Below are 144,179 nucleotides of genomic sequence, written 5' to 3'. Positions count from 1 at the left end.
TCAGGAGTTCAAGACCAACCTGACCAACATGGTGAATCCCTGTCTCTACTAAAAAATACAAACAATTAGCCAGGTGTGATGGTGCACAACTACAGTCCCAGCTGCTCAGGAGGTTGAGGCAGGAGAATTGCTTGGACCCAGGAGGTACTGCAGCTGCTGTGCTACAGGTGGTTTTGTTGCTTTAGTAACTGTGACATCCCTGGGAACCTGACATATAATATCAATTAGGTGAATGGTTTTTTTCTCTTTCAGTAATTATGACAAACGAGTTTGGGTTCGGCTGGAAAGATCAGCAATGTACTATCACCTCCTATTTCAAGCTTATATCAACTCTCTAGGCTTACATCCTAAGCGAGTCCTTAAGGGACCTTGACCACCAATTCCTTATACTAGATGTGACACCATTCTTTGCACTGATGACACTATGCTGACTGAGTGGGAGGTAGCAACTAATCCAGACGCATTAGTAACACACTTGCAAGACATTATGTGAGAAATAATTCTCACACAAAATCAGGGGCCTTCTGACTGAGTGAAACGTATAATGATCTAGTAGTCTGCATGTCAAGATGGTGTTTATAAGGTGAACAGCAGATTCCTACATCTTGCCTTTCTTACCACTAAATAAGGAACACAGAAACGAATTGTATAATAGATGCTTGTTTTCACATATACCTCAATGTTGTGCAGTACCATGATCCATTGACAAGTGCCTGAAACCCTGCTAGCATGGATTTGGGCCCAGAAAAAGAGAAACTTCTCTGATCCTGCACCTGTGGTCTCATGTGGAGTTCCCTGTGACCACTTGACTAGAAAATAAAAAAAATCATGCCTGATTTTCATTTGTTACTTCAGAATACGCAGGCACAACATGTATTAATTTGTTAATGCTACAAAACAAATTATCCCCAATTTAGCAGCTTAAAACAACACAAATATGTAAGCAGTTCTGTAGATCAGAAATCCATGCAGCCTGGATTGTTTTCTCTGCTTAGGATCTCACAAAATCAAAGTTAAGGTATCAACCAGGCTGCTTACTAACTGAGGACTCAGAGAGAAACCGTTTTCAAGCTCATTTGGGTTACAGGCAGGTCTAACTTCTTAAAGTTGTAGAACTGAGGTAGCCGTATATTTGCGGTCTTGGCTGAGGCCACTCTAAGCTACTTGAGCCACCTCCATACCTCCTTAGGTGCACCCCTCTATCTTCTAAGCGGTAATGGTGCATAATGATTATGGCGGCTGACGTAAAGATTATTCATGGATTTGGCAACATGAACTTTCACTTACCAGGTCCATCTCACTACAGCCACTGCTCACTATTCAGTCTGCCAGCAGCAGAGACCAACACTGAGTCCCCATATGGCACCGTGTCCCAGAGTGATCAGTCAGGTTCCAGGCAGCACTGTGATTACTTGGGTCTGCTTCCACAATTGAAGGGGCATCACTTTGATCTTGCACAAATAGACACTTATTCTGCATATGGATTTTCATTCCCACCCACGGTACTTCAAGGAAACCAATACTGCGTTATTAGGAAAGCCTGTATCCACCATCATGATATCCCACACTGCACCAGTTTTTTGTTTTTGTTTTTTTTTTTAATACTTTAAGTTCTATGGTACATGTGCACAACGTGCAGGTTTGTTACATATGTACACATGTGCCATGTTGGTGTGCTGCACCCATTAACTCATCATTTACATTAAGAATATCTTCTAACGCTATTCCTCCCCCATCCTCCCACCCCACGACAGGCCCCAGTGTGTGATGTTCCCCACCCTGTGTCCAAGTGTTCTCATTGTTCAATTCCCACCTATGAGAGAACATGCGGTGTTTGGTTTTCTGTCCTTGCGATAGTTTGCTCAGAATGATGGTTTCCAGCTGCATCCATGTCCCTACAAAGGACACGAACTCATCCTTTTTTATGGCTGCATAGTATTCCATGGTCTATATGTGCCACATTTTCTTAATCCAGTCTATCATTGATGGACATTTGGGTTGGTTCCAAGTCTTTGCTATTGTGAATAGTGCCACAATAAACATACGTGTGCATGTGTCTTTATAGCAGCATGATTTATAATCCTTTGGGTATATACCCAGTAATGGGATGACTGGGTCAAATGGTATTTCTAGTTCTAGATCCTTGAGGAATTGCCATACTGTTTTCCGCAATGGTTGAACTAGTTTACAGTCCCACCAACAGTGTAAAAGTGTTTCTATTTCTCCACATCCTCTCCATCACCTGTTGTTTCCTGACTTTTTATGGGCAAAAACTGGAAGCATTCCCTTTGAAAACTGACACAAGACAGGGATGCCTTCTCTCACCACTCCTATTCAGCATTGTGTTGGAAGTTCTGGCCAGGGCAATCAGGCAAGAGAAAGAATGGCGATCAGCCATTCTAACTGGTGTGAGATGGTATCTCATTGTGGTTCTGATTTGCATTTCTCCGATGGCCAGTGATGTCGAGTATTTTTTCATGTGTCTGTTGGCTGCATAAATGTATTCTTTTGAGAAGTGTCTCCTCATATCCTTTGCCCACTTTTTGATGGGGTTGTTATGATTTTTTCTTGTAAATTTGTTTAAGTTCTTTGTACATTCTGGATATTAGCCCTTTGTCAGATGGGTAGATTGTAAAAACTTTTTCCCATTCTGTAGGTTGCCTGTTCACTCTGATGGTAGTTTCTTTTGCTGTGCAGAACCCCTTAGTTTAATTAGATCCCATTTGTCTATTTTGGCTTTTGTTGCCATTGCTTTTGGTGTTTTAGTCATGAAGTCCTTGCCCATGCCTATGTCCTGAATGGTATTACCTAGGTTTTCTTCTAGGGTTTTTATGGTTTTAGGTCTAACATTTAAGTCTTTAATCCATCTTGAATTAATTTTTGTATAAGGTGTAAGGAAAGGATCCAGTTTCAGCTTTCTACTTATGGCTAGCCAATTTTCCCAGCACCATTTATTAAACAGGGAATCCTTTCCCCATTTCTTGTTTTTGTCAGGTTTGTCAAAGATCAGATGGTTGTAGATGTGTGGTATTATTTCTGAGGGCTCTGTTCTGTTCCATTGGTCTATATCTCTGTTTTGGTACCAGTACCATGGTGTTTTGGTTACTGTAGGCTTGTAGTATAGTTTGAAGTCAGGTAGCATGATGCCTACAGCTTTGTTCTTTTTCCTTAGGATTGTCTTGGCAATGCGGGCTCTTTTTGCTTCCATATGAACTTTAAAGTTGTTTTCTCCAATTCTGTGAAGAAAGTCATTGGTAGCTTGATGGGGATGGCATTGAACCTATAAATTAACTTGGGCAGTATGGCCATTTTCATGAGACTGATTCTTCCTATCCATGAGCATGGAATGTTCTTCCATTTGTTTGTGTCCTCTTTTATTTCACTGAGCAGTGGTTTGTAGTTTTCCTTGAAGAGGTCCTTCACATCTCTTGTAAGTTGGATTCCTAGGTATTTTGTTCTCTCTGAAGCAATTGTGAGTGGGAGTTCACTCATGATTTGGCTCTCTGTTTGCCTGTTATTGGTGTATAGGAATGGTTGTGATTTTTGCACACTGATTTTGTATCCTGAGACTTTGCTGAAGTTGCTTATCAGCTTAAGGACTTTTTGGGCTGAGACGATGGAGTTTTCTAAATATACAATCATGTCATCTGCAAACAGGGACAATTTGACTTCCTCTTTTCCTAATTGAATACCTTTTATTTCTTTCTCTTGCCTGATTGCCCTGGCCAGAACTTCCAACACAATGCTGAATAGGAGTGGTGAGAGAAGGCATCCCTGTCTTGTGTCAGTTTTCAAAGGGAATGCTTCCAGTTTTTGCCCATTCAGTATGACATTGGCTGTGGGTTTCTCATAAATAGCTCATCATTTTGAGATACGTCCCATCAATATCTAGTTTATTGAGAACTTTTAGCATGAAGGGCTGTTGAATTCTGTCAAAGGCCTTTTCTGCATCTATTGAGATAATCATGTGGTTTTTGCCTTTGGTTCTGTTTATATGATGGATTACATTTATTGGTTTGCATATGTTGAACCAGCCTTGCATCCCAGGGATGAAGCCAACTTGATCTCATGCCATGGTTTTCAGCTCCATCAGGTCATTTGAGGTCTTCTCTACACTGTTCATTCTAGTTAGCCATTCGTCTAATCTTTTTTCAAGGTTTTTAGCTTCTTTGCGATGGGTTTGAACATCCCCCTTTAGCTCAGAAAAGTTTGTTATTACTGATCGTCTGAAGCCTTCTTCTCTCAACTCGTCAAAGTCATTCTCCATCCAGCTTTGTTCCGTTGCTGACAAGGAGTTGCATTCCTTTGGAGGAGAAGAGGCACTCTGATTAGAATTTTCAGCTTTTCTGCCCCGGTTTCTCCCCATCTTTGCGGTTTTATCTACCTTTGATCTTTGATGATGGTGACATACAGATGGGGTTTTGGTGTGGATGTCCTTTCTGTTTGTTAGTTTTCCTTCTAACAGTCAGGACCCTGAGCTGCAGGTCTCTTGGAGTTTGCTGGAGGTCCACTCCAGACCTTGTTTGCCTGGTTATCACCAGCAGAGGCTGCAGAACAGCAACTATTGCAGAATGACAAATGTTGCTGCCTCATCCTTCCCCTGGAAGCTTCCTCTCAGAGGGGCACCTGGCTGTATGAGGTGTCAGTCGGCCCCTACTGGGAGGTGTCTCCCAGTTAGGCTACTCGAGGGTCAGGGACCCACTAAGGAGGCAGTCTGTCCATTCTCAGATCTCAAACTCCATGCTGGGAGAACCACTACTCTCTTCAAAGCTGTCAGACAGGGATGTTTAAGTCTGCATAAGTTTCTGCTGCCTTTTGTTCAGTTATGCCCTGCCCCCAGAGGTGGAGTCTACAGAGGCAGGCAGGCCTCATTGAGCTGCAGCCTCCTTGAGCTCCACCCAGTTCGAGCTTCCCAGCCGCTTTGTTTACCTACTCAAGCCTCAGCAATGGTGGACGCCCCTCCCCCAGCCTCACTGCCAGTTCGATCTCAGACTGCTGTGCTAGTGGTAAGCAAGGCTCTGTGGGCATGGGACCCTCTGAATCAGGCATGGGATATAACCTCCTGGTGTGCCATTTGCTAAGACTGTTGGAAAAGTGCAGTATTAGGGTGGGAGTGTCCCAATTTTCCAGGAACCATCTGTCATGGATTCCCTTGGCTACGAAAGGGAATTCCCTGAACCCTTGCAATTCCCGGGTGAGGCGATGCCCTGCCCTGCTTCAGCTCACACTCCGTGGACTGCACTCACTGTCCAACAAGCCCCAGTAAGATGAACCTGGTTCTTCAGTTGGAAATGCAGATATCACCCATCTTCTGAATCGCTCACGCTGGGAGTTATAGACTGGAGCTGTTCCTATTCGGCCATCTTGGAACCGGAAACAGCCCACACTGCACCAGTTTTCAACATGAAACTCACTTTACAGGAAATGAAGTATGGGAATGGGCTCATGGTAATGGATTTCACTAGTCTTGTGATGTTCCTCAACATCCTGAAGTGGCTGGCTCAATAGAACAGTGGAGTGATCTTTAAAACCCGAGTTGTAGTTCTAGCTTTGTGACAGTGCCTTGAGGGGCTTGGCTGACAATCTCAGAGGTGGCAATGCTGGATCCCAGCATCAAGTATATGGAACTATTTCTCCTATAGCCACATCTATGTCTTCAAGAATGAAAGAGCCAAGATGCGGGCCTCCTCTCACTATTACTCTTGGGTATCTAGTAGCAAAATTTTTCTTTTTGTGCTCAAGAAGCAAACTTTGCTCTCAAGAAGCAAACTTTTGGCTCTGCTGGACTAGAGGTCTTAGTTACAAATTGAGAAATTTTTTCAACGGGGGAATAAAAAATGATTCCATTGAAATGAAAATTGTGTCTGACAGCTGACCACTTTGAACTCTTCATTCCTCTCAACCAAGAGACAAAGTAGGGATTCTGTTACTGGCTTGGGTGATGGAAACTGAAAAAAAAAAGGAGATCAGGTTCCTACTACACCAGGGGCTAAGTAAAAGTAAGTCTGATATGTCTAGAGAGCTTCTTAGTCCTCCCGTGTTTTGTGATTAGAGTTAATGGAAAATCACAGCAACCCCATCCAGGCAGGACATCTAATGGTTCAGACTCTTCCATAATGAAGGTTTGAGCCATCCTGCCAGGCCAAGCTCCATGAACCAACTGACATGCTATCTTAGGGCAAAGGGAATGTGAAATGGGTAGTGAAAGAAGGCTTTAATACCAGCTTCAGCAATGTGAGCTGCTGCAGAAACCACGACTGTAATAGTGTTTACTTAATGGGTTAATAATATCTACCAGCATAGGTGGGAATACAAAACAACCAAAAAACAAGTTATTCTTTCAAATGAAATGCTTAGGGAAAAAGAACAACTTTTACTAACAGACATTTCTTAGCCTCTGAAAGGCCATTTGATTCAGTAACATATGCCAGGAGACTTCAGCAATATCCTGCTCCACTGTAGAAAACAGCAATCTGATCCTTTTCTCTCCTCATTCATTAATGAGATTATGCATTTGAGTTGTCATAATCCTCCATGGACAAGTACTCCCAAATCATATGCTCCAGTTTCTTCTCAAGGAGCTGAACGAAGTCTCGGCTCATACATCTGAAAAGACAGAGACATGCCATTAACTACAAGAGAGCCAAAGAACCTATGCTGTAGGAAGCACTGTGAAGGATAGAAAGATGAAGTTACAGTCAGCATGGAAATAGAAATTCACCTGCATGGTAAGAGGTAGTCTAGCTGGCAATAACAAATGATGGCGAGGGTCTGGAGAAAAGGGAACCTTCATATACTGTTGGTGGGAATAAAAATTACTACAATAACTACGAAGAACAGTATGGAGGTTCCTTGAAAAACTAAAAACAGAGCTATCATATGGTCCAGCAATCCCACTGCTTGGTATATGCCCAAGAGAAAGGAAGTCAGGGTACCGAAGAGATATCTGCACTCCCATGTTTGTTGCAGCACCATTCACAGTAGCCAAGATTTGGAAGCAACCTAAGTGTCCACTAACAGATGAATGGATAAAAAAATATGGTACATATACACAATAGAGTATTGTTCAGACATAAAAAAGAATGAGATTCAGACATTTGCAACAACATGGATGGAATCAAAGGTCATGATGTTAAGTGAAATAAGCCAGGCACAGAAAGACAAACTTTGTATTTTCTCACTTATTTCTGGGAGCAAAAATGTAAAACAACTGAACTAATGGAGATAGAGAGTAGAATGACGGTTACCAGAGGCTGGGAAGGTTAGTGGGGGTGGACGGTGTGGGAAGTGGGGATGATTAATAGGTAGAAAAATAGAATAAATAAGATGTAGTATTTCATAGCCCCACAGGGTGACTATTGTCGGTAATAATTTAATTGTACATTTAAAAATAGTGAAGAGTATAATTGGATTGTCTGTAACACAAAGGATAAAAGCTTGAGGTGATAGATACCCCATTTACCTTGATGTGATTATCACACATTGTTGTCTGTATCACAACATCTCATATACCCCAGAAATATATGCATCTGCTATGTCCGTACAAAAATTTTTTTAAAAGAGGTAGTCTAGCAAATACAAAGAGTGTCAATCGAGGGACAATGCGCACCTCAGACTATGGTGGGAATGGGAGTCTCCATAGTCTTCGAAGAATGAGTTAGATTCAGATAACATTAGCCTAAGTAACTGTGGAGACAGCCGTAACTATGAGTGAGGACCAGGGTTTGAGAAACTGAAGACAGGGGCTGTTCCCCCACGCTCACCCCCAGTACTCTATTGAGTCCAAGTGCTTAAAGAAATTGGACAGTTCCTATTTCTACCCACCTTGCTGCTTCCTTGATGATGGATTCAAAAAATAGTTTCTTGACTTCTATAGGTCCTTGCACTCCTTCAAGCAATTTGAAGATCTTTTCGTATTCTGAAGATGTTTAAAAAAAAAAAACCTTCAGTATTATCAAATATAAAGAAGAATAGAAGTGAATCTATACCTCAGCAATCATGCTTCATAGGCTAAAATGTTTTAAATGCTTAAATCAAGATACCCGCACATACAAAAACTAAATAATAAAAAAGACACCTGCACATACGTATGAATGAAACTCTTTTAACCATAACCAAGTAAGAAAAGAAAAGCAAAAGGTGTACTATGCTTTAGTCAAAGAAAAGAGGAACCACCATAAACTATGGGCAAACTCAACTCTGGTAAAGAATGAGCCTCAACAGGTAACATGAATATCTTCTGAATCATAGAAAGAGAGACTTCCTATAGTTTTATGAAACAGATATTCTTATACTACTTACTTCGTCCAATGCTTCGGATTTCCTTCACTAATTGACGTTTTATATCAGCATTAATTTCTTCTTGGCTTTTGGGAATAGGGACTATTTCTCTGCATTTTAGGTCATCTCCGGAGAAATTGCTGGTAATGATTCCTCCCACAGGTGCATTGCTACCAGGTTTCTGAATCAGCTTATCTTTGCTGAAACCAGCGAAGTCATCAATCTGAGAATCCAATTGGATGGGTGGAATACCATCTCCTGTCTTAAGCTCTAGTGAAACAGATTTTGACAAAAAGCCGTCAGTTGGTGTTTGACCATTTTCTTTCCCCTCCACATAGATATCATGAATGACAGATCTGGAAACCAAACTGAGAAGCTGAGCTGTGAGAAATATGTGTTTCATCACCCCTCTGGGTACATCTATGTGCTCCTCAGTTTCTAGGGAATTATATCTTTCATAAATGGGAGGATATACCGGGAGAAATCTCAGACCTGATGAACTGAGGCCAGGACACATAATACAATAAAACTACCTCTTATTTTCTGGTCCTATGAATAGATATGGAAACCAAGTAAGACAGTACAACTCTAAAGCAACATTCACAGGTCCTTGGTACTCATGGGATAGTTTCAGTTTGTTATGCTTTACAAGTTGAAAGCAGCAAGTCTCACTTGATATCACGATTTCTCAAATTCACTTACAAACCACCAGGCTTTACTGAGCTGGAAGCCAGACAGCTTGGATACACCTCAAGCAGCCTCCTCTCTACATCAAATATATTCTGAGAAAATAGAGGTGGCCATTACTGCTGAAAGTTCTATACACACTCCATCACCAAAAAATCCCTTTTAGTGTATGATTTTCCTCATCCTTCCTTTCTGTCTCAGAAAAGTGACTTTCTTTTCACTCCAGGTCTGACACCTCTCATTTATTCATCGTCTCTGGCAGGCAGCATGCCAGTAGCTGGGGATCAGCAGTAAACAGCCCAGAGAGCAACGTTCCCTGCCCTTGTGGAGCTCACATCCTCATGTGGGGCAGTCAGACAGTACGTGCACAATGAATGAGCAAATGAAACAAACAGCATTGGGCTAGTGGTAGGGAAGCAGTCCACAGGCCTGTGGGCAACAGCAGCAGAGGGAGCCCCAGGAGTTGCCACTGGTTGGGCAGAGCCTTCTGTGGATGTACCCTTGGGCAGGGCTTGAAGGAAGAAGCAGAGCTGCCTGCGCAGAGGCAGAGGGGGAGTTCCAGGTTGCTGTGAGGCCAAGGGTATGGGCTGGAGTGGGGATGGACCAGGCACTACGGGGTGAAGGACAGAAGCAGACAGAGTCAGGAGATGGATGAGGCCCGTGTGAGGAGAGGGTGATGGAGGCCAGGCCATGCAGAACCTCGCAGACCAAAGCTGGTTCACAGTCGGTTCTGAGTGCTAAGGAGAGTGGAGGATGGGTTTTCAGGAGTGACATGGCATGATGTGATTTACATGCCAACATGATGATCTGGCTGCCGGGTTGGAGTGTATGTGTTCGATGGGGACAATAATGGGAAATGTGGAGGTATCACGGGACCTCAGTGATTGATCATGGCAGACTGGAACAGAAAGAGAGAGAGAGAGATGCTGGGGTTCAGAAATTTTTTTAGAGTATTTAGAGAAGAGAAGAAAAAGAAAGACAGAAAAAAAAAGAATGACAGGGGTCGGATGCAGTGGCTCGTGCCTGTAATCCCAGCACTTTGGGAGGCTGAGGTGGGTAGATCACCTGAGGTAAGGAGTTCGAGACCAGCCTGGCTGATATGGCAAAAACTCCATCTCTACTAAAATTACAAAAATTAGCTGGGTGCGGTGGCTGGTACTTGTGATCCCAGCTACTCGGGAGGCTGCAGCAGGAGAATCACTTGAACCCAGGAGACTGAGGTTTCAGTGAGCCGAGATCATGTCACTGGACTCCAGCTTGGCCAAGAAGAATGAAACTCCATCTCAAGAAAAAAATGATAGGGATTCACCAATATGGACAAGAAATTAAAAAAAATTGTGGAAAATGGAAATGCTAGAAGGTTTTCATGAAGAAGCGAGTGAACAACTGTCAAACGCTGCTGAGAAATTAATGGCAATGTCAGCTGAAACCGTTGACCTTGACAAGGACAGTTTCTCTGGAGGGGATGAGGCAGGAGGCTGACTGCACTGGATACAGCATGAAGAGGAGGTGACGACAGGCTTACTTACTCTTTTCTTTGGACATGGCAGAGCCTGCAGTAAGGCTGTCTCCTGCTCCTTGTTTCCTTGCCAACAGGGCAATCCTCTGCCTTTTCTGATATGAAGGACTGTCACATTCCCTGGGACGTTTAAACATGGTTTCAGGATCTACAGCCACCTTCTCTGTTTTATCGGTCATTGTTTCCTGAAAAACATCAATGAACATATTCCATTCATGACAAAAATCTAACAATCACAAAATGGCAAACAGTTTGCATATGTGTATACAACCAAGACTTTGAATCATTAATTTCACTTTTAATCATGAGCCAAGATTTACCAAGTCTCAACAAACACTCTGTTCTCAGGAAAAGAAACCTAATTTTATTAAACACTAAGTAAAAAAAGAAGAAAAATGGTACAAACAAATCAATCAGAATGCCTGTGGAATAAGCAGCTGTCATCAACCAAAAATAGATGAAAATATTATTACCTATTTGAAGATGTATAAGCCAGTCTGTATTAACCCTTATTAGGAAAAATAGATGTATAAGCCAATCTGTATTAACCCTTATTATACATTATATTTTAAACTACATATATTATACATTATATTATACATCACATATATTTAATACATAAGTATATATACTTATATATTCAAATGGATGTATAAACAAATCTGTATTAACCCTTATTAGGAAAAATGAGGACAAAGAAAAGGATTGTAGAAGATTGATACAAAACTGATAACAACATCTGACAAGGACTTTAGAAGAAAGAAAAACTACAAGATCAGGCCAAAATACAAGCCAAGATCACCCCTGAACTTAGACACAAAAAATTCAAACTAAAAGTGAGCAAGTAAAATGCAATAGTACTTTAAAAGGACATACATCAGCCATGGTGGAGTATATTGCAGAAAGGCAACACTGATCTAACATTTGAAAATCAATAAATGTAATGCACCATATTAACAACAACAAGTAAACGGAAACACCACATGATTATTTTCATACATGGGTCAATGTTTAAAGTCCATTCGTGATAAAAACTATCACCAACTTAGAAAAAAGGGCAACTTTCCTATTCTGGTTAGCATATGTACAAAAAAATAGCAAATGCGATACTTCATAGTGACGTATCAGTATTTTCTCCCTGAGTTTGAAAACAAGACAAAGATGTCCACTATCCATTCAACAATTTACTGGAGGTTCTAAAAAGTGCCATAGCATCAGGAAAATATAATATGTTTAAAATTTGGAAAGAAGTAACCTCGCAGACCAAAGCTGGTTCATAGTTGGTTCTGAGTGCTTAGGAGACTTGAGGATGGGTTTTCAGGAGCGACATGGCATGTTGTGATTTACATGCCATTCACAGATGACATTGTTCTGTACATAATGCAGAAGAATAAAATCATTATGGTTAATAAGCAAATTTAGTCAACATACTAGATCTAATAAAAACCAATGGCATTTCTGTATAATTAATAGCAACAAATAATTAGAATATGAGATTTCAAATGTCATTAAAAACAGTACCAAAATCATAAAATATTTAGGAATAAATCTAATCAAGATGTGCTAGAGTACTACACAAAAATTATAAAACATCACTCAGAGAAATTCAAGACTGCAGTAAATGGAGAAAAATATTCTTTCGATGTGTTGGAAGACATCTTTTTTTTTTTTTTTCTTTTTTTGGAGACGGAGCCTTGCTCTGTCACCCAGGCTGGAGTGGAGTGGCACAGTCTCTGCTCACTGCGACCTCCACCTCCTGGAGGATTCAAACGATTCTCCTGCCTCAGCCTCCCAAGTAGCTGAGATTACAGGCGCCTGCCATGATGCCTGGCTAATGTTTTGTATTTTTAGTAGAGAAGGGGTTTCACTTTGTTAGCCATACTAGTCTCAAACTCCTGACCTCAAGTGATCTGCCCACCTCGGTCTCCCAAAGTGCTGGGAATACAGGTGTGAGCCACCACACCCGGCCAGAAGACATTATTAAGAGACATTATTGTCAAGTCTCTCAGAATGATCATAGCAATCATATTTAAAATTCCACCATGTTAACAAAAGCTTTTCTGAAAATTGACAAGCAGATCATTTTGTAAGTATATGCAAATTAAAGATTTGGAAAAGCCAAGTTTTTTAAGCCAAGGGAAAGACAAATTTTTTTTAAGGAAAAGAACTAAGTTAGTAGAAATGCACTACTATATAGGAAATTTACTATAAAGGTAGCATAATTAAAACAGTGTGGTATTGGAGCAATGACAGGCAAACACACCAAGGGAAGAGGACACAGAGGCCAGAAACAATATGGAAATACAAAATACAGAAGAGCTGTAAATCATTGTGGAAAGGACAGTGCTTTTAATAAATGCACTTGATAAATGCAAGGAAAATACAAACCTTGACTCTTACCTCTTCCCACTCCATAAAACTTTACTAAAGATGAATAGACAATCTAGTAAACACTTAAGATATTGTCTTCACAACTATAGAATAGACAAAGATGTTTTTAATGAGGATAAACAAGCACTAACCATAAAGAATGAATTGTTTAATTAGACATAATTAAATGGAAAACTTCCGTTTCTCAAAGACACTATTAAGAGACTGAAAAACCAAAGCATGTTTGTAGATTATACATTATGTAATATATAGTATAGGTTATACATAAAAATATATAGTAGTTACACACATATATACATATATATCTGGCAACAAATGAGTGGAATCCAGAATATATCCAGAACTACAAATCAATTTCTAAAAAACCAACATCCCAATAAAATTTGGGGGAAAAGCTGAATATGCACTTCATAGGAGTCATACTCAAATGGCTAATAAGCACATCGAATATACCTGGTCTCTGACTTTACTCCATTTCATGAGAATTTATTTCAGATGATTGGGAGATCTAGAAGAAAACTTAGAATATTATCATCATGAGTGTAAATTAGTTCAACCATTGTGGAAGACAGCGTGGTGATTCCTCAAGGATCTAGAACCAGAAATACCATCTGACCCAGCAATCCCATCACTGGGTATATACCCAAAGGATTATAAATCATTCGACTATAAAGACACATGCACAAGTATGTTTATTGCAGCACTATTCACAACAGCAAAGACTTGGAACCAACCCAAATGCCCAACAGTGATAGACTAGATAAAGAAAATGTGGCACATATACACCATGAAATACTATGCAGCCATAAAAAAGAATGAGTTCAAGTCCTTTGAAGGTACCGGTGTCAGCAAGCTAACACAGGAACAGAAAACCAAACACCACATGTTCTCACTCATAAGTGGGAATTGAACAGTGAGAACACATGGACATAGGGAGGAGAACATCACACAGCCGGGCCTGACAGGGGTCGGGAGGGGGGAGCGGAGGGATAGCATTAGAGAAATACCTAACGTAGCTGACAGGTTGATGGGTGCAGCAAACCACCATGGCATGTGTCTACCTATGTAACAAACCTGCACATTCTGCACATGTATCCCAGAACTTAAAGTACAATAATAATAAAAAAATATGATCATAATGGCATCGGGTGAAGCAAAGATATTTCTTAAAAAAATAAAAAGCACTAGCCATAAATAATACACTGATTAATAAAATTAAGAGAATCTGTTCATCTAAAACACATTATTGAGATCTTGTAAAAGCAAAAAATATTTATAGAAGATACTAAAAATTGTATATGCATTTTTATATATGTACATATATGTCTGTGTGCATGTTTGTATAACTGAAATGCAGAATATATGGAAACTACAAATCCATTTTTAAAATACAAACATCTCAGTAAAAGCTGGGGGAAAATGCCTGAAAAGGAACTTCATAAAAGACATAGTAAATGACCAATAAACAGATAAAATGGTGAAAATAAAACAAAAATAAAAACGATAAATAACTGGGTGTGGTGGCACTGCAGGCCAGTCTGGGCGACAGACGGAGACCCTGTTTCAAAAGACAAACAAAAATCAATAAATAAAAACAATATTAAAAAAGGTGCTCAAGCTCATTAATCAACAGAAAAATGCGAGTGTAGACATAAGGAGGGATCACTGCACAGCCGTCAGAGTGGCTGGAATGAAAGACTAACTGTACAGCGAGTGTTCGAATGTGGCACAGCTGGAACCTTCGAATATTTCTGGACCCCCATTCCCACACAGACACCTGAGGCTGTGACCGAAAGGTCAGACAGAATCCTGGGAAAGAGTTCCTTCAGAATCGAGATCAACCAACCGAGGAAAAGCATCCCAACCCAGGGCGAGACCGAGTTCCCAAGGTCACATGGCCTCCCTCATGGCTGACACTCCCTGAGTCCCACCATAGGCTTAGAGAATCCAAGGAATCCCCATTCGCCCGGGACACCGGGAGAGAGCACCCACAGATAATAATTTTAAAAACCCAGCATCAAGAGAAAGCATCCGGTAAGCATCTACATGGGGATAAGTAGAACCAAAGAAAAGCCAACACATTATAGCTGAGAGCGAGCGACATCCAAGGACAAATGTGCCTCACGGCCAACATCACCCAAGGAAGAGTCCCTCGGAGGTCGAGATAAAGCCCCCAACAGTGACCCCACAGGGCTGCGATCATGCGTCCGAGGCACAGCCACCCCCACCACGTTCCATGAGCAGAGACAGGGTCCCCAAGGCAGAGTCCCCCCTCAGGCCTGCAACTGAGCAGGAAAGAAACACCGCCGCACCCGAGGCCAACACAGGCAACCAAGGCATGCCCCCTACCCCTGGGCTTAGGTCATTTCAGTAGGAAAAGTCCCTCACATCACCGAGAGGGAGTCCCCAAGAAAAGCCCACTGGCCCCACAACATAGCCGAGACGGGGTGCCCAAGGAAAACGCTCCCCCATGGCTAACACAGGTGCCCATGGCGGTGTCCCCAGAGCGGAGCCACTTTCCCAAGGGAGCCCTACCACACACCGGACAGAGAACGCCACAGAAAAGACGCTTTCCGAGGAAAAAGGACGCTTTCCGGGGTGAAATTAAAGCATCCAGGGAAAAACAGCCCACTCACAGTCCTGAAGTCCTGACCTCGCTGGAGGAGTGACGGCGGCACCTCACAAAATGGCAGTGAAGCTGTGGCGCCTCCCTACTGGTGGCACTTTCTCGAAACCTGCCCTCTGGGAGTTGTGGGAAATGTGCCCCCTAGGGCACCTGGGAGTGATGTGCATGGCGAGGCGTCTCACCAGAAGCATCGATCCCGTTCGGCCCAAGGGGGATAGAAGGAAGGGAAATAACCAGCCACAGCGTGCCTGCCCCAGCCGAACACTGGGAACCTGTTGGGGGCGCCAGAGTCCTGAGGAGAAGCCTCGTGCCCCAGAGAACCAGGAAGCGCAGCCCTCCCCTTCGCTGACTCTGGCGCCCTCTACAGGCGACCTTCAGTAACAACTGCACAGCAACATAAGCGGAGAGCCGCAGAATCTTCTCACACAGCGGATTGAAATCGCCTGGGTAACATAGTGAGACCCCGACTCTGCAAAGCAACCAACCAACCTAAAAAAAAAAAAAAAAAAAAAAGAAAAGAAAAAGAAAAACACAAAAATCAGCCGGGCATGGTGGCGCGCGCCTGTGGTCCCAACTACTTGGGAAGTTGAGGTGGGAGGATTGCTTGAACCCGGGAGGCGGAGGTAGCAGTGAGCCGAGATCGCGCCACTGCACTCCAGTCCAGGCAATAGAGGAGACTCCATCTTAAAAAAAAGAAAAAAAGAAAAAGAAAAAAAAAAAAAAAAAGAAAAAACAACAACAAACTGAAATTTTCATTTGAGGGAGTTGTGTTTTAAAGTCAACCCCGACCGGGCACAGTGGCTCACGCCTGTAATCTCAGCACATTGGGAGGACAAAGCGGCTGGACCACCTGAGATCAGGAGTTCGAGACCAGCCTGGCCAACATGGTGAATCCCGTGTCTACTAAAAATACAGAAAATTAGCCGGGCATGGTGGCGCGCACCCGTAGTCCCACCAGCTACTTGGGAGGCTAAGGCAGGAGAAACTTTTGAACCAGGGAGTCGGAGTTTGCAGTGAGCTGAGATCAGCCACTGCACTCCAGCCTGGGTAACAGAGTGAGACTCTGTCTAAAAATAAAAATAAATAAATAAATAAAAATAAATAAAGTCAACCTCTATCTGTTAAAGGTAATCATTATTGTTAATTGATAAGAAAAATGAGGGCCCCAGTGCGGTGGCTCATGCCTGTAATCCCAGCATTTTGGGAGGTCAAGGTGGGTGGATTCCTTGGGCTCAGGAGTTCAAGAGCATCCTGGGCAGCATGGTGAAACCCCCTCTCTACACTAAATACAAAAATTAGCTGAGTGTGTACCTGTGGTCCCAGCTACATGGGAAGCTTGAGACCAGGAGGTTGAGGCTGCACTGAGCTTTGATCACACCACTGCGCTACAGCCTGGGTGACAGAGTGAGACTGTCTAAAAAACAAAACAAAACAAAAAGAAAGACAGAAAAAAATAAAGGAGGGGAAACCTTATTATATTACATCTATTAATCATTTTAATCTGGAACTTTGTATATTTTTCCACTTTTTTTAAAAATTTTTTTGAGACAGAGTCTGGCTCTGTCACCCAGGCTAGAGTGCAGTGGCATGATCTTGGCTCACTGCAACCTCCACTTCCCAGGTTCAAGCAATTCTCCTGCCTCAGCCTCCCGAGAAGCTGGGATTATAGGTGTGCACCATCATGCCTGGCTAATTTTTGTATTTTTAATAGAGACGGTGCTTCACCATGTTGGCCAGGCTGGTCTCAAACTCCTGACTTCAAGTGATTCGTCTGCCTTGGCCTCCCAAAATGCTGGGATTACAGGTGTGAGCCACCGTGCCCAGCCCATTTTTCCACTTTCACAACTTATTTTAAGTGCAGCAAAATTTCCCTGAAATGTTCATAGTGGTAAAAAATATTACAGCAAAATTTTTAGAGTTTTAATGGAACAAGCAGTTTCACTCTTGACACAATTATTTAGAAGGGATTATTTCACTGGTTTTGTAATTCAAAAGTTATGTTTATAAAAAAATTAAGATTAAAATTAAAAAATATAGCCAGGCATGGTGGTGGGCACCTGTAATCCCAGCTACTCAGGAGGCAGAGGCAGAAGAATCGCTTGAACCTGGGAGGTGCAAGCTTCAGTGAGCAGAGATCGCGTCACTGCACTCCAGCCTGGGTGACAAAGGGAGACTCCATCTCAAAATAAATAAATAAATTAAAATTAAAATTAAAAAGTCATTTCGTTAAGTACCCTGTCAGAAGAGAGTCATTTTCAGTATTACAGCTTCCTAGCCTATCGTGTTAATATTTGCCTGTGCTGCAGAACCTTCATAGAACACATTTTCTTTTGGAATATATTTGATTGATAAGGAAGCTTAAACATTGTTTTCACTTCGATGTAGGAACACAGTTGTTCTGTTTGTTTATTCTAGTGCTACCAAAATAAAATACTCATTTTTGCATTAAAAAATCCCACCACAGCAGTACTCATATGCGTATTTGATTGAATAACCGTGAGACTGGATTCTTGGAGGGGCATAATTAAAATCCTGCCTACCACACAAGCCACAAGTGGACAGCTTCATATGACAGTCCTAACTGGGACAGCCCTGAAGGACAGTGGTGATGGGAAATCCTCCCAGAGGGAAGAATTTTGAGCAGTGCACCTTCTTGGCGGAGACATATCCAAATGTGTAAGTATGTATCATGCATAGGCTGTGTCCCACTTATTAGCTGATTTGTCAGGGACTTTGATGACACATGATTAAAAATTTGTGACAAGGAGGTCTGAGAAAAAAACATATGTGGACAGACCTTTCCAAACGGACATATAATGTGAAGATATCGGGGTCTCATGAGAGTTCTCAGCAAAGGGTATCCTCAGCAGAGCAGAATTTTAATAATTGGATGGATAAGGTACTTATTATCTAGATATTAATCAGCCCCTTTCCCCAACACCTGTGTCACAATCTTATGGGCTCAACAAACAAAGTGGTCAAACTGGCAGGGATGGAGATTATACGCCATAGCATGGACTTCCACTCACGATGGCAAACCTAGCTACGGTTATTGCTGAGTGAACAATCTTCCAGGAATGGAGACCAACACTAAGCCCTCAATTTGGCCCCAGACTCCAGAATGATCTGCCAGCCACTAGTTGGTATGTGGATTACAGTGGATCACTTCTATTATAAAAAGAGAAGTGCTTTCTTCTTACCTGAACAGACATTTAGTCTAGATATGGATTTTCCTTCCCACTTGCAGTGCTTTTGAGAAAACCAATATTTTGGATTTGAAAAATATCTTATCCACCATCATGATATTCCACACAGCATCACTTCTAAACAAGGAACTCACCTCACAGAAAATGAGTGTGGCAATGGAGCAATACTCATAGAACTCACTGGTCTTATTATGCTTCCCCTCATCCTGAAGCGTAATGACCTTTGGAAGACTCAGTTATGTTTTTGGTTAGGTGGCAATAACTTGAGAGGCAACAGCCTTTAGAAGATGGTAATGCTCTATCCAAGCATTTATATGCATAGATATATGGTGCTGTTTCTCCCATAGCTTGCATTCACAGTTCCTGCAATCAAGGTGTGGAAATGAAAGTGTCGCCCCTCACTATTGAAGTTGGACCTTACACCATATACAAAAATTATACAAAAATCAACTCAAAAAGGATTAAAGACCTAAATGTAAGACCTAAAACTATAAAACTCCCAGAAGAAAACATACAGGAAAAGCTTCACGATATTGGACTTGGCAATGATTTCTTGAATACAACACCAAAAGCAAAAATAGACAAATGGGACTACATGAACTGAAAAAGTTTTGTGCATCAAAGGACATAATCAACAGAATGTAAAGGCAACCTATGAAATGGGGGAAAACATTGGCAAATTATATATCTGATAAGGGGTTAATATCCAGAATATGTAAAGAGCTCCTTATCCGGAAGTGGTGTTGCGAGGCTGTAGTCCTAGCTACTCAGGATGCTGAGGCAGGAGAATCGCTTGAACCCAGGAGGTGGAGGTAGCCACGAGCCAAGATCTTGCCACTGCATTGCAACAATAACAATAAAATAAAATAACTTAAGTTAAAAATGGGGGAAAGTTTCACATGTTCTAGGGTAGCACAAACAAATGACTTGAATAAACATATCTGCATATCTCCCAAGATGATATATAAATACTTAACAAGTATATGAAAAGATGCTCCACATCACTAATCATCAAAGAAATGCAAATCAAAACCACAATGAAAACCTCACCCCCATTAGCATGGCTATAACAAGTGCTGCTAAGGATGTGGAAAAATTAGAACAGCTCTGCACTGTGGATAGAATTGATGCAGTGGCTGTGTAAAATATTATGAAGGTTCCTCAAAAAATGAAATAAAACTACCATATGATGGAGCAATCCCACTTGGATATATATCCAAAGGAATTGAAACTGGATCTCAAAGAAATATTTGCATACCCATGTTCATAGCAGCATTATTCACAGCAGCCAAGACGTGGAAGCATCCCAAATGTCCATCAGCAGATGAATAGATAAATGAAATGCAGTATACACATAGAGAATATTATTTAGCCTTAAAAAGGAAGGAAATCCTGTCACAGGCTACAACATGGATGAACACTGAGGACATTTTGCTGAGGGAAATGAGTCAGTCACAAAAAGATAAATATTATATGATTCCACTTACATGAGGTTTATAAACTAGCTAATTTTTTTTTTTTTTTAAGACAGAGTCTCGCTCTGTCACCCAGGCTGGAGTGCAGTGATGCAATCTCGGCTCACTGCAACTTCTGCCTCCCGGGTTCAAGCAATCCTTGTGCTTCAGCCTCCTGAGTAGCTGGGATCACAGGCACCCACCACCACACCTGGCTAATTTTTTTGTATTTTTGGTAGAGACAAGGTTTCACCATGTTGGTCAAGCTGGTCTCCAACTCCGGACCTCAAGTGATCTGCCCACCTTGGCCTCCCAAAGTGCTGGGATTACAGGCGTGAGCCATTGCACCCAGCCTAAATTAGTTAAATCCATAGAGGCAGAAAGTAGAATAGTGGTTGCTAGGGGTTAGGGGAGGCGTAATTTTTTTTTTTTTTTCTAATGGGTAAAGTTTCAGATTTGCAAGATGAAAAATTTCTGGAGATCTGTTTCACAACAATGTTAATATACTTAACACTACTGAACTGCACACTTAAAAATGGTTACGATGTTAAATTGTATGCCATGTATTTTTCCCACAATTTAAAAATTTAATGAAAAATGAATTCTCATGGAAAGATACCCTCTAGCAAATACAGAGATAATTGAGGGTGCAAGCACACATAAGACTGAAAAGTGCACACTACTACCAGCTTTCTGAATCAGCCTATATTTGCTGAGACTAGTTAATTCATTAAACAGATAATTCAATTAGTTGGGTAGAATACCATATCCTGCAATGTTCATAACCTCTGGTGGAGCAGATTTTGACAAGGAATCATCAGGTGGAGTTTGACCACTTCCATCTTCTCCTCATGGACATCGCAAATGACGTAGCATCTGGAAACCAAATTAAGTGGTTTCACATAAAAAAATCTCACATGATGTCATGATTTCTGAAACTTGCAAATTAAATGGTTGAGCTGCAAAACAGATGCATTTCATCACCCCCACAGGGACATCACTGTACTCTGCAGTTTCTAGGAAATTATTATTTCATAAAGTAAAATGATAAACCAGACAGAAATCTCAGACCTGAAAAATTGAGCTCATAAAAGATGATATACAACAAAACTACCTCTTAACTTCCTGGCACTATCCATAGCAACCAAGATGTCCTTCAATAGGTGAATGGATAAACACAGTGTGGGAACATTCATACAATAAAAACTATTATTCAGAGATAAGAAGAAATGAATTATCAAACCACAGAGAGAAATGGAGGAAGCCTGAATGCATATTGCTAAGTGAAAGAAGCCAGTCTAAAAAGACTACATACTGCATGATTCCAACCACATGACATTCTGGAAAAGGCAAAACTATAGAGACACTAAAAAGATCAGTGGTTAACAGAGGCTCAGGAGAAGGGGCGGGAGGGATAAATATGTGAAGCACAGGGATTCTTTTTTTTTTTTTTTTTTTTTTGAGACAGAGTCTCGCTCTGCCGCCCAGGCTGGAGTGCAGTGGCGTGATCTTGGCTCACTGCAAGCTCCGCCTCCCGGGTTCACGCCATTCTCATGCCTCAGCCTCCCGAGTAGCTGCGACTACAGGCGCCCGCCACCTCGCCCGGCTAGTTTTTTTGTATTTTTTAGTAGAGACGGGGTTTCACTGTGTCAGCCAGGATGGTCTCGATCTCCTGACCTCGTGATCCGCCCGTCTCGGCCTCCCAAAGTGCTGGGATTACAGTCTTGAGCCACTGCGCCCGGCCGAAGCACAGGGATTCTTATGGCTATGAAACTATTCTATATGATAATACAATTGTGGATACATAACATTATGAATCCATCAAAACCCACTGAACTTCCAAAAGCAAAAAGTGAACCTTAATGTACACACATTTAAAAAAACCATTTGGGAGGTCAGGGGGATACCAAAATAGAACGTAGAATGTGACAAAACAATCTAAGTTTATCACAAATTTATGAAACAATCTCACCGAAGGAGGTGAGGGAAAAGGTGCTGACCTAAGTAACTTTCAAAATGAGTAGTCTGTGAAACTAATGGCGGCAAATGAACAACCAATAAAGCCACGTAATCACTGTGCTCTAGTTGTTTCTTGTGGGGGAAAGGGTTAACAATTCTGAAGCCAGTTTATATGTATACTGTAATTAAACAACTGAAGCAAGAAGAGAGCGGATGGTGGGAGTCGGGTTTCTCAGTTGGAGTGGAGGTTTACAGATATGCAAAGGGAAGATGTTAGAATGATCTATGTGGTAATGGATTGAACATCAGTATGAACTCATGTTTCATTTAATAGAAATACAGATGTTACATATTTACACTTAGGCATAAATGCACAGGTTAGTATGAACATATATATTTCCTTGATCTGTCTGCTGAAAAGGCCTAGAGGCAGTGAAACGTCAGTAGCAATGAGTGAACCTAGTGGCCAGACCTTGGTTTATAATACCATTCTTCAATAAAAGGAACCAGGTTCCTTGGAGAAATGGCAGATTCCAGGACTGGGGAAGGAAATATACAACACAAGCCCGGAACATCTTCGTAGTGCCAGGAAGGAAGTGCTCAAAAATAAAATAAAATAAAATAAATAAAATAAAATAAAATAAAGTAAAATTATAAAATAAAAAATAAAAATAATAAAATAAAATATAAAATAAATAAAATATATAAAATAAAATAAAATAAAATAAAAATAGAAGACCCACAATGACAATGATGGGAATATGTCAAAGGGACACAGGAGTTTACTGAAAAAGCTACCAATGTCTAAAACTGGAACAATTTCAACAAAATATAGTATTAAAGGATAAAGCAAGGTATGAGTTTAAACTCATAAAAATAAATGAATAAATGGGGAAGAAGAATATCTTCCATGCAGAAGAATTCCAAATAAGTTATGTAGATATTCTGTCCTCAAGGAGGTGAAGCATAACATATCACTCCTTATGTGTGGGCTGTGCAGAGTGACTTCCTTCTAAAAAATACAGTATGGAAAGGGGAAAAAGAGTACTTTACAGTGGGGAAACCTGACAAACACTACCTCAGCCAGGTGATCAAGATTAACATCAGCAGTATAAATGCGTCCTTGATATGATAAGAATAGCATTTTACCTTAGTGGTCTTCCTCCAAAAACACACACAACTCCAGTTTAATAACCGAAAAATCATCAAACAAATCCCAGTAGAGCAAGATTCTACAACATACCTGACCAGCACTCCTGAAAACTGTCAAGATCATCAAAAACAAGAAAAGTCTAAGAAACTGTCACAGCCAAGAGGAGCCAAGACATGATGACCAAACATAATGTGGTCCTCTTGATGGAATCCTAGAACACAAAAAGGATACTAGGTAAAACCAAAGGAAATCTGAATATAGACTGTAATTAATAATAATGTATTAGGCCAGGCACGTTGTCTCATGCCTGTAATCCCAGCACTTTGGGAGGCCCAGGCGGGTGGATCACCTGAGGTCGGGAGTTTGAGACCAACCTGACTAACATAGAGAAACACCGTCTCTACTAAAAATACAAAATTAGCCGGGCATGGTGGTGCATGCCTGTATTCCCAGCTACTCAAGAGGCTGAGGCAGAAAAATCACTTGAACCTGAGAGGCAGAGGTTGCAGTGGGCCAAGATCACACCATTGCACTCCAGTAATAATAATAGTAATGTATTGACATTGGCTCATTGTGTCAAATGCCTCATGCTAACATGTTAATAGAGGAAATTGAGTGTAGGGTACGTGGGAATTCACTGTACTCTCTTCCCATTTTCTCCATAAATCTAAAACAGTTCTAAAAAATAAAGTTTGTCTAGAAAATACCAGTTTAAAAAAGAGGTAGACTTGAAAAGAGACTATGGAGACACACTAATAATGTAATTTGTGAACTTTGGTGGGGACAGCAATAAAAGCTATTTGGGGGATACATGGGGAAATAGGAATATGAAATGTTGGGTGGTTGATCCATTTTTTACTTGTGATAATAGAACTGTGGTTAAATGGGAGAATCTCCTCACTCTTGCAGGAAAGGCATGCTGACATATTTAGTGATGTCCTGAAGTGTGATGAAGTCTGCAACTTAGCTCGAATGAATCAGGAGGGGAAGAAAAGCACATTTGGAGAGAGGAAAAGCAACAGTGGTAAAATGTTAAAAATGGTGAGCCTAAATGTCCACCCTACTATTCTTTCATATTTTCTGTAGATTTGAAATTTTTTAAAATAAAATTTCAGCGAAAATATCAATATGATTTTAGATTTGGACAAAATGATACGAAAGCTTATCTAAAAAAAAATGCAAGAATAACTAGAAAAAAATCCTAAAGAATGAGGTATGGATTAACAATACCCAAGACGAAAATGTGTAACAGAAAATGTGTAACAATTGAAAATAATTAAAAGACTGGTATTTTTTGCAACAGACTACAGAGCCCAGAAGCATATCTAACCAAACATATGGAAATTTGATGTATGAATGAGGATGATGGTTTTTCTAATCAGTGTGGAAAAAGTTAATAAATGGAGTTAGAATAGATTGCTATTCAAGAGAAAAATGTTGAATTCTCTCCTCACTCCTACTACCTAGATAAATTCCAAATGAATCAAATATTTAAAAGTTGAAAAAAAAACCTTTAAAGTATTGGAAAAATACATTAAATTTATTCTTAAATGCAAAGGTGGCCTTTCTAAGCAAGGCAAAAATCTCAGAAGCCGTAAAGACTTAAGTTTAACTACATAAATAAAACTTAGCAAAATATTATTAAACATGACAATGGACCAATTTTCTTAGCTTACAAAAAACTCATACAAATCAATAAAACACATATCACCTAATAGAAAACAGAACATGACTACACATTTCACAGGAAATCTCAGTAATCAATAAACAGGAAAATGTGTTCCATCTCCTTCATTAAAATATATTAGACCTTCATTAAAATGCATTAGAACTTCATTAAAATGCAAGATACCATTTATTCACTTTCACGTGATCAGACTTCTAAAGTTTAGTACCCAGTATTGGCATGGTTTGGTAAATAATCATTCTCATACATTATATGTGGAAGCATACTGGGTAAAGATTTCTAGAGGACAATTTGGCAGTAACTACTGAACTGAAAATAAAAAATGCCCTCTGATCCAGCAACTCTATCGCTAGGAACCCTGTAGAATATAAATTCATTATATGTACAAGTATATTCACCACAATGTGATTTAATAAAATATTGGAAACAACCTAAAGAGCCTATCAATGTTTAAACATTTGTAATACATTCAAACATTAGAATACCACACAGCCACTAAAAATAATGAAGTATTTCTATATATACTGATACAGAAAGATCTCATAACACACAGGTAGCAAAAAAAAAAAAGCAAGGTACAGAAGAGTATATATAGTCTGATTCCATTAATGTGAAATTTTTTAAACTACAAATTTGCTGATAAAAAATAAAAAATTGTTTTCCTGTGAGAACATACGAGACACTTGAAACTGATTACTTTTGGAGAGAAGTATTAGGGTAGGAGGGAAGGGGCGAAGATTTTATATCTTTCTGTACCATCAGATCTTTTTGCCATGTGCATATATTCTCTTTCTTGCCCCCACTCCCCTTTCTAAGAACACTTGATTAGCAGGTTATTTTGAGATATTCCTAGGTAGGTTTGAATACCGGTGGTGTTATTTTTCAAAATACTGTAGATAAGTGCCAACTTTTGCAATTTAGAACTTCCCCTTGGATTTTCATTAAACTTTATATTTGCTCCCTTGATGCTTTAATCATAACAATTTCCTATTAAGTATAAAGTGACATTTTTAATGGGAGTTTGACTTTATAACAAATTTGTGATGGAATCATTAGACATTGCTGCTCAAGAACCCATTTTTACACCCCAAAGGGCATTTGATGATTTATAAACATCATCAAGATTATATATTCTATTTTGACTATTAAAAACATAAAACTGCAGTAAGATTTTACATGTACAATTAAATTATCCATTGAATTTAGTAAAACAGCATCACAGTAGAAAAATACAGTCATAAAATTAGCTCTTACATTTTTCTGGGGACAGAAAAGTAGAAGAAACGAGATTAAAAGTCCAAAAAAAAAAAAAAAACCCAAAAAACACTACCAAAAACAGGGTGAGACAATCATTTATTTATTGGACAGGGCAAGGTCATTTAAAGATTGGAAACATATCCCAAAAACATGTGTTTAGTTTGGTGTTACAGGCATTGATGCTCACAACAAACATTACTCAATACTTCATGTAAACAGGCCACATACAACCAGGAAGATGCTGTCAAGCCACTGAGAAGCCACAATGCTTAGAAAACAATCATTAGGGAGTTACAGAGAATAATCGTCTCCAATTCATTGATATGCATATTCTGCGGCTGCACAGTATTTGGCTGGTTCCCTGGTTATTGAGTCGTTCTGTATTTTAAAGAGCCTTGATTGGTACACACTTCTGAATATCACTGACATCAGTCAAATAAAAGCTTAACTAACTGACATCATATTTTTGAACTACCCTAGGCAATAACTGACTGTCTCATAGTACTGTAAATAAAATTCTGTACTTAGTACATTTAGCAGTGTTACAACGCATCCAAATCACCTTTAAGTCCTATGGTATATACTTGAAGAGACAGCAGAAACTCACTGGAGTAAATGAAAAAAGAAATTTGGGGAGCTCACCTGGCCTGAGGTATACAAGCTGCTAGCAAAGATAGACACACCTGAAAAACACTTTGTCAATTATTTGCCAAGTCATTTGGCCTGATTTTTAGCAGGACTCTTCCCGACTGAGGAGGCAAAGATTTCAACATCCATTCTAGAGACTAGCCACAATATTTTAAGTAGTAATACATCATAAATGCTTGGTTATGAGGAAAAACTATTCGGTGTAAGATTCACGGAGAAAAACCTGTTAGGTATCTGGCCTTCCTGCCTGAAATCTATTGATTTTACCAACCACTCCCTTTCACAGCAGTAAGAGTTCTCAAGATGAGAAGAATTTTCTCACTCCAAATAGAAAACGACATTTGGGAATCCAGTCCCAAAAGACCAAATATTGTAGAATTCCATTTATATGAAACGATCAGAATAGGCAAATCTACAGAGAGAGATATAGATTAGTGGTCGCCAGGGGCTGGGGGTGGGTGGACACTGGGAGAAAATGAGAGGTGACTGCTCAAGGGTACAGGGTTTCTTTTTGGGGTAACAAAATGTTCTAAAATTGACTGTGGTCACAGTTACACCACTTTGTGAATACACTAAAAACCACTGAATTGTACCCTTAAAATGGGTGAATTGTAAGGTATGTGAATTATATCTCAATAATGTTACAAACACATTAAGAAAGGAAGACATACCTCAAAGAGAAGGAAATAAGAGGCTCTTCCAAACCAAATCATACTAGAAGAAAACAGTAGCCAAGTCTGATGGAAGGAGCTTGTTTCTTGCATGCTATTTTATCATCATCACTTTAACCCCTGACTTCACATTTTTAATTCATTTCTAAATTATTTTAGGTTATCAGCAGATTTCTAACTTTGTTCTCATTAGAGAGCAGAGTCAGTGTTCCACAGACAAACTGGGTTGGCGTTAACAAACCAAAACTAAACAACAGCAATAAAAACCCAATGAAAAAATAATCTCGTGCTTTGGGGCTATGTGTTACCACTCAGAAGAGAAGAGCTGATGTTCATTTCTAATGGAAAATAAAATGCCTACAAGTACAATGGCATCTTATGACTCGTGCCTAAAGCACATTTCCTTTTCAAACCTGCATACAGTTATTCCCTTTACACCTATACAATTCAACAAAAGCAATGTTTTTATACTTGTACAATCCAACAAAAGCAACGTTCTCTACAAAGAATGTTGAGCTTCCTACAGCTCTCTAGCTCAAAGAGCTAGCCAATTTCCTTAAAAGTAAAATTACTGTTTCTAAAAATATCAACTGTGTATCCTCATCCTCACTTTCAGCAACATACAGTGAAGATGGAAAACTTGAAGCCTCTATAAATCAGAAACTACAAAACGATTTCTTAAATGACCTGATTTTTCTAAAAACCTTAAAAACATTAGTTCCAAATATTGAGAATATATTTGGCCCTATTCCTTTGAACTCTGTCTTTAGATTAATGACGAGTTTCCTTTATTTCACTTATTCACTAGTTTAGTATGAAATAAACAAGAGTTTGAATCAGTTAAACTGGCTAATGACAATTTTCCTCAACGATTTTTCTTCTGCATAGGCAAGATAATGAAATCACAAAAGGTCTTCAACTAGTCTTCAACTATTCTTACACTATCTAATCAATTAGGGAAATTTTTACAGACAAATTAAGAGAACACAAGTAGCTTTACAGCAAGTTGAGCTTGTTAAATATATTTGTTCTGACAAAGAATTTCTGACACAAAAATTGCTCACTGCACACAGAATCTCAGAGAAATGATGAAACAAGACAGCCGATGGTAGAAGGTATATGGGAGCAGGGTAGGGTGAAAAGTCACAAATAAATTAAAAACTGGCAAGTACTTCTGAAGCAGAGCCACTTTTTAGAGGACACAAGAAAAACTGTTAAATCACCATTTTGGTCTCATTAGGGAAGTCCATTTGTTAAGAATTGAAGACCATTTTACCATAATTCATGCTGCAAAATGCAGCAGTCACACAGTATTTCCAAAAGGATTCCAAAAACTGTAGTGCAAAAGAAATCTAAAAAAATAAATAATCACAAAAACCACCAACATTTTTCAAGGAAATGTGTTCAAAACAGTGGCTTTTACAAAAGATGTGGATTTGATTTAAAAGAAAAAAACATTCCTATATGAAATACCAAAGACTTATTTCACATATAACTTACACTGCATTAATGATTGGATTAACAGTATATAAATGAGGGCCATGGTTTTTTCTAAAGTAGGTCTGAAAGATCAATATAAATACTAATGGGGGGCAGGGAGGAGTGTTTTATACCCCAAACTCCAATATTCCAGCTCTGTGTCCTGTCCTATTATTATAATTTGTAAAAATCTTAACGACGCAGCGATTCGAGTTTTCGTAACTTCAATGATGTGTTAGAGGACAATGCATCTTGGTTTGAAGAATTTGTTGTATCCGAAGGCCGGAAAAGTACTCGACCACGATGATTAAATACATAAAAGGATGGGTGATTCCTTAACGTATCAAATGTCCTTAAAAGAAAAAAAAGCATCAATTTTAGATAAACCTTTATAAAACCCTACTTGAAAATAAGTAGGCTTCTAATGAATTATCAATTTACTATGGGTTATATTTTTTAACAACTATTAACACATGAAATCAGACTGTAAATAATAATCATACTGTATCTCTTTTCCTATATAAAGAAAATAAGAAACCTGAAAAAGCAGCATAAAGCTCTCAAATTTCTTCTTTTTTAAAAAAATAGAGATAGGGTCTCATTCTGTTGCCCAGGCTGGAGTGCAATAGCGCAATCATAGCTCACTGCAGCCTCAAACTCCTGGACTCAAGCGACCCTCTCATCTCAGCCCCCACAAGTGCTGGCACTACAGCTGCACACCACCACACATGGCTATTTTTTTTTTTTGAGACGGAGTCTCGCTTTGTCGCCCAGGCTGGAGTGCAGTGGCCGGATCTCAGCTCACTGCAAGCTCCGCCTCCCGGGTTCACGCCATTCTCCTGCCTCAGCCTCCCGAGTAGCTGGGACTACAGGCGCCCGCCACCTCGCCCGGCTAGTTTTTTGTAGTTTTTTAGTAGAGACGGGGTTTCACCATGTTAGCCAGGATGGTCTCGATCTCCTGACCTCGTGATCCGCCCGTCTCGGCCTCCCAAAGTGCTGGGATTACAGGCTTGAGCGACCGCACCCGGCATGGCTATTTTTTTATTATTATTTTTTGTAGAGACAGGGTCTCCCAATGTTGCCCAGGTGGTCTCAGACTCCTGGGCTCAAGCAATTCTCCCACCTCAGCCTCTCAAAGAGCTGAGATTACAGGTGTGAGCCACCATGCCCGGCTTCTAATACATTTTTTAAATTCAGCCATTCCTTCCAGAATGCCTATGAATAACAACACAAATACTAGCTCAACTATTAATCTCCCCTGTAAATCTAACAGTAACCCATGCCGAACAGTCTTTTTAAAAAAGCAGCACATAGATTACAGCTTTGATTATTCTCATTTGGCCCTCATTATTCAAGCCATATGATCGTTTCACAGATCTGTTTTCCAAGAATCTTTCAAGTACAACAAAAAATTCCTTTTGGCCCTCTGTACCTACTATTGTCCAAACACATATTTTTCCACCACCTACTTAATGACATTGTTTTACTTCTTTCTTTCCTGGCCCCTTGCCTGTGATTCTTGGTAGACTCTTTGTAAGAGCAAGCAGTGATGACAGTAAAGTATCCTTTCTACTTTTCCAGGGAGAGACATGTCGTCTAAAAGAGTTCAAATACTTTGGTCTGTGGCCTTTACGGTTTTTGTTTTTCAACATTATTTTCCTGGAAAGGATAGGAGAACTCTTCCTTTGATAAGAACTCAAATCTCAAGTCAGCCCACCTAAACATCCAAGCATACCCCCATACAAAAAAGGACGCCTGATATGTAACTCCTTAAAATGTACATATTGGGCGGGGCACGGTGGCTCACACCTGTAATCCCAGAACTTTGGGAACCCAAGGCGGGTGGATCACTTGAGGTCAGGAGTTCGAGACCATCCTGGCCAACATGGTGAAACCCCGTCTCTACTAAAAATACAAAAATTAGTCGGGTGTGGTGGTAGGTGCCTGTAATCCCAGCTACTCAGCAGGCGGAGGCAGGAGAATCACTTGAACTTAGGAGGCAGAGGTTGCAGTGAGCCAAGATCATGCCACTGCACTCCAGCCTGGTTGATAGAGACTCTGTCCCCATAAATAAATAAAAATAAATAATAAAATGTACATAATGAACTAAAAGTAAAAGGGGGATATGACTTTCCTCTAACACATAAATGTTTACTGTGACTCCTTCTAAGAAAATATTGTAAAGGGGTATCATGTCCAGGATCAAGGAGGTGAGTAAAGTCCAGAGATAGAATCGAACAAACCTAAAGGGTGATTTTAGGAAAGTAAAGATATGAAAAATAAAAGCAAACACCGTTCATGAAAATAGCTTAGAAGTATTCCAGGAGAAAAAAGGAAAGCAGAATAACAAATATACTTTTAATCCAGTAGTAGAAAAGGGCCTGGAAGCAGAGCTTATCTCACAGACTAGGTTCAAGTGAGAGAGGAAACCGAAAACCACTTATTCTCCCAAAGACTAAGCTGAGACAAGAGGATAGAAAGAGGATGGTAGGAAGAGAGGGATGGAAGGAGAGAGGAAGGGAGGGGGGAAGGAAGGGAGGGGGGAAAGAAGGGAGGGGGGAAGGAAGGGAGGAAGGTTAAAAATTCTGAGGCATTATTTTTCTATATATTTTCATCCATCTGTCCATACAACCAACCAATAATTTTAAGCAACGTATTTTTTTGATTCTACTGTGAATAATATGGCATTCATCTTCCATTTTTCTTACAGTATCAAATACCGCCTCAATGTTTTTACCTCATTATTCACACAAACTACATAATCAAAATGTAGAAACAAAACCAACTTTTATGTACCAGAAAACGTACTTTTAAAAATTATGTGAATACAGCAAACCTCTATGAAATGCGATGCCTATGAAAAGAGAAAGACTTACTTATTTTTCAGTTCTGAAGTGGCATCCATGTCTTTAAATTCCCCTGCAATATGAACTATACCATAACAGGTAACCGCAAAGGCCAGAAGTGTCTGAAGCACTATCTGTGAGTATAAAGATTGAGATTACTAAATAACACAAACATTATTATACATTTACAATTTCCTCTCTACCTCTTTATCGCCTCTAACAGGTAGTCCTCTCAGGGCCACCATCAGGGAGACAATGCTCACTTGAAATGATTGGGATTCAGATGCAATACAATCTATAAATTCTGTGGCTTGGCTGCAAAAATACCTCTGATGCTTCAATAAATAAATCTAGTGACATGTTCAAATAAGCAAAATCACTGAGTACTGAATGGTACTGAGCCACTTAGAACTCAATGATCAAATATTACCTGCTTCCAAGAGCAACTAAGAATTTTTAAGGTATTATTGTTTTTGTTTTTCGCTTTTTGTTTTTGAGACGGAGTTTCCCTCTTGTTATCCAGGCTGGAGTGCAATGATGCTATCTCGGCTCACTGCAAACTCCACCTCCCAGGTTCAAGCAATTCTCCCGTCTCAGCCTCTTGAATAGATTACTGGCATGCGCCACCATGCCCGGCTAATTTTGTATTTTTAGTAGAGATGGGGTTTCTCCATGTTGGTCAGGCTGGTCTTGAACTCCCGACCTCAGATGATCTGCTCGCCACGGCTTCCCAAAGTGCTGGGATTACAGGCGTGAGCCACCATGCCCAGCCAGTATTATTGTTACATATCATAGAGTGCAGAAAGCGTATGTACACAGTATAAAGCAATTAAAAGAACATGTACCCACCACCCAGTTTAAGACATAGATCATTCCTAGTACCTTTCAAATCCCACATGTCCCTCTCAGATGATATCCTTTACCTTCCCTCTCAAAGTTAACTATTGTCCTGAATTGTATATTACTCAGTTTCTTGCTTTTCTTGATAATTTTACCAGCTATTAAATATATATGAATCTCTAAAACATATATGCCTTACTTTTGCCCATACTGAACTTTATTTAAATGGACTCAAATGTATTCTTTTGTGTCTAGCTTTCCTCGCTCAACATTACGTCAGTGTGTGTGTGTGTGTGTGTGTGTGTGTTTTATTTTTCTTTTTCTGAGATGGAATCTTGCTCTGTCACCCAGGCTGTAGTGCAGTGGTGCAATCTCAGCTCACTGCAACCTCGGCCTCCCAGGTTCAAGCGATTCTCATGCCTCAGCCCCCCAAGTAGCTAGGATTACAGGTGCCCGCCACTGCACCTGGCCAATTTTTGCATTTTTAGTAGAGATGGGGTTTCACCATGTTGGCCAGGCTGGTTTCAAACTCTGACCTCAGGTGATCCGCCCGTCTCAGCCTCCCAAATTGCTGGGATTACACGCATGAGCCCCCGCGCTTGGCCAGTTTTCGCTGTGCTTTGTATTTCATGATATGAAAAATACCACCATTTATCCATTCTGCTGTTGCTGTTGGATATGTGGGTTGTTTCCTGTTACTTTCACAATCAACATGAATATTCATATGCATGTCTCTCAGTTCACACATGGAAATACTGAGTGTAGAGTATGCACACGTTCAATTTTATTGGGTAATACCAACTGCTTTCCAAAGAGGTTGAGCAAGCAAAACCGCGGAATGTTTTAACCAACATGGGATTACAGGCATGTTCAGATTATAGAAAAAAGTTATTTAAAATAGACATAAATGTGTGTGTGTGTGTGTGTGTGTGTGTGTGTATCCACCACAAAAAAAAAAAAAAAGGTGATAGGAGGAGTTAATAGCCTCATCAATCATATCTTTAATTACAGACAAAGTCAAAATTAGCCACAATCTATTTTCCTGTTTAAATTAAAATCTAACATCATATACGATACCAATTTACATTCCCACCACCAGTCTACCAAGAACACTTGGCTTTTGTTTTTGTTTTTGAGATGGAGTCTCACTCTGTCGCCCAGGTTGGAGTGCAGTGGCATGATCTTGGCTCACTGCAACCTCTGCCTCCCGGGTTCAAATGATACTCCTGCCTCAGTCTCCTGAGTATCTGGGATTACAGGCACCCACCACCACACCCAGCTAATTTTTTGTGTTTTTAGTAGAGACGGGGTTTCACCGTGTTAGCCAGGATGGCCTTGATCTCCTAACCTCGTGATCTGCCTGCCTCGGCCTCCCAAAGTGCTGGGATTACAGGCGTGAGCCACCATGCCTGGCCAGAAGGCTTGTTTTATACAATGCAGTCACAGGCACTTTTAACGAGAATCTATATGATCTGTCATGAAAATAAGACTGAAGTTGTTATGTAATAAAAAAGTTAATTATAAAACTATGCATATATACACATGTATAACTGTTTAAAGAAAAAATAATATGTGTTTGGATTAGGTAAAACTACACATACATAATGTTTGTGTATAGGAACAAGACTGAACTACTGCTATACTCCAAACTGTTGGGAGTAGAAGTGGAACTGCCAAGGAATGGGGTCAGTTTTTCTGTTGTTGGGTGTTCTGATAATAGTGTAGGGTCAGTTTTAGTTTTTACTGTTTGACTCTGTTACAAAGAACTTACTACTTGTGTAATTTCAAGTCTAGTAAAGATAAAAATTGTGAGTGATGCTGGAATACTTACCATTTTAGTTTAAAAAACACTTTCCTGGCTGGGCGCTGTGGCTCACACCTGTAATCCCAGCACTTTGGGAGGCTGAGGGGGGGGTGGATCACCTGAGGTCAGGAGTTCAAGACTAGCCTGGCCAACATGGAGAAACCCTGTCTCTACTAAAAATATAAAAAAATTAGCCGGGCATGGTGGTGGGTGCCTGTAATCCCAGCAACTTGGGAGGCTGAGGCAGGAGAATTGCTTGAACCTGGGAGGCAGAGGTTGCAATGAGCCCAGATCACGTCACTGCACTCCGGCCTGGGCAACAAGAGCAAAATACTGTCTCAAAAAAAGAAAAAAAAAAAAAAAAACCACTTTCATTTTACCACCTATGTATGTCCCTAAACAATGTATTGTTGGCTTTATTTCCTTTACATAAAAAAGAACTTTTCTAAGCAATAAAGCTAAATAATCAACTTTTTAAGTCCATCCCATACTATGGACAGAGCATCTTCTAGAAAGACTATTTCGACTACAGCTCTGGAAACCAAATAGAGAAAGCTTTCCAAATCTTTTTTTTTTTTGAGACGGAGTCTCGCTCTGTAGCCCAGGCTGGAGTGCAGTGGCCGGATCTCAGCTCACTGCAAGCTCCGCCTCCCGGGTTCACGCCATTCTCCGGCCTCAGCCTCCCGAGTAGCTGGGACTACAGGCGCCCGCCACCTCGCCCGGCTAGTTTTTTGTATTTCTTAGTAGAGACGGGGTTTCACCGTGTTATCCAGGATGGTCTCGATCTCCTGACCTCGTGATCCACCCGTCTCGGCCTCCCAAAGTGCTGGGATTACAGGCTTGAGCCACCGCGCCCGGCCGCTTTCCAAATCTTTGAGCTTTGTGAGTGATGAAAAGTGGAGATCAGAGGCCGGGCGTGGTGGTTCATGCCTGTAATCCCAGCACTTTGGGAGGCCGAGGCAGGCAGATCGCAAGGTCAGGAGATCGAGACCATCCTGGCTAACACGGTGAAACCCTGTCTCTACTAAAAATACAAAAAATTAGCCAGGCACAGTGGCGGGCGCCTGTAGTCCCAGCTACTCAGGAGGCTGTGGCAGGAAAATGGCGTGAACCTGGGAGGTGGAGTGTGCAGTGAGCCAAGATCACACCACTGCACTCCAGCCTGGGCAACAGAGTGAGACTCCATCTCAAAAAAAAAAAAAAAAAAAAAAGTGGAGATCAGATGTTATTTCATGTCTGGAAAATTTTAAGAGTATAAAAACCAGTAAAAAAAAATTATTATGAGCTATGTGGCTAATTTTAAACATACATGTAATGGAATATAAATGACCAACTTACGTCTATTGGCAGTGATTCATCTTCTTTTTCTGTTAATCGCATATAAGAACGATCTATAAACCAGAAGCATACCATTAAGGAAACTGTAGCTCATTTTTCTTCTTAAAATGAAGCAAATCAATATACCAAAGAAGTGGCTAACTTATATGCTACATAAAGTAATGCTAATCCTGGATTCCTCAAAACCTTCTATCTTCTAAGGCAGTCAGCCTATCTTAGTCAACTATTTTATTTTCATCATGACCTGCTTTGTCACCTTATAAAATGGGTAAGAGTGACAAGTGAGCAAGTATGAGGCAGAAATACCTCAGTATAATTTTTCTTTCATTATTATAGAAATACTAGAAACTTCTAAAAACTGTTACACTAACTCGTCAAAGAAATCACAATTATTTAAAAAGTAAAGTCTACAGAAAATCTCAACTCTGAAATAGCACCACCACTGTATGGACAAAATAATACTGGTATGGAAATGGTTCTCCTGAGAGGATACGCCGGGGCAGTGGTGGAACAGGAATTCCATGAAATCAATTTCTGCCTCTACTAGTTAATTATAATTCTGCTGCTGCTGCCTTAACCTCAGGAGACAGCAAGGGATAAAAGAAAAGGATCAGGATTTGGAAACTGGTAAGCCTAAATCAGTGCCAGCTCTTCAATTTACTATAATTTCATTTAATTAAAGAAGCCCTCAGTGATCATAATACATATCTCAAGTTCAGAGTGTTAAAATGGGGGGTGTCTTAGAATCAAAGAAATACAGTATCTATTTTTTTTCATTACCTGAATTTCCACAACGGTAAAATGAGAATAATGTGAGGTGAGGATTAAACAAGATACAGTAAATGACTGGTGCCCTATTACAACAAAGTTCATTACAGCAAAGATGAGCATGCCGCAGCGCCACATTGTGCTATCTGCTGCCACAGTCTGACATGACACACTTAAGTCTTAAAGGTATATATTACTCTCTCCCTGAGCATTATATATAAAGAGGTCTCACTGCAGTGGCAAATCCACAAGGCATTCTCATCACCCAAAACATAAAATACAAAATTCTTAATTCTAGATGAACCTAGGGCAATCCCTATGTAATAGTACTTTGGACTAAATAAACTGTTTTTGAGTGCATGTGTATTGACTCTTAAAGAAGAATGTGTTTAGAGACATTTCTTTAGTTTTAACCTATAGGTCTGTCATGAAGACAAGTGTAAAAGAAACATCAAACCAATACCAAAAATCGATTTTGACTAAACTCCTATCTGGTTCAATTCCTAGCTAGCTTGCTAGTTTGCATGAAGCCTCGTCTGCTTCTAACACTACCTTTAACCAGGAATTTCCTCATCTGTAAAATGAAGGGGTTGGACTTCAGTAAACTCCAAGGGCACTTCTCGCCCTACAATCCTATAATTCTACAGTTAAAACTTACTGTAGAAAACGACACAGTACTCCAGTGCATCCTAATCTCCTCTAGGACAGTGTTTCTCAAACTAATGTGCATACAAATCACCTGGGGATCTTATTAAAACCCAGATTCTGATTGAACAGAATTCTGATTCTGTTAAAACCCAGATTCTGATTGAACAGCGTCTTCTAACTACCTGCCAGGTGATGCTCATGATGCTGGTCTGTTGATCACACTGTAAGCAGAAAGGATCTAGGATACTTTCCTTAACCTCCCAGTTCCCCCAAAATATGACTGTCCCTGCTTCCACGCATCCTTATATACTTTTAGCATATCACTTTACTGTAATTACTTCTCGATCCAGTTGCTTTCCTCTAGACTTTGAACTGGCTCAGGGCATCACTGTATCTCTAGCACCTAACCACAGCGCAATTTCAACCAGCGACCCAAAACTGAATTTCATAACGCAGTATAGCACAAATCTTTTGCCCAAGGTCACAGAGATGTAGCGGTAATGCAAGTTTTTAACAACCAGCCCTTTAGACTCCCAGTCCAGTGCTCTTTCTCCTGTACCACAGTGCCTCCCTGAGGCAATCGGTCACTTAACTACTCAGTCTCTGCCTGGACAGCCCAAGAGTGCCCAAGATGTTGTCCACTTGGTTGTCGTGGGATCATGAGCATCCAAAGTTTTCAATCTCACAACTGTGCCTGATCTGCCCCATGCTGGATCTGACATCACTTGTCCTGGATTCCTGGAGACTCCTATTCTGAATCCTCTCCCAGACACCTCCTTCCAACCTTCCTCCAATTTCAGATGCCACACTATCTTCAAATTCAAACTCCGAACCTTCCACTGGGAACTCCTGCACTGATTTCCTTAGTCACACCAAACTGTAAGGTCTCAAAGGACCATTAATCGGACACTCGGTCCGATGGTCCCTTAGAAGTGCGCCCACACACCGCCCCTAGGGTTTCACACCGAAGCGGTCCCCGTGCCCCAGGCACTTACGCTGCGCCGCGGAAAAGGCGGCGTGGGCTAGGGCAAAGAGACCGATGCCCACCAGCCCCTTCCACAGCGACGGCGCCATGATGCCGAAGGAGCAGCAGCCCAGCAAAAGAAGCGAAGGGCGGCGGAGCTGTTTCTTCTTCCACCGGCGGGTGTCCGCGCGCCGCAGAAAGATGACGTCACTGAAGTCCTGAGCGCGAAGTGTCTCAGTGGTGGAAAAGGCAGAGGGCCGTGAGAAAACGGAAACAGGAATGCCGGGAAGAAGGAGAAAGCTACACGGAAAAAGGTCCGCGAGAACCCACGAACCTGCGCTATGGAGGCCCTCTCTGGGAGGGGCGGAGCTCAACGGAGTCGTAAACGAAGAGGCAAAAGCCGGAGCAATGGGGAAGCGAAGAGGAAGGGCGCCGGCAAATAAGCGCGGGCCGCGAGAGGGGGGCGGGGCCAGTGGCGAGAATAGGGTGGGGCGAGGGACCGGGGCCTGCGTAGAGAACGGGTGGGGGCGAGGAACGGGGTGGGGCAGACGGGCGGGGCCTGCGGGAGGGTGGGTGTAGCCGGGGGGCGGGGCCAGTGGGTGGGTGGGGGTAGCCAAGTGGCGAGGCCTGCGGGGAGGATGGGTGGGGCCGGGGGCGGGGGAGGGGGATGGGCCGAGGGCGGGGCCTACGGGAGGATGGGTGGGCGGAGGGGCGGGGAGTAGCTGGGGCGGACTGGGGCAGGAGGTAGGGGTCAAAGGGGCGGGGAGGAGGTGGGGCCGAGGGGCGGGGAGGAGGTGGGGCCGAGGGGCGGGGAGGAGGTGGGGCCGAGGGGCGGGGCTGGGGGCGTTGGGGAAAGGCGGTAGGTGCTGGATACAGAACCCGGACAGTTGTGTTTTGTGGGTTGGTTGGTTTTGGGTTTTCTTCAAACTGTGCCTTTTGTTTTCTGTAGGCCTTTCCTGTGCTTCAACTCTCTGGGAACTGGCACTGCGGAAGGAGGCAAGGGTGTTAAAACGAGGAGGCAGTGTCAAGGACAAAATCCCAGGATTTAGAGCCCCAAACACTTGGCCCGCAGGAAGTGCTCAGTAAACCCTTTTAAGGTCCTGGAGGAAGATTCGCGCAAAAAAGAGGTGTAGCTTGGGGGGAGTGTTTTGTCATGAAAAGAACCAGCTTACATTAAGGAAGAAATGAAAGAGGAAATTTTAAAATGCTAATAATGCGGTCTTCTTGTCTCTAACTCTGATCCGGGTAAAATGTATACTCCTCTATCCATTTTTCTTTGTCTTCATCTCCTAAAATGTAGACATTTAATAGTGAGCTTCTCCCCTTGACCTCATCACTCTGCTGTCCCCTGGCGAGTTCACCCATTCATTCCCACCGCTTCAGCCAGCAAAGGTATTACAGTGATTCCAAAACGACATCTCTATCACAAATATCTCTCCTTAGCTCCAGGGCTGCATTTCTGACTACCTGCTAGGCATTTATTTCCTGTAGCACTTCAAACGTAATATGGCCAAAATGGAATTCATCTTTTTTTTCCAAATTCTGCACCAGTTCCTCCAGTGACCCCTGACTGAGTGGCAAAGCTTTGTAAACTGCATATCACAAGGTAAACACAAAGTATGATCACCATTCTTTTCCTTTAACCCAATCAGAGTTCTACGTTTTAGTTGCATCAATTTGCTTTTGCTCAAAGATGCCTCCAATCCTGATCACCCCTTTTAAATGTGCAAAATTCCTATTCCTGATCCCCTTACTCTGTTCTACCTTTTATATCACTTTCTAACACTATACTATATAATTTACCTGTTTATTATGTTCGTTGTGTTACTGTTTACTGCCTGTCTTTCTCCACTGGAATGTAAGCTCTGAGAGGACAGAGATTTCTCTGTACCTAAAACTTTGACTGTCATATGGTAAGCATTCAATAAATGCTTGTTGAATGACAAATGAATGAATTGTGGAAAAGAAGTGGGAGAGTATCCCTATTTGAAAGGATCTCTACAGAGAGTCCTTCCAATCTTTTGAATTGGGCTCAAAAATCCCTATAGACTTGCATGTACTCTCGCATTTTGACAACCTTTTGATGGTAAACATTTTCTGATATGCTTGAGCTTCCTCAAAGCCAGAGAAAACAAATAAGACATCTCATTAGCTGGGCATAGTAGCACATGCTTGTAGTCCTAGCTACTTGGGAAGCTAAGGAAGGAGGATTGTTTGATCCCAGGAGTTCAAGGCTGCAGTGAGCCGTGATTATGCCACTGCACTACAGCCTGAGTGACAGAGCGAGACGCTTTCTCTAACCAAAAAAAAAAAAAAAGTAGAAGAAGAAGACATCTAAGATGAATCATATTTACTCAACTTTACTTATATAATTTTTGTGCAGGATCTCATTTTCCAAACCTTTAGTCATGGTCATTATTCTTTTCTGGGCCCTCTCCAATTTATTCACCTCTAAGACAAAATTTTACACAATACTTGATCGATATCAAGTGCAGTATAATGCATTCCTTACAAATGTAGTTCTATTTATAAACTTCACAATCAGGAAGAACCAGGAGATAATCTCTCTATAGTTGACAGGAAAGTGCTTCCTTCTCTGCCCGTGGGAGGTAGTAAGATAGAAAAGATAGTTGACCAAAAAACTCTTACAGCTTTGTTTTAGCTAAGATAATAGTCAAATTGAAATTAGCCTTTTCAGATCCCCTATAAAATTACCCCTTCTTCAAGACCAGCCTGGCCAACATGGTGAAACCCCATCTCTATTAAAAATACAAAAAAGTTAGCCAGGCGTGGTGGTGGGCGCCTGTAATTCCAACTACTCAGGAGGCTGAGGCAGGAGAATCACTTGAACCCACGAGGCGGAGGTTGCAGTGAGCCAAGATCGCACCATTGCCCTCCAGCCTGGGCAACAAGAGAGAAACTCCACCTCAAAAAAAAAAAAAAAAAAAAAAAAAAAAAAAAGAAAGAAGAAAAAGAAAAAACCATTTTAATATCAATTTATCTGAAGCAGAAAATGATTAAGAGTTTTCTTGTAAGACCTGAGCTATGGTTCTTTTCCTTTAAAAAGATGAGGTTATAGGAAAAAGGAAATTCAATAATGAATCTGGTATTTGTATAAACCACCGATGCCTTATCCTAGTCTTCGGGGAGGTCACCCATGTCCAGATATTGAGTTTTGTTTTCTCTATTGCCCTGTTAAGATGCATTTCTCACGCTCTTCTTTTTTACCTGTTTACCCATATATTGAGTGCAAGAGAAACTAGCCTTGTTTCACGTTTTCTAGTAATACATGGTTAAATTATGTTCAGGGAGTGAGATTTTAATTGTCTTTTCTGTAGATTCCAACCTGAAGGGAAGCCAAGGTATTCATAGTCACAGTTACCAAGGACTCTATCACTGAAACAAGTATCTTGGGTTCACTCATACATGGTTCTTTAAGTTGCAGTTAATCCCAAAGGTGCAAGGTACAGCTAGTGGTAGCACTATTGTCATGAGCTTTTAGAACAAAAGTCAAACCTCATGAGAAAGTGCATTTAAATTCCTAAGTGACCCCAGAAGTGCTGTTTGTTTTTCCAAAGAAAGAACCATTTTCCATATGTACCTTGGATAAATGATGTGGATGTTATTAAAGATGGGGATAATGGTCTCTAAAGCGTTTCCTACTGAGATGTTATTTGTGAAGACTCATCATGTTTCCCAGGGTAGTTCACTGAATAGAGAAAGCACTGCTATCCCAGACTTGTCTTCAGGCTAATTGACTTTATTACATGCCACCCAGCTCCACGAGTATCTTCACACACTACTTATCCACGTCTCCATTTTCCATGCAGATTCTCCCTCTCTCTGGCACACTCTGTCCTTTCCCACCTGGTTCAAAATTCCACTTTCCTTAGGAATATGCTCCTGGCTATTATAGATATTTATGATGTATATATCTATTGTAGGCACTAAACGTTTCTTCGAGCTATTTATATTTTGTACAACCTCTCTGGGTAACACATTCTAGAAGTTTACTACCTGCTGAGTAAACTAGTACTTTCAATACTGAAATCGCATCCTGTTTACTTTTTTCATCTTTACCAAAGTGGTATGAGCTCACTGTAAGAAATTCAAGCAATAAAAAAAGTATTTGTCTTGAAGCATTAAGTGGTACCTTGGTATTTTAAGTTTTGAATCTTAGTAAACAGTACTGTGGTTACATGATTCATATCTTTAAGTTTTGTTCATTTACTGGATGATTTATACTACAGTGGTTAAAAGCATATGCTCTGGAATCCTATTGGGTTTGAATCCTTGCTTTTCCTTTTCTACCTCTGAGAGATCGGAGAAGTTACTTAACTTCACCATGCCCCAGTTTTCTCATCTGTGAAGTGAGGATAATAATAGTGTTTACCTGCCTAGGTTGTTATCAGGATTGAGTGAGATGATACATACAAAGTGATTAGAATAGTCTTACACATAGTAAACACTAAATAAATGTTAGCCATTGTTGTTGTTGCTATTGACTCTTCTAGCTATTTTTCCAAGCTAAAGAGGTTCCTTACCTTTTTAGTCTTTCCTAAAACGTCAGTTGCTTCTCCCCTTTGACTATTTTAATTGCTCTTCTCTGGACCATTTCCAGATCTACTAATATTTCTCTTAGGGTTTCATTACCACATCTGCACAAAGTATCCTAGGCTACTTGTATGAGGTTAATATGATTATTCATTTCAAATAGCCTTCCTAGCTGGGCGCGGTAGCTCACGCTTGTAATCCCAGCACTTTGGGAGGCTGAGGCAGGCAGATCACTTGAGGTCAGGAGTTCAAGACCAGCCTAGCCAACATGGTGAAACCCCATCTCTACTAAAAATACAAAAATTAGCCAGGTGTGGTGGTGCATGCCTGTAATCCCAGCTACTTGGGAGGCTGAGGCAGGAGAATCACTTGAACCTGGGAGGTGGAGGTTGCAGTGAGCCAAGATCACACCACCGCACTCCAGCCTGGGCAACAGAGCAAGATTCCATCTCAAAAGAAAAAGAAAAAAAAAGAAAAAGAAAAAATCAAATAACCTTGCTAATGACACTGCAAATTTTATTTGCTCTTTGAGCACATTGGGTTGGTCTGTTGAGAAAATAAACTGAAACTGATCCAGTAGTCCTGTAGACTGTTCTTTTTGATAAACGTAGAAATTGACCCTTCTGGTCTTAAAACTTGAAACTCACATTTGTTTGATCTGAGTTCCTTTCTCAGGAAAGGACCTTCAGGCCTCTCAAAAAAAAGCATCAAGTAACTGAAATTCACCAGACCACCACAGCAGATACCACCACACCAGATGCCAGACCCCTCATTCATCATGATTGCTTCCTTTCCCCTCCCCACTTTTTGTCTTCTTATACATTATTGCATTTCTTCCCTGCTTTGTAAACCCCTAGTTTTAGTCGGTCAGGGAGATGGATTTGAGACTGAGCTCCCATCTTCTCCGCTGCAGCACCCAATTAAAGCTTTCTTCCTTGGCAGTACTCACTGTCTCAGTGATTGGTTTTCTGTGCAGCAAGCAGCAGGGCCTAGATGGGACTCCTGGTATTTCAGTAACAAAACTGAAAACCTCAGCATCCTTATCCTGGGTATATCTGTGACCTATTCTTTGTTCCACACGAATATAGGCATTTTCTATACTACTACCTCAAGTCCAAGTCTCTTTACACCTTCTCTTCTTTGGCGCTGTCACAGCGTCAATATTATGCATATAGCTCAAAAATCCATCGCTGGTCCAGTCTTTACTCCTGAACTGCAGAGCCAAGTTTCTAAGTGCCTATGTTGACATCTGTTCTTGGATATCCTACCAGTTCCTTAAATCCAACCTGTCTATAGTTGAGCTCTACTTTCTGACTCCCACATTAATGCTACTGACAGCCCTCTGTTTTTCAGTTATGCAAGTTCAAACCTTTGGAGTCATCTCTCAGTTCTTCTTCCTCAGGCACTCCCCACTCACCCACCCAATCAATTCCAAGACAGGTTAATCCTACCTCTGCATTGGCTCTTTGCATCTAACTTTCCATATACATTCCTACTGCACCTGCTAAGTTAAGGCCTCACTACTTTTCAGCAAGATGACCTTTCTAACCTCCTACCTGGCCTCCCTAGTACTTATCTTTCCACATTTCTTTCTTTTTTTTTTTTATTGAAACGCGGTCTTGCTCTGTTGCCCAGGCTGGAGTGCAGTGGCACGATCTCAGCTCACTGCAACCTCCACCTCCCAGGTCCAAGCGATTCTCCCACCTCAGCCTCCCGAGTAGCTGGAATTACAGGTGCACACCACCACGCCCAGCTAATTTTTGTATTTTTAGTAGAGATGGTGTTTTACCATGTTGCCCAGGCTGGTCTTGAACTCTTGACCTCAAGTGATCTGCCCACCTTAACCACCCAAAATACTGGGATTACAGGCATGAGTCACTGCACCGGCCTCCACATTTCATTCACCCTCTTTCCTGTTGCCAAATTAATATTGGGGAAGTTTTTGACCAGGAAAATGAATGAGTTAAAATTTTCTGTGGCATAGAGAACTTCCACAATATGACATCAACCTAGTTTTTCAGCCTGTCCCCAATATGTGATTTTTTTTTTTTTTTTTAAGGACGGAGTCTCACTCTGTTGCCCAGGCTGCAGTGCAATGGTGCAGTCTCAGCTCACTGCAACCTTGGCCTCCCCGGTTCAAGTGATTCTCCTGCCTCAGCCTCCCGCCAATACATGAATTATTCAATTCAGTGTTTATCAAGCACCTCCAATGAATCAATGACTATGTTGACTAAACTTATCTATGCTGTTCAGTCATCTAGTATTACACTGAGTGAAGCTCTCTTTTCAGTTTATCCTTGAATTGAATCTCTCTACCTGGAAAAATGTAATGTTATCTGCAGATATGAAGATTTCTTTGGCACTTAATTAAATTTAAGAGATATTTATTTATTATTTTTAGAGTCGGGGTCTCACTCTGTTGTCTAGGCTGGAGTGCAGTGGCATGATCATAGGTCACCGTAACCTCGAACTTCTGGGCTCAAGCAATCCTCCCACCTCAGCTTCCGAAATAGTTGGGACCACAGGTGCACACCACCATACCTAGCTAATTTTTAAAATTTTTGTAGAGATGAGTTCTCACTATGTTGCCCAGGCTGGTCTCAAACTTCTGGCCTTAAACAATCCTCCTGCCTCAGCCTCCTAAAGTGCTGGGATTATAGGTGTGAGCCACCATGCTTGGCCTAAGAGACATTTATTGATGCACAGATATGTTTTATTAAGTTTCTGTTTTGGTTAGGCCTTATGCTAGATGCTGTCTGTAAGGAAATAAATGAAGCCTAGTTCCTGCCCTCAAGATGCTCATGACCTGTTGAATGACGAACTTGTCAATCAAACATGACAATACATCATGAGAGCTACTAGGATAGAGATCTTCCCAGGGGGCCATGGAACCCTTTCTGAAGAGGGGCCCTGTATTAGTCTATTCTCACACCGCTATAACGAACTACCTGAGGACTGGGTAATTTATGAAGAAAAGAGGTTTAATTGACTCACAGTTCTGGAGGCTGTACAGGAAGCATGACTTGGGGAGGGGGATCTCAGGAAACTTGCAATCATGATGGAAGGCAAAGAGGAAGCAAGGAATGTCTTCTTATGGCAGCAGGAAACAAAGAGCGAGGGAGGAACCGCCACACACTTTTAAACCCTCAGAGAGCCTGAGAACGCACTCACTATCACAAGAACAGCATGGGGGAAATTGTCCCCATGATCCAATCGCCTCTCACCAGGTCCCTCCCCCAACACGTGGGGATGACAATTCGACATGAGATTTGGATGGGGAGACAGAGCCTAACCATATCAGGCTCCTAACTCAGCCTGAGGGCATCCTGGAAAATTTGGTGATCTTTAATCTGAGTTTTGTCAGACAAGTAGAACTTAGTTAGGTGAGGGAAAAAGTTGAGGACTATCTAAGCAGAAGGAATACATGGAAAGGCACATAGATGGCAAGAAACCACATGAAGCATTCAAGGAACTAGAAGGAGTTCAGAATGGCAGAAGCAAAATATATTTGGGAAATACGGACAGGATATAAGGGTGAAGAGGCAGTCTGGAGGCAGGGTGTGTGGGGCATTGGGTGCCAGGCTAAGGAGCCATAGCCAAAAGCAAGGCGGGGGGTATTAGAGGATTTGTGTTCCAGAATCACCCCTCTTATAAAAGTGTAGAGGAATGATTGGCAGAGACTAAAGAAAAGGTCAGCATATCTTTCTGGCAAAAGGCCAGATACTATATATGTAGACTTTGCAGTCCACAGTCTCTTTTGCAACTGCTCAACTCTGCCCTTGTAGCGCTAAAGCAGCCATAGACAATAAGTAAAGGAATGGACATAGCCATGTCTGATAAACCATTATTGAGGAACACAGAAATTTGAATTTCACATCACTTTCACATGTCACAAAATATTCTTTAATTCTTTTTTTCTCAGCCCTTAAAACATGTGAAAAACATTCTTAGTTTCAAGACATACAAAAAGAGGTAGGAGGCTGGATTTGGCCCTCAGACTGTAGTCTGATTTTTGATAATCCCTGGACTATCCCTGCACTCCCTGGATGGGAGTGCAGAGAACGCAGACAACTCCTTTGAGAAGCTTATCTCTGAAGAGGAAAGGAGAGATAGTGCAGTAGCCGGAGGGGTGTGGATGAAAAGGTGTTTCTCAGAGGAGACCTGAAAATGTTCATGGAGAGCAGAAAGAAATGATAGAGAAGGAGCCACTGAAGATAGTGGAGGCGGGGGCGGGTTGGTGGGGGGCGGTGATTGTTGGAGTAGATCTTAGAAGAAGAGGAAAGGAAGTGATGACATGCAGAGTACAGTTTGATCAATTCACTTTTTTTTTTTTTTTTTTTTTTTTTGAGACAGGGTCTCACTCTGTCACCCAGGCTGGCCCGATCTCAGCTCACTACAACCTCCATCTCCTGGGCTCAAGCCCTCCTCCTTCCTCAACCTCCTCAGTAGCTGGTGCTACAGGCATGCGCGCACCACGCCCAGCTAATTTCTGTGATTTTTGTAGAGACAGGGTTTCGCTATGTTGCTCAGGCTGGTCTTGAACTCCTGGGCTCAAGTGATGCACCTGCCTTGGCCTCCCAAAGTACTGAGATCATAGGCATAAGCCACCATGCCTGGCCAATTAGCTTCTTAAGGGAGAAGGAAACACCTCTTCCACTGTGGCTGAGAGGAGAAAGAAAGGATGGGCACTGCTGGGATATTTAAGTAGATAGCAGGGTAGGATTTTTCCAGAATGCCTTGACTTTCTCAGTGACAAAGGAAGCAAGGCTGGATTCGGGGTGAGTTGTCTATATGAGCAGTGAAGTCACTCAGGATGATGTCAGGCCTGGGGAGTGGGGTGGGAGGAAAGAGGAAGCCTGTGAACCAGATTCCCTAGTACTCAGTGAATGTGTAGGAGTGACCAGGAAGCCAATAAGTGACGACCATGGGGAAGGAGAAGGTGTTAGAACTTCAGTGGAGGGTGGAGGGGTGAGTTTGAAACAATGTGAAACAATGGGAAGTGAGCACAGTGCCAACTCCTTCACCTCACCTGATGCAGGGTGTGAGTTGTGTATACGTGTAGGACAGTGGGGCTGTGACCAAATGAGAATGAACAACCTCCACTTGCAACAGCGTCTGAGCGTGTGATATCCTGGGAGAGACGTGGGTTCTGGTAATGAAAGGAGATGGAGGGGCCATCCATGCAGTGACTGAGAGGATTGAGTAGTATGTTTACAAGGAAGAACATTCCAGGGAGCACAATGACAAAGATGGAAAGGGAGGGCAGTAGCAAGAGGAGAAACCGGGGTGTAGGCGTCAGAAGTATAAAGCAGTGTTAGATGAAGAAAGAAGTACATTCTGGGGGGAGCGGATGCCACAGGGGGATTGGCTGCCCTGTAGAAGTTATTACCATTTCAAGATTCCTCCTGGAACTCGAATACAAAGAGGTTGCTGAGGGGCATACTAAGTTGCTGGGGCCACATAAACAGAGGTAGTAGAGTCTGGTGCTTGAACACATTTGCTGACTCTGGTCAGGGAAGCAATCTGTGGCTCCTTTTTTTTTCTTCAAGTTCCAAACACTCAGTGAAAAGTGGGTTTGTGCTGGGACAAAACAGCCTTGGAATGAGCAGTTAGGCGTGAAGAAGCAGGTAAGCTCATTTACTAGGTCTTCTGGGGAGGGGATGATGGGGAGACTGGGAAGGATCCTCACCTAGGTTTCTTGCTTCCACAAAGCCCAGCCCTGCGTGAACAGAACAGTGTGGTTCGAGTGGAATCAGAGTATATGGGAACAGGCAGCCATGAGGTTTCTTGGGAAGACACAGACCCAAGTATTAACAGCAGAGAATGGGCACACAGTCACTGGCTCTGATCTGGGACAGTTCCTGACCCGATGGACAGAAAGTGGAATTGGACATCGTTTGAGTGCTTTTTTTGTTTAGCTTATCATCCTGAGAGCTTAGAGAGCCAGTTAGTGAGGATGAATACACACAGGGACAGCTTGGAGTTGCCTGAGTATTACTTGTTTTAGCAAGGAGGTTATATGGCCATGAGATGGAAAGAAAGATTTGAGAATCATGAGTTCCAGGCAGAATGATAGGAATTGAACTGATAGTGGTACCACTGATGGTATGAAGAATTTGAGAAGGAATTTGCACTTGTAGGGGGAACTCATTTCAAATGAGCTCATTTTAAAATATTTTTAGTTTTGAGGGTGGTAGGAGCCTCAACAGGGTATGCTCAGAATCCAACAGGTAGAGGCCTGAAGTTAGGGCAGCAGGCCAGGGCTTGAGACTTGTAGCTCATTCATGTTGAAATCAAAGTCTTGAGAAAACGAAGAGCCCACACAAACTAAGGAGCGATCTGAGAAATATGGAAAAAATAGGAAGTCACTGTTCTCAAAAAACAAAGCTCCCGTATAGAGGTGATAACTGAAAATTCTGGTGAGAGAGGTTGGACAGGCTGAGAACAGAAAGAAAAATACTATCCTGAGGAATACTAAAGAGGAGAGATGAGAGATAGGGGTCAAAGGTGACTTCTGAGCTGGGAACATTTACTTTAAAACAGCAGTTAAAAGGAGCAAGAGGAGAAGGAGAAATCCACCACACTACCCAAGATTTCTTCTTCAGGAGGGAAGTGTTTACGAGCATTGGAAAATCTAAGCACAAACCGATCCAATCTTTGCTGTAAGGTTGATGAGTTTCTGTGTACAGATTCCTATTATGAGAGATGACTTATATCAGATGTTTACATGTAAAGAAAACCGACTACACAGACACACACATAATCCATACCTTCGAGTCGATTGTTTTATGAACAGCTACAGTGCTGTGTGTGTGTGTGTGTGTGTGTGTGTGTGTTTTCCAATGAGGACAATACAAGGAGAATCCGATTTAAATTTAAATTACAGAGATGGAGATTGAGGCTCCTCCCAAGGGGACGACTTATCCTGTTAAGAGACACTGGGGGACGATATTGAGATGGGTTATGAAAGATCGATTCCCCTGAGAGCTCTAAGAATAGGATCAAAGTAGACAGCGCAGTCTGCCTCTGCTTGATTACACTGAGCTGATATTTCTTTAGCCGAAGGCAGTGGGCTAGTTTAGACGGCCTTTCATTCCCCGGCAGCGCCTATGGGTGCGTGTGACCTAGGACAGAGGGGCAAAGGAACGGGGCAGAGCGAGCTTGGGATGCCGCGGCCCCTTTAAGAGCGGCTGCGGCGGCGCGCGCTCCGACGGCTACCCCCGGGCCCCGCCCCTTTCCCGTGAGCCCTCGGGGAGTGGTCCGACTGCGGGCGGCCGCCGGTGAGGTAGGGGCGGGAGGCGGGGGGAGACATGGCTCCGCGCGGCTGGCGGCGGGCACCCCTCCGCCGTGGCGTCGGCGGCGGTCCCCGAGCCCGCAGGCTCATGCGGCCCCTTTGGTTGCTCCTCGCAGTGGGCGTCTTTGACTGGGCAGGGGCTTCGGACGGCGGCGGCGGAGAGGCGAGAGCCATGGACGAGGAGATCGTGTCCGAGAAGCAAGCCGAGGAGAGCCACCGGCAGGACAGCGCCAACCTGCTCATCTTCATCCTGCTGCTCACCCTCACTATTCTCACGATCTGGCTCTTCAAGCACCGCCGGGCCCGCTTCCTGCACGAAACCGGCCTGGCTATGATTTATGGCAAGTGCCTGAACCCTTGTCAGCCCCTTGGCGCTGCCCCTTTCTCTGCCCGCCGGCTGCTTCGCCTCCTCTCCTGGCCCTGCTCGGCCTACGTTCGGCTCCCCTTCCAATTCCTTCCATTTTCTGCCTCGCCTTCCCCCTACCCCGCGTTTCTCTGCCTCACCCCCTTTCCTCTTAAGCCTCGCGCCCCATTTTCTTTGCCTCTCCACACCTTTTTCGCTTCCGACCCCACCCCCTTTTTCCTCCGCACCCCCACCCCCCACCCTTTCCTTGCCTACCAAGCTCGGGACCCGGGGCTGAGGATGGAAAAGGAGTGGGTGCGGTGTCTGGAATTGGGTTGGAGCCTGGGGGAGGGGAGACACCATTGCGATCCATTTCTCTGGGGTGTCAGTTTGTTTAAGGTTCATTGAAACTGCAGTAGTATCTCTACTGCCCAGAATCTGGCGTTCTTCTGGAGCCAGAGTCGACCTTTACTCATCATCTAGCTCCTGCTACGCCCTGTCCTTTCGAGGTTGCAAAGGAAGATCTTATTCCTGTGGAGTCCGAAAAAAAAACCCGAACGTGAAATAGGCTACAGAAGGCTTAGGGCATTTTTAATGACGTCCCATTTATTGTACTATTCCTCTAATATCTGATATGGATACATATGGTTGACCCTTCCAATTCAGGCGAACAAAAGTGAGGACGAGGAAGAGTTAAGGTCCTTCCAGCAGTGTAGTGTACTATACGATGATCAGGACAGTTCAGACAAACAGTAATTACAAACACCACGCATATGCAGTATGGGTGACTTGCTGTTGGCATGAGGTTATTGACCGATTGTAGAATAAATGGCTTCGGTTCTTGTGTCTCAGTCTGCTTTCTGAGGTTTATTTATTTGTTTTTTGGTGACGAGGCGAGAAGGGTAAATCAAAGTGTGGGCTCAGAGGCATTTTGAGCTGTGCTGGGGCCTCAAGAGGGGAAAAGAAGATACATATTGCCGACTGTATTAATCTGACTGTGCGGGTATTGCTGAAGAGATGAGGGCGGACAAACAATTCTTTCTGTGCAGTACATTTGTGAAGATTATCTTCATTTGGAACATTTAAACCAATGAGCTTGTCGAGGTTTGTCTCTCAGACTTGCAGATAGGTAGATGAAGCTTTGGCACAAAAGACATTTCTCCATGCAAACCCCCGCCCCCCAGTAAATCCAGACTTCTGGAATGTGCATCTTTCAAGGGTACCAAGGAAAGGTAGTTGTGTGCCTCAGGAAAATGCATGAACTCAGGCTTATTTTTCCTTTGTAAGAGAATACAGTTTTGAGCCTGCGTGTAAAATATCTCTGCTCACTAAGATTCCTAGTTTTTAGACGTATTAGATGGCTTTTATATTTCATATATTTTGCATTTCATTTGCAGTGCGCCTTAAGCCACATTGGCCAGATAAGCTATACATTTCTATGTAATTTTCTGCATAACAGTGTGTGATTTACTATCCTCAACAAACATTTATTGATAAACCTTCTATGTATTATGCTCAGAAAATACAAAGAGGTGTAAGATCTTTGCCTTCAAGGAACTTGTAGGCAGATCATATAAATAAAATAATGGCATCTTAAATTTGGTTAAATGCCAAATGAGTGTTATCGAGTTAAAGTAATGAACTGATCACAGATACTTCTTTTATAGAGGGACATAGTATGATGTGGTAATTAAAGGTACAAGGCTTTAGACCAGAGGTCAGCAATTTTTTTTTTTTTTCTGTAAAAGGCCAGGTGGTAATGATTGTTGACCTTGTGGATACGTAGATCTCTGTCTCTGTTGCATTTTTTCTTTGATTTTTTTTTTTTTTTTTTTTACAAAGTTTGACAAACATAAAAACTATTCTTAGCTCTCGGGCCGTACAAAAACAGACCAAGGGCTGTAGTTTTCCAACCCCTGCTTTAGAATCAGACCTAGATTCCCACCCCACTCTGCCCATAGGTATGTGTGATCTTAGACAAGTCCCTTACTCTCTTTTACCATCATCTATACTTTGGGGATGATGATAGTAGGATTACTGTGAGGAAGACATGCTTTTAGACTAGTAACTGACCCTTAAGTAAATGCCCAAGAAATGATAGCTGTGCTATTATTATTATTATTGCTGTTAAAACTGCATTTTCTCAGATTAGGCCTAGAACAACTCTTTTAATTGGTCAGTCTCATAAGTCAAGGGACAAATAACAGTCTTTTTAATAGAATCAAATAGGGGCTTTGAATTGCCCTGGATATATTTTCTCTTTGGTAGCTGATATCACTAACCTCATCTAACTCTAGGACTGAAGTGGAAAAGAAGGATTACTGATTGCATTTTGTGAGGTTTCTAAGTTAATAAAAAGTGATAGAGTACCTTGGTGTTAATATTTTTTGAAGGAAAAACAAGGGTATCTCTTGTGGACTGTAGAGTGCGAGAGTGTTAGTCTGGGAGTCAAATCTGGAGTTGACTTGGCGTTCTTTAGCCTATCCTATTTTCTCATTGTGGGCAATGGGTGCTGTGGACCAAACAGCCTCCTAACTTAACTCGCAAGTCCAGTTTGAGAATAGATGGGATTGGGTCAAAGTATTTCCTTCCTTCCTTCCTTCCTTCCTTCCTTCCTTCCTTCCTTCCTTCCTTCCTTCCTTCCTTCTTTCCTTCCTTCTTTCCTTCCTTCCTTCCTTCCCTCCCTCCCTCCCTCCCTCCCTCCCTCCTTCCCTCCCTCCTTCCTTCCTTCCTTCCTTCTTTTATTTTTGTGGGGGGTCAAAGTATTTTCAATACCATGAAAATTGAAGTTTTCTTTTTCTTTTTTTTTTTCTATTTTTGATAGAGTGTTGCTCTGTTGCCTAGGCTGGAGTGCAGTGGTGGGGTCATAGCTCACTGCAGCCTCAACGTCCTGGGCTTAAGCGATCCTCCCACCTCACCCTTCTGAGTAACTAACTACAGGTGTGCACCACCACACCTGGCTAATTTTTTATTTTTATATTTGTGGAGACGCGAGTGTAGGGGGGTCTTCACATGTTGCCCAGGCTGGTCTCAAGCTCTTGGGCTCAAGCTCTCCTCCCACCTTGGCCTCCCACAGTGCTGGGATTATAAGTGTGAGCCATCTTGCCTGGCCAGAAATTGAAATTTTCTAGTCCTATTTAATGTCTGTCATTTTTCTTACAGCTCTCACAACATCATGGCTATCTTATTATTAATAATATATTATTTTAAGACCTTTATTTTTCAGCATGACTCTGGGGTCAAAACGGAATGCCTAAACCTCTAAGATTCAGCCCACCAGTGATCTTATTCCTGTGATATTGGGTTAGCTATGTAAATCCTGGAAAATGCTATTAAAAATGAGCTTTTCCTTTATCTGAGAAGCAAGAGTAAAAACAGTTTAAATTGCCAAAGTAGTCAGTTTCTAGATTGTAATATAGACCAATTGCTCCAGTTACAAACACACAATCGCAAAGCACCCACATGTTTTGCTCATTGGGCTAGCTTTCTTAAGAAGCTTAAAAGTGAGTCACTGTTAGTAAAAGTTGCCGAGGTAGTTAAAATTTAAGTCTGAAAAGTGATCACTCACTATGGTGTGCTTATAGATGGTGTAAAAAGCAAAATATGGCAGAAATATTTGTTTTGCCTTAAGCTTAAGGCATCCGGAGTCTGAGGCTTAACCAATGTGATTCATCAATAAATATTGATTAGATGTCTATGATGTATGGGATATGATGAGAAATACATGTCTAAGCCACAGTATCAGCCCACAAAGCACTTATCATCTAACGACTATGGCTCATACCTTATTTCTCATCATATCTTTCACAAAACTAATCTGTAGAAATTGTATCAGTTTTGGTCACACTTAATGCCCTAGTGATGTTCTTCCTATATTTTTTGACTATCAGAGGCTTCAGGTGTGATTGGCTGGAAGAATGGGCTGAAATCCATGAGGAAACCAGTCGCTGCCAACTGGGAGAATCACACATTAGTGGGGCCTTGGGTGATGCTGAATTTTGTATCACTGGGGGAGTTTTCAGCACAGGAGGGTCAGAAATGTGTAGAAGGGGTAGGACCTCTCTGTTTTGTGAAAGATATCTCTTTGTGGTTATGTTTTTCTGTTTTTGTTTTTGTTTTGAGATGGAGTCTCGCTCTGTTGCCCAGGCTGGAATGCAGTGGCGCTATCTGGCTCACTGTAAGCTCCGCCTCCTGGGTTCACACCATTCTCCTGCCTCAGCCTCCAGAGTAGCTGGGACTACAGGTGCCCGCCACCACGCCCAGCTAAATTTTTTGTAATTTTAGTAGAGACGGGGTTTCACCGTGTTAGCCAGGATGGTCTCGATCTTCTGACCTCGTGATCCACCCGCCTCGGCCTCCCAAAGTGCTAGGATTACAGGCGTGAGCCACAGCGTCCAGCTGTGGTTGTGTTCTTTGTTGCCTGTTAGTGGTCATTTAAAATTTCATAATACAAATATTTTCTGTGCCTCCCTCTATGTAGGCGGCTAGAAGTTTCTGCTTTAGCCTCTTAACAAAGCACTGTTTTTGTATCCCTTCACTGAGAATTGCTTTGACTCTCTGACTAGGATTTGGCCTTTTAAAGAACCCTTGTTAACTTTATCTGTGAATTTTTTTCAGATAAATCCCAATTTTTCAGAGGCTGGTGCCATAATAAAGGGATCTTGATTTTGTTTCCAACCTAAATAATTATTCTCCATGCTGTTGTTTTATTGACCAAAGTATGTGTTTCAAATTTGCCCAAGTGCTGAGCTCTCCTCGGGGTACCCAGTGATGCTTTAGCATAGGGTTGGGCTGACAGTAGAACCAGTGGGCACTCGGGAGGCGGAGGTTGCAGTGAGCCGAGATCACGCCACTGCACTCCAGCCTCAGCAACAGAGTAGGACGCCGTCTCCAAAAAAAAAAAAAAAAAAAAAAAAAAAACCATGGTTGGGCTTGGGGACATGGAAAGAATTTATGCTGCCATTATTAGTATTTGTAGTAGCTTGTCTGTGATTTTTGCATGTAAATATAAGAGGACAGCTTTTCCTGAGCCTCTTAATTAGCTCTCGTGGAATAGTAGAGAAAAGAGCTGTTTCTATCTCATACAGGCAGAACGACTGGATCTACAGGCTTTTCTAGGTTGTGTCTGTCAAGCACAGTTGCTATCTAACAGTCAGTTTTTAATTTTGTTTTTGGAGGTAAGATATTTTTAAAGGGTGTCTTTCGTTTATTTTAAATTTGAACCTTTGTTTAAACGTTTTTAAAGTTGGTGTCATTATATTACTGTTCAGGAATTAATCATTACTACTCTAAAAAATATATGTGACTCTAAATTGACTAGAAGGATCACTCCTCTCTACTCCCTCCCTGCTTCCTGGGCAACTACTGCCCTTTTTTTTGGACAGAGTTTTTGCTTCATTGTCCAGGCTGGAGTGCGGTGGCATGGTCTCGGCTCACTGCAACCTCCGCCTCCTGGGTTCAAGCAATTATCCTGCCTCAGCCTCCCAAGTAGCTGGGATTACAGGTGCCCGCCACCACCCTCAGCTAATTTTTGTATTTTTAGTAGAGATGAGGTTTCACCTTGTTGGCCAGGCTGGTCTCAAACTCTTTTTTTTTTTTTTTTTTTTTTTTTGAGACGGAGTCTTGCTCTGTAGCCCGGGCTGGAGTGCAGTGGCGGGATCTCAGCTCACTGCAAGCTCCGCCTCCCGGGTTTACGCCATTCTCCTGCCTCAGCCTCCGGAGTAGCTGGGACTACAGGCGCCCGCCACCTTGCCCGGCTAGTTTTTTGTATTTTTAGTAGAGACGGGGTTTCACCGTGTTAGCCAGGATGGTCTTGATCTCCTGACCTCGTGATCCGCCCGTCTCGGCCTCCCAAAGTGCTGGGATTACAGGCTTGAGCCACCGCGCCCGGCCGGTCTCAAACTCTTGACCTCAAGTGATCCACCCGCCTTGGCCTCCCAAAGTGCTAGGATTACAGGTGTGAGCCACTGTGCCCGGCTGGCAACTACTGCTCTTATACCTCTTCATTTCTGCTTCATCACTTCTCATTTGGGTCTGGTTTCCACCCCTGCTACTCCACTGAAACTGCTCTTATCGAGGTCACCTATGGTCTCCTTGTTGCTAAACCCAATGGATACTTCTAATGCCTGCCTTACTTCACTTTACTGTAGCATTTGATAGTTTTTGTCACTTCCTTCTCCTCAAAAATGAATTTTTTCCCTTTCTTCCTGACTTTGCCACCACTGGTTCCTTTTTTTTTCCTACACCTGTGGGGTTTTCCTTCTCAGACTCCTTCATCAGCTCCTTCTCCTCTAGCAGACCCTTAATGTTGGCTATTAATAGATCAAACCCCAGATCTATATCATGGTCTTCTTCCCATTTTATTTGCTCCCATGGCGATCTCATCTACATCTGACTTCAACCATCTTATGACTGCACAGTATATAACTCCAGTTGAGACCCCCGGCTTTAGCTCCAGATACCATATACTCAACTATGCCTGTGTCACAAGTACATCCAACTCAACCTGTCCAAAACTGAACGTAGCCTTTTCCCCTGTAAATCTGTTCATCTGTATATGTTCCTTACCTCATTGAATGGCCTTGCTATCCCCCTCGGTGCTCAGGCCAACTTACCTACCTGGTTACCAAGTCAATTAAGGTTCCTCTTAGTCTTTCATCTCCCTTCCTCACAGTCTATTCTACTCAGTCAATAAATCTTACTAAAATACAATACCTTCTTAAAATCCTTCTCCCCTCCTGTCAGTACTCTCTTAGGTTAGGACCTAAACTCCTATTGCCTGAATGCCTGCAGTAGCCCTGTATCTAGCCTTTTAGACCCTCTCTAGTCTAGGCCAGTCTTTCTAAAGTAGAAATCTGATATCAAGCCTCTGCCTTCCATGACTTCATTTTACTTTTGGGATAAACTTCAAATTCCCTTCCCCAACAGATAAGATCTTTTATGATTCAACTCCTGCCAATCTTTCAAACCTCAACTCTTGTCACTTTATAAGCCGGCCATACTGAACTACTTGATTCACTGGATGGGCTGTGTTCTCTCCATCCTTGACTGGATATGTACTACTATTCCCCTACTTGGAATATACCTATTTCTTCTAGTTTGTTACCTGCCCAGGTGACATCTCCGGAAAGACTTCCCTAATGTCTTACTCCCCCAGGCTTGGGTAGTTGTCTCTTTTCTGTTTTTATAATACCTTGTGTGTGTGTGTATGTGTGTGTGTGTACGTGTGTGTGTGTATGTGTATATATATATGTGTATATATATATATAGCATTATGATTGTCCAAGTTTTCCTTGAAGGAGGGACCTTTTTTTCATCTCTGAACCCTGGAGGCCTACCTAGCATAATACACTCATTCACATATTAAAAGAATAGCTGGCTAGTCAGAATGAAAGGCAATAGGAAGGTAAAATGCAGTTAGTAGTGGTATACTATGCATCTTGGAGTTAAGGAAAGTTCCAGAAGTTTAGGTTTTATTTGTAGTTGAGGTATGTCCATACAATGAAATATCATTTGGCCATAAAAGTAAATGAGGTTCTGATCCATGCTACAACATAAATAAACCTTGAAAATATTATGCTGAGTGAGAGAAGTCAGACACAAAAGGCCATATATTGTAGGAGTTCATTTGTATGAAATGTCTAGAAAAGGCAGGTCCATAAAGAAAGAAAGTAGATGACTGGTTGCAGGGACCTTGGATTTGGGCATGGGGGAATGGAGAGTGACTGCTAGTAGGTGTGAGGTTCTTTTTGGAGGGATGAAAATGTTCTAGAATTAGATAGTGGTGATTGATATCCAACTTCGTGAATATACTAAAGACTACTGAATTGTACAGTTTAAAAGGATAAACTTTGGTGTTTGAATTAGATATCAGTAAAGCCATTATTAAACAATTACAGTTGATCAATGTGGTTTTATAGGGCTGGGCATGGTGGCTCACGCCTGTAATCCCAGCAGTTTGGGAGGCCAAGGTGGATGGATTACAAGGTCAGGAGTTTGAGACCAGCCTGGCCAACATGGTGAAACCCTATCTCTACTAAAAATACAAAAATTAGGCGGGCGTGGTGGTGTGCGCCTATAATCCCAGCTACTCGGGAGGCTGAGGCAGGAGAATTGATTGGACCCAGGAGGCGGAGGTTGCAGTGAGCCGAGATCATGCCACTGTACTCCAGCCTGGGCAACAGAGCAAGATTCCATCTCAGGAAAAAAAAAATTAGTTTTATAGTACCTAAAACATTGTGCATATTTGAATGTCAATAGGATGATCCAGGTATAATCTTAGCAATCTGTATGTCATAGTGCCAGATTCAGGACTTCTATTCCATGTTTTGATTTTGAAGCAGATAATTTAAAATTAAAATCTGATCTTTTAGAAGTAGAAGAACTCAATCAACCTACAAATATTATTGACTTTTCAAGTTGTTAAATGTGCATTATTTGGCCAACCATGTGCTTTGGGAATAAACTTATGAAGTGCATTGTTTAAGTCTTATAAATTGATGGATGGAGGTGAAAAACACATTTCTTTTTCTTTTTCTGTTTTATTTATTTAATTTTTATTTTTTTGAGACAGAGTGTTGCTTTGTTGCCCAGGCTATAGTGAAGTGGCATGATCTCGGCTCACTGTAACTTCTGCCTCCTGGGTTCAAGCAATTCTCACACCTCAGCCTCCTGAGTAGCTGGGATTACAGGCACCCGCCACCACGCCCGGCTGATTTTTTTGTATTTTAGTAGAGATGGGGTTTCACCATGTTTCCCAGGCTGGTCTTGAACTCCTGAGCTCTCAAGCAATCCGCCCATCTCGGCCTCCCAATGTGCTAAGATTACAGGCATAAGCCACCACGCCTGGCCAGAAAACACATTTCCAACATGATTGCACTGTCGAGTTGGGACACATTGGAGTACATTCTGTCTACAGATGATGTGAAGATATTTTCTCCTTTTGTTACCTTCCTCATTACTTGTTTAGATATTGATCTAGAAATGCAGCGATCTGTGCTGCTGTCCTAGGGAATGTTTTTCTCTCCTGTTTCACTGGATTATATGAAGACTGGGCTGTTTGTTGTATGAATTTAGTAATACTTTAAAACTTAACTGCTTTCCATCTTAAAATCAGTTCTGACCTACAGGGAACTACCATAAGAGATTTTCTCTTATTCATAGTTATGCGTGGGGTACAAAAGAAGTGGTCTCTGTTGGCAAGAAGAGCTTATGTTGTTCTTTTTTCCAGGTCTTTTGGTGGGCCTTGTGCTTCGGTATGGCATTCACGTTCCGAGTGATGTAAATAATGTGACCCTGAGCTGTGAAGTGCAGTCAAGTCCAACTACCTTACTGGTAAATGTTAGTGGAAAATTTTATGAGTATACGCTGAAAGGAGAGATTAGTTCACATGAACTCAATAATGTTCAAGATAATGAAATGCTTAGAAAGGTAAGTTCTTAAAGGAAATGTTTGAATCTTTTTTGTGTCTAACTAGCAGCAAAATGATTCAGGAGAAAATAAGTAATGGATTTTTAATGATATTTAAAATAATGAGTCTTTTTAAATGGAGTAAAACCTGAATTAACAAATGTAATAATGTAAGGAAATGGATATGGCTGTACAACTCATTTTCTGATTGAGGCTAAGTAGTATAACTCTTTTTTGTTTCACTCTAGGTTATTTACAGCTTGTTGTGATAAACGGAGACTGGGATTGAGTTAAGCAGAATTTATAAGCGTTTCTTTCCATTTGCAGATGGTCCTTATAGTTTTCTTTTTCTTTTTATTTATTTGTTTTATTTTTTCTGAGATGGAGTCTCACTCTGTCGCCCAGGCTAGAGTGCAGTGGTGTGGCTCACTGCAGCCTCTGCCTCCTGGGTTCAAGCAGTTCTCCTGCCTCAGCCTCCCAAGTAGCTGGGATGACAGGCGCCCACCACCACGCCTGGCTAATTTTTGTATTTTTTAGTAGAGAGGGGGTTCTACCATGTTGGCCAGGCTGGTCTCCAACTCCTGACCTCAAGTGATTCCCCCGCCTCGGCCTCCCAAAGTGCTGGGATTACAGGCATGAGCCACTGTGCCCAGCCGATCCTTATAGTTTTATAGTACTTCAGCACGTTGGCTTTATTTGATAATACCTAAAATATTCTATTAATATTTCTTTCAATTCTTTCTTGCCTTGCTTGTATTCTATACTGATCACAATTTAATCTTTCTTTGATTCACAATCTGACACAACTTCAGGGGCCCTAAGTGTGAGTCTGAGGTATTGTACCATGCTGTGCATAAAGCTTTATGTTAGAGTTTGGGTTGCAATTGTACTCGCTCCCAGCCATCCCTGGAGCTGCTTTCTCCTGTCTCCCTCATAGGTTTATCATGGTGTTTCTCAGTGCTACTTTGATCATATCTCTTTGTTTTCTCCTGCCCTTTGCTGTTTGCCTTCACTTCTGTCTGCTACACTGGCAGGACTTGACTTTTTTTTTTTTTTTTTGACATAGGGTTTTACTCTGTCACCCAGGCTGGAGTGTAGTGGCATGATCTCAGCTCTCTGCAACCCCCGCCTCCCAGGCTCAGGCGACCCTCCAACCTCAGCCTCCTTAGTAACTCAGACTACAAGCACGTGCCACCATACCCAACTAATTTTTGTATTTTTAGTAGAGCTGGGGTTTCACCATGTTGTCTAGGCTTGTCTCAAACTCCTGGGCTCAGGCGAACCACCCACCTCAGCCTCCCAAAGTGCTAGGAGTGCAGGCAGGACTTGACTTTTATAGCTACTTGGTTGTGTTTCTGACCATATTTAATGCTTTTAAAATTTCATATGAACTTGAGGTTTACCTTGCAGCAAGAGTTCTTTCCACCTGTGGAAAATTCCAATTCCTTAAAAGTTTTAGTAAATGAAGTTTTAGCATGGGTTTGTGTGTAGCTGCTTTGTGTTCATGTCACATTCTGCTGCAGCCTTATGAACAGAAGGGGGCATTTACATTTTTATGGTGACTAGATCTTACAATGAGTGGACTATCGGAAGTAGAAATCTGAGCCGTACAGAAACTTTTTACTACAATATTACACACCTTTAGAGATGTTATCTATGTAAGAAATCTGTTTCTTTTTGCCAACAATAATACTGTACTCTTAAGTTTTATATTACCAGTTTGGGGTTTCGTTCATTCATTCATTTATTTTTGGGACGGAGTTTCGCTCTTGTTGCCCAAGCTGGAGTGCAGTGGCACGATTGTGACTCCTCCGCCTCCCAGGTTCAAGCATTTCTCCTGTCTCAGCCTCCCGAGTAGCGGGGATTACAGGCATGCACCACCATACCTGGCTAATTTTATATTTTTAATAGAGATGGGGTTTTGCCATGTCGGTCAGGCAGGTCTCGAACTCCTGACCTCGAGTGATCCACCTGCCTCGGGCTCCCAAAGTGCTGGGATTACAGGCCTGGGCCACTGCACCCAGCCAGGTTTCTTTTATTTAAAGCAAAAATAATGTTCATCCTTTCTCTTATTTATTTATTTATTTATTTTTTGAGACAAAGTCTCACTCTTTTGCCCAGGCTGGAGTGCACTGGCACGATCTTGGCTCACTGCAATCTCTGTCTCCCGAGTTCAAGCGATTCTCCTGCCTCAGCCTCCTGAGTAGCTGGGATTACAGGCACGTGCCACTACATCCGGCTAATTTTTGTATTTTTAGTAGAGATGGGGTTTCACCATGTTGGCTAGGCTGGTCTTGAACTCCTGACTTCAGGTGATCCACCCACCTCGGCCTCCCAAAGTGCTGGGATTACAGGTGTGAGCCACTGCGCCTGGCCCTATTTTTAACTTTTTGTTTGTTTGTTTAGCTGGAGTCTTGCTCTGTCACCCAGGCTGGAGTGCGGTGGTGCAATCTCAGCTCACTATAGCCTCTGCCTCCCAGGTTCAAGCAATTCTCCTGCCTCAGCCTCCTGAAACATTTTTTAATCGCATAGTATTTTAATACACCTTCCACAGATAGGCCTTAACTGATTGTTCCAATGCTATCTCCTGGTCGTTTGGTTGAGAAGTAGAACAGAAGCTATCCTTTTTTTTTTTTTTTTTTTGGAGACAGAGTCTCGCTCTGTCGCCCAGGCTGGAGTGCAGTGGCCAGATCTCAGCTCACTGCAAGCTCCGCCTCCCGGGTCTACGCCATTCTCCTGCCTCAGCCTCCCGAGTAGCTGGGACTACAGGCGCCTGCCACCTCGCCCGGCTAGTTTTTTTTTTGTATTTTTTAGTAGAGACGGGGTTTCACTGTGTTAGCCAGGATGGTCTCGATCTCCTGACCTCGTGATCCGCCCATCTCGGCCTCCCAAAGTGCTGGGATTACAGGCTTGAGCCACCGCGCCCGGCCCAGAAGCTATCCTATATGAAATATTTTAAAGTTAACACAGTAATGTTCTTGCTTTTGACTAGTTTAACATTTAGTATTTTTTCTTTTTGATCATTTGATAATGGAATATGAGGTCTTCTAGGGAATTGATCTAAAAGAACTCTTTATTTTAACAGGTTACTTTTGATCCAGAAGTATTTTTCAACATATTACTTCCTCCTATCATATTTTATGCAGGTTATAGCCTGAAAAGGGTAAGTCCTTTTGTCTTTCATATACTTTGAATAATCTGAAACTCCGTGGGCTTTGTAATATTTGACACTTCAGAAATGGGCTGTTCTTTCCAGATTCCCTCCTTTCTCCTCTCCATACCCTTTTTAGATGTTAAAATTTATACCTGTACAAGAATGCTTTCTCTTATTTATCCTAGTGAATAATGCATTTAGTCCTAGTGAATAATGCATTTAATATTAGCATAGCATAGAAAACCTTTTCTTTTTCAAATAACTGGTAAGTATTCTAACAGTGTAACTTTTTTTTTTTTTTTTTGTCAGAGACATTTTTTCCGAAATCTCGGGTCTATCCTAGCATACGCTTTTCTTGGAACAGCAATTTCTTGTTTCGTTATTGGGTAAGTATTTGAAGCTTAAAATACTTTGTAGCCTTCAAATTATAATTTTAAAATCATATATTTTTGATTTATGCAGTGTTATATTCCTGACTGGGTCTAAAGACTTTTGCAGTATTCTCATAGGTAATAAGTTGTTTGAATTTTCCTTAAGACCAAAGTATTACCATATTTCAATGACATGAATTAAATTTGGGATTAGTCACAAAGTACTACAGTAAACCCATCTTCTTATTCTTACTTTATCCTAATTTTTTTAACAGTTGATATTTTTTTCTAAAGTAGGACTGTGTTTATTGAACAGGTCAATAATGTATGGCTGTGTAACGCTGATGAAGGTAACGGGACAACTTGCAGGAGATTTTTACTTTACAGATTGCCTACTGTTTGGTGCCATTGTATCAGCAACTGATCCAGGTATGTTTTATATGAGTGGAGTTTACATACTTGAGGTACATTGTTTTGCAGTCAAATACATGTGGGTTTTTCTTTCTTTGAGGTGTAGAATTCATGATTAGGTACTTCCTTAGTACTATACTTTCTAATTGTGGAGGAAAAAACAAAATTCATGATTCCTTTTGGCTTCAGCACAAATTTGTTTCCTTTTACTTTTTTTGTTTTTATTACATTTGCCTATTACTGGTCCACAAGTTGATGCTGTTTCAACAAGGACTGTAAGGTACTTTCTTCAGAAATTCATGTTGGTCTTTTTTTTTTTTTTTTTTTTTTTTTGAGACGGAGTCTGGTTCTGTCACCCAGGCTGGAGTGCAGTGGCGCGATCTCGGCTCACTGCAAGCTCCGCCTCCCGGGTTTACACCATTCTCCTGTCTCAGCCTCCCGAGTACTGGGACTACAGGCGCCCGCCACCTCGCCCGGCTAGTTTTTTGTATTTTTTAGTAGAGACGGGGTTTCACCGTGTTAGCCAGGATGGTCTTGATCTCCTGACCTCGTGATCCGCCCGTCTCGGCCTCCCAAAGTGCTGGGATTACAGGCTTGAGCCACCGCGCCTGGCCCATGTTGGTCTTTATCCCTAGTGATTGGGTATAGAAGAAGATGAACTAGATTATAGATTAGTTTAAATGGGTAGTAATTATATGTTTCCATTCAAGCTTTTAGAAAACCAGTTCCCTAAAAATCTTTCTGTTTCTATTCAGCTGTATGCATTTAACAGTAAGAAAAAAATGTTTAAAAATGATTGTTAGAAGGCAGTTGTGCTAATACAGGTTTGATTTGTAGTCATTGGAGGACTTTAATATACATTAAAGAATTGTTTTTATAAAATTAGCTTTATGATTGTACAGTTGTTTGTTTAATATTAACACAACTTGTTCCCCTGTACTTTTAGTGTCAGATCTTCTAAAAGTTGTGTTCCAGAATGATTTTAATTGTACTGAGTTAGGGTTTGGTTTTCCTGATAGAGTATTGGTAAACTTAACAGCTACATTCAAATTAGGAATTTGGAGAAGATACAGAATGGAAAGGTTGGGGTAGGAACACAGACTGATGTTTTTGAACTAAGGATGGAAGTTTTCTTTTAGCATGCTTTAAGACTCGTTGAAGTTCATTTTGTTTTGCTTTTTAACCTTGTAAGTTAATCATCTTTAATTGTCACCCAGCACAATTAAAGGTAGAATCCTAAGGTTATCTCTGAATTCCTGTGTTAACTCTGATAACACAGGGCTTTGTGGGAAGGAGAAAAATGTGTTCAATACTCTATGAGAGATATTTTGGCTGGGCACAGTGGCTCATGCGTATAAATGCTAGTGCTTTGGGAGGCCAAGACTGTAGGATCACTTGAGACTATGAGTTCAAGACCAGCCTAGGCAACACAGTGACACCCTGTCTCTACAAAAAAAAAAAGAAAAAAAAATAGCTGAGCATGGGAGTGCATGCCTGTAGTCCTAGCTAGTTGGGAGGCTGAGGTGGGAGGACCACTTGAGCCTAGGAGTTTGAGGCTGCAGTGAGCTGCAATGAGGCTGCAGTCTCACTCTGCCTGGGCGACAAGAGCAAGAACTTGTCTCCAAAAAAAAAAAAAAAAAAGATTTAAAGATTAGTTAGAAGGCCATTTTAGAGAATTTGTGTAGTTTAGCATTTTTAAAACTGGAAATTAAATTGCTTCCTTAAAGACCACCAAGGCTGTCCTCTTGTTGTTTGTAGCTACTCCCATTATCAACATGAAGGTAGGATGGTTTTTGCAAGGAGCCAGTGGTCTCTGGCTTCTGTGTCCTTTCATTATAAGCAAACTTCTCAACTTTCAAATCCTATGAGAAATCTCATTCCATTGGCTTGGCTACATTATTTCAACTTTCTGGTTTTGTTTGGTAGGACTATTGCCTGAATAGCCCAAGCAAATATCTTTTGCTTATATAAAGTTGAACTGTTATTTTTTTCTGAATTATGTAGGCACTTGCCCCATTTCTATTATTTTGCCATAGTTAACTTGCTCTTAGGTGGGTATTTGTTTTCTTATTTCTTTAAGAAATTCTGCACTATTGCTCTACTCTCCTTCTCCCTTGTCTTGGTGAGCTTTGGTATCAGTATATTCCAGCTGCAATGCTTTGTAGTAGGAACTAGAACTTTTAAAATGTACTGGACATGGTGGCTCATGTCTTTAATCCCAGTGACTCAGGAGGCTGAGTCAGGAGGATCACTTGAACCTAGGGGTTTGAGGCAGCAGTGAACTGTGATTGTGCCACTGCACTCCAGCCTGAGTGACAAAGCAAGACCCTGTCTCTTAAAAAAAAATTAAATAAATAAAATGCAGGTTTCTTGTTTTTATGATTGGCATTTGAAAAAGCTCTCTTGGCCGGGCGTGGTGGCTCACGCCTATAATCCCAGCACTTTGGGAGGCTGAGACAGGTGGATCACGAGGCCAGGAGATTGAGACCATCCTGACTAACACAGTGAAACCCTGTCTCTACTAAAAATACAAAAACTTAGCCGGGCGTTGTGGCAGGCACCTGTAGTCCCAGCTACTTGGGAGGCTGAGGCAGGAGAATGGCGTGAACCTGGGAGGCGGAGGTTGCAGTGAGCCGAGATTGCGCCACTGCACTCCAGGCTGGGCAACAGAGCCAGACTCTGTCTTAAAAAAAAAAAAAAAAAAAGGCTCTCTCACCTCTGGTTATATTAATCTTTCATGTCCACTTGGGTTTCTTTAGTAACTGAGCTATGTGACTTAGTAATTAAAGTTAAAATATAACTTCAATCTCATCTGATTTTCTGAGATTTCTCACATAATTGCTTTCCTAAAAGGAAGATTTATTGTTTTTCTTCTTAAGCTGGAGTATCCTCATAGTTGGCTTCTTATTAAGACAACTACAGCAGCTGTAATTCTGGTCATAAATTTTACCCCAACCAAAAACTAAACCTATGTTTTCATTTCCTACTGTCTTTGCTAAACCTTTGTGCTTGCAAATTGTAAGTCAAGTACAAATGAGTTGTAAGGCCCAAAGAAACACAGTTTGCAACATTAGATTCTTTTCATAATCTTCTTCTTCATTAAAGATTAATGACTACATGGTCTATAAGAAATTCTGAATATATTCTTTGTAAGATCGAGGAAGGTGGGAAAGAAATGTACAAGACATGATTATTAACATCTGCATGAAGAATGTAGGTCAACTCAGTTCTTCAAGTTTACTTTCAGCCATTTTTAAGAGAGAGAGGAGAAGTTTGTGCAGGTACACAATTAGAAAAATATTTATATAAAATTACAGGATCTTTAATATGGTAAGAGAATGTTTATTACGATTGAATTCTAGGAGGAAGAAATGAATTTCTAAATAACTCTTATAGTCATCTGCTGAGGAGAATATGTTATACTTGTAATGTCTAAGTATTCCTCTGACTCTTTTTACTTGCTAGTGACTGTTCTTGCTATATTCCACGAGCTTCAAGTTGATGTTGAACTCTATGCACTTCTTTTTGGTGAAAGTGTCCTCAATGATGCTGTTGCCATAGTGCTGTCCTCGTAAGTGTTTGTTTTCTTATTATATTATGAATATTAAGTGTGAGGGTACTAGGAACTGAAAGTCACGTATTGAATAAAGTACATTATGAATGGAAACATTTGGAAGAATGAGGCATTTTTTTCCCTCTTGAAAAAAATCCATATTTTACAGATAAATTGGAAAATACAGGGAAGAAAAAAATATGTACTGCCACCACCTAAAGACAATTACTGTAAACATTCTAGAACATTTCCCTTTTCTATGTATGATATTGTTACATAGTTGTGATTGTAGTGTCTATATAATTTTGTATTCGATTTTAACATTACAACATGAACATTTTATTTTTTAAATTAGATTTAATATTTTCTTTTCTTTTTCTTTTTTTTTGGAAATAAGAGTCTCACTCTGTCACACAGGCTGGAGTGCAGTGGCGTGATCTTGGCTCAGTACAACCTCTGCCTCCCAGGTTCAAGTGATTCTCCTGCCTCAGCCTCCTGAGTAGCTGGGATTACAGGCGCCCGCCACCATGCCCGGCTAATTTTTGTATTTTAGTAGAGATGGGGTTTCACCATATTGCTCAGGCTGGTCTTCTCCTGACCTCAGGTGATCGACCTACCTCAATCTCCCAAGGTGCTGGGATTACAGGCGTGAGCCACTGTGCCCGGCCTTAATTTTTTCTGAATACATAATATATTCATGTGGCTCATAAATCAAAACCATGTAAAAAGTTACACACAGAAAATTTACACTCTTACATCTGTCCTCATCCACCTGTCCCCCTACTTTTTTTTTTTGAGGTGAAGTCTTGCTCTTGTTCCCCAGGCTGGAGTGCAATGGCACAGTCTCGGCTCGCTGCAACCTCTGCCTCCCAGGTTCAAGTGATTCTTCTGCCTCAGCCTCCTGAGTAGCTGGGATTACAGGCTCCTGCCACCACGCCCAGCTAATTTTTGTATTTTTAGTAAAGACAGTGTTTCACCACATTGGCCAGTCTGGTCTTGAACTCCCGACCTCAGATGGTTTGCCCGCCTCAGCCTCCCAAAGTGCTGAGATTACAGGTGTGAGCCACCGCGCCTGGCCTAGATAACCATTTTTATTAGTGTCTTACCTATCTTAGTATTTCTTTATTCAAATGCAGGCACAACTGTGAATAAATAGTCTCGTTTACCTCTCATTTCTTATTTTTAAAGTCACACACTATCTATCTTCTGGAGAACTTTGCATATCAGAAGAGTGAGTATTCTCATTCTTTGCAGCTATATAGTATTCTGTGTGTGAACTGCATTATTGTTTATTTGCTCAGTCTCCTATTGCAGCACATTTGAAGGGTTTTTAATCCTTTGCTGTCCCAAACGGTGCTGCAGTGATTAACCTTGAACTTACCTTGTTTTATACATGCATAGGTATATTGGTAGGCTGAATGCCCCAAAGTGAGGTTGGTAGGTAGGATAAAGGGTAAAAGCCATTTGTAATTTTGTTCGACATTATTAAGTTGCTCATCAAAGGAATTGTAGCACTTTGCACTTTCACCATTAAATTACTGATCTGTTTCCTCACAGTTTTGCCAGCAGAATATTTGTCAAACTTTTATATTTTTGCTAACTTGATAATTGAGAAATACCTCATTGTAGCTTAATTTGTGTTTCTCTTATTTGACATAATCACTTCAAAGCATTTTAATCTCTAGAAGTGTTAATATATATTATAGATAGGTAATTATATAATATATTACTTATAACAATTTAATTGCAGACAATTTTGAATGAGCAATATTTTTTATCTAATTATAGAAAATACTATACATGTTACTATAAGGTGTTTGCAGGTTGAAGAATGAGTCTGAACCTCTGAGGAATTCAATCCTGCCTCCCTACTCTTTTTTTTTTTTTTTTTTCTAAGACGGAGCTTTGCTCTGTCACCCAGGCTGGAGTGCAGTGGCACAATATTGGCTCACTGCAACCTCCACCTCCCAGGTTCAAGCAATTTTCCTGCCTCAGCCTCCTGAGTAGCTGGGACTACAGGCATGCACTACCACGCCTGGCCAATTTTTGTATATGTAGTAGAGACAGGGTTTCACTGTGTTGACCAGGCTGGTTTCGAACTCCTGACCTCAGGTGATCCACCTGCCTCGGCCTCCCCAAGTGCTGGGATTACAGGCGTGAGCCACCATGCCTGGCCCCTGCCTACCTACTCTTATTAGGCAAATACCTAACTCTATGGGCAGTTGCCTTTACTTCATACCAGAACTTTCTGTGAGAGAGAAGTAAGAGCCCTTCACATTTTCTCTTTATTTTTATTTCTCTCCTTAATTTCCACTTTGTTAGTTATGAAAGAGTAAAACATCACTGGCTCTGTTTTGCATAGCCTGATTGTCTTCTGCAAAGTTGGAAATTATTATTTCTGAGATGTAACATTAATCCCTTAAATGCTGTGTATGAAGATATACAAAAGGCCATATCCTTTTTTGTGAATGCAGTATATGTAAATATTACCCCCTCCCCACCATATTTATTGCCAGATTTTTTTGCAGCTGTCTGCAACTAATATAAATTTAACTTGAGAAATAAAACCTAAAGGCTGTAACTCATATTGATACTGAACTTTAGCACGTTCAGTGATGATAGGTGCAGAATAAGAGTTTTATATTATTTGAAGTAAGGGAGAAATGGATAGTGTGGTTGTAAAACATTTTATAAAAAATGGAGCAACAAAGATTGTTGAAGCTTCCAGTACGTAGGTACATGAGCGATTACCAGCAGTAAAAAGTGAAGAGAGTAGGTACAGGCAGTCACTTTTAGCATCGATTCCCTATCCTAGACAACTATTCCACTGTTCAGTCATTTTACTAGTAACTGTTGTCTTGTCATTGCCCTAACGGCCTAATGGATTAAGAGAAAATCTCTGTTCTGGTCTGATCTTTAAATGATGTGCCCTGTGCCTTAGTTTTTTCCTGTTAATAAAATAGCCTATTTTCTGCATTTTAAGGAACAGTTGATTAGTGTTAGCGGAAAAGATAAAAACCCTCATTGAAAGATTTTGAGTTTGGGGTTATAAATAACCTATTTCCTGCAATGTCAGGAATAGTTGATTAGTGTGAAAGGGGGCAAAACTTCATTGAAAGATTTTAAGCTTGGGGGTGTACATACCAATGTTGGTGAAGAATAAATGCTAAAAAGAGAGAGCCAGCTGGGTACAGTGGCTCACACCTGTAATCCCAGCACTTTGGGAGACCGAGGTGGGCGGATCACCTGAGGTCAGGAGTTCGAGACCAGCCTGGCCAACATGGCAAAACCCTGTCTCTACTAAAAGTACAAAAATTAGTCGGGCGTGGTGGCACATGCCTATAATCCCAGCTACCTGGGAGGCTGAGGCAGGAGAATTTCTTGAACCCAGGAGACGGAGGTTGCAGTGAGCTGAAATCACGGCACTGCCCTCCAGCCTGAGCAATGGAGCAAGACTGTCTCAAAAAAAAAAAAAAAAAAAAAAAAAAAAAAAGAGAGCGAGCCCTTTCCATAGCATTTCTCACAAAGGGCCATACTTCTCCTTCTCTTGCAGCCTTTCTCAAACAGGGTTTTCTGTGAGAGAATGAAGCCTTACGGGAAACGATTTGAGTGAGTCTTTTCTCATTTCACCTAAGGATGATAGCGAGTTAGTGCCATTTTAGATTTGTAAGAGATAATACGTTAACTCATTACAACCTCAGTGGGACTCTGGTGGAGAAGGACTGTATCTAGAGAGGAGCATAACAGATAAATTGTTAGCTCTGTCTTAATAGAGTTGAAAAAATGAGTTACTGCCCAAAAGCTGAAGGGAAAGCAGTTGTGTGCTCGCTGTGGGAGTTTACTAGCTGGAATGATCAGTGGTATGATGCTCATCATTCTTCATTTACCTTTTATGTGTTTTGAAGTGGGTTAGATGCAGATAATCTACTTTGTGTTGAATTTTCTTAGTTTGAGGATTGTCTGTATTCTGTGTAAGCAGCTTTGCATCAAGGGGAGGGAACCCAAAAGGAGTTCTGTTTGGCAGTTAACAGGTTAAGGCAACTCATCTTGAAGTTTATGTTGGAGGTTGTTTTTGTTTCTGTCTGATTTTTTTTTTCCAACTTTTAAGCTCAAGGGTACATGTACAGGATGTGCAAGTTTGTTACATAGGTATATATGTGCCGTGGTGGTTTACTGCACAGGTAAACCCATCACCGAGGTATTAAGCGCAGCATCCATTAGCTATTCTTCCTGAAGCACTGGTTTTTGTTTTGTTTTTAATCTATTGGAGTAGCAGTTCTTTTATTTTTATTTTTATTTTTTAGTAATACTTTTAATCCAGTGAGGGTGAAGTGAAATTGACTCCCTCATACATGGCTGCATGAGGTAGATCTATATGTATATTGTTATATTATGGTAAATAAAGTATATGTAGTTAGAGGTAAATTATAAGTTGCATAGTATTCCACTGAATAGATTACTGTGACTAGCCTGGAGACCTAAATTCACATTAGTTTAAAATATGTTGTTTAGTCATTTATGTTTTTATAAAAGAGGATGTACAGAGAGATAATAAATGTGATAAACTGTTTAACTTCACTAATTATCAAAGATACATGCTAGGATCAGTAGCTATTTCTACCTATTCAATTAACAGGACATAACTTTTTTTTTTTTTTGAGACAGAGTTTTGCTCTTGTCACCCAGGCTGGAGTAAAATGGCACGGTCTTGGCTCACTGCTACCTCCGCCTCCCAGGTTCAAGCGATTCTCCTGCCTTAGCCTCCCAAGTAGCTGGGATTACAGGTGCATACCACTATGCCTGGCTAATTTTTGTATTTTTAGTAGAGATGGGGTTTCACTGTGTTGGCCAGGATGGTCTCGAATTCCTGACCTCAGGTGATCCACCCTCCTTGGCCTCCCAAAATGCTGGGATGACAGGCAGGAGCCACTGTGCTCGGCCAGAATTGTTAATGGTAATAGTTACTACTGGTAATGATATAGTACAGTCATTCTTACAATTTACCACCCCCCACCCCACCACCACACACACACACAGGATATTTCACAGTGTCTGGGGGCATTCTGGCTGTCATCAATGGGAGGGGGTTCCAACTGACATGGCCTAGTGGGTAGAAGCTTTCAATGCACAGGACAGCATTCCCCTCACCCCACCTGCATCACAGCCAACAAATAAATATCTGGCCACAAATATCAATAATGCTGTGGTTGAGAAACCCTGGTGTAGTAAAACTAGACCACTCATATGTTGCTGTTAATATTGAAATTGGTATTACCTTTTATCACTATTTGTGATAATGTTAAAATATATTTGTGGCAAAAATTCAAAGCATTTGACTCAGAAAGTAGAAAATTCCTGAAATTTCAGCTCAGAAATAACCACTATTAGGATTTTAATCCAGACTTTTTCCATTAAGATAGTAATATGCATATAAATGTGTTAATAATTTTTATAAACAGAAAAAGGCATAGTAGTATATATACTTTTCTGTAACTAGCTTTTTTACTTGGATATTATACTATATTAATACCTCTATTATCACATTGGATGGATGCATTACAAATTTACCTCTCCAATCCCCTATTGATTGATTAATATTTGGTGTTTTCTAATATTGTATTATTATGACTAGCATGGCAGTGAGCATATTTATGTGTAAATCTTTGTGAATCCCTGTGAATATTTCTGTAGGGAATTTTTTAGGAGTAGAATTGCTAGGTCAGTGGGTATGATCATTTAAAAAATTGGGAGATATTATCGTATTTCCCTCCCAAAATGTATCAGAGACCTTTTGGAAGGCAGTGGAGCAACATGTAAAATGAGCCATAGGTATGGTAATAGTCTATTTTTAGAAATATAGTGCAAGGAATAGTCTAAAATATGTAAAAAGCAAGAAGGTGTTCTTTCAGTTATTTATAGTAGCAAAAATAGTAGAAGCAACTTTTAATGTCTAACAATGAGGAAATGGTTGAATAAATTGTCCTATATCCATTTGGACCATTGTGAAGTCTTAACTGTAGTTATAAAGACTATGTTTTTTTTTTTTAGATGGAATTTTGTTTTTATTGCCCAGGCTGGAGTGCAATGGCGTGATCTCAGCTCACTGCAACCTCCACCTCCTGGGTTCAAGCAATTCTCCTGCCTTAGCCTCCCAAGTAGCTGGGATTACAGGCATGCGCCACCACGCCCGGCTAATTTTGTATTTTTATTTTTAGTAGAGACGGGGTTTCTCCATGTTGGTCAGGCTGGTCTTGAACCCCCATCTCAGGTGATCTGCCCACCTCGGCCTCCCAAAGTGCTGAGATTACAGGAGTGAGCCACTGCGTCCGGCCAAGACTATGAATATTTTTATGTCATTGTCAGTTAAAAAAGCAGAATTCAAAATCACACATTCACTGTGATTACAGCTAAATAAGAATTAGCATGCATGTAACACAAAGAGGGGAAAGGAATACAGAAGGAAAATAAAATCGATCTATCAGGGTAGTGGAATGATGGGAAGATTTTTCCACCTCAACTGTACATTATATTACTTTCAGGATTTAAAAAAAACTATTCATAAAAAATGTTACTGCCTCAAGATAAAATATCAATTGATATGGAAAAGATGAGTTAAAATTTCAATCCAGAGGCCAGTGTCTGCCTAAGAAAGAACAAGCCTGTCATCTGCTCTCAGCCCATCATGTTTCCCATGTGTTCTTATACATTTTAATGATTAAAGAATGAAATAATGATTCGTGTGAATCTTGAATTTACGTGAATTAATCCAGGGAAAGCAACCTCAGGAGGCATAGCATAGATACTTTGTTCCAGACAGCATTTTGAAAAATACCACCAAAGGAAAAGAAGGTTGTATAGCAATTTTTTTCTTTTCTCCAGCCAGCTACTGTATTTTCATGTTATAATGGAATCAGGTCTCGTTCATGGTAGTAGGACCCTTTATGTGTAGGTAAGGTAGCCTGATGTTAAAGGCCATTTCATATTTATCAAAATGATATCAAATCCTCTCCAAAATGATGTGGTTACTTTGCACATTTAAACGTAAATGTTTAACATTTTCAATTTAGAGTGAGTCTCAGAAATTTCTGGATCCCATTATCAGAAATTAATATTAGTGCTATATTTCAATAAAATAAGTACAAATTAGGAGATTTTAGTTTGATCTTAGATTTTTTTTTTTTAACCTGGGAGATATGAAAAGAACTTGTACGTGGTATAGCAAACACATTTTTCAGCCTTGAATCAGAAAAAAACATTGCAGCAACCACAGGGAGAATTCATTATATTTTTAGGAATGTGTTTTTCCTTCTTTTCTTTGACGTGATTTGTATGATGTTGTTGAGTCTGGACTTTTTATAATGCTGGTCTCAATTAACTGAGATGAGAACTGATTTAGTAACGGTAAGCACCGTTGCCAGAGACCTGCTGGCAACAGCAATTTTCTCAGGCATTTCTATTTCCTGGGTTGGTAACTGTTATAAAAGAAGCTTTTTCAGACCAGGTTTGGACTGTGAGTTCAAGATGGAGAGCATCTCCTATAATTGCCTGTCTTGGCCTGGTATAGAGTGACTTTCTTTCAGAAGCTTTAGGTGGAAGATCCAGCTGGTTATGCTGAAAGTACTGTTGAGTGGATTCTAATTCCTTGGGAGGTCTTTCGAGTGCTTTTTCCTATAATAGTCCATTTCAGTGAATGAATAGATATTAGGCATTTGGCCCATTCTGGTATTCTGAAAGTTGGAAGGGTCTGTCAGTTACCTTTTTTTCTCATAGGAAAAACAAAATGTGACTGGGTTGAGTATTGAATAATGTTCTTTATGTTCTTATGCCTCTACTGGAAACAAGTGGGATTTTTCATTAGTTTGTTCACATTAGTATGTTAAGGCTTTCGGACACTCAGTACTAGTAATTCTGAAATAGAATCACAAAAGAATAATACTGCACAGTATCTTGGGGATGGGGGAAAAAGCTTGGTGCAATTTTCATATAGAGGATTTTACAATGTTCTACCCTCCTGAAATTAACATTTAAGGAAAAGCCAAGTTTTCTTGCTAGCCAGACACATTGCAGGATTTTTGGGTAATTTTGTCCTTATTTTGGCAATTCCAATCAAAACATTTTTTTTCTTCTCCCTCTAATTTCATCTTTCAAGCTCTATACTACATAATGTTTTTTTTTTTTTTTTAAGTAAAAGTTGCTTCCAGAAGTAAAAGCAGTCTCTCTTCTGTAGCTCAATAGTGGCATACCAGCCAGCTGGAGACAACAGTCACACCTTTGATGTCACAGCGATGTTCAAGTCTATTGGAATCTTCCTTGGAATCTTCAGTGGATCTTTTGCGATGGGTGCTGCTACTGGAGTGGTGACAGCTTTAATATCCTTTTGTTATATTTATCTTTTCTTGTTAACATAATGCAGTAGTCGAATGCTGTATTCCATTGTTTTTCTTAGTTCTATGATTAGAACTGTGTTAGAATTATTAATCTTATAACTAAGTACTTGGTTTGAAAACATTAAGCAACATAAAAGAACTGTATTGTTCTGTGTAGGGTTTCATGCCCTAAAACTTTCACTGCAAGCGTATAATTAGAGATGGTATCTCTTTGAGGGTGAATTTTATAGTTGTAGATTAAATAACTATAAAGGTAGCCATATTCCAAAGAGCCTCTGGGTGTTCTGTGTTGCTGGTCAGCCTGGCAGTCTTTTGCTCTTTTTTTAATAGGACAAATAGGAAATGTACAACGGCGATGCCAAGTGAACAAAAGGTGGTTCCCTGGTTAGGATAAGTAAGAGTTCATCTCAGTTCTCCCGATTTTAACCTTTGTGCTCTAGAGCCCTGGACGGGCAGCTCAAAGGACCTGAGTTGTAGTCCTGGTACTACCACTAGTCAAGTTATTCTTGTGTTCATGCAAAGGCCATTTTATCCTGGACTTCACCACCATGCAATACATCCATGTCATAAAACTGCACTTGTGCATCCTGAATCTATAAAAACAAATTTTATTTTTATTTATTTATTTATTTTTTGAGACAGAGTCTTGCTCTTTCCCCCAGGCTGGAATGCAATGGCATGATCTCGGCTCACTGCAACCTCCGCCTCCCAGGTTCAAGCAGTTCCCCCGCCTCAGCCTCCCAAGTAGCTGGGATTACAGGTGTGCAACACCACACCCAGCAAGTTTTTTTGTATTTTTAGCGGAGATGGGGTTTCACCATGTTGGCCAGGCTGGTCTTGAACTCCTGACATCAGGTGATCCACCCACCTCGGCCTCCTAAAGTGCTGGGGTTACAGTCATGAGCCACCGTGCCTGGCCTAAAAACATGTTATAAACTCCCAACCCAAAACAAAAAGCCAGAAGGAATGCCTTGATCACCTGCTATATGTGCTGTGCTCTGTGTATCAAAGCTAAAGAAGACAAACATGACCCCTGCCTCCCTGCTGCTTTCAGTATAGTGGCAGACACAAACATGCTAGAAGCTTTGACACTTCACCTCTTTGGATCTCAGTGTAGGAAAGTGGAGGGTGGGGATGGTAGGAAAGAGGAATGGGACTAGATGATGTCTAAAGAGTTTCCAGCTCTAGACCGAGCATCGTGGCTCACACCTGTAATCCCAGCACTTTGGGAGGCCGAGGCAGGCGGATCACAAGGTCAGGAGATCGAGACCATCCTGGCTAACACGGTGAAACCCTGTCTCTACTAAAAATACAAAAAATTAGCCGGGTGTTGTGGTGGGCGCCTGTAGTCCCAGCTACTTGGGAGGCTGAGGCGGGAGAATGGCGTGAATCCAGGAGGTGGAGCTTGCAGTGTGCCGAGATTGTGCCACTGCACTCCAGCCTGGGTGACAGTGCGAGACTCCGAATCAAAAAAAAAAAAAAAAAAAAAAAAAAAAAAAGTTTCCAAGTCTAAAACTTCTATGATACCTGTATAAAACCGATATCTTATTCTTAGTTGGTATACTCCAGCCTTGTGCTGGAAGAGGCTTCTTTTATGGCTTTTTATAGGTGAACTGAGGCATAAAGCAGCAGTAAAAAGTGTTCTGAAGGTGATGCCAAGACAGGTAGTCTCTCTTCCCCATTACAAGTTCCTTGAGGGGAGAGAATATGTCTTGTTAATCATTTTGTTGTAGTGCCTAGCTGTAGAAATGACTCTAAATTCTAGCCTGAGATTGGTCGTAACTTGGCACAGGCCCTTCCACCGTCAGCTAACAAATAGTTGTTCAACTAGTATAAGGGAGTGAAGTGCCTCAATTTCTTCATCATGGAATGAATGCTGTATATCACAGAGGTGGTAGCAGATCAAATTAGTGTAAACTCTCTTGGAAATTATATATTTTTATAAATGTAAATTGCTACAATTATGGAAGCTGTCTAGCTTTAGGTCTCAGATTAATAGAGGTGGCATGTTATGGATCTGATCTGTTATTCCCATCTCTGTCCATCCTTTACTGCATGGTTTCTGGCAAGGTATGTGATACCCATGAAACAATTGGAGTGGCTAAGCCGTAAGGCTTCCTCACTGAAGGGAAGGCAGCTGACTCCTCAGTGAGATGCTCATTTAAAAAGTTTCCCCACTCTGGTGGTACCTCCTTATTCTGGGATTTTTGTGTTAGAGAAGCTAGAGAACCTTCTTTCATGGTTGCCTTGCTTAAACTGTCGTTTCTTTCTAGTCACACTTTTGTGTTACAAGATCTCATTACCAGCCTTAACAGTCTTACGTGACAAAGTTCACCAAATTACGGGAGTTCCAGTTGTTGGAGACAGGCCTGTTCTTCTTGATGTCCTGGAGTACCTTCCTCTTGGCTGAAGCATGGGGCTTCACAGGTAGGTGACTTGCTCCCTTTGATTGTCAACCCTTAAAAGGAGTGACTTTGCCAGTCAATTTTGCTCCAAGTGGATCAGCTCCATTAGTATTTGAACATACTTATTATGGTTGGGATTTAGGTTGTCACTTTAGAACATCAAAAAAATTTTCAGTGGAAGTGGTTCCTCTTAACAAAGTAAGTCACAAATGAGAATTTCCAGACAAAGCCTGTAATCTACTGTGAAAAAAGAATCTCAGTATAAAAGGTGGGAACCATCCTTTTATGTGAACTTGAAATTTGTTGTCTTTATAGGTGTGGTTGCAGTATTGTTTTGTGGCATCACACAAGCACATTATACATATAATAATTTGTCCACGGAGTCTCAGCATAGAACTAAACAGGTAAGAGGAACTTTATAGTTTGTGAATAGACTTTTCCTTCTTTCAGCAAAACAGAAGTCTTTTTTACTAAAAAAAAAAAAAAAAAAAAAAAAAAAAGTCTTTGATCTGTTCAAGATGATATCTACTCATTTCAGCTCCTCTTTCTTTGACTCTAAAAGTAGGTGGGATTGGCAAACTGAAGAGTGACAGCGTTTAGGGTGGAAATAGATCAGCAGAATAGCCAGAGACTCTTATTATCGTGGCTTCAATAACCAGTGGAGTAGCTTCCCTTTCTCTCAGTGTTTTCCCAATTTAATGGCTTTATAGGGGAATGTTTTGGAAGCTCACTCTGGTTTTACTCGAACTACTGTTGTGTGACGTAGACAAGATTAACTTCTGATCTGACCAGACCTATTAAGAGATGACGTAAAGAAGATTAACTTCTGATCTTACTAGACCTTCTAAGAGATGACGTAGATAAGATTAACTTCTGATCTGATTAGCCCTACTAAAAGAAGATCAACTTCCTTCAGTCTTTGCTCAGGTGCTGCAAAGCTACTATGTTTCCAGGAATGTCGGGACTAGTCAGTGGTCTGGTTTTATTTGGTACCGAATGATCAGTTGTGCAGGGTATCTGAAGGGAATTATAAAGGAGATAGAATAGAATTTTCTAGTCTTAGGAGGTGTAGAGGACAAATACATGAACAAAATGTAATATCTGGAATAGAAACAGGTACACACTTGACTATGGCTATAGTGAGAAACAGGTTTAAATTTTGCCAAATGACAAGAAGGTTATGGGATTCGCCTGAAAAGGAGTGGTTCTAAAAGCAGGAGCAACAGTATTTCTTCTTCCTGCTGGAGCCACAAATTAAGTTTATGACCTATGCTTTTCCCCAGCTCCTCAAAAGAGATTAGGCTTTTTTCCCCCAAGCGTATACATTAGGGCTACAAATCTTTTTTACAAATTAATTCAGTGCAATAAGTAAAGAGAAGAAAATCAGCTGGCGGGGGGCAGGGTGGGAGGGGAGTCAGCATTTTTCCAAGTCATGGGTGGGGAATAAAAAACAAGAACAGGCGGCCGGGCGCGGTGGCTCAAGCCTGTAATCCCAGCACTTTGGGAGGCCGAGACGGGCGGATCACGAGGTCAGGAGATCGAGACCATCCTGGCTAACACGGTGAAACCCCGTCTCTACTAAAAATACAAAAAACTAGCCGGGCGAGGTGGCGGGCGCCTGTAGTCCCAGCTACTCGGGAGGCTGAGGCAGGAGAATGGCGTAAACCCGGGAGGCGGAGCTTGCAGTGAGCTGAGATCCGGCCACTGCACTCCAGCCTGGGCTACAGAGCAAGACTCCGTCTCAAAAAAAAAAAAAAAAAACAGGCCGGGCGCTGTGGCTCACACCTGTAATCCCAACATTTTGGGAGGCCGAAGTGGGCGGATCACCCGAGGTCAGGAGTTTGAGACCAGCCTGGCCAACATGGTGAAACCCTGTCTCTACTAAAAATACAAAAATTAGCTGGATGTAATAGCATGCGCCTATATTCCCAGCTACTCAGGAGGCTGAGGCAGGAGAATCGCTTGAACCCAGGAGGCAGAGGTTACAGTGAACTGAGATTGTGCCACTGCACTCCAGCCTGGATTACAGAGCAAGACTCCGTCTCAATAACAAAGAAACAAAAAGCAACAATAGTAAACAGGAACAGAGTAAGAGCTTCCGGTGTTGTTGGTGATATGAAGCTTATGTACATTTAAAAAATATGAGGAATAGGAATCCTAGATTATGTACTTCAGATTATATGTCATAGAAGACATCAGAGAAGTAGGGGAAATGGTTTGAGGCTTGAGGATCTGGAAAGCTATCCTAGAAGAAACAGTACCCTTAGAAGGATGGGGAAGATTCAGGAAGGCCTAGGGGAGGCAGTACAGATAAAGGCAGGAATAAAAAGAAGGCAGTAAAGTGTAGAGCAGAGGGTGGCGGACTCCAGCCCTTAGGCCACATCCGGCCCTTGCCAGTCAATGAGCTAAGAATGTTTTTCTTTCCATCCATTTTTAATTGATTGGCAAAAGATCAAAAGAAGAATATGTTGTGACCCATGACAGTTATATGAAATTCACATTTCCGTGTCCACCAATAAGATTTTCTGGGCACACAGCCACACCCATTTTTTAAAATATGTAGTCTATGGCTACTTTTGTGCTCCACTGGCAGAGTGAAGTAGTTGTGACAGAGACCTCTTGGCCTGCAAATCCTCTCATGTTTCTGGCCATTCACGGGCCATTCATGGGCAAGTTTGCCGATCCCTGTGTTGCAAAGTAAAGCCGGGACTCTGGAGTCTCTGTATTGTTTTAAATCCTGGTTCTACCACTTGCTGGCTGTGTGACCAGGAGCAAGTTCCATAACTTCTCTGTGCTTCAGTTTTGCCGTCTTCGAAAATGGAGATAATAATAATACCTACCTCACTGAGTTTTTGCGGGATTAAAACGAGATAATGCATATGAAGTCCTTAGTATGGTGTCGGACACTGGACACACAGTAAAAACTGAAAAAGGTATAACTGTTATCATTAAGTATAAATAAGTAGTAATAATAGCATATTAAATAATTTAAAGAAAATTAAATACACGTTTACTTATTTTAATTTTTATTCTCACTTTTGGGTAATAAGGCAACCCTGGTTTAAAGAGATTAACTAACTTGCCCAAAGCCACACAGCCAGCAAAGGGGAAGACAGGGCTAAAGCCTAGGCATTTTGATTCCTAAGCCCATTTCTTAACCACTTTTCTGTTATGTGTCAGAGGGCTCATAGTAACAAGCCATTGTAGATAACACTGGTGGCCAGAGGGACACCAGATTATGAAGGGCCTTAACTTCATTCAGCAAGTATCATATACCCTTGCCAAGGCTATGATGTGAATGGGATGGGGCGGACGGGCAGCAGGGTTTAGTTCTCCCCACAGATAGTTCTGCTATCCTACACATCGATCTCTTCCACAATGTGGAAGCCCTATCTGTAGGATACTTACTCCCTACACAAGGGTAAGACCCACGCAAAAAGTGAAGTCACAGGGCAAGCCGGGAATACGAGAGTTCTCACGAAGCACTCTATGCCAGGATCAAAAAGTTGAATCTTATAGCTTGCAAGAGGAAAGTATCTTGAAACTATCAGTTTTAGAGATTCACTGATTTGGGGGAGCTGGAGGATGAGGGATGGTTAGAGGTCCTTTTTCATCATCATGGGTAGGAAGTGATGAAAGTTTGACTAGGGCAGTAGCAGGAACACAAGGAACATTCAAAAAAAAACCTGACAGTTTGGAGGAGGAGGAGAGGAGTAATTGGAGATGGGGCTTTGGAGAAGGAAAGCTGATTAGGGGAAATGAGGGGGGAACGTTTCTGACTTTTTCTGCAGGACTAGAAATGTCATCTCCACATTTGCTCCCTTCTGAACCACACATTTTGTGTGTATGCATGAACTTTATCTATTTGAGTGTCTGTTTTATTATCTTAGTAATACTCATGCTTTCAAATTATGTAACTTTATTTACTGGACTAATCTTTTACAATTTCGTTTCAGTTGTTTGAGCTTCTCAATTTCTTGGCAGAGAATTTCATCTTCTCCTACATGGGACTGACACTGTTCACCTTCCAGAACCATGTCTTTAACCCAACATTTGTAGTAGGAGCATTTGTATCCTTTGTTATGTGTTTTATTATGAAAACTATTTTTAATTGAGATTTTTATGTGGGTTTTGAGTATGTGGTTCATAAGAATACATTTAAATATATACAGTTTTCCTTTGAGTAAAACACATAAGGATTCCAGTTCTTTTTTCTAGTATATTTATTTTGTTATATTCTATTTCAATTTGTGGTTATTGCACAAATAATGTTGACAGATTAAAATGACAGACAAGTGTCCCACTGTTCTGCCAACCCCAAAAGATAAGTGTTTTCCCTTTATTACTACAGGGAAGGAGAGGTTGGATACTGGGGAACAGTTAGCAGTCTATGCCACACGGCAGAAGGTGAAAGATAAGGAAACGTTGAATGAGGCCACTTTCCTTCTCTTTCTCTCCCTCCCCAACCCCTTTCTCTCCCTCTCTCTTTCTATCGCATATATACAAAGAGTCTTAAAAAAAACCCAGCCTGGGCAATGTAGCAAGACCCCATCTTTACAAACAAAATTTTAAAAACTAGCCAGGTATGGTGGTGCATGCCTGTAGTCCCAGCTACTTGGGAGGGTAAGGTAGAAGGATCCCTTGAGCCCAGGAGTTTGAGGCTGCAGTGAGCCGTGATTGGGTCACTGCACTCCAGCCTGGGTGACAAAGGGAGACCCTGCCTCAAAAAAAAAAAAAAAAAAAAAAAAAAAAAACAATTGGAAGGAAGAAACTGAGTATATGAAAGAGAGGAGGCAATAGTGAAAGCCTCTTGAGAAGGCAGGAATGAAATCCAAAGCATGTAGAGAGAAATTTTGCCTTCACTGGGAGGAGAGACAACTCTACCATGACTACAGGAGAGGATAGGGTATGTAGAAATGAAGGCATATTTGTAAGATGGAGCTCCTCTCTGATGGCTTCTATGTTTATCTGTTAAGTAGGAGGTGAGATCATCTGCTGAGAGTAAGATGGGGAGTTGTCTATTGTGTAACAAATTACCTTAAATTTATCAGCTTAAAACAACAGACAGTTATTATCTCACACAGTTTCTGAGGGTCGGGAATCCTGGAGCAGCTCACCTGAGTGGTTCTGGCTCCAGGATCTCTCAAGAGGTTGCAGTTGTGCTCTTGGCTGGGACTGCACCTTCTCAAGACTTGACTAGGGCCAGGGAATCCACTGCAAGCTCACTCAACTCACATCACTGTCAGCAAGAGGCTTCTATTCTTCTCCACGTGGATATCTCCATAGGGCAGCTTACACCATGGCTTCTTCCCCCAAACTGAGTGAGCTGAGAGAGCCCTAAAATGAAAGCTGAAATGCCTTTTGTAACCTAATCTTTGAAGAGACATACCAGCATCACTTCCATAATATTCTATTGGTTATACCGACCAAGCTGGTACAGTGTGGGTGGGGACTACGCAAGGGTGTGAATACTAAGAGGCAGGGATGGTTAGGGACTATCTTGGAGGATGGCTTACACAGATCATAGGGATTCTGAGGAAGGTGCAGGTTTGTGAAATAGTTGTAGAGATTGGAAGAATAAGTTAACCAAAGAAACTCAACAGGACTGCTGAGAAGTACTAGGGATCCATTGTGTTTGAGGAATAGGAATTAGCAGTAGAACCAGTCTTCCCCGTTGAATGACTTTATCCAGCAGTACTTACTGTGACCGTGGAGTAAAGAGATAGTTGGCTCCTTCCAGGTTTGGAGTTTTTTCAAGTGGGTGCAAGGCAAACAGAAGGACAAGAGATCATAGTGTTATTACATGACTGATGCAATCTAAACACTTCATTTAATGTTTAACATTAAAAGGTGTTATTAACATGATGGTAAGAAGGGAAGTGAGGAAAGAAGACATTGTTTCAGGAAAGAATATAGGGATCTTTGGACTGAAGGTCCCAGTGCTATGGAGGAATGATCAGAGTGGGATAGTTGAACACAAAATATGGAAGGAGCAATTGTGGTCAGTGGGAATGTTTGAATAAGGAATTTTTAAAAGAAATATTTTAAAACCTCACCTCAGAATGAAGATTCTGCCAAAGAGATTAGCAGAAGTTTTGTTTTGTTTTGTTTTGTTTTTAATTAAAACTCTAGATAGGATCTCTGTTAGAAAGTGAAGTATTATTGAAATACCATTCTTCAGAGCCTTTGTCTGCAAATGAACTTTAGGCAAAAAAGATAAAGTACTGTTAATAGGAGAAGATCTTAGCTGAAGGACAACCACAAGATCAGTAACTTAATGTCCTGCTAGTCTTGGAGAAAATTTTGAACAGTCAAATGGCTCTATCCACTATACTTAATCTGGAAACAAAGCTAAATATTCTCTATAGGTTTCTGAGTCTGTTAGGAATTAAAATTCCTCAATACAAAATCCTACCATGAAAATGGCCTCTTAACAGGAGAGAGTTGCTCTATTTCTGGCTATATTAGTTAGGACATAGGTTTGGTTTCATGTGAAAAGACTCAAACTAATCCAGGTTTAAACAGCATAGAAATTTCTTTCTTATCTAAAAATCTGAACTGGTATGGCAGTTCTGCTCCATACGGTCATCAGGGACTGAAGCAATATTGTTGCTAACATCCTTAGGGACTTGCTCTTGTTCTTGTGATCCAACGTGTCTCACCCCTGTCTGCCGGTTGCCTTGAAGGGCTTGACCCAGAATGTGCACACGTCCCTTCCACTTAACATCATTGATTACACCTACTCACAAGGAAGGCTAGGAGTTATATACTTTATCTGGACGGCTGCATAAAGATGAAAGGGAGGAGTGCCAACTACCAAGGAAGAAAGCAAGAACAGATGTTGGGGAGAACTAGCAGTCACTGCCGCATTGGCCCACATGTTTAGTGGTTATGTTTTCTTTTCTTTTTGGGGAATCACTTTTTTTTTTTTTTTTTTTTTTGTGAGATGGAGTCTCCCTCTGTCACCCAGGCTGGAGTGCCGTGGCGCGATCTTGCTCACTGCAAGCTCCGCCTCCCGGGTTCACGCCATTCTCCTGCCTCAGCCTCCCGAGTAGTAGCTGGGACTACAGGCGCCCGCCACCGTGCCTGGCTAAGTTTTTGTATTTTTAGTAGAGACGGGGTTTCACCATAGTCTCGATCTCCTGACCTCGTGATCCACCCGCCTCAGCCTCCCAAAGTGCCGGGATTACAGGCTGAGCCACCGCGCCCGGCCGGAATCACTTTTTAAAATTTTTGATTTTAGAATAGTTTTAGGTTTACAGAAAAATTGTGAATATAATACAGAAAGTTCTCATATGCCCCACACTCAGTTTCCCCTATTATTAACATATTAGCATGGTACATTTGTCACAATGAATGAACTAATATTGATATTACTAATTAAAGTTCGAACTTTATTCTGATTCCCGTAGTTTTTCCCTAAGGTCCTTTCTCTATTCCAGGGTCCCATCCAGGATACCACATTACATTTAGTTGTCATGTCCCCTTAGGCTCTGCCTGCCTGTGACAGTTTCTCATATGTGTTCTTTGTTTTTGGTGACCCTTGACGGTATTGAAGGGTACTAGCCATGTCTTTTGTAGAATGTCCTGCAGTTGGAACTTGTCTGATATTTTCCCCATGATTAGACTGGAGTTACATGTTCTTTGAGAGGAAGACCACAGAGGTAAAATGCCATTCTCGTGACATTATATCAAGGGTATATACTTAATAATGTTGATGATAGTCTTAATCACTTGGTCAAGATAGTGTTTGTCAGATTTATCCATTATAAAGTTACACATTTCCCCCCTCCCCTCCCCATGTTGTACTGCTTGGAAGGAAGTTGCTATGAGCAAAGATTGAGGAATGGGGAGTTAGGTTCCACCTCCTTGAGGACACAGTATCAGCAAAATTATTTGGAATTTTTCACACAGGAGATTTATGTATTCCTCATTTGTTTTATTCAGTCATTTATTATTATTATTATTATTATTATTATTATTATTTGAGACAGTTTCACTCTTGTTGCCCAGGCTGGAGTGCAATGGCGTGATCTCAGCTCACTGCAACCCCCACCTCCTGGGTTCAAGTGATTCTCCTGTCTCATCCTCCTGAGTAGCTGAGATTATAGGCATGAGCTGAGATTACAGGCATGCGCCACCACACCTGGCTAATTTTTATATTTTCAGTAGAGGCGGGGTTTCGCCATGTTGGCCATGCTGGTCTCGAACTCCTGACCTCAAGTGATCCACACGTCTCAGCCTCCCAAAGTGTTGGAATTACAGGCGTGAGCCACCGCACCCAGCCCAGTCATTTATTTATATCAATATGGATTCATTGATATTTATTTTATACTCTGAGTTATAATACAACTTTTTTTATTTTGTTGCTCAAACTGTTCCAGCTTGGCCATTGAGAGCTCTTTTGGCAGGCTCTTCTGTGTGCCTTGGATATAGCCTCATCATTTTAAATTTTTATTCTCATCATTGTTTTTAATTGTTTTTTTTTTTTTTTTTTTGAGTACTTCCTTACTCCCTGGAACTACAGGATGCTTCAGGCTCATCTTGTATCTGTTCTGGCTCAGCCCAAGAATTGGCCATTTCTCCAAGAACTCCTGGTTCCGTTTGTTGGAGAATAGTATTAGAAATCAAAATCTGAGCACTAGGTGTGCTCAGTGTTACTTGGTGTCTTTGCTTCTAGGCTCTCTCAGCTGACAGAGCAAGGAATTATATATATCTATATATCTATATATCCATATACATAGATATAATATACACTAACTCATATATGCATATATATCTATACATATTTCTGCATATAACCATGTGTATCTCTATTAAGCTCAATATGGGTTCATACTGATGTCTCCAACTTTAATCCATTACCACATGGATTATTCTGGCCTCCTCCCCTTTCTGAACTGTAAACTCCCATTCTAACAGTAAGAAACTTTGCTGTCACCACTTGCCGTTCGTTTACCTAATTGTTCAGTTTCAGTATACATGTATAATAGTATCAGAATTGTTAACCAGTGTTCCCATGGGAAACAGCTTTGTCATGAGCATAGAATGCTTTTGTGCAGTTCTTCTGCCTTTAGTCTTACAGATTCTATTCTTTTCCAAAGTTACTTAGACCAAACACCATTCCCCCCACCTTGTTTTTTTATTTGTTTGTTATTGAGACAGGGTCTCACTCTGTCACCCAGGCTGGAGTGCAGTGGCACAATCTCAGCTCACTGCAGCCTCTGCGTCCTGTGTTCAAGCAATTCTCGTGCTTCAGCCACTGGAATAGCTGGGATTACAGGTGTACACCACCATGCCCAGCTCATTTTTGTATTTTTAATAGAGACAGGTTTTTGCCATGATGGCCAGGCTGGTCTTGAACTCCTGGCCTCAAGCTGTCCTTCCGCCCCGGCCTCCCAAAGTACTGGGATGACAAGTGTGAGCCACTGCACATGGCCTTATTTTGTTTTTAATCTTAAATTTTCCCTTATATTTTTCTCAGGAAACGAGGTGGAGACTGTATCATGACTCCTGAAATAAAAATTGCCATCATAAAGTAGGAGTCCTATAGACAGCAAACTGGAGAAAAAGATACTAAAATTGGTTTCTAGTTAAAACCAGTCTGAATTCACATTAAACTTTCCCTTTGAAGCAAGTTGGAAGTATAAACTCAGTGGAGTACAGTGGGTCTGGCAGCCATTTTAGTGCTATGAGGTGGTGATTCAGCTGCACTTTTCTTTATTCTGAGGAAGGAAGGGGAAGTTTTCTCAGCATTGCTCTTTTTCCTACCAACACTAACAATGAAGGTGAATTAACCTGTTCTATTAATAATCTTAGAAGTATAGTAAAGAAACTCCGCTTTTAAACACGTTTCTCTTAATCTAGTAAATTTCCTGCATGTTACACCTGCTCTGTCCAATTTGGTAGCAATTAGCCAAATGTGATTATTTTAATTTGAAGTAATTAAAATGAAATAAATTTTCAGTTCCTTGGTCACTCTAGCCACATTTCAGGTGCTCACCAAATTGGACAGTGCAGATATAGAAAACTTCCATTGTTGCAGAAAGTTCTGTTGGACAGTGCTATGTTAGACAATGGAACCAAAAGACTGTGTGTTAGAAACTGAGTTCCCTAAAATAGTCTTTCACCATCTTGAATGTATAGTCTAAATAATATTAATAGTAAAATGAAATGATCCTTAACCTATTAATAATTTTAGGTTGCTATTTTCTTGGGAAGAGCTGCCAATATTTACCCCTTGTCCCTCTTACTTAATTTAGGTAGAAGAAGTAAGATTGGATCAAATTTTCAACATATGATGATGTTTGCTGGTAAGTTATAACTTTCTTCTCTTGCCCACCTCAAGCGACCATTCACAATGCGTATGCCAGCTTGATGTAACACTGAGATGTTATGCTGGTCATATAATACTCCTTTATTTTTATATTATTTATTTATTTAGAGACACTGTTTCACTCTGTCACCCAGGCTATAGTGCAGTGGCACCATCTTGGCTCACTGTAACCTCTGCCTCCCAGGTTCAAGCAATTCTCGTGCCTTAGCCTCCCGAGTAGCTGGGATTACCAATATGCCTGGCTAATTTTTGTATTTTTAGTAGAGATGGGGTTTCACCATGTTGGCCAGGCTGGTCACGAACTCCTGACCTCAAGTAATCCACCCACCTTGGCCTTTCAAAGTGCTAGGATTATAGGCATGAGCCACCGTGCCTGACCTATAATACTCCTTTAAACATTGAAGTTGCATCCTTGAATAGAAAATATATATATGTATATATTTTATATATATGTATATACATATATTTTATGGGACAATATAATATGTATATACATACACACACACACACACATATATATATATATATTTTTTTTTTTTTTTGGTCCCATTCCCTTCTGTGGGAATTTTTCATATTCTGGTTCCAAATCCTTGGTTTAGAATTATGTCATAGAAAGTGAGAAAGATAAAGATGAAGTCATTTTCAAACAAAAACCTGGAGGTGAATGTTTATGGCAGTTCTTTTCATAATTGCCAAAACCTGGAAACAACCCACTTGTCTGTCTCTCAATGCGCAAATAGCTAATCAAACTGTGATTACATCCATGCTATGGAATACTACTGTGCACTAAAAAGAACAAACAATTTACCCATACAGCATGGATGAATCTCAGAGGCATTATGCTAAGTGCAAGAAGCCAGTCTTGAAAGGTTACCTGCTGTGTGATTCCCTTTACGTGACATTCGCAAAAAGACAAAGTCATAGCGATGGGGAATGCATCAGTGGTTGCCAGGGGTTTGATGGAGTGACAAGAGGTTAGACTAAAAAAGGGTAACACAAAGAAATTTCACTGGGGGAGGGATGTTTAAACCATTCTGTGTCTTGATTATAGTAGTAGTCACACACACCTCTATTAATTTGCCAAAACTCATGTGGCTATGGACCAAAAAGAGTGAATTTTACTGTTTGTAAATAAAAAATGAATTTTAAAAAATTATTAAAACATCAGTACATGTCAGTAACATATACAAGTTCTATTTCTATTTGTACTTTTTTTTTTTTTTTTTTTTCGAGATAGAGTCTTGCTCTGTCACCCAGGTGGAGTGCAGTGGTACGATCTTGGCTCACCGTAACTTCTGCCTCCCTGGTTCAAGCAATTCTGCCTCGGCCTCCCGAGTAGCTGGGATTACAGGCGTGTGCCACCATGCCCGGCTGATTTTTGTATTTTTGGTAGAGATGGGGTTTCAGCATGTTGACCAGGCTGGTCTTGAACTCCTGACCTCAGGTGATCTGCCCACCTCGGCCTCCCAAAGTGCTGATTACAGGTGTGAGCCACCTTGCGCAGCGTATACATATTTAAGTATGTTAACATTTACTGCATATTTGTTCACATGCTTCTAAGTTTTTAGAATGCACTTTATTGCTCTGAATTTATGAAGCTTGCATTGGTAATGAGTTATTGAAGAAATACCTTTTCTGTTCCCCTGTAGGCCTTCGTGGTGCAATGGCATTTGCCTTGGCCATTCGAGATACTGCCACTTACGCACGGCAAATGATGTTCAGCACCACGCTTCTGATTGTGTTTTTTACCGTGTGGGTATTTGGAGGTGGCACCACTGCAATGCTGTCATGCTTGCATATCAGGTAAGTACTAACTGGAGACCTCATTTTAAGATTAAATTTTAATTTGGTTTATTTTTCTGCCCATTTTCAATTTTTAAGCTTTGGTGAATCTGTAATGTTTAATTTTTTCCTTTTAAAAAATATGTAGTATGTAGTACAGAAAAAGGAAAATATATACGCAAAAGAAAAATTCATTGTTAACACTTCGAGGGATATCTTTCCAGACCTTTTGCTATATATGATATGTATTTTTGACAAAAAGGGGCAATACTAAAGGTACTCTTGTAGCCTCATTTTTAAATGTAAAATAGCATGGACATTTACATTGTAAATATGTTTACATCATTGTTTTAATGGCTGCATATATCCTGATTTATTTACTCAAATCCCTGTTGTTGGGCTTTTGTATTGTTTCTAGGATTTTGCTATTACCATTACAATTTGAGGATTTTGCTATTACTATTACCATTAACAGTGTGAACATTCTTAAATGTATACACCACTGTGTACTTGTCTGATTATTTCTTTGAATGCATGTCTAGAAATGAAATTGCTTGCTCAAAAGGATATGTATATATTTAAGGCTTTTGATCAGTATCACCAGGTCAGATAAAAAATTTGCCTTCTACCTGCAATGTATGAGACAGTGCAGTTTACCCCAACCCTAATCACTACTAGATATTATCATTTTTCTCATCAGCACTGTTTTTAACCTAACAATCCAAAGCCAAGATCGTGAGGTCTTAGTCTTGAATGTGTACCAGTTAATGTATTCAATTTGAAAGCTCCCTTGTATCTCAAGAGTTCTGCATTTGTTTCCATGGATACAGCAGCCTATGCTGCTAAAGCCTTTGTAGATTTTAGTTCTGTGTTTGGCTGAAACTTCATAGACATTAAGAGCGACCAAGCTTCCAGAATACATAGGGCTCATTAGAGAAAACAGTATTTCACACTTTATAGATCCTGTCCTCCATTTTTTAAATTCTATTATGCCTTTTTAAAAACATTCTAAAAACCAGCCAGCCCTAAATCACACTTTGAATGTTGTTGTTATTGTCTTAATTTCTCTTTACTATTCAAATCCCTTATAATTTCTGTGCTTTTATTGTGCATAGTACAAAATACACAATATTCTTATAACCTTAATTACTACTTTAGGGAGGACCTGGCATTTATTGAACACTTACTATGTGCTGGGCATTGTGTTAAGTACATTTTACATATTTATCCAAACGTGATAACTCCATTTCACAAGTGATGAAATAGAGGCTTAGAAAGGTTCTGAGTTGTTCAGGGTCATCTGGATAATTAAATGGCAGGCAGAGGAGCCTCCAGTCTTTCTTAATTTCTTTTAGAAATTAATTTCATCAAACAATGGGCATGGTACATTTTGAAAGGACACAGTTCCTTTCTTTTCTCAAGAGCTTGTAGATGAAGACTTTCCCTCATTTTCCTAAGGATAACAAAATTAAATGTAAGAACAAACCAAACAAAATATCTATGCTTACCATCTTCCCAAAAAGAAAAGACAAAAAAAAAAAAAAAAAAAAACCTACTCACACAAAATTTAATCTACATCACTAGCTGTCAAAGCTCTTTGGCAGCATAGTGCCTGTCCTGTAACAGTTTGTCACTTAATTATAATACTGTCTTATAGTCTTAGGTTACTTCTTATTGTTTTCTTGTTTTATTGGTATTATTCTTGGCCTGTTCGTGAACAGGGGCTGTATTTTAAGCTTCTCTTTCCTCCCCCCAAATTTGTCTAGTACAGTTTTAAGGGCACTGCTAAGTCCTGAAAGTTTAAGATTCATGCAGACTTAGACTTGGCTTTGACTTCTTGCCCCTTCATTGACGAATTCTGTGATCTTAGGCAAGTTCTTTAACCTTTTAAAGCCTCAGTTTCCTCATCTGTAACATGTATGTTATAGTACCTACCTCCTTGGGTTGTTGTAAGGATTCAGTGAGCTAGTATCTGTAAAGTTCTTAGCACAGCATTTCAAATATACCTTTTATTCATTCATTTGATAAACATTTACAGAACACCAGCCATGTGCCGGGCACTGTAGGTTACAACTCAGTGGTTCTTTTTTTTTTTTTTTTTTTTTTTTTTTTTTGGAGACAGAGTCTTGCTCTGTTGCTCAGGCTGGAGTGCAGTGGTGCAATCTTGGCTCATTACCTCCACTTCCCAGGTTCAAGCAGTTCTCCTCCATCAGTCTCCTAAGTAGCTGGGACTACATGCATGCACCACCACGCCTGGTTAATTTTTGTATTTTTAGTAGAGATGGGATTTCACCATGTTGGCCAGGCTGGTCTCAAACTCCTGACCTCAAGTGATTTGCCTGCCTCAGTGTCGGGATTACAGGTATGAGCCACCTCGCCCAGCCTCAGTGCTTCTTAAGGATACTTTTGCCCCCCCTCCCCGCAAGGGACATTTGGCACTTTATGGAGACATTTTTGGTTGTCACAACTGGAAGAGGGAGCTGCTGCTGGCATCTAGTGAGTAGAGGCCAAGGATGCTGCTTAACATGCTACAATGCATAGGACAGGCTCCTCACCAACCCTCACCACCTGCCAACAGAGAATTATCTAGGCCAGAATATCAGTAATGCTAGGGTTAAGAAATCCTGCTCTAGAGAAGCACAGTGATCATAATAAGATAGAGAAGGTTCCTAGACTCATAACATCTAAACTTTAGTGAGAGAAGACAGACAATAAACTAGTAACACATAAATGAACCTGACAACTGTAGATGATATTAAATGCTATGTTGGGAATCGGGCAAGGTACTGTGATAGTGACTGGGGATGGGTATGTATTTTATACAGGGAGGCCAGGGATGGTTTCTCTAAGAGGTTACGTTTGAGTTCAGTCTTACCTGCGTGACTAGATGTTGCCAGTTAAACAGTTATCAGGAAGAAGAGCAGTCTAGGCAGAGGGAAGAGCAAGTTACAGAAGTCGTGAGGCAGGGGCAAACTTGGCCTGTTGAATGAACAGGAAAAAAGCTCTCATGGCTGGAGTATAGTGACTGAAGGGTAGGTAGGAAGTGAGGTTGGCAAAATCCTATGGAAGCAGAGGTCTGCCAACTTTTACTGTCAAGGGCCAGAGAGTAAATATGTCAGGCTTTAGAGGCCATACAGTCTGTCTCAGCTACTCAACTCTAGTGTAAAAGCAGCCCTAGACAATACGTAAATCAATTGGCATGGTTGTATCCCAGTAAAACTTTATTATTTACAAAACAGAAGAGGTACTGATGTGGCCCGTAGGCTGTAGTTTGTGGACCCCTAATACAAAGTTTTGTGGAACATGGTAAGGGATTTGGATTTTAAAATACAATAGGAAATCCTGGAGGATTTTAAAGCAAGGGAGTGACATGAAGTCATTTACAGTGTAAAAGGTTCACTTTAGCTGTCATGTGGACAGTGGATCCTCAGTAAATTTGAAACAGCCAGCTATTCCCATGTCCTTTCGCATAGTTTGTGACAGTCACATTTGGCTCTCTATCATTTACTACACATCCTTTGCACTTCTGTGTCTCTGAGCCTTTGCTCATACTGTTCCCTCTGCCTGGAATGCTCTTTCGCTGTTAGTAAATGACACAGCTTAAGTGCCACCTCCTTTTCCCCCTGTTCTTTTCCCTCAGAACCACTCTTCTGTTGGTGCAACATTGGGCCTCTCCAATTGTAGAACTTATTTTATTCAGTCTTGTAATAATATTGTTATAAGAGCTACCACTTAGTTAATGTTTCAGATACTCTTTTAAAACCTTTTCATACATTTTTTCATTAAATCCTTGCAGCAACTCTGTGTGGTGGATATTAGCCTCATTTTCCAGGTGATAAAGTGATGATTTATAGGACTGTATCACTTGACTGAGTTCACACAGCTAGAAAGCAGCCAAGTCCAGATTTGAAGCCAGAGCTCCCTGATAGAAGCCCTTAGGGATTATGCCCTAGTTGTGTCGGTTTCCCCCACTAGTCTGTGAGTTCCTTGATGGCAGGGGCCATGTTTAATTCATTTCTATGCCCTGTGCCTAGTACAGTGCCTGGCAAATAATAAGTGCTCTATAAATGTTTATTACATTGACTTAGCTTCTGATAATGTACCCTCTGAGTATTGCAAGTGTGCTATCTTCAAGACCACTAGATGTCACTCGAGATGCATAAATGTGGTTAGAGTCTAATGTGACTGAGAAGATGTTAAACAGCTCCTGGCCATTTTAACAAAGGAAAAATGAGCCATTCTTTGAATTATGAATCTGGTCATAGCGATCTGTTTTCAAGTCCTTGACCATGATTCCCTTGCTTTCCAGATGCAGCCTTGCATCATTTTCTCCCTTCAGTGTTATTTGTGTTCTGGGATGCTACTGCTACAGCTTCTAGTACTGCTTTTTTTTTCTGTGTTGTCTGTAGTAGTTAATTTAATCAATAAACATTTGAGCACCTATTGTGTGTCAGGTACTGTGCTAGACTCTGGGCATACAGAGATGAATTGAGACATGGCCTTTACCCTCAAGGAGCTCACAGTCTTTTTGGGGAGACTGACAGGTAAATAACTATACTCTACTGTGCTAAGTATCATAACAAAGGACTGTAGAAAGTGCTGCAGATGCACAGAGGAAAAAATGATTCTGCTTGAAGGGGTCATAGAAAGGTTGCTTTGGAACTTGAAAAACACGTTAAAAATGAGGGAAAGCACATTGCAGCTGGAGAGAACAGCATGAGCAATGGCATGGGAGGCTCAGGAGAGGATGGATTTGGGGAGAGGAGCAGGCAGGTATGGCTAGAATGGGGCATGTAGAAGAGAATGATGGAAAATGAGGATGGAAAAGTAGATTGGAGTGGGGTGAGGATGCTAGTTTGTAGAGCGTCTTGAATGCCCCACAAAGGACTTCAGACTTGACCCTCTGGGTTGTAAGCCACTCTCAGAGTCCTTTGTCAAGGGAGTAACACAGTAAGCTCTATGCTGGCGACAGCTGACTCTCAGGGAGAGCCTGGCAGCTGAAAAAGCTTCCATGACAGAGCCCATGAGCCTCAGGATGAGGGCTGCCCTTGAGCAGTTGGGATGGACAGGAGAGAAGACTTGAGAGAGCATTTAGAGGAGGAGTGAACAGAGTTGGTGAGTGCCCGTGTTTAGGGAATAGAGAGAAGCCAGAGAACTTTGTAATGAAGCTTTTCCCTGGGATACAGAAAGCAGGAATTTTAACCAGATAAAAAAAGAATTGTGAAGAAGCAAGGCTAATGTCTATCCATTAGCCTATGAAAAACCTGTAATTGGACCCTCTCTTCAGTCATCGAAACAGAATGTTGCCATGAGAGCTGCGAGGTGAATTGCACTGTGCCAGCCTTGTTTTTGGAGCTACCCAGTAATTCTTATTTAGCAACTGGGGCAGTGCTGCTCTCTCTGATTCTGCTTCGAATGGACCTATATTCAGAGAAGAAAATGCTATTTTTTTTCTGAAACTGGTAAGTAAGATTGCAGGAAGAGAATCATGGGTACACCCCGCTTGCCTTAGAATCCAAGCTGTTGCTAAGGAAAGTGGCAGGAGCCAAAAATCTGCATCAACAGCCATAGAGAAGCAAGAAAACATTAACCATTCCATAGCTTCTGTGTTGAGAAAAGTGGTTGCCTGACAATGTACATGTGTGAGTAGACCATTTTTTGGCTTCCAAATCTCATTTGCTCTTTGTGTTTCTCCTTTAGGGTTGGTGTTGATTCAGACCAAGAACACTTGGTAAATATGCGTTTTTGTTGTTCCTGGCATTTCTATCAAATGTGCAGTCATTTGGAAAGAAAACAACCTACTGTAAACTTCATCCTTCTATTTAGATCCTGTCCTCTTTGCCTCAGCTTTTAACTGACATCATTCCTGGCTTTTCTCACTGCTCCATAGAGACAAAACCAAGTTTGCCACAGTGCCATAGTGTGTGGTTATCAAGGGCGACAGCTTTCATGTCTCTGGGCCATCCTGCCTGGGCTTTTGCCCCAGAGGAGAGCAGTCTCTTAAGGACTTCTGGGTTTTCGAGTGACTCCTCTGGCACGGGGAGGCTTTTTCCACTTTTGTTTGCGCATGAAGCCTTGTCTCTGATGTAAGCCCCACTCCAGCTGCTCTTCCTGTGTAACTTTCAAATTGGATGACCAGCAGCTGCCCTAGAGAACTGCCTAGAAGCTTTTGAGTCTTCAACCAGTCTTCCCTGCCTGCTCAGGGGAACGCACTTTCTTACCTTGCCCCTCAGCCTTGGCCACGTTTCCTTGCTTCCTTCCTTCTGTTGTGTCAGTTTCTCAGTTGTTGCTATGAACTTGAGCCCGTTGGACTGAATGCATTGTAACTCGCTGCCCTCTCTAGACTGACCACCCTTGTCTGGTATTTTCCATCTGTTTTTCAATCGCTTCTGAGCACCATTGAATATATGCCTCCATATAGACATTAGATGAGAAATCACAGAAATTAGATTTTTGAACATGGAAAGCATCTCTTTCAAAACACAGTTTTTTTCTTGTCTGAAACAAACCCCAGTCAGTATATTTGTCTTCAGGGTGAGGTTAAAAAAAACATTTGTCAGATTCATTTCCTAAATGCTAATTTTGTTAGCTGTTGAGTGATGAGTGTGAATGTATGTATGAGATATAGTAAGTACTTGCCTCTTGTGATCAGATCCTTAAAGTAGAATTCCATGGGCTTGACATACTTGTAAAAACCAAGCTGGATAAATTCCCATGATGCCAGGCTCCTGGGGTAATGTCCAAGGAGTAATAACTCCTCAGTGCCTTCTCCCTGTGTCAAAACAAGAATAAAGTTAATCATGCCGTTCAAAAGACAAATGCTCGATCGCTCTCTGTACAAGTCTCCACCAGCTGTGTCACCTCTGTAACCACAGAGGAGAAATGGAAAAGGAGTAACAGGGAGAGAGCCAGGTAGGTGAGTGCCAGTCATGACATACAGAACAAAGAACTGTTTTTTTTTCCCTTACCTTCAAAACTCTACGGCTGGGCCTGGCATGGTGGCTCATGCCTGTAATCCCAGCACATTGGGAGGCCAAGGTGAGTGAATCACCTGAGGTCAGGAGTTTGAGACCAGCAGGGCCAACATGGCGAGTCAGGAGTTCGAGACCAGCCTGGCCAACATGGCGAAACCCTGTCTCTGCTAAAAATACAGAAATTAGCTGGGCGTGGTGGTGGGTGCTACTCAGGAAACTGAGGCAGGAGAATCACTTCAACCCGGGAGGTGGAGGTTACAGTGAGCTGAGATCGTGCCACTGTACTCCAACCTGGGCAACAGTGCGAGAGACTGTCTCGAAAAACAAAAACAAAATTAAAAGAAAACAAAAACCCTGTGGCTGTCTTGGTTATATTGTTTCTTTAATATTTTGAATGTCCACCAGAAAGCGCAGAGGAACATTATACTAAGTGTGGAGTGTGTGGGGGTGGGATGTACAGGTGTTCATGTGGTGAGGGATGGTGAAATGTTGCTTTTCAAGAGGTGGAGGCACACAAAGATACTTCTAATGATGTGAAAGGAATTGCAGGTGTTCTTCAGCTTTTGTAAGCCCATACAGTGTTTCCAAACATTTTTGTGTTGTTTATAAGTTGATATATGACACATGACACGTTGAGGGAGAGAGAAATTTATTTTGAGCATTAGGAAGGACAGGAAGAAACCAAAACCCAGAATCTAAACTCTATGCTTGCTTGCTTGCTTGCTTGCTTATTTGTTTATTTACTTACTGAGATGAAGTTTCACTCTGTCGGCCATGCTAGAGTGCAGTGGCACGATCTCAGCTTACTGCAACCTCCACCTCCCGGATTCAGGCAATTCTCTTGCCTCACCCTTCCAGGTAGCTGAGACTATAGGTGCCTGCCACCATGCCTGGCTCATTTTTTTGGTGTGTTTTTCGTAGAGATGGGGTTTTGCCATGTTGGTCAGGCTGGACTCGAACTCCTGACCTCAAGCGATACACCCGCCTCGGCTTCCCAAAGTGTTGGGATTACAGGCATGAGCCACTGTGTCTGGCCTAAATTATGTGCTTTTAGAAAAGAAGATTATGGAACCATAGAACATGAGCACTGGAAAGGACCTTCAGGATTCTCTAAACCTCATCATGTTTTTATACATAAAGAAATTCGAGCCCAGAGAGAGAAAGGGACTTCCTTAAACTACTTAATGTCAATAAGCTGGGACTGGAAGCAGATTGCCTAACTGCCCAACTGCTGACTGCACCACATTACAAATAAAGACACAGTTTATATTTTTGGAAACTTTTAGGAGACGCCTACTTGCTGTGTTAGTTTCTCCTCCTGGCTGGTCAGGCTTACCATGGAATTTCAGTACTTGTTTTTATTTTGCTAATGTTTCAAGAACATAGTAGCAACTTTGAAGTTGCTAGTTACTTTCGAGATCCATGACAACTCCCAAATATAGGGATGTTGATGTGATGTTTTCTAAGGTGCTATTACTTTGAGAGTTAAATCTTTCAGGTTCAGTACATGAATTATTCCACATTGATTTTTTTTTTCTTTTTTTCTTTTGTTTTGAGATGGAGTCTCACTCTGTCACCCAGACTGGAGTGCGGTGGCACGATCTCAGCTCACTGCAACCTCCACCTCCTGGGTTCAAGTGAACCTCCTGCCTCAGCCTCCTGAGTAGCTGGGATTACAGGTGCACCCCGCCACCCCCAGCTAGTTTTTGTATTTTTAGTAGAGACGGGGTTTCACCATATTGGTCAGGCTGGTCTCGAACTCCTGATCTCATGATCTGCCCGCCTCGACCTCCCAAAGTGCTGGGATTACAGGTGTACCCCACCACACCCGGCTAATTTTTGTATTTTTAGTAGAGACGGGGTTTCACCATATTGGTCAGGCTGGTCTCAAACTCCTGATCTCGTGATCTGCCCGCCTCAGCCTCCCAAAGTGCTGGGATTATAGGCATGAGCCACCGCGCCCGGCCCCCACATGGATTTTTTTAAGTAAGAGTAGATTTGTAAATTAGCAAGCAGCCTGAGTAATGGAGGTGTTCAGAAAAACATTTCAATTTTTTATTCCAAAGCTTCAATATTCAAGCTATTACATTTCTAATATTACCCTTGTTGCAGAGTGTCTTATAGCATAGTAGGCTCTATTTCTGATTCTCCAAAGGAATGGCTCTAAATAAATGTTCATATGTTTGTATAGATATTGATTTATGTATTATCTATCTGCAGGGTATTCCTGAAAATGAAAGGAGAACTACCAAAGCAGAGAGTGCTTGGCTTTTCCGGATGTGGTACAACTTTGATCATAAGTATCCTTAATTGAGAGAAAAAAAAAGGATAGTGTGGACATAGATAATTACAGTTTAATGGAACAAGTGTTTTGACTGTTCTCTTCCTGGAGCAGAATATAAAACCTACCTTTCATCTTTCCTTTCCCCATCAGTGCTGTGGAAAAGGAAACCCACACAGATAGATTCCTCTGCAAACCCATGAAACCATACGGACTGGTTATTTCAGAAGCTGGCTGTGTAAAGGGAACCAAAGCCCAAATGACATACTTTCTTTGATATATAGGTTTATTTATTGAGCAAACTTTAATATTTATTGTCCTTTAGCTAATTTAGCGGAAGGTATTTCTTGGTTCTTGTCAGCGTACTTGGCAGGGTAAGAGAGGAAAGGCTTAGGGAAAAGCATGAGAATGAAATCAAAATGCGATAATGTTCGATACTGCGCTGTTCAGCAATACACTTTTTTTCCCCTGACCTTTCCAAAGACTAGGAGATTATCTCTATTCAGCATGCCATAGATAGCTAATGTTTTTGTTTGCCAGATTTCCTTCTTGCCCTGTTGTAAGTCTGTTTCATAGCTGGTAGTGTTGATATTCTATAACCTCTTTAAATCAGGGGTCCCCAACTCCCAGGCCACGGAGCAGTACTGATCCACACAGCAGGAGGTGAGCAATGGGCCAGTGAACATTACCGCCTGAGCTCCGCCTCCTGTCAGATTGGCAGCATTAGATTCTCACAGGAGCCCAAACCCTATTGTGAACTGCACATGCAAGGGATCTGGGTTACATACTCCTTATGAGAATCTAATGTCTGATGATGTGAGGTGGAACAGTTTTATCCCAAAACTGTTTGGTCCCCAGCCCCATCCATGGAAAAATTGTCTTCCACAAAACCGGTCCCTGGTGCCAAAAGGATTGGGGACCACTGCTTTAAATCATGCTTTTTAAACATTTTATCATTATTAAAATTAATTTCTTATTTGAAAATTCACCTAGCAAAAAGAGCCATGGAGTTCTTTCAGGCTCTGATTTATCTGATTCAAAACTTGGTTTATGTTCTACTGGAGCAAATTGGAGACAACCGTGTAAGAAATATGTCCTTGCTTTCAACTTTCTGATGAAAGCCTTGTATATTTAAGAAAAATCACTTGACGCTTAATGATTAGAAGCTACTACTTACCATGTTCTTTTTGGTAATTTTTGCATTCACTGTTTGCAAGTACTTCAAAATTAAATTACTGTATGGAAACAAGAATGCAAGCTTATCTGGGGTATTAAGACTCCCATTAGAGAAAGAGAGCCTGGCTCTTAAAATTTTTTAAAGATTATGTCATGACTTTTGGCTCCATTGTCAGGGTTTTGGATATAAGCCACTCCCATATCTCTTGGGACTTTTTCATCCCTCTAATTTAGCAGTAATTTTTTAGTGAGTTTTCTGCATAAAATGTTTTGTACATTTTCTGCATAATATATAAAACAATTCAATGATCCTAATGTTGAGAAAGAGTAGAATAATAGCTTATTCTTCTGTATATTTTATAGAAGTAAACACCAAGGCTTGTTTGACTCAGTACTGCCCTATTAAATCCTACTCAATGAAGACTTGATCATTTTAATACCTAGCACCCTGATATAATTAAATATTCATTATTTTAGATTTCAGTTCATTTGTGTAGGCAAATGATTTGTTATAATTGAGATATAACTTGAATACAAGAAAGTACATGAATCTTAAGTGTACAGCTTAATGAATTTCAACCTGTGTCAACAACTGTGTACCTTCATCCATATAAAGATATAAATGAACATTCTCTATCCTCCTCCACAAAGGGGTGACCATGATTCTGACTTTCATCAACACAGGTTAGTTTTACCTGATTTTGATCTTTATATATATGGATTCGTATATTAGGTATTCGTTTCTGTCTTGCTGCTTTCACTCGACATCTGTATAATTTATCCATATTGTTTCATGTAACAGCAATTCATTCTTTTTTTATTGCTGTAGTAGGGTAGAGCTCTAATAGGAATATACTACAGGATTTTTGTTTTTAACCAGTCTGCTGTTGATAAATATTTGAGTTGTTTCTAGCTTTTGGCTATTATGAAAACCTGCATGAATATATATCTTTTGGTGGACATAAGCACTCATTTCTCTTGAGTATATACCAAGGAGTGCAAGGAGTGGAATTCAGGACAAGTATATGTTTAAAGTTTTGTTTGTTTGTTTTGCTTTGTTTTGTTTTGTTTTGTTTTGGAAGTAGTGTCTGGCTCTGTCACCCAGGCTGGAATGCAGTGGCACAATCTTGGCTCACTGCAACCTCTGCCTCCCAGGCTCAAGTGATCCTCTAAACTCAGCCTCCTGGGTAGCTGGGACTCCTGGTGCATGTCATCACGCCCAGCTATTTTTTTTTTTTTTTTTTTAATGTAGAGACAGGATTTCACCATGTTGCCCAGCCTGGCCTTGAACTCCGGGACTCAAGCGATCCACCCACCTTGGCCTCCCAAAGTGCTGGAATTATGGGAGTGAGCCACTTGCCCGGCCTGTTTAGCTTTAAAACAGACATTGCCAACCAGTTTTCCAGAGTGATTACAACCAGTTTAATTGGTTTTAACCAACTTGGTGACTTTATGGTTATTTCCATCAGCAAAGTAAGGGAGTTTTATTTTTCAGTCTTTTAAATTTTAGCCATTTTGATGAGTGTGTAGTGATACCTCATATGGTTTAATTTGCATTTCTCTGATGACCAGTGAGGCTGAGCTCCTTTTCTTGTGTTTTGACCATTTAGATATCCTCTTTCGTGAAGTCTAAGTCTTTCGTCCATTGTTTAACTGAGTTGTTTTTTTCTCTCACTGATTTATAGTTTCTCTATATTCCTGAATTGGGATTTTTTGTTGTTGTTGTTGATTATTGTATTTTCTCTTGGTAGCTTGCCTTTTCATTTTCTTAATCCTGCATTTAAGGAGAAGTTCTTCAATTTAATGAAGTCTATTATATTTTGTTTATTTTTAGGATCAGTTCCCACTCTCACCCAGGCTGGAGTGGAGTGGTGCAATCATAGTTCACTGTAGCCCCAACCTCCTGGGCTCAGGTGATCCTCTTGCCTCAGCCTCCTGAGTAGCTAGGACTACAGGTGCGTGCTACCACACCCAGCTAGTTTGAAAAATTTTTTTATAGAGACAGGGTCTCACTTTGTTGCCCAGGCTAGAAGTCCATTTTATTCACCTTTTATGGTTAGAGTTTTCTGTGTCTTAAGAAATCTTCCATATCCCAAGGTCATGAAGATATTTTCCTGTTTTCTTGTAGAAGTATGATTGCTTTAACTATCACATGGAAGTCTTTGATCCATCACAAATTCATTTTTGTGCATGATGAGAGATAGTGGGTCAAGATCTACTTTTTTCCATATGCATATCCAGTCGATGCAGCACCGTTTATTGAAAAATACCATCCTTACCCCACTGAATTGCAATACAACAAAGATTTGTTGAATAAGTGGGGATAAGTTTCTGGACTCTCTTTTTTATCCTGTTTCTCTATTTTTATATCAATACCACATCCTTTTAATTACTGTACTTTATAATAAGTCTTACTATCCAGTAGAGTAATTAAAATCTGGCTTTTTTCTTCTCCAGTATTGCCTTGGCTATTTTGGGTGCTTTGTGTTTTCCTTTAAATTTTAGAAACAGCTTGTCAAGTTACACATGTGCACACACGTACACACACACACACACAAAACTGCTGGCAAGTTTATTGGGTTTGTATTGAATCCATAAATGAATTTGTAGAGAAATGATATCATAACAATATTCAGACTCCATATCATAAACAGCATATTGCTCCATTCATTTAGGTCTTTTAAAATTTCTCTCATTAATGATTTGTACTTTTCAGTGCACAGCTTTTGTACATCTTTCATTAGATTTGTCCCTAAGTATTTGAAGTATTTGATCCTATTGCAAATGGTATTTATTCTATTTTATACTTGTTTGATGTAAATATATAGATTTAAATATATATATATACATATTTTGTTTGTTTGTTTGTTTGTTTGTTTTGTTTTGAGACGGAGTCTCGCTCTGTCACCCAGATTGGAGTGCAGTGGCGCGATCTCGGCTCACTGCAACCTCTGCCTCCCAGGTTCAAGCGATTCTCCTGCCTCAGCCTCCCAAGTAGCTGGAACTACAGGCGCCTACCACCACGCCCAGCTAGGTTTTTGTATTTTTAATAGAGGCGGGGTTTCACCATGTTAGCCAGGATGGTCTCAATCTCCTGACCTCGTGATCTGCCCGCCTTGGCCTCCCAAAGTGCTGGGATTACAGGCGTGAGCCACCACGCCCGGCCTAAAATTTGATTTTATATATGGACCTTGAGTCCAGCAGTCTTGCTAAGTTCACTTATGATTTCTGATAGATTCTTTTTGGTCTTCTATATTCATAATTAAATGATCTATGAGTAATGATGTTTTTTTTTTTTTCTTTTCCAATCCCTGTATTTCTTTTTTGTGTCTTTTTACATTGGCTTTTGTAGGGGACTTCTCCAGTGCAATGCTGAATATAAGTGATGATACTGGACGTTCTTATCTTATTCCTGACCTCAGAGGGAAATTTTTCAATATTTCACCATTAAGTACGATGTTAGCTGTACGTTTTTGGATATATCCTTTAGCAGATTAAGAGCATTCTCTTTTATTTCTAGTCTGCTGAGAGTTTTTATCATGAGTTTTTGTCTGCTGAAAATTTTTAGTATCAGATGCTTTTTCTGCATCGAGATGATGATGTATTTATATTTTTCTTCTTTAATCTGTTATTTTGATTTCCATTGATTGGTTGTTTTAATGCTAAACCAGCCTTGCATTGCTGGAACAAATTCCACTTGGTCATGATGTGTTATCCTTTGTGTATATCACTGGATTTAATTTGCTAATATTTTGCATCTGGTTTCTGTATCTATTTTTATGAACAATAATGGCTTGTAATTTTTTCTTATAGTGTCCTTGTTAGGTTTCTATAACAAGATTAAGCTGGCCTCATAAAATGAATTGGGAAGTATTCCTTCATTTTCTGTTCTCTGAAGGAGTGTTAAGATTAGTGTTTTTTGTTTGTTTGTTTTTTGGTTTTTTTTTAATGTTAGGAAAGTTTTACCAGTGAAGCCATTTGAGCCTGGAGCTTTTTGTAGGAAAAAGTTTTTAATTTCATTAATAAATACAGGACTATGTAGGTTTTCTTTCTTCTTCTTCTTCCTCCTCCTCCTCCTCCTCCTCCTCCTCCTCCTCCTCCTCCTCCTCCTCCTCCTCCTCCTCCTCCTCCTCCTCCTCCTCCTCCTCCTCCTCCTCCTCCTCCTCCTCCTCCTCCTCCTCCTCCTCCTCCTCCTCCTCCTCCTCCTCCTCTTCTTCTTCTTCTTCTTCTTCTTTTTTAAACCATTTGTCAACATCTGGCAAGTTTTGTTTTCTAAGGAATTTTTTCTCGTAGAGACAAACATCAAGACCTGTTAGCCTCAATACTACCCATTCAGTACCAGAAGATGAAGACCTGGTCATTTCTTTACCCAAAACACTAGTGGAATTCATCATTCCAGTTTTTTAGTGGCTTTGTGTTTGGCCAGATGTTTTATAAAGCATGTTTATATAGAGTGCTTTAATCTTTACTTATAATTTATTAATATGAGGATTCATGAAATTTTCTCTGACTTTCTCATTTTTAATTGAGAACCACCTTAGGTTCTCATTTTAGAAAATGAGGAGGGAGGGCATGGAGGCTCACGCCTGTAAACTCAACACTTTGGGAGGCTGAGGTGGGAGGATTGCTTGAGGCAGGCTCAGTTCAAGACCAGGCCTAGCAACATAGTGAGACTCTGTCTTTGCAAAAATTAAATTAAAAAAAAATAGTTGGGCATTGTGGCATGTACCTGCTATTATCACTCACTGCACTCTAGCCTGGGTGACAGAGTGACAGTCTGTCTCAAAAAAAAAAAATAAGCAAATGAATAAATAAATAAAGTGAGGAATTTATGTGTCTGTATCATTTTCTCCTTTTTCTTGTGATTCCCTCTTTTTCCTTCTGTCATGTTTCTCATGTCTGTTTTTATTTTTTGGCAAATAAATGAATACTGAAATGAGGGCCTATGATAAAGGGCCTCATGATACATAGTTTTAAAAAATGTCTTGAGATTTGACTTGCCTTTCCTTCTTATAGCTTCCTAAGGAAGTCAGTCTGATACTGAAGTTTCAACTTATAGCATGCAGGAGGCCAGCTGAATTCACAATAAATGATGAAAAACATTTTATTACTATGTTCTGCTGGAACATTTAATTTCCTCTCTGGCCATTAACATTGTTTACTTTCTCCCTTATCTCCTTTAGTGCTCAATTTACAGTGATGTTCCTTTTGGTTTCAGTAAAATCAGAAAAGCAATGTGATGTGGTGGTAAGGGCACAAGATTTGAAATTCAGACCAATTTGGGCTAGCAGATTGGTCCCCGTTTACCTCATTGTGTGGCTTTAGGTAGGTCATTGACCTCTCTGAGCCTCAGTTTCCATATCTGTGAAGTGGAGATGATAAAATACCCCTTTGCTGTTTCACTGCCATAATGTGAGGAGGAAATGAGACCACAGACGTGAAAGCCCTTTGCTGTCCCCCGAAGTAGTTGCTACACCGTGATGGTGATTATTATCAAACGGATTGCTCTTTTAAATTTGTAAAGAAAGGACCACAGCTCTTCCTTAACCACCGCAGCTATCTGAAGCCTCTGCTGACTCACAGCGGGCCTCCGCTGACAACAACACTCCCTGCCTGCTGTGGACCCATCGCCAGGTGCCTCACCAGCCCCCAGGCTTACGAAGTAAGTCGGTTTTATCCAAAACTAAATTCTTCAGTAAGTTAAATTTATCTGCTCTGTGGATGAGTCACTGGTTTTATTTTATTTTGGTTTGGTTTTCTGCCTTTGAGGTATAAATTCCATGAGGGAATTTAAGCATATTTTGCTCAACCAGAAAATACACTGAAACCTATAAATATAATTCACAGCCTTTGAAAGAGCATTTGAAAACAGATATAGAATCGTGCCTCATCTTACCGTGGGTGATTTTAGTAAATAGTTCTATTTCCATGCTGGCTTTCATTTCTTTGCAGTATGTGTCCTGAGCTCAGTACTAAATGTGTATGCTTTCATCCACAAATGAGGGTTGTCTCAGTTACATTGAGAGGATTTTAAAACAATTTTGACATCCCTAAAGTGCAACAGATGGTCTATTATTTCACACCTCCCAACCTTTGGATGTTTGGGAAAGCTTATCTGCCTCTGTTCCACCTTGTTGGGACGCATGAACATATCTAGATAGAATCTGGATTCCATATTTTTTTTCCTTAGTACCAAAATGTGATTGGTAATTTGATAAATATTGCTACTAAGAAAAAAAAATAACAGAAATGCTAGCCAGCCTTTGTTTTTAAATGTGAGCATTTTTATTTTTCAATTTCTTTTTTAAAAACCTTCCATTCTGGCCAGGCGTGGTGACTCATGCCTGTAATCCCAGCACTTTGGGAGGCCGAGGTGGCGGATCACCTGAGGTCAGGAGTTCAAGACCAGACTGGTCAACGTGGCGAAACCCCATCTCTACCAAAATTACAAAAATTAGCTGGGCACAGTGGCGCACGCCTGTAATCCCACCTACTCGGGAGGCTGAGGCAGGACAATTGCTTGAATTGGAGAGGTGGAGGTTGTGGTGAGCAGAGATCATGCCACTGCACTCCAGCCTAGGCGACAGAGTAAGACTCTATCCAAAAAAAAAGAAGAAGAAGAAGAAGAAAAAGCCTTCCATTCTAAACCAACCTTTCAGAAATAATCTATGACATCATATAGGCTCCCTTGTTAACAAAGCCCACCAGTTTTGACTACTCAGATGCAACACGCAGAACCTTGAGAGGGGAGGCTGTATAAGAAATGGACAGGAAAGAGTAGGCAGAGTAGGGGTGGCATCTGGGCCAGGGAGGAGCATCCTACGGCTTTGTGTTATGTCGAGTCGATGCATGTTTCTGACAGACTGTGCCCGTGAGATGGGGAGCACACCCCATGTTGCCCCTCCTCTCCCTTCCACATTGCCCAGGCTCCCCTCTCAAACATTGTCTGCATTTCCGCTATGCCCTGTTAACCCACATGACTGTGCAGAGAAGTCAGCCAGCTCTGTTGGTTCAGGCAGTGAAGCTTGGCTCTTGGATTCCAGAGACCCACTCGCCGTCACCAAAAGCCAGAAGAGGTCCACAACAACCCTGTGTCCTTGGGATGTAGCAAAACACAACAGGCTCCCTAGAGCAGCTGTAACAAAGTACCACAAACCGAATGGCTTAAACAATAGAAACTTATCATCTCTTAGTTCTGGAGGCTGAAATCCAAGGTCAAGTTGTTGGCAGGGTCAATTCCTTCTAGGCTGTGAGGGAGAATCTGCTCCAGGCCTCTCTTCCAACTCCTGGTGGCTTCCTGGCGATCTTTGACCTTCCTTGACTTATAGATGCATCACTGTGTATCTCTACTTTCATCTTCACATGGTGATTCTACCTGTGTGCGTACCTACCTCTGTGTCCAAATTCCTCCTATTCATAAGGACAGCAGTCATACTGAATCAGGGCCTACCTTATTTTAAACAAGACCCTATTTCCAAACAAGGTCACATTCACAGGTGCTGGGGGTTAGGACTTCAACATCTTCTGGTGGGGAGGGCGGGGGAGGATACAGTTTAACCCATAACAACCATCACACTTAATTTTTTTTTAGACAGAGTCTTGCTCTGTCACCCAGGCTGGAGTACAGTAGCACGATCTTGGCTCACTGCAACCTCCACCTCTTGGGTTCAATGATTCTTATGCCTTAGCCTCCTAAGTAGCTGGGATTACAGGTGTGCACCACCACACCCAGCTCATTTTTCTGTATTTTTGAGTAGAGATGGTATCGCCATGTCAGCCAGGCTGGTCTTGAACTCCTGGCCTCAAGTGATCCACTCACCTTGACCTCCCAAAGTGCTAGGATTACAGTCATGAGCCACTGTACCTGGCCCAGACGTAATTTACATTATTTTTGTTAACTGCTTTTTTTAGTTATAAAACTAGCAAGCTCATGACCAAATATCCATGGAGTATGGAATGTACAAAGTGAAAAATCAAAGTTGCCTTCCTCCTACCTGCAGTCCCCGAGGCAGTCTTTATTATAGGCTCACTGTGGATACTTCCTGATATATTTTCTTGGAAATGAATATGTGTATATATGGCTTTGTTATTATTTTACACAAATGGGATTATAATAGGCATATTGTCCCATTACTTGCTTTGTTTTCAATTACTGATACATCATGGATACCTTTACATGTGAGTACAGTAAATGTCTTACCTTCTCTTTTCATGGCTACAGATTTCCATTTCATAGCTATAGCAAAATTCATATATTCAGTCTCTTATGGATAGACATTTCAGTCATTTCCTTTTTTGCTATTATAAACAATACTTATAGTGAATATCCTTTTACATATAAACTTACCCAACTATGTAAAAGTATATAGAATAGATTTTAAAGGTAAAATCACTGGGTCAAAAGGCATGTGCATTTTACAATTTGATAGATATTGCCCCAAACCTCAAACTTAATAAAGATATTAGAAGGTGCTGAAGAGCCCCTGAGGACCTGGGAAGGAGCCACAGAGCTAGTGAGTATTGCTGAATTAAGTGATAGATACCGGTTAGATAGACTTACTGTCCTAACTAGATTAGATGGGAAGGGATTTAGGCTGGTTGGTGGCTATGAGTTTGTTTGTTTGTTTTTGAGATGGGTTCTGGCTGTGTTGCCCAGGTTAGCCTCAAACTTCTGGGCTCAAGCAGTCCTCCTGCCTTAGCCTCCCCAGTAGCTAGGACAATAGGCATGTGCCACCCGTACCCAGCCGTTTGTTTTTCAGTTCACACTTGTTTTGGCCTTTGAGTATTTGGGGAAATTTCTAGCAACAGCAGATTAAATTCCTTTTTAGATTTTGTCTAATAGTCTTCTCAGTCTATTTGACGGTCTTAGACAAATTCAAAATTTTCAAACAGACATGGGATTTAGGAATCTGGAGAATATACTTCCCTCAAGGAGCATTAATGACAGACTGTTTCATGCTAGATCAATGTGCATATTTGGAATGATCCTTTCTCTTTAAAGTCATTTAGAAAAAATGACTTCTTCTGTTTTTTAAAAGTAATATGTACTCATAATAAAATTTCAGATAATACAGAAACATAAAGAAGAAAAGACTTCTCTATGCACTCTTACTTACATTTTTTATTTGCCAAAATAGGACTATGTATTCCTGATACTTTTCCCTTTCGTAGAACCTTATTTAAGTATACTATTTTGGCTGTAATATTTCCATGAGAACCCAAGCTGCTGTGGAGCTGCAGTGAGGGCTTGATAAGTTTCTCTGTGCCCCAAACTGTATTAGGTGGTTGGACCATGTAGCATTTACCCTGTGTCTTCACCACATGTGTATCGGTCTGCTCCCCTCACACACTAGACTGTAATCCTCTTGAGGGCTCGATACACACACAGTTACAGCTCAAGGGTAAGTGCCACTACAGGGAGAGGGCCAAGTACAGGATGCCATGAAAGCACACAGGAAGGACACCTAACCTAGTCCTAGAAGCTCAAGGAAGACTTCAGAGCTAAAGTGATAAAAGGGTGTTAGTCATGTGAAAGGAAAGAGGGGTCATGTAGAAGGACCTGGAGGTAAGAGAAACCACGAGGAGTCTGGGCAGCTGTCAGCACTTCAGTCTGGCTGGCAGACAATGGGGCTGTTGGTGTGGGAGGGGCAGATTGTGGCAGGAGAGGAACTAAAGAGGCCAAGTCACGCTGTATTTTAAGCCAAGGTGTGGACTTTATACTTTATCCTGAGGGCAGTGGGCTACCACTTAAGGTTTTAAATAGGGAATCCTCTAAAATACTCCTGTTGGAAATGTCTCTTGAACTCAACAATTCTTAAATCTTACTTTGTTTGCATTTAGAACCAGGAACAGTTGAAAGATGATGATTCTGATCTTATTCTCAATGATGGTGATATCAGTTTGACATATGGAGATTCTACTGTGAACACTGAATCGGCCACATCCAGCGCTCCAAGGAGATTTATGGGAAACAGTTCTGAAGATGCCTTGGATCGGGAGCTTGCATTTGGGGACCATGAACTGGTCATTCGAGGAACACGCCTGGTTCTTCCAATGGATGATTCTGAACCCCCGCTAAATTTGTTAGATAATACGAGACACGGTCCAGCCTAAGCTTACTAATACTCACTTAGTGATTTGTAAAATTTGCACATGTGATTGTGAAGAAATTTGTACTACCTAAAAGTCCCAGTGCATGTCTCTGAATGTGTAAGCTATATAAATGCTATTTATATGGCATAGAAAGAATATAAATATCCTGTACACGGCAGATTGTGAACAAACTATATTCCTTTAAGTTTTCCTGGTTGCACTCTGTAGACTGGATCTGTTTTAGAAAGTTACTTTCACAGTGATGTTATGTGTTCTGTTAGTTTTATGTCTCAGTTAAAGTACAAAAAGTGACGGATTTTCTCTTTCTTAAACTTACCTGACACTTAACCAGAGTACCAAGTTCTCGTGATGTGAATTAATTTTTTTGTGTGCTAGGGGAGGGAGAGTGAGGAGGGCATGTTAGTTCCTTGGGAACCCAGGGAGGAGAGGTTCCTTTATTGGGAAACTTGTTGATAGCTGCTGCCTTTGTCCTGACCGTTTTCTTTCCCTTTTCTCTGGTGGCCTGTTGTGGTGCAAGGAGCTGATGGCATTTGATCTTGCCCCATTCAGGTTGGGGAGTGAAGTGTGGGGACCCTTTTCCCCCGCTTGCTGTGAAAGCACAGATTCATTGACTAGAGTACACTGTTGTTCAGAAAAGAAGGCTGCAAATGACTTCTGAGACCTTATGTCTTTTCTTCCAGACCAAGACCATAGAAGGAGTAGCATCTAGCCGGCTTAGCCAAAGTACAGGTGTATATAGTTCAGGGCACTTGATTTAGATTTGGAGGGGCTGGGGTGGGCAGAGAGCAAGAGGCAAGTAAAGAGAATGATGGTTTCAGAGATCTCTCTTCCCAAATGTGTAAATATTCTATACCAGATAAGTTTAAATAAGAAATTTAATTGCTGCTTAATTTTTGATTATGTACTTTATCTGTATAGCAAGCTTTGTCGTCAGAAGTTTTTATATCAATTTAAATTGCTGCTCTTTAGCAGCCAAACAGGAGCAAAACGTAAAATTTTTGAACTTACTGTGTCTAATCATCATTTGTTAGTCTGTAGTTAATGTCAACAGTTAATTTATGAACCCACGATCGTTCCACACTACACCAAAGTCAGTCATAAGAGAAATCGAATATTCTGGGCATTGATTGCAGCAAGTTGGCTGCTTTGTGTGCAGGAGGTGTAGTAGTCTTCATTTTCACGGTACTTTTTAATATTAATTATCTAAGCTGCCATGCATTTTTTTTACAGTTTTCAAGGAAGAGCACAGAACAATTTCTCATTTCATATTTGGAGTATGAAAGTAGATTCTATTTTGTAATGCCGATAATACCTAAAGGTGCATGGAATGCTTGGAAGAATACTTTTTGATGTTGATTTTGACCTGTTCATGATTCAGAAGAAAAACAAACTGTTTTGGATTTTTTTCCCTCAGGTCTGAGTAGCATTGCCTTAAATCTTACCCATTTAGAACATTGGTTTATTTACATGATGTTCAGATTTTCCAGTGAAAAATACCCTTCCGAAAAAAACATGTACTTACTCTCCAAAAGGTATCTGTGCTATTACAAACACTCCTTGAGATTTTAAGGGAATTCTCATGTTGTACCCTTTCGTGGCAGCTTTGACTGTTGGCATAGCCATTTGTTATGTAGTGGTAGCGACTTTCCTGCTATGCAGGAATCCCTCCCATGAAGTGTATGTTTTACATGATGTGTGCCTCTTCACACAGTAAATAGTTTCTTGTTAATGTATGTTTGAGGGGTTTGAACGTCAGTGTCATTTACACATAAAGTTATTCAAGTTGTAAAAGGTTATACAATAATTTAACAACTACCTTTTTTTATTCTGTCGGGTTACTGACCTCACTTTATGTAAATACTTCGCATGACAAATTCAGTAACTCGTCTATTTCAGCATGCATAAGACTTTTCACTAGGGAAACTGATAAAGCTTGAGTCAAATAAATCTGCCTTCATACTTTATCAAGGGGAACCAAGCCTGCTGTGTTTAACATCAGCATCTGGAAGATTTTCCTCTCCTCTAATCTGTGTACACATCTCCAAGAAAGGAAGAAAAAACAAACTCTGCTCAGACGCCTATGAAACACCTGAATGAACTTTGATGAAGTCCAGTCTGAGTTACCATCATGCACAAGTAGAACTGCTCTTGGACTTGTTTTCCTGTTGTTTGTGGAACCTACACGTTTGAATGACTTGAACGTTGCATCTTTTAAAGTTATTTTTTAAGATTTCTTGGCATTTATCCTAGTTGTCCGTGTTTGGTAATGTGCTGTTAAAGTAATAGACTTTTAATCTTTATGTATTTTTTGTTTTCTCTGGAGTACTTGGACAGATGTTATAGTGGTTTCTTTTAGGAAAATCTGTCATTAAAAAAGTTATAGCCTTGCAAATAACCACTCACAGTATTTGAGTCACAGTTTATTCTAGTGAGACGTAAAGAGTGCTGACTTCATTTATTTTTCTACCTATATACCTACTGGAAAAGGGGAAGACTAATGTTTTCAAATAAACAGAAACCTAACAGAACTTAACTTATGGGGTGGCAGATTTTTGGTGCTTACGTGTAAGGGTGGATTTATTTGCTTATGGTCACAATTGGACTCTTTAGGAAATGTGACTCAAAGCAGTCAAATTCCGTTACATGGATTTGTAGCCTGTTAGCTTAGTAATGGATAATGTTATGAAAATGCTGGTATGAGGAGAGAGAATTCTATATCCAGTTAGGTAGGAAGGCAGTTCCAAGTATATCCAGTTAGGTAGGAAGGCAATTCCAAGTATATCCAGTTAGGTAGGAAGGCAGTTCCAAGTTTGGCTGAAAGCATGATCACACAAATACAAACAGTCCTCCTTCCAAGTTAAAGACATGTCTCTCTGTGCATGAGAAGTTTTATAGTCTAGAGTGTGCTGACTGCAAGTTTGTCTAGTCCAGCAATGGCACCAACCACGCTATCTGTTATGTTTTGTTGTCATCCACTCCAGCTTCCTTGTTTATGGCCCAGTGAGAGACATTGGTGGGGGATGATCCACACACAACAGGCTCTTTTCTTGAAGGAACCCATGTTTTCTAATTCACCACACAAAACCCTACATTAGATCTGAGCAGGTACAGTTGTTAACCCGACCCAATGCAGGAGTATAATGAGATGAGAGTCCCTGACAGGACGTATGCCACACAGATGATGTAGTGTGAGGCTTGAAAGTAAATTGGAAATGATAATAGTTCTCATTTTTGAGCCCTTCTTAGGTACTGGTCATGTGTATACAAGGCATTTTTAAATCTATAATTCAATCATGCGTTGAGGGCACATTCTATCATCCTCAGTATACAGATGAGACTGAGGTGCAGAGAAGTCACACAGCAAGTTAAGTGGCAGAGCCAGGACTCAAGTCTGGCTCCAAAGCCCAGATGCTTACTACTCTGCTGGCCCCAAAGGCAGGCTCTGCTGATTCATCCTGAGTGTAACCAGAAGGATGAAGGGAATTGCAGAATTGCTTTCTAGCCTGCTGCCCCCAACCTGCTTGTCATCAGGCCAGGCTAGAGCATGAAGTCTCAGCTCTGTCCCTCCACTTGCTGCTGTGCTCTTGGCTGTCAGGCATGCGTTACCTGGTTGGGAGGGTCCTCGCATTCATAGCAAAGGGCCCTCCAGTGTCTTGTTGGGCCTATGGGCAAGCAGCCTGCCTAGCAGCATTTCTTCATGCTCTAACTCCCAACATTATCACCAAGGGGCCCGGATTTTATAGCGGAGTTTGCAGTCCTGAACAATGGCTTTGCATCCCCACAGTTAAGCATAGTAGAAAAAGCCCAGGCTCTGGAGTGACACAGACCTGGGTTCAAACCCAGGCTCTGCTGCTTGCTTATTGTATAATGTTGACCACTTACTTCACTGAGCCTTTTAGTTTTCTCAGCTGTAAAGTTAATTCATTCAAGAAATATCTGAGTGCTTACTTTGTGCCACACACAGTGGAGATAGCAGCAAATAACTAAACAATCCCAGTTCTCATGGAGAGTATTCTACGGGAGATGTAACAATCTCATGGAGTTCTTAGGAATCATTCATGCAGCAGGAAAGACTGATTGCCTTCTTGTCTTCTAGTGGGGGCGGGTTATCTTGTTTTGTTTTGTTTTGTTTTTGAGACAGAGTTTCACTCATTTCGCTCTTGTCGCCCAGGCTGGAGTGCAATGGTATGTTCTCGGGTCACTGCAACCTCTGCCTCTCGGGTTCAAGCGATTCTCCTGCTTCAGCCTCCCGAGTAGCTAGGATTACAGGCACCCACCACCATGCCGGGCTAATTTTTGTATTTTTAGTAGAGACGGGGTTTCACTACGCTGGCCAGACTGGTCTCGAACTCCTGACCTCAGGCGATCCACCCGCCTCGGCCTCCCAAAGGGCTGGGATTACAGGCATGAGCCACCACACCCAGCCAATATCTTTCTTAAGTAATCAACAAATAAAAGAATCATGGCTGGGCGCGGTGGCTCAGGCCTGTAATTCCAGCATTTTGGGAGGCCAAGGCAGGTGGATCATGAGGTCAAGAGATCGAGACCATCCTGGACAACATGGTGAAACCCAGCCTCTACTAAAAATACAAAAATTAGCTGGGCATGGTGGTGTGCGCCTGTAGTCCCAGCTACTCGGGAGGCAGAGGTTGCACTGAGCTGAGATTGCACCACTGCACTCCAAACTGGTGACAGAGCAAGACTCCGTCAAAAAAAAAAACAACAACAAAAAAATGTAAGTGCTAGCTGGATGTGATGTTGTGCACCTACCTATAGTCCCAGACACTCAACCCAGGAGGTTGAGGAAAGAGGATTGCTTGAGCCCAGGAGGTCAAAGCCCCAGTGAGCAGTGATCACACCACTGCATTCCAGGCTGAGCAACAGAGCAAGAACCTGTCTCAAAAAAATTTTTTTTTTAAATGCAGGACACTATGAGAGGGTACTGTAATCTGGTGGTAAGGGGACTGGGGAAGATTGTCCTGATAAAGTGACATTTAGATCTCGAGCAAGTCAAGGGTCAGCCATGTGAAGCAGGGTGAGGACAAGGATCATTCCAGGCAGCGCGAACACTGATATTCCACCCGACCTTTATTCAGTCAAAATGTTATTGAGTGACAAACACACCACGTGCTGTGCTATCCTGTTTACATACAGTGAGGAATACCATAGACACAGGCCACCCTTGCGGCACTTACAGGTTAGTAGGGAAGACAGTAAGTATCCAACAATTACATAAGCATAGCGGGGAGCATCTTGGACCAAAATCTGCCCCCGCAGCATCCTCTCCCTCACCTCTGTCCCACTGGATCTCTTAGGGCGAGTTCACTCCCTGCTTTTGTGTTGCCACCTTCAGACATTTGAAAGGAGCTGGTATGTCTTCCCTGAGTCTTTTTGTCCCCATACTAAACAACTCCATTCCCTTTCTGTCTTCAGGACGTCTGCCAGAAGTCCATTATTCTTTTAAGAACACACCTAAGCACATACTGGCTTTGTTACAGTGGTCGCCTCACGTGCTCATATTACAGTGCGTGGACTGTCCACAGAAAGTCTGGACCAATAGTGCCCTGCCCTCATAGAGCTTACATTCCAGTCGGGGAAGGCAGACCGTAAGTCAACATACACACAAAATCATTCAAGTTGGGATAAGTGACAAATAGGAAATGAGATAGAGGGTGATGGGTGTGCAGAGGTGGGGTGGGTGTAGGAGGGGCAGTCAGGAGGTCTTGCTTAAGGGGTAACATTAAAACCAAGACCCGAAAGAGCCAACCAGGCAGAGAATAGTGGAAGAGTGGTGAAAAGGTCTGGTTTAGGGTAGATGCTCAGTGCATGTTTGTTGAAAAGGAGTGTAATGCTCTCCTGACCTTTATGGAGCTGGATTTTGAAGTCCAGGGTGGTGGAATAAGAGAAGCAACAGGGTAACAGTCAGGAGGCCTGAGTCCTAGCCCCGCCTGCCGCTAGGCACTTTTAGGAAGCCACTTCAACCTGCCTGCGCCTGTCTCTTCCTTTACAAAATGATGGCAGTTCACTGAGCTATTACCATGTGCCAAGCACTGTGGTAGGTACTGGATACTGGTTTCAGCCCCAAGTCACTGCCAGGCCTGTTGCGGGGGATCAGATGAAGTGATGTACATTGAAATGTTTTGACTGGGATTAAGAAGACTCTCGAAACCGAGATTGAATATTCGGTAAGGTTTTGCTGATGAGGTGCTATTTGAATAAAATATGGAAAAGTCTTTGCAGACCACGCAGCTACTTTGGGCTGCTTTCCTTTGGAATCTCCAGTTCAGCAATTTGGAGGTGCCCCAAGTAGTTACCATGGTAAAGACTGAATTCTGAGAACTGGCTTAGTTGGGGTTGTCATGGCTGAAGCCTGAACTCCATGAGACCTGACAATTTCTGGCCAATTCTGCCCAGTGAAAGAACCCTTTCCTTTTTTTGTTTTGTTTTGTTTTGTTTTTTTGAGATGGAGTCTCACCCGGGCTGGAGTGCAATGGTCTCGGCTCACTGCAACCTCCACCTCCCAGGTTCCAGCAATTCTGCTGCAGCCTCCTGAGTAGCTGAGATTACAGGTGCCTGCCACCACACCCAGCTAATTTTTGTATTTTTAGTAGAGACAGAGTTTCACCATGTTGGCCAGGCTGGTCTCGAACTCCTGACCTCAGGTGATCCACCCTGTTCGGCCTCCCAAAGTGCTGGGATTACAGGCATGAGCCACCGCCCCCGGCCAAGAACCCTTTCCTTTACCATGAACCTGTACTGCAGTTGCAGCTTGAGGAGAGGACTCCTGTCCTCCGTGTCCGTTGGACACCAGGTTGGCTCACTTTCCACTTGCTGCTGTCTGGTAGGCACTGGGTCCTGCTAAAGAGACACAGCTTAGTTTTGCCAGTCACTTCTGTTTCAGTGATGAAAAAATGTATTGAAAGCTCTCTGAGCACTTCTTGGAAACAGGGTTTAATTTCTCCAGATTCGTTGGAATTTTGAAGTAGTTCACTGTGTGTTTAAATACAAATCCTACGAAAATTGCTTGAGAAGTATTCAATTTTTGGTTGCTCTGGGAGTCACGAGTCTTCATTGCATGATTTTTTTTTTGTTGTTCACTTGAATTTCTTATACAGCTGTGTTCCCATGTGTACTAGGCAAAAAGCATGTGAGCTGTTTTTTCACCAGAAAAAATCTGGAAGACTTCTGTCAGATAATAGAAGTTGCCTGTTTTTTCAATTGTAGAGTTGGTTTCATGTGAGAAAACAAGATAATGGCAATTGGACACCCCGATTGTGCTACAAAATTGGTTTTTAAACACTTTTTTGAAACTCAACAATCAAAGTTTCATTTGCTGAGGGGAACGAAGAGGTTGATATTTAAACACTACAGTCAATCAATATTTTGCTTACTAATATCCAGTCAATAGACACTGAGCACCTCACCTGGGCTGAGACCTGGGCCAGGCACTGGGAACACAGAGGTGACAAAATCATAGTTTCAATTGAAAAACAAATGCAGCCAATTAAGTAAGAGCATTGCCGTTGTGTGAAAAGCATTAGAAGGGGGGCGCTGTATGAAATTCAGGTTCCTCACCTGCTGCTGCCTATGGTGGGCAGAGTAATGGTCCACCCAAAATATCCACACCCTAATCCCTGAAAGCTGTGAATATGTTCAGTTACATGACAAAGAGAATTAAGGATGTTGATGGAATTAAGGTTGCTAATTAGATGACCTTGAGGTGGGAGTTTATCCTGGATTATCCAGGGGGAGCCCAATCCCCTTAAAGTGGGAGAGCCTTTCCTGGCTATGGTCAAAGAGACGTGATGACCGAAGCAGGGTCAGCGAGAAGCATCTACGTTACTGGCTTTGTTTTTTTTGTTGTTGTTGTTTTGAGATGGAATCTCACTCTGTCTCCCAGGCTGGAGTACAGTGGCACGATCTTGGCTCACTGCAACCTCCACTTCCAGGGTTCAAGGATCCTCCTGCCTCAGCTTCCCTAGTAGCTGGGACTACAGCTGCACGCCACCATGCCCAGCTCATTTTTGTATTTTTAGTAGAAACGGGGTTTCATCATGTTGGCCAGGCTGGACTCGAACTCCTGACCTCAGGCGATCCACCCGCCTCGGCCTCCCAAAGTGCTGGGATTACAGGCGTGAGCCACTGCGCCCGGCTCAGATTGCTGGCTTTAAAGATAGAGGAAGGTGGCCTCTAGAAGCTGGAAAAGGAAAGAAAAAAAAAAAAAGGATTCTCCCCTAGAGCCTCCAGAACAAACACAGCCCCACTGTCCCCTTGATTTTAGTCCAGTGGGATCCTCGTCAGACTTCTGACCTACAGAACCATCAGGGACAAGTGATTGTTGTCTTAAGCCAGTGATCCCCAACCTTTTTGGGACCAGGGACTGATTTCATGGAAGACAATTTTTCCACGGATGTGTGGTGAGGAGAAGGCGGGATGCTTATGGGATGATTCAAGTGCATTATTTATTGCGCACTTAATTTCTATTATTATTACATTGTGATGGATAATGAAGTAATTATACAACTCACTGTAATGTAGAATCAGTGAGAGCCCTGAGCTTGTTTTCCTGCAACTAGACGGTCCCATCTGGGGGTGATGGGAGACAGTGACAGATCATCAGGTCTTAAATTCTCATAATGGGCACACAACCTAGATCGCTTGCATGCACAGTTCACAATAAGGTTTGTCCTCCTAGAAGAATCTAATGCCACTGCTGATCTGACAGGAGGCAGAGCTCAGGCAGTAATGCAAGCAATGGTACCGGTACTGGTCTGTGGCTTAGGGGATGGGGACCCCGGTCTTAAGCCACTAAGTTTGCAGTATTTTGTTATGGCAGCAATAGGAAACTAACCCACTGCCTTTGAGGGAGAGACTGTTGTCTCTGATGCTATTTTATTCTGAGTTCTGCTCTGTGCCAGGCACTGTGTGTAGTGCTGCAGATACTGAACTGAGCAAGACCCAGACTTCACAGTCTGGTGGGGGAGACTAGCAGGTATACAGATAACCTCGGTGCGGTGCAATAGGAGCCAAGATGGAGAAGAGTCCAGGTGACAAATGCCAGGCTGGAGAAGGTCCTGCCATTTGTCTGACATTAACATTAACCTAGCTTTTTTTTTTTTTTTTTTTTTTTTTGAGATGGAGTCTCACTCTGTTGCCCAGGCTTGAGTGCAGTGGCACAATCTTGACTCACTGCAACCTCCACCTCCTGAGTTCAAGCGATTCTCCTGCCTCTGCCTCCAGAGTAGCTGGGATTACAGGAGTGCGCCACTGCGTCTTGCTAATTTTTATATTTTTAGTAGAGATGGGGTTTTGCCATGTTGGTCAGGCTGGTCTCAAACTCCTGGCCTCAAGTGATCCACCCACCTCGACCTCCCAAAGTGCTGGAATTACAGACATGAGCCACCTCACCCAGCCATGAGCCACCTCACCTAGCCTCTTTTTTTTTTTTTTTTTTTTTTTTTTGAGACAGCAGCTGGGTGCGGTGGCCCATGCCTGTAATCCCAGCACTTTGGGAGGTAGAGGTGGGCAGATCACTTGAGGTCAGGAGTTCGAGACCAGCCTGACCAACCTGGTGAAACCCCATCTCTACCAAAAATACAAAAACTAGCCGGGCATGGTAGCAAATGCCTGTAATCCCAGCTACTCAGGAGGCTGAGGCAGGAGAATCACTTGAACCTGAGAAGTAGAGGTTGCAATGAGCTGAGATAGTGCCACTGTACTCCAGCCTGGGCAACAGAGTGAGACTCTGTCTCCAAAAATAAATAAACAAATAAACAAACAAACAAATAAGACAGGGTCTTGTTCTGTAGCCCAGGCTGGAGTGCAGTGCCACGATCAAGGCTCACTGCAGCCTCAACCTCCAGTGCTCAAGTAATCCTCCCACCTCAGCCTCCCAAGTAGCTGTTATTACAGGCATGTGCCACAATGTGTGGCTAATTTTTTAAATTTTTTATCAAGACAGGGTCTCGCTATGTTGTCCAGTCTGGTCTCAAACTCCTGGTCTCAAGCAATCCACCTGCCTCAGCCTCCCCAAGGGTTGGGATTACAGGCTTGAGCCACTGCACCCAGCCTAACCTAGCTTTAACTAGCACTTTCACATTACTCGCCGGTGTAAGGATTTTTCCCAGGCCACCATGCTTAATATGTTACCAGGGAGTGGCAGTGTATGGAAGACATGATCATACAGGGGTTTTAGAAAGATTGCTTACTGTGGCTACGGTGAGAAGGATGAATTATTTGGAGATGGGTAAGAGTGGACACAGAGATGATCGTTAGAGGACTTGGTCAGGTGAGAGAGAATGGTGGCCTAAGTAGAGAAATATAGTAGGGGTCGAAAGGAGGGGACAGATGCAAGAGACATCTGGCTGGTGTTAATTTGGAGACTAACCATAGTGAATAGGCGAGGGGGACAGTTTACAGCGATTACCGGCAACCTGGATTGGGCAAATCAGTGGATGGAGTGGTGGGAACCACAATTTTAGAAGATACCTATTAGGACCAAGAGATTGAGAGATGTAGTGGCCAAAGCACAAATCTAAATTTGTTTCTGGATCACTTAGGTAAGGGAAGGTGGAGCCCAATTAAGAAAAGAGGGAGGGAGAGGAAGGCTGAGGGCCCCAAACAAAAAGTCTGGGAAAGGATACAAGTTTGAAAAACACCAGGGTTTACCATCCATTCTCTCATTATAACCTAAAAACATCTGGAGCTTTTTGCTATGGGTGGTGTCTGGGGAAAAATAATTGCTTTAACCAAAGTACAATGGATGGAGGAAAAAATAAATTATTTTCCCTCCTTATTAAAAACAGAAAGCTACAGAAGTTCTCAGGGAATGATGGGTGGTGTTATTAGGAAACTTTTAAATGTACATCACTCTGGATTTCAGTGTATCCACCTCCAGTCTGGCCACAAGAATGAAAATATATGTTGCGGGCTCTCTAAAACGCAGTTTTTAGCATTTTCCAGAAAGGTCAAGGGCCAAGGAATGAATACTGGATGTGGAAAGGAAGCCACGGCTAGTTGGCCAGTCCCTTTCTGGTTCTGTGGGGGTTCACATGCAAGCTAAGAGACTGCTTCGCTTTTTGCTTTTCCTCAGAAGCTGTTGCGAGAGTTCTCAAGCAAATCCAATCTAGTGTCCAAGCCCACTGGTATGCTGTTCTCAAACACTGTGTGCTTGCTGAAACAGTCCGTGCCTGACCTGCTGTCTTTATGGAAGTTTGAACCAAATAGCAACTGTTGGGATGGAGGTCATCCAATAGGCATGGATGCAAACTTTGAAAATATTGGGCTTTGCCTCACTAGAAGGAAATCAGCAAGTGACAGTATAACTGAAAAAAGAAAGCTTGGGGGCCTATGTTAAGATGAAGGAAACATCTGGTTTTTGTTTTCTCAACTTTTATTAATTCATCTGAGGTGTGAGTCACCAGTACACTCAGCCAATGTTTCCAAAATGAAGTCCTCATTGCCTTCAGAGTGGCTGGGAAAAGTCACTTCAGAACTACCTTGAGAGAAAGATGATGGACAAAGAGGTGTCATTTTTTTTTTTTTAAAGAAATATAGTGTTGGTCCTGATACCTAGAGGTCTTTCCTAAAATTGCTTGTGTTAAACCCCAATTACATTCCTTCCTCAGCAGGAATTTATTTCTTCACCCAGAAACTGTAGGAGTGATATGCTGACCTAAAAAACATACATTACATGCAGAACCTCGCCTTCACCTACAAAGGCAGTCCAGGACAAAGCTGGCTGTTCTGTGTAACGATGGAGCCCACAGCTCTGGTCTTATTACGCTGAACTCTGTTCTTTCTGACCCATTGGTGGGGATGTCAGTAGTGCAATTCCAAACTCTGTTTCATAGGAAACCAATGACTTGATTCTACTAATTCTTCCTTCATTCCTTCTGTCTGATCTAGAAAGTCAGAGGTACATCAGGCATGCTGCCTACCCCAAGGAGCTCACAGTCTAGTGGTGAAGACAGCCTTGTCATTAGATGGTTTTAGAGTTCAGCATTTATTAGATATGTAGTTTTAGAGCTCAGCATTTCTAGTTTGTAAATGTAATAGATCAAAATGGCCATTTTATTTTGTAGAGAACTTCATGCCATCTTTTCATTACGCCCTTTAGCAGGATCAATAGCTTATTATTAGATATTTTTTGGTATTTCTCTGATTTCTCCACTGATTTTATTTGAACAAGCAGCATCTGTGCATGTAGTTTCTGTACCACGGATTTGGAGTCACTTCTAAGGATGAACAGAAGAACTTACAAGGTAAATTAAAAACAAAAGTACTTGGCATACTGCTTCTATCGGTGCTGAGCCCGCTGCCACTTCCTTTCCATAACACTGGTATATTATAGAACTTTCTCTTGTTGTTAGGCTAAGGAAGAAGCGAAAGGGTAACTTCAGGCTGGTGGCTCACGCCCATAATCCCAGCACTTTGGGAGGCCGAGGCAGGTTGATCACCTGAGGTCAGGAGTTCGAGACCAGCCTGGCCAACATGGCAAAACCAAATCTCTACTAAAAATACAAAAATTAGCCAGGCTTATTAGGGAGGCTGAGGGGGGAGAATCGCTTGAACCTGGGAGGTGGAGGTTGGTTGCAGTGAGCCAAGATTGTGCCATTGCACTCCAGCCCGGGCAACAAGAACGAAACTCTGTCTCAAAAAAAAAAAAAAAGATAGCTTCAGATACCACTCTAATTATACAGCATTCAGCATCTGTACTTATAGGCAATGATCCAATTCTTTATCAAATAAAACACAAACCAGGTCTTAGATATTTTAATGACATGACTGAATTCAAATAACAGTATCTAGCTGGGTAGTTCAGGACAGAAATTTCCAGCTTGTGGCCAATGTAGTTTCTTACTCTAAGATAGTCTTTATATCGTGCCCCTTGTAGTAAATGAAAACCCCAATCTTTATAAAGAAAATGATGTCATCGGCTTGCCCTTTTCTCTAGTCCCCATGAGATTGAATTTAAATATGATACCGGCAAGAACAACAGGGTAAATGATCAGTTTGTGATGTATCTGGTCCTAGGGGGATTATTTTGACAGTCTGTTCTAACCATACAAACAATGTTTCCAATAAAAAGTTTTATTAGGTGTTGTCACAGATATAAATGTTTCATAAAGATAGCACTCCAGTTGTAAATAATATACTTGAAATCATTCTAAAGTCACCTCATTAGATACCAAAAAAAAAAAAAAACTATGTTTTTCACATAAATTCTGGTCTCAAGTGACTTTAAAAAAAGGAGCAAAGAACAGAAAAACAAAACTCAAGTCCCAGCCATCTAAGGCTAAACTTTAAGAGAACTGACAGGAATAAGAAAATTTCCCTTGTCTGTTTTTGTAATCTTTCTAAGATCATACACTTCAAACATTTCATTATCTTCCTGGGTCCATCAGATTCTCCAGAAATGGCAGAAGTGGAAAAATAATCTAAACTCACTTTTTCGAAAAACTCTGGCTCATCGGCAAAGCGCGGTGGCTCACACCTGTAATCCCAGCACTTTGGGAGACAAAGGCGGGCAGGTCACCTGAGGTCAGGAGTTTGAGACCAACCTGGCCAACATGAAGCAACCCCGTCTCTACTAAAAATATAAAAATTAGTCAGGCCTGGTGGCACATGCCTGTAATCCCAGCTACTCGGGAGACTGAGGTAGGAGAATCGCTTGAATCCGGCAAGTGGAGGTTGCAGTGAGCTGACATCACACCACCGCACTCCAGCCTGGGTGACAGAGTGAGATTCTGTCTCAAAACAGACAGACAGACAAACAAACAAACAAGCAAAACCTCTGGCTTATTGAAGTATGATTTATATGCCATAAAATTTATCCTTTAGCATATAGCTCTGCGAGCTTTGAAAAACACAGACGGCCCAGTGTGGTGGCTCACGCCTGTAATCCCAGCACTTTGGAAGGCCGAGGCCGGTGGATCCCCTGAGGCCAGGAGTTCGAGACCAGCCTGGCCAAAATGGTGAAATCCCGTCTTTACTGAAAATACAAAAAATTAGCCAGGCGTGGTGGTAGGAGCCTGTAATCCCAGCAATTCAGGAGGCTGAGGCAGGAGAATGGCTTGAACCCAGGAGGCGGAGGCTGGAGTGAGCTGAAGTGAACTGAGATCACAACATTGCACTCCAGCCTGGGCAACAAGAGTGAAACTCCATCTCAAAAAAAAAAAAAAAAAAAAAAAGAATAAAGAAAAACACAGACATGTAACTGTCACCACAATTGAGTCGGATCGGGTTCATCTCTTCAAAAACTTGCCCTGTGCCCATTTGTAGTTAACCCCTTCCCCCACCCTGGGCTTCTGACAACCACTGACATATTTCCTGTCCTTGTAGTTTTGCTTTTTCCAGAATGTCATATAAAAAGAAGCATACAGCACATAGTTTTTTGTAGACCCTCACTTTTGAAATTAATAACATTGTTTTCAGATTATAAAAATAATACGTGTTCATTGTGGAAAAAATTAAAATATTTAGGAAATGAGACACGAAAATGTTGCCCAAAGATAACCATTGTTAACATTTTAGTGAGGTTTCTTCTAGTCTTTTTAATCTATATGCATAGGCACTCACACATTCAGAAACTTTGGAAAATTGAAATTCTTACTGTATATAGGATTAACTCTTTCTTGAGGGTGAAAGGCAAGAGCCTAATCAAGGGGCTGAGGGATAGAAAAGAAACAGGCACAGAACAAGATGCAAAGGAATAACTTTCCAGGCTGCCTTTGGAGGCTCACTGGCCTCTGCATTTGGTTTCCCAGGCTGCTTGCATTCACTTGTTTTAAGCAAAGACCATCTTTTATTTTTTAAAATTGTTTTGTAGGCAAGGGGTCTTGCTACATTTCTCAGGCTGGTTTCAAACTTTTGGACTCAAGTAATCCTCCTGCCTTGGTCTCCCAAACTGCAGGGATTACAGGCGCCAGCCACCGCTCCTGGCCATCTTTTCGATTTGGATGCTGGCTTTTTCGCGAACTGAAACGAACACATTCCCAGGTTGAGTTCGATGCTGGTTCCTCTGGGGACTGACAGTGCCCTGTGCTCCTCAGCTGCAGAGAAATCCTCTTACTACATTAGAATTGTTCATTTATTTTATCCATCTCCCCCACTAGACAGTAAGCCGTAGGCTCAGACACCCTTGTCTCAATCGTCTGATTTCCCCCAGTGTTAGGCATACTACTGAGCAAAGAGTAGATAGATACAGGAACCTACCAAGAATGTGAGGGATGAACAAAGGAGTGAATGAATGAACAAACCAAGATCAAACATTACTTTTACTGGACTGGTGACTGCCACTCATTTTTTTCTCTTCTGCTTTACCCACAGAAGAGGAAAAAATACCTTTTTAAGCATTACTCTGGTGGCTGTCACAGAAGGGGTGAATTCTGCTTTCAAATGTTTTGGCATTTTTTTTTGACTCACAGCTACACAACCTGGTAAAATAGCCAACTAGCTACTTCTCATGTTGCTGTGGCATGCCTCATGCGCTGCTCTGTGGAGCCGACCAAACCTGTATTGGCTGGGAGATGTAAAGTGCCAAAAACAGACCTGGCAAGGAGAAAGAAGAGGCGATCTGCTTGGAGTTGCCTTTGGTAGGCACACAAACCTGTGAGTGGCTCATGTGTGCTTCTCCATGGCCGTGCAAGCTCTTGCCCTCCCTGCACTTCACAGGGCTGAGAGAGAATAGAAAGTCTGTGTTTAAGACCAGGGTAAGCTCACACCTGTAATCCTAGCACTTTGGGAGGCCGAGGTGGGTGTCCCACCTGAGGTCCAGAGTTCGAGACCAGCCTGGCCAACAAGGTGAAACCTCCTCTCTACTAAAAATACAAAAAATAATTAGCCAGGTATGGTGGCAGGTGCTTGTAATCCTATCTACTCAGGAGGCTGAGGCAGGAGAATGGCTTGAACCTGGGAGGAGGAGGTTGCAGTGAGCCGAGATCCTGCCATTGCACTCCAGCCTGGACAACAAGAGTGAAACTCAGTCTCAAAACAAACAAACAAACAAACAAACAAAAAACAACAACAACAAAAAACAGGGGAAGTTGAGAAAGAAGAAGGTGAGGAGAGGGAGAAGTACAACAACAGAATTAAGGCCGTTGTCATTTTCCCCTTTGATCTGAATCATCGGCTATTTCCCGCATGTAATAATAATAGCAGTTGTCTCTTGTTGAAGCACCTAATCTGGACCAGGCACAGGGTTAAGCCCTTTATAAGCATTGCCTCGTCGAATCCACAAAACAACTCTCTGAGCTGAGTGCCATTGCTATCCCCTTTCTTACCGATAAGGAAGGAACTGGGGCTCAGAGAGGTTCAGCGAAGGCCCAAGATCACACAGCTACTTAGCACAGTGCCTGGCCTACAGTGAAAACCCTGTCAATGGTAGCTGCCATGGAGATTATTACTATGATGAATCATAAGAAATGGCTGGTGCCACAGTTGGCTCAAAGCAGACTGAAGTCTCAAGGCCCAAAGCAGGCTCCGAGGTGTAGACTACCGGGGGCCTGCTCAGCAGGCATGAGGACCTCGACTTCCCTTTGTGCTTCTTCAAGACTTGGGATGGTGGCTCCTTGGGTGGTGGGGAAAATGATGCCATACTTGTGTCTGGCTCCTTCTTGGTTCCCACAAATGTCTTTAACATTTTCCATTTTCTGAGTGACTTTTGTGAAACTGCTCTGATGTGGTTGACAGAACTTGTAGTGGGAGCCAAGTCAAGCCTTCCTCCAGAGGAAAGTTGGAAGCCTTAAGGGTCTTGTCAGTGCTCATGTAGCCCACGGCCTCCTGCCTAGCATCGCCCAAGGCCAAGGCTTCCCGGCAGTCAGCTCCGGATCACAGCACACTCATTGATTCCTGCGCTGTTTCTGGGAGTGGGAAATCAACCCCCATTGGCCTGGTTGGGCTTGCAGAGCCTTTTCTCCAGGGAGAGCTTTGCTGGAGCCTCTGATCTGCAAGTGATGCTCTTCATGGTTCAGGGGCTGCTGTGTCCAACTCAAGATGATTTCCCTTTCCATGTTTTCTGCAGCTTTTTTCTTTTTTTAAGGACCCTAGAAAAACTTTGAAACTTAAAATTATTCGTGTGCCAGGAATTCCCACAGCCTCCTTGTGAGGGGTAGATGAGCACCATATGCTGTTTACACAAAAATAAATGGCTTCCCCCCGTGAAGCACATGGGCCCAAATCACTGGCTAACCCCCCTTTTACCTTAGCAGCTGGAGCAATGGCCCTCTGGATGAGAATGCATACGCAGATAGAAATTTGGCTCTAAAAAGCCCTGAACAGTTTGTTTGTACAAGAGCTTGGTCTCCTAGAGAGGCAGGTAGTGGGCAGGCCAGTGTCCCTCTGTGGGACTAGCTGAAGAAAGCAGGAGAAGACCAACATGCAGTGCTGGACAATTACCTTCTGCCTCCCTGGGGCAGACTTTCAGGGAGGTCCCCTCATCCTAATCACCACTTCCCCAACATCATGAGCCCTAGGACTGGGTGCAAAGGAGGGGGATCTCTCTTTTTGAACTTAAAATACTTGAAGTTATTGCTTCACTTGGGCAATAGATGTCTATTAATTCATTCATCAAGCAATTATTGAGCACCTAGTATGTGCACATCTGAAATTGTACCAAGTGCAACCCCAACCACTTGTCCCCAGTGCTGACCCAACAACACTGGGCCAAAACTAAAACTGGAAGTGATGGAGGCTACAAGTCGACAACCTGGGCAGCTAGAGAGTGAAAGTGTCAGTTGCTGCATTTCAGTGGGATTTTATTCACGCATCTATTCATTCATTCATTTATTCAGCCAAGATTCATGAGTGTCTACTGTGTGCCACATAGTGTGCTAGGCACTAGGGATATCAGAAGGGAGAATGCCAGCTCTAATCAAAGGGAACTTCAGATAACAGTAGCTAACATCTACAGAGTATTTATGTGTGCCAAGCACCATCATGAGTGCTTTTGATAGCTTCTCTCTTTGAATGCTCATTCCAGCAGTGGCAGGGAGGTCCAGACAGATGGGGAAGCTGAGGCTCAGAGATTTTACTGACTTGCTGAAAGTCACATAGCCAGAAAGTAGCAGAAGTAAACTTGCAAAATCCAAGTGAGCCCAAGGGCCTGAGGCTGTGTTCTCTGCTGGTTACTACACATTACTGTACATTACTGCCCGCTGCAGGGATTAGCTAGCTGTAGCCCACAGGTCAAGTCAAGCCCATTGGCCGTTTTTGTACTGCCTGAGAGCTAAGACTGGTTTTTGTATTTTTAAGTGGTTGTAAAAAATCAAAAATGTATTTTGTGACACGTGAAAATTATGTGAAATTCACATTTCAGTGACCATCAATAAAATTTTATTGGAACACAGCCATGCCCATTCATTCATGTCTTGCCTAAGGCTTTTTCACTACAGTGGTAGAGTAGGGCAGTGGTGATGGACCTATGGCCCGCAAAGTGAAAAATGCTTACTATCTAGCCCTTTACAGGGGGAGCTTGCCAATCCCTGGCTTAGTAGGTCACTGACAGAAAAGGAAACACATCTCAGCCCATCTCTGAGCTTAGGTGGTCCCCAGAGCCCTGCCTCCCTATCCCAGCTCTTCCTCAGCAACTCAGAAAGACCACCAGGGAGCCTTGAGTGAGCATTTCAGATGATGGCTGCCTTTGAGTTATTTCCAGCACTTCCTTCAGAGTCTTTGAGGCTGAAATGTTTAGGGTGGTATTAGGTTTTTCATCAAATGTTTAGATGAGAATGTAGACAGCAGACTTGGGGTTATTTGTGAACAAAGCCCTGAAGGCAAATCTTGTTGGTCTTTGCTGAGAGGTGCCAAATTATCTCAGGCTCCACTGGGAGCTGCTTGTGGGGCCTTATATGGGCATAATCTCCTAAGCCAGGCTTGCCTCACTCTGCAGCATGGTTGGATCCACTTTTAAGGTTATGTGTGAACATTTCTTGTCTTCCTGTTTGCTCAAGCTGTGGGGAACTTGGCTTTTGCCACACTTTAAGGGAACATAAATGCTGTCCACTCTGAACATGTTTTATTTGTATGTCAAAGATGACAACTGCCTTCCTTTTGGAATTCTTCTCCCTTTATATTTGTCTGTAGGTGGAAGGAAGCATTTTTGTAAGCGCTGGAATGGGGGAGATGTCGCTTCATTATCCTAGTTGCTTCCTGGGATTAGTGTGTCTGAAGAGATGTTGATAAAGGAAACATTTACTGTGTGTCTATAGGCAATGAATGTGTCTGAGGCATTCCATGGGCGTTAGCTTACTCAAACCTTGCAAAATGCCTTCACTCACTCTTTCAACAGGTATTTATTGATGCTTACTAAATGCCAAGTCGCGTGGTAAGCCAAGACAGTAATGGGGAGAGCTACTCGAGACTGGGAAATCAGGAACAGTCTCTCAGAAGACATTTAAGATGAGGCCTGAAGGATAAGAAGGTGCTGGCTGGGAGACTCTTGGTAATTGGATTGGAAATCTTGGTGCAGACATTTGAGTTAAGAGAGTTAATGAAAGAACTGCGCCAGCAACTCAGTTGACCAGAGCCCCACACTGAGGAACCCAAGGTTATTGGGGATTTTGTTCTAGAGACCTCAGAATGGAACCCTAACCTAGGCTTGCCCTGGAAAATATAGCTCTGGTCCAAAGGAGATCAGCTGAGCAAGTGAGGCTCCCCCCACTATTGGACACCAAATTCTGCAAATGTTGATGGAGCTCTTCTCATAAGCCCAGCACTACCTAGGTTTTGGGAATCCAGAGACAAATCAGATAGCAAGGAGCTCAGGGTCTAGTGGAGGAAATAAGTCATATAATCAAATAAATGACTCGACGATATACTAAGTACAATGAAATAAATATGTATAAGATCGCAAGGTAGCACAGAAGAGGGGGTGCTGAACACACTTGGGAGGCCCAGGAAACAGCCAAGGGAGGCTGAATTTTGAAGAACCAGAAGGGCCCTTCCAGAACAAGAAGCCTGCATGACCAAAGGCACAGAGACACAAAGCCACATGCCAGAGGCTTCATGCCGCTGGGCCTTTGGGGAATGAGAGGACTTCTGTTATTTTTGAGCCTGAAGTACAAGGTGGAGAGTGGTGGACATTGAGATTTCAGCAAGGGCAGTTCAGGGCAAGTTTTGGGAATAAGTGTTTAGGATTTGAGCCACACCAAAGGTATGTAAATACAAGAAAGGAGATCTCTCTGTTAACTTGCCTGGATAATGCCCCTCTTGTTACCTAATCCCATAGGTTTCGACTTCATCTTCTAGGAAGCTATGGTATTTCAAAGACACTGCCTGATCCCTTTCTAAACAAATTTTATGCTTTTGGAAGTGGCTTTTTCCCCCTAAGTACTTTATACTGTTTTCTTACAACTTTCCAAAGCATCTGCCATATGGTATTTCTCCCAAGTGAGAGATTATTGCCCCTTTATTGAGGGGGAGCTGAAATGAAGTCATCTGTCCACTGAAGTGACAGCTGCAAGCAGAGATGTACTCTCCAGGCAGCAGGCCTGCCGTCAGAGCCCAGCCCAGTGCGTCTTCTCCATGAGCGGTTTCCCCTCCCAGCCTCCTGTTGCCGCTTTCCCTTTCTTCTTGTTTCCCGTTATATAAGAGCATTTTTGCAGAGATGAACTCTGGGCTTGTTCTGAATATTTTAGGTGTCAAACATCCTGTTTTTCTCTGAGTAATGTGACCCTGTCAATGACCCACTGCATTTTAGAATGACATCATGGGATTCAACCGAGAATGGTTGAAGAGAAGTGATTATGGGAGCCCAGGGACCTCTGCTTGCCCCTTTACCTTTCAGCAAGTTGTTTGGAGATGTCAAACAAGAAGTCTGCAAATGAGTGTCTGCTTTGCACAAGAGCAGGGGTTGGCAGACTAGGAACTGCAGACCAAATCTGGCCCACAGAGCAAATCCATTCCCGACTGATTTTGCAAATAAAGTTTTATTGGCATTCAGCCATGCTCATTTGTTTGAGTATTGTCTAAGACTGCTTTTGCACCACAATACCAGAGTCAAGTTATGTAACAGACCCCATATGGCGGCAAAGCTGAAAATTTTTACTATCTGGCCCTTACAGAAAAAGTTTGCTGAATCCTGTGCTGAAGTTCTCTCCTCCTACACCCTATAGGAAAAGGGCATGTAGATTTGGCGTGCTCTCATTCTATGACTTGAGTACCACTGCCCATTCCTTTCCCCTCCTCCTCAAACACCTGATACAACAAAAAAGGTAAAGGTTGATTTTTAACAAGCATATTGGGGCTTTTGTGTTTATTAAATGTCATCAGAACTTGCACATTTATTAAATGTGTTGCCTCTCCAAGAAGTTCCCTAAAGAAATTGCGCACTTAGGCTGGGCGTGGTGGCTCATGCCTATAATCTCAGCACTTTTGGAGGCTGAGGCAGGTGGATCACCTGAGATCAGGAGTTCGAGACCATCCTGGCCAACATGGTGAAACCCCGTCTGTACTAAAAATACAAAAATTAGCTGGTCGTAGTGGCATGCACCTGTAATCCCAGCTTCTTGGGAGGCTGAGGCAGGAGAATCACTTGAATCCGGGAGGCGGAGGTTGCAGTGAGCTGAGATCACGCCACTGCACTCCAGCCTGGGTGATAGAGCAAGACTCCTGTCTAAAAAAAAAAAAGAAAAAAGAAAAAAAATAAGAAAAACGAAATTGCACACTTATTCCAATGTGGCTGCCAGTGTGCTAGACATTGCAGGGGATACTCTTCAGAGCCAAGTGATGTGACACCTGAGAAAATCCACTTCACCTTCTTTTTGGACCCAAAGCAGTGCAGCCTTATTGGAACATCTGCCTAGTTGCCATGGATCAATGTTGGCTTATTTTTTCAAACAATAACAAATTCAGCACTAAGGACATTCCAAGGAATTGGTTGCATGTTCTGAGGTTAGTTCCTTTAAAAGCGCTCAACATACGATGTCTTCAGAGGCGAGGTAGCCTCACCCAAGGACTTCAGAGTCAAAGTTAGACTTTGGAAACATCTTTTGGAATTGTAGTGCGTGTTTTCAGCCTTGGGGCCATTTTATGTCTTACAGAATGAAATGCTCAGCGTGTGGCTCTCCTCTCTATTTAGGGACTATATCCATACTTCAAACGACTTTACCATCTGTCTTGTCTTTTCCCATCTCTTCCCAGCTGCTGTCAGTGGATTTTGCTATGGCATGGTAAATTGTACCCATTTGGCTAATAATGGCATGAGCTGAGGGTTGAGGAAGCCCTCTGCTCAGTTCCATTTATCATAGTCAAGTTTGGATGGGAAAGAGTACCCTGGGAGCTGGAATGTGGTATGCTGTGGATGGGCATGTCAGCATTCACTGGTTCTGCTCATATCATGGACCACAGTGTGCTCTGGACTGCTGGGGTGGAGGCAGTGTGGAGTTTGGTGGGTTTAGAAAACCATGAAATGTCTACTTATTGCTCCACATTTTTGCTTTCTCATTTTCCTTAAGCCCATTCTGCAATGGGGGTATTGATGTGGTCACTCCTGAAGTAAAAAGATAACAAGTTGCTTTTTAGTTTTTTTTTGGTCATTTCTTACTTCTTTTCCTCCCCTCCTTTGCATCCAGAGCCACTGTCTCCCACACGAAATGTCTTAAGTTTTATGAGCTCACAGTTGCTTCACTGATTTCTGTGCTGCCAGAGTCTGAGATGCAGGACTCTGGGGGGACTTGCTCAGATGTAAATAGCAAGCAAGTGGGACTTTGAAGTGTTTGGTTTTTTTTTTTTTTTATTTTGAGCTTAATATCTGTTCTGGTAGTACTTAATAATCAAGTAATTTGTCTGTGAATCCTGCAAGGGTCGAACCCCACAGGACTTCCATCAATCAGCCAGCATCTGAAGGAACTTGTGCTTTGTTCATAAAATGCCTGGCATCACTGGTCCTTGGGAGGTGGCCAAACTGGCATGGCTTGCCACCAAAAAGAGGGATGGGGGAGGGACTCTTTGCTAGAGAGCTTTTTGGCTTACAATTTTAAAAAAGGAAAGCAGGTAATTTCAGAACTGTTTACTGGAAAGCACAGGACCTCAGTTTTGATGCTGAGAGAGGGAGAAGTTATCTTGGCAAGGGCTCTGTTTCGGTTTACTTCTTAGTATTCACAGGGGTAAGGAGCCCTGTTTAGTAGGTTGGACACGTTCCGGTGGGCAAAGCTTCTGGAGGTGGAATGATGGCTCTTTGTTCTCTCTTGGGGAGGTTGGGGAGTTGTTTGAAGATAGCTCAAGGCCGGGCAGAGATGGAATGCAGGGACTCTTAGCCCACATTCCTCCTCACTGCCTTCCAGAAAAGCCGAGATTGTTCAAAAGGACCATTAGACCTCCAGATAGCTCAGCTTTGCCCTGGGTTCTATTATTAGCCAATGGTCTACTGTTCTTCATGAGTGTCCGTGTGTCCATGTGATCTCTGTGTCCCAGGTCTTACCTGTCACCGATTAAGCAGTCTCCAGCACCCACCCAAAGTTCTAAAAAGCTGCCGTCTGCCAGCCTCTCCCTTCAGCCTGCCATGGGGGGCAATTTGTTTTTTCTTCCTATATCAAGAGTCTGCCCCATTTGGAAACGTAGAAAAAGAACCTTCCCTAGTGTCCTCCTTTAATGAGTGCCAGAGGCGATGCATGCTGGGAGAGTGTAGACCACCCCTAGGGAACATCTGATGACTTATCTTAGATCCCAGCTGGGGCAGTACAGGCTCCTCACTTGGTTTACCATTTCCACTTGAGGATTGCTGCTCTCCTCTGAGGGTTACCTTTGGTTGTTTGATTGACCGATCATTCACTATTAGCTCATTCATTCAACTTATCCAACATGTATTCATCCAACACTCATCCTATCACATTCCAAGCATTTGCCTAGATGCTGTGTGACAACGTGGGGCAAAATCAGACAAAGGCCCTGTTCCTATGGTGTGTATATTCCTATTGGGGAAAACAGCCAACAAACAAACAAAAAGGAAACACACAAACATGGAAAAGACCCAAGAGTGGCAAATGCAACACAGAGAATGAAAGTAGAGTGATGTGATAGAGTGACTGGGTGGTTAGCTCAGATAGCATGGTCAGGACAACATCCATGAGCAGAGGACCTCAAACAGCAATCTGAAGGATAAGTAGCCAGACTTTCAAAGGTGAGGGTGAGGACTATTCCAGGTATAAGGATGAGCTGATGGAAAGAGCCTGCTATGAGCTAGACCTGACATGTACAGGGGAACAAAAAAGAAGAAGTAATTCCAGCTATGGGGGAGAGTAAGGTGGGAGGATTGCATGAGGCCAAGAGTTTGAGACCAGCCTGGGCAACATAGAGAGACCCAATCTCCAAAAAAAAATTAAAAAATTAGCTTGGTATGATGGCTCACAGCTGTAGCCCCAGCTACTAAGAAGGCTGAGGTGGGAGGATCACTTGAGCCCAGTAATTGGAGGCTGCAGTGAGCTATAATCACCCTACTGCACTCCAGCCTGGGCAATGGAGTGAGACCACCTTTCTAAAACTAATAATAATAAAATTAAATTTTTACAAAAAGAGAGAAGACGTCCCTTCCCTCCAGAGCTAATAATTTAGTTGGGAAGACAGACAGATAGATAGGCAGTTACAATGCAGTTAGATCAATGCTATGACAGGAAAAACAGACAGAAAGCTCCGGAAACATAGAGTAAAGGTTCTGAAGGCTGAGTGTAAGGATCACAGAAGGCTTCTTGGAGGAAGAGGCATTTAAACTGAGTAGAAGTTAGCCAGGTCAACTGGGAGAGGATGTGTGGAGGGAAAAGTGCTCCCCTGTCTAAGCAGAAGGGACCACAAGTGTGAAGGGCCACTACTCACAGTGCAGCACATATCTGAGGAACCAAGAAATGCTCACAGAAGCTCAGGAAAGGGGAGGGGTTATGGGAGATGAGACTGGAGAGCACACACTGGCATGTTATGGGTTTGGGATTCTGGTTCTGACAATAATGGAGAAACCATTAAACAGTGTTAAGTTGGAGAGAGGCAGGATCCAAATTATGTTTTGAAAAGACCATGGCTCGACCGGGCGCGGTGGCTCACGCCAGTAATCCCAACGCTTTGGGAGGCGAAGGCAGGTGGATCACCTGAGGTCAGGAGTTCGAGACCAGCTTGGCCAAAATGGCGAAACCCTGTCTCTACCAAAAATAAAATACAAAAATTAGCCAGGCATAGTGGCACGTGCCTGTAGTTCCAGGTACTCAGGAGACTGACGCAGGAGAATCACTTGAACCTGGGAGGCAGAGGTTGCAGTGAGCCGAGATTGTGCCACTGCACTCCAGCCTGGGTGAGAGAGTGAGACTCCATCACACACGCACACACACACACACACACACACACACACACACACACACACACAGAAAGATAGAAAAAGAAAAGACCATGGCTCTGATTGCTAAGGGGAGAGTGGACTATAGGGGAGGAAGACTGGAGGCAAGAAGATCAGTTAGGAGACAAGTTCATGCACTCAGGTAAGAGAGGATGTTGGTTTGGCCAGAGTGGTGGATGGAGATGAAGATAAGTGGACAGATTCATGAGACATATAGAAGGTAAGACTGACAGGGCTTGATGAGGGAGTTGTATATGGAGGTGAGTGAAGTTGAAAGAGGAGTCAGTGATGCCCCTGAGGCTTTTGGCTGGAGCAAGTAGATATCGGCTGGTGCTATTTAAAGAGATGGCAGAAGGTGAGCACTGTGGTGCATTCCTGTGGTCCCAGCTACTGGGGAGGCTGAGGCAGGAGGATCGCCTAAGCCCAGGAGTTTGAGGCTGCGGTGAGCTATAATGGTGCTACTGCACTCCAGCCTGGGTGACAGAGCAAGACCCCATCTCAACAACAACAACAACAATAATAAAGAGATGGCAGAGACAGAGTATGATATATGGTGAGGAGATGGAGGCAAGATGAGAGCTGTGCTCGGGACATTTTGAGTTTGAGGAGATGTCCAGCAGGCAGATGGAAATACAGGGGAGTGTTCTGACATAGGAAGAACTGTTAGTCCAGAGATGAGAGCTGTGACAGTCAAGGCCACGGGAATGGAGAGGAATGCTAAGAGAAGCAGGCGCATTTAGAGGTCACCGCATTTCGAGGTCAAGTGGAGAAGGAAGAGTAGCCAGTGAGACGGAGGAAAACCCAGAAGTTGTTTATTTGAAGCAGATGAGAGGAAAGACTGTTTCAAGGAGGAAGAAGCTGTTCATGTGTCTAATGCTACTGCTGAGTCTTCAGATGAAGACAGTCGAATGACTGTTGCATTGGCTACAGGGAAGCCATTAGTGTCCTTGACAAGATCTATTTCAGAAGAGGTGAGGGGGCAAGGAAGCCTGATATAAAAAAGTGGAGAAGGGCATGGGATGTGAAAAAGTGGAGCAGCAACATTTGCAGGTTGGGGTGCAGCCTATGGTTGCCATCCTCCTGCCCTGCTGTAGGTCCTATATATGTATGTGTGTGTGTGTGTGTATATATATATATATATATTTTTTTAAATCAATGTATTTAGGTACTATAACAACCACAATAGTAACTGACCTCTGTAAAGGAATATTTAGGTTACAAAACACTTTTACAGGTTATCTACTCTGCTTACCAGTTTTTACTTACCAGTTTTCAACCAATACTGCCTTTCAAAAACATGGAAAGATAATCTTCACTTAACCAAGATTAGTATTTTTCATTTTCCCCAGAAAGTCCAGCACGGGAGTGACTTGACATTGAAAAGCCTTACCAACAAATTAAGGAATGACATGTAGGCAGCACAGTCTTTCAAGGGGCTATTTTCCAAAAATTCATTTAAAAAACAGTTCTTGGCTGGACTCGGTGGCTCATGTCTGTAATCCCAGCACTTTGCCAAGGCAGGTGGATCACCTGAGGTCAGAAGTTCGAGACCAGCCTAACCAATATGGTGAACCCCTGTTTCTACTAAAAATACAAAAATTGTTAGCCGGGCGTGGTGGAGTACGACTGTAGTCCCAGCTACTAGGGAGGCTGAGACAGGAGAATTGCTTGAACCCAGGAGGTGGAGGTTGTAGTGAGCCAAGATTGCGCCACTGCACTCCATCCTGGGCAATAAGAGCGAAACTCCGTCTCAAAAAAACAAAGAAACAAAACAAAACAAAAAAATCAAAGATGACTTAAAAGACTGGAGAGACACAAGAATCTTGGATAGGAAGACTCAGCATAGTAAAGATGTCAATTATCCCCCAAATGATCTACAGATTTAACATAATTCCTATCAACATCCCAGTAAATAAAATAAAATAAAAACCAGTTATTGCTCCAAAAGCAATTGAAATACACTTCTTTTTCATCAGGAAAATAGTGTCTAGGTTCTTAAGATGGCCCACAAATGCCCATTTTACCTCCCACAATTCTGCTGAGCTGCAGTTCACACACATTACACTAGCCTACATGTTGGGGCAATTCCCTCTGGAATTGGGGAATTCCACCAATTCCCTCTACTCCTTTAATGAGTATGATTTGCCTAAAAGGCCATGCCAGGAATTTAGAAGTCACCCTAGACCTCGTCCTATCTCACACCTTCTATGTCCAACTGGCCACTAAAGCTTATCATTACTACCCTTCTCAAATCTACCTCACCATGCCGTATTTCCATTGGCTTTTCCTTGATTCACGTCCTGAGTCCTAGTCTCGCTCATTCAAGTCTATGTGCAACCAGATATGATCATTTCTCTCTCTTCCTAAAAGTTCAGTAGCTTCCTATTGTCTGCAGTAGCATTTCTCAAACTGGTAAAAGAGTACCTTCAAAATTAAACAAAAAATTTCAAAAACATCCCCTACATAAATTGAACTGGATTAAACAACGTTTAGCAGGCCTCTCACTAGCAAGGTTGTGCAATCTTACAATGCACAATACTACATATTTTCCTGTCACGAGGAATCGGGGTGGGGGGAGCCCCAACCGGGTTCCAAGGACGAAGTTAAAACTTATTGCAAGACATGTAAGATCCTACAGACTCTGGCCCTGCCTAGTTGTCAATGCCATCTGCCATTCATCAATGATTATCATTCACCCATTACAAACCTTACGTGTCATTCACTTACAACACAATCTGTAGTTCTTCAAAGACCCCTACTGTTTCCTGACTCTAATTCTTTATATACAATATTCCTTCTGCCCAGAATGCCGCCCTTCTCTAACTTAGTCTGGCTGAAGAGCTCCTACTTGCTCTTCCAGGGCCAGCTCAGACTACTAAACTTTGATTGTCCTTTCCACCTCCTAGCAGACGACTCCTTCAACCTTTGTCCTGCCTCTGCAGATATCAGAGCACTTGTCCAACACTACTGAATTTAGAGACTAAAAACCTTAAAGTTTGGGAACCAGACAGGCATCCAGCAGTATAGCTGAATAAAGGAGACAGGGCAAGACTGGGGGAAGAAGGGATGAAATCCCTCTTCTTTATTTGGGCTAAATTTGACAACAAAATAATTTTGTCTTTGGCGTGCTCTTACATCTCATCCCTATCCTCCTTTCCCAGCTCTCCCAATACCCTGTGATATGGTTTGGCTGTGTCCCCACCCAAATCTCATCTTGAATTCCCATGTGTTGTGGGAGGGACCTGGTGGGAGGTAATTGAATCATGGTAGCAGGTCTTTCCCGTGCTGTTCTCATGATAGCAAGTAAGTCTCATGAGATCCGACGGTTTTAAAAAGAGAAGTTTCCAGCAGCATGAAAACAGATTGATACATCCTGTGTTCCCAGGTCCCTTAGTGGCCTCATGTGACTCTATACAACCCCCACCACAGCACTCTTCTTCAGATCAACTACTTGCTCTTCCTCTTAATTAGGAGTCCTTCTGTTCAGAAATTATTTTATTTTATTTTAGACAGAGTCTCACCTTGCTGCCTAGGCTGGAGTGCAGTGGCAGGATCTTGGCTCACTGCAGCCTCCACCTCCCGGGTTCAAGTGATTCTCCTGCCTCAACCTCGCGAGGAGCTGGGATTACAGGCTCCTGCCACCACGTCAGGCTAATTTTTTGTATTTTTAGTAGAGACAGGGTTTCACCACATTGGCCAGGTTGGTTTTGAACTCCTGACCTAAAGTGATCCACCTGCCTCGGCCTCCCAAAGTGCTAGAATTACAGGTGTGAGCCACCACGCCCGGCCCAGAAATTGATACATAAATGAGTGACAGCTTCTCGTGGCTATTAATCTAAGATGAATCGCTAAGAAACAAAATCTAAAAAGAAGTATGGAGAGGATAAGGGTAGCATGCACTGTATCACACAGAAAGGCCTGCTAACAGGTTCTTTGCCTGGAAACTAAGATTAGATCCTCAATGGGCTGAGCAGAAGTCACTCCAGATAATTTTATATTCAATCAACATGTAACACCTAACACGCTCCTACTTGACACAGGTACACTCTTTCCTAAATGCGTTCCATTCCCTCAACTTTCCAAAGTTCCCATAAGGAGTCCTCCTGTGCGCTAGGAATCCAGCACACGCATGATAAAACTCCATCATTCTTTTTTTCATTGTTTTCAACTGGCTACTGTTAAGTGCACCATATGGGCCCTGAGAATGAAGCATTGAAAAAGGCAAATTCCTGGAGTTTACAATCTAGTGGAAGAGACAGATAAGGAAAACAATAAATAAACATGCCATTTTCCTGACAGAAATGAATGCATTCAAGAAAATAAAACAGGGTAATAGGATGAGTAGTGATAGGGCAGGGGAGAGACAGAGTGTGAGAAGGGCTCCTTTAACCAGGATGGCAGAGAAGACCTCTCTGAAGGGAAGACATTTGCATTCTTTTTTCTTTTTCTTTTTCTTTTCTTTTCTTTTCTTTTTTTTTTCTGAGATGGAGTTTTGCTCTTGTTGCCCAGGCTGGAGTGCAATGCCACGATCTCTGCTCACTACAACCGCTGCCTCCTGGGTTCAAGCAATTCTCCTGCCTCAGCCTCCCAAGTACCTGGAATTACAGGCACCCGCCACCATGCCCGGCTAACTTTTGTATTTTTAGTAGAGATGGGGTTTCACTATATTGGCCAGGCTGGTCTTGAACTCCTGACCTCGTGTTCCCTCTCCTCAGCCTCCCAAAGTGCTGGGACTACAGGTGTGAGCCACCATGCCTGTCTGACATTTGCATTCTTAATAGAGTTCTATTTGTTTCCTTCCTCACAATGACAACCATAACAACTACATCTGCTGCTGCCACTGAAAATGAAGGTCAGAGTAAACGAGTTGGCTGTATTGGGTTCCTGGTCACCAGGGCTGCTTTTAACTCTGGCCAAGTGTATGTTGTCATCATTGATGACCCTGTCATTGACCTCAACTACATGGTCTACATGTTCCCTTCTGATTCCACCTATGGCAAGTTCCATGGCACACTCAAGGCTGAGAATGGGAAGTTTGTTATCAATGGAAATCCCATCGCCATCTTTCAGGAGCGAGATCCTACCAAAATCAAATGGGGTGATTCCGGCATTGATTATGCTGCGGAGTCCATTGTTGTCTTCACTCCCATGGGGAAGGCTAGGACTCATTTGTGGGGGCGGGGGGAGCCAAAAGGGTCATCATCTCTGCCCCCTTTGCTGATGGTCCCAAGTTTGTGATGGGCATAAACCATGAGAAGTACCCAAACAGCCTCAAGATCATCAGCAATGCCTCCTGCACCACAAGATGCTTAGCCCCCTGGTCAAGATCATCACCTGACCTGCCTTCTGGGAAGACCTGGCAAATATGTTGACATCAAGAAAGTGGTGAGGCAGGCATCTTCACCTGCCTTCAGGAGGGCCCCCTCAAGGTCATCCTGCGCTACACTGAGCACTAGGTTGTATCCTTTGACTTCAACAGCAACACTCAATATTCTACTTTTGATGCTGGGGCTGGCGTCACCTTGAATGACCACTTTGTCAAACTCATTTCCTGCTATGACAATGAATTTGGCTGCAGCAACAGGGTGGTGGACCTCATGGTCCACATAGCCTCCAAGGTGTAAGAACCCCCAGACTGCCAGCCCCAGCAAGAGCATGACAGGAAGAGACAGGCTGGACTCTCAGCTGTTGGGGAGTTCCTGCCGCACTCAGTCCCCCACCAAACTGGGATCTCCCCTCCTTAACACGATTTTCATGCCAGACCCCCTGAAGAATGGGGGGGGCCTAGAGATCCTCACCTTGTCATGTACAATCAATAAAGTCCCCTGTACTCAGCACCTCTGAAAAATCTGATCTCAAGAATTCTTAAGAAATGTAACTCCATGAGATTTACAAGACTTCTTAAGTTCTACAATGAGAATTCCAGTTGTACCAGCAAAAATGTCTGGACACAATAGGTACAGAAAAGTATAAGGCCATACATTAAGATTTTTCTATTGCATTTGAAAATGTGTAGTTGTTGGAGTTTTGTGAAAAATTGTAAAAATACAGAAAACTACAGAAAGTTACATCATACTTATGTTCCCATTATCCAGGACTAATGACTGTGAATATTCTGGCATATTAACTTCACATATTTAAAATTTTTATTGTGGAGAATTTCAAACATACATAAAAGTGGAGAAGAGAGTAGAAGGAATAGTATGATCAATCTCCAGGTACCCATCAGTCAACTTCAAAAATGATCCTGCCATGGTGAACATTTTTTCATCTGTTCCCTTACCCATTTCCCTCATAAATTGTTTTGAAGGAAGTCCCATATATTATATAATCTTAACTACAATGTAATCAGTATACATCTGTAAAATATATCTTTATTTTTATTTATTTATTTTTTTTGAGATGGAGTCTCGCTCTGTCGCCCAGGCTGGAGTGCAGTGGCCGGATCTCAGCTCACTGCAAGCTCCGCCTCCCGGGTTCACGCCATTCTCCTGCCTCAGCCTCCCGAGTAGCTGGGACTACAGGCGCCCGCCACCTCGCCCGGCTAGTTTTTTGTATTTTTTTAGTAGAGACGGGGTTTCACCGTGTTAGCCAGGATGGTCTCGATCTCCCGACCTCGTGATCCGCCCGTCTCGGCCTCCCAAAGTGCTGGGATTACAGGCTTGAGCCACCGCGCCCGGCCTGTAAAATATATCTTTGACATCCTCTTCACATTTATAATAGCCTCATGATATCACAATTTTTTTAAGTTTGTTTAAATTTGGTTCCAAATAAGGTCCACACATTGCAATTACTTGATATGTGTCTCTTAATCTGTAAGTTCTCCCGCCATCCCTCTTTTTTTTCTTTTTTTTTTTTTGAGACAGAGTCTCACTCTGTCCCCCAGGCTGGAGTGCAGTGGCACGATCTCGACTCCCTGCAACCTCTGCCTCCCAGGTTCAAGTGATTCTCCTGTCTCAGCCTCCAGAGTAGCTGGGATTACAGGTGCCCACCACCATGCCCAGCTAATTCTTGTATTTTTAGTAGAGACAGGATTTCACTATGTTGGTCAGGCTGGTCTCGAACTCCTGACCTCAGGTGATCCACCCACCTTGGCCTCCCCAAGTGTTGGGATTACAGGCGTGAGCCACTGTGCCTGGCCTCTTTTTTTCCCCTTAAAGTGTATTTGTTGAAAAAACTGGCTGTTTATCCTATAGAAGGTTCCACAGTCTGGAGTTTACTACTGCATCCCTGTGGTGTCATTTAACATACTCTTCCGTTGTTTGAATTTCCTGTATGTTGCTGGTTGGATCTAGAAGCTTAACCAGATTTGGGTTTATTTTTTTGGCATGATCACTTCATTGGTGGTGGTGTGTCCTTCCATTAGGAGGTGCAGAGTTGTCATAATGTCTCTGTGTGATGTTAGCAGCTGTTGGTGCTCCACTGGGGGTTGCAAAGTGGTGATACTAGAATTCTGTCATCTCACCTTCATTTATTAGCTGGAATACTTCTATAAAAAGAAATGTCCCCTCACCTACTGTATGTTTCTATAAAAAGGCAGGAAAGATGCTTGATTTCTTCCCTTTACTTACCAGTTTTTAAAAATAATGAGCTGGGGCTGGGCGCAGTGGCTCATGCCTGTAATCCCAGCACTTTGGGAGGCTGAGGCAGGAAGATCTCTTGAGGTTAGGAGTTTGAGACCAGCCTGGCCAACATGATGAAACCCCATCTCTACTAAAAATACAAAAATCAGCTGGGCATGGTGGTACACACCTGTAGTCCCAGCTACTTGGGAGGCTGAGGCAGGAGGTTCACTTGAGCCCCAGAGAGGGGGAAGTTGCAGTGAGTCGAGATTATACCACTGCACTGCAGCCAAGGTGACAGAGTGTGATCCTGTCTCAATAATAATAATAATAATAATAATAATAATAATAATAATGCTTGTCCTTAGCACCCTCCAATAGTGAGATTTTTTCCCCATCTCACTACAGGCAGGCTTTCACCCTTCACCATTCCACCTAAATAGCTCTTGTCAAGGTCATCGATGATCCTCATGATGTTCAATCCAATGATATAGCCCTTCATCCTCAACTTAGGTGAAGTGTCAACAGCATTTGA

At 41.8% G+C, this 144,179-nt stretch overlaps 3 protein-coding genes across 6 annotated transcripts; 1 reads left to right on the top strand and 2 right to left on the bottom strand.

Moving 5' to 3' along the window:
• Window positions 1-6,358: 6,358 nt before the first annotated feature.
• On the bottom strand, window positions 6,359-15,770 carry LOC105481381 (cancer/testis antigen family 45 member A8-like). 3 transcript variants are annotated; one of them, XM_011740937.2, is made up of 5 exons: window positions 15,514-15,770; window positions 10,497-10,671; window positions 8,302-8,550; window positions 7,825-7,918; window positions 6,359-6,606 (listed from the first exon to the last, which is right to left on the bottom strand). In XM_011740937.2, exons 2-5 carry the CDS (start codon window positions 10,663-10,665, stop codon window positions 6,507-6,509), a joined length of 612 nt encoding a protein of 203 aa, XP_011739239.1. In that variant the 5' UTR covers window positions 10,666-10,671; window positions 15,514-15,770; the 3' UTR covers window positions 6,359-6,506. The 3 variants fall into 3 exon arrangements, with proteins under 3 accessions (XP_011739239.1, XP_011739238.1, XP_024648504.1); XM_011740936.2 differs by having other exon boundaries at window positions 15,686-15,770; XM_024792736.2 differs by lacking the exon at window positions 15,514-15,770 and having other exon boundaries at window positions 10,497-11,028.
• Window positions 15,771-26,298: 10,528 nt separating this feature from the next.
• LOC105481380 (membrane magnesium transporter 1) lies at window positions 26,299-38,664 on the bottom strand. The gene is made up of 4 exons (XM_011740935.3): window positions 38,257-38,664; window positions 35,846-35,898; window positions 31,894-31,997; window positions 26,299-29,369 (listed from the first exon to the last, which is right to left on the bottom strand). Exons 1-4 carry the CDS (start codon window positions 38,333-38,335, stop codon window positions 29,210-29,212), a joined length of 396 nt encoding a protein of 131 aa, XP_011739237.1. The 5' UTR covers window positions 38,336-38,664; the 3' UTR covers window positions 26,299-29,209.
• An 11,410-nt stretch (window positions 38,665-50,074) lies between these two features.
• LOC105481379 (solute carrier family 9 member A6) lies at window positions 50,075-113,165 on the top strand. Of its 2 annotated transcripts, XM_011740929.3 has the most exons (17): window positions 50,075-50,414; window positions 59,646-59,845; window positions 62,910-62,987; window positions 63,288-63,364; window positions 63,666-63,778; window positions 67,226-67,331; window positions 75,541-75,682; window positions 78,022-78,127; window positions 78,421-78,509; window positions 82,062-82,175; window positions 88,307-88,418; window positions 90,091-90,244; window positions 94,678-94,767; window positions 95,924-95,954; window positions 99,418-99,497; window positions 106,211-106,316; window positions 110,495-113,165. In XM_011740929.3, the coding sequence occupies exons 1-17, from the start codon at window positions 50,090-50,092 to the stop codon at window positions 110,765-110,767; spliced, it is 2,196 nt and encodes a 731-aa protein (XP_011739231.1). In that variant the 5' UTR covers window positions 50,075-50,089; the 3' UTR covers window positions 110,768-113,165. The 2 variants fall into 2 exon arrangements, with proteins under 2 accessions (XP_011739231.1, XP_011739233.1); XM_011740931.3 differs by lacking the exon at window positions 94,678-94,767.
• The last annotated feature ends 31,014 nt before the right edge of the window (window positions 113,166-144,179 follow it).

Source organism: Macaca nemestrina, chromosome X (genome assembly GCF_043159975.1).
Source record: "Macaca nemestrina isolate mMacNem1 chromosome X, mMacNem.hap1, whole genome shotgun sequence".
Classification (NCBI taxonomy): Eukaryota; Metazoa; Chordata; class Mammalia; order Primates; family Cercopithecidae; genus Macaca; species Macaca nemestrina.
This window is presented reverse-complemented; position numbering and strand designations above follow the sequence as displayed.

Bases quoted from the DNA above. Each gene is read 5' to 3' on its own strand.
- LOC105481381 (XM_024792736.2), bottom strand. From the start codon at position 10,692: ATGTTCATTGATGTTTTTCAGGAAACAATGACCGATAAAACAGAGAAG. The intron at 7,919-8,301 runs GTAAGTAGTATA...AAACATCTTCAG, and splicing joins AATCCGAAGCATTGGACGAA to AATACGAAAAGATCTTCAAA. The intron at 6,607-7,824 runs GTGGGTAGAAAT...CTGTCTTTTCAG, and splicing joins ATCATCAAGGAAGCAGCAAG to ATGTATGAGCCGAGACTTCG.
- LOC105481379 (XM_011740929.3), top strand. From the start codon at position 50,090: ATGGCTCCGCGCGGCTGGCGGCGGGCACCCCTCCGCCGTGGCGTCGGC. The intron at 82,176-88,306 runs GTATCCTTTGTT...TAATAATTTTAG, and splicing joins CATTTGTAGTAGGAGCATTT to GTTGCTATTTTCTTGGGAAG. The intron at 88,419-90,090 runs GTAAGTTATAAC...GTTCCCCTGTAG, and splicing joins ACATATGATGATGTTTGCTG to GCCTTCGTGGTGCAATGGCA.
- LOC105481380 (XM_011740935.3), bottom strand. From the start codon at position 38,335: ATGGCGCCGTCGCTGTGGAAGGGGCTGGTGGGCATCGGTCTCTTTGCC. The intron at 31,998-35,845 runs GTAAGTTGGTCA...TTATACTCACAG, and splicing joins ATGAATCACTGCCAATAGAC to ATAGTGCTTCAGACACTTCT. The intron at 29,370-31,893 runs GTAAGTCTTTCT...TTTTCTTTTAAG, and splicing joins ACTTCAGAACTGAAAAATAA to GACATTTGATACGTTAAGGA.